The sequence below is a fragment of the Solanum verrucosum genome, unplaced genomic scaffold (genome assembly GCF_900185275.1).
Source record: "Solanum verrucosum unplaced genomic scaffold, falcon-dt-bn FXZP01000094.1, whole genome shotgun sequence".
Lineage (NCBI taxonomy): Eukaryota > Viridiplantae > Streptophyta > Magnoliopsida > Solanales > Solanaceae > Solanum > Solanum verrucosum.
In genome coordinates, this window is record NW_026019970.1 from 1,905 (window position 1) to 146,083 (window position 144,179).

The 144,179-nt window shown below is 32.7% G+C and overlaps 4 protein-coding genes and 2 pseudogenes across 5 annotated transcripts; 4 read left to right on the forward strand and 2 right to left on the reverse strand.

The window, feature by feature from the left end:
• The first annotated feature begins 1,277 nt into the window (after window positions 1-1,277).
• On the forward strand, window positions 1,278-2,548 carry LOC125817099 (kirola-like). The gene is made up of 3 exons (XM_049496678.1): window positions 1,278-1,515; window positions 2,085-2,356; window positions 2,488-2,548. The coding sequence occupies exons 1-2, from the start codon at window positions 1,329-1,331 to the stop codon at window positions 2,348-2,350; spliced, it is 453 nt and encodes a 150-aa protein (XP_049352635.1). The 5' UTR covers window positions 1,278-1,328; the 3' UTR covers window positions 2,351-2,356; window positions 2,488-2,548.
• A 3,910-nt stretch (window positions 2,549-6,458) lies between these two features.
• Window positions 6,459-7,799, forward strand: LOC125817105 (MLP-like protein 28; annotated as a pseudogene).
• Window positions 7,800-8,252: 453 nt separating this feature from the next.
• LOC125817053 (ankyrin repeat-containing protein At5g02620-like) lies at window positions 8,253-11,999 on the forward strand (annotated as a pseudogene).
• Window positions 12,000-13,731: 1,732 nt separating this feature from the next.
• Window positions 13,732-14,839, reverse strand: LOC125817057 (kirola-like). Its single transcript, XM_049496643.1, has 2 exons — window positions 14,653-14,839; window positions 13,732-13,931 (listed from the first exon to the last, which is right to left on the reverse strand). The coding sequence occupies exons 1-2, from the start codon at window positions 14,837-14,839 to the stop codon at window positions 13,732-13,734; spliced, it is 387 nt and encodes a 128-aa protein (XP_049352600.1).
• A 5,120-nt stretch (window positions 14,840-19,959) lies between these two features.
• On the reverse strand, window positions 19,960-109,396 carry LOC125817098 (MLP-like protein 34). Of its 2 annotated transcripts, XM_049496677.1 has the most exons (3): window positions 109,210-109,395; window positions 108,416-108,470; window positions 19,960-20,208 (listed from the first exon to the last, which is right to left on the reverse strand). In XM_049496677.1, exons 1-3 carry the CDS (start codon window positions 109,328-109,330, stop codon window positions 19,995-19,997), a joined length of 390 nt encoding a protein of 129 aa, XP_049352634.1. In that variant the 5' UTR covers window positions 109,331-109,395; the 3' UTR covers window positions 19,960-19,994. The 2 variants fall into 2 exon arrangements, with proteins under 2 accessions (XP_049352634.1, XP_049352633.1); XM_049496676.1 differs by lacking the exon at window positions 19,960-20,208 and having other exon boundaries at window positions 107,922-108,470; window positions 109,210-109,396.
• Window positions 52,720-53,734, forward strand: LOC125817103 (kirola-like). The gene is made up of 2 exons (XM_049496679.1): window positions 52,720-52,906; window positions 53,469-53,734. The coding sequence occupies exons 1-2, from the start codon at window positions 52,720-52,722 to the stop codon at window positions 53,732-53,734; spliced, it is 453 nt and encodes a 150-aa protein (XP_049352636.1).
• Window positions 109,397-144,179: the final 34,783 nt, after the last annotated feature.

The window sequence follows — 144,179 nt, forward strand, 5'->3', positions numbered from 1 at the left end:
GATCTATAAAAAAAAGTAGGGTACGGGGTGGAGCTACTATGAAAAAGTAGGATAAAAGATGAAATATGATTATTAAACAATAAATAAAGACAAAATGAAAAGAAAATATTAAGGTAACGACGTGATCACACCAAATTGATCGTTACATTTACCTAACGATGAATTTAAACAATACGATACAATAAAATTTAAGTAACAGTCAAAACAAATATTACATTTAAACTAACAACAATACAATACAACGGGTAACAACCATCCAAACAAAGTGTAACATACAATACTTAGTTCAAAAATATTTTATTTTATTTATTTATTTAATAAAAAATATTTTTTACGGTTTTTTAATCTAAATTACCTTTTATAACGGAAATAACAATTGATAACGTATTTAATTAAACAAATGACTTTATCTTATTAGTCCAAATAAATTTTGGAGAAACTATCTAATAAACAAATATTTCTACCATATTTACTAATTCTTCCTATAGTTTGAAATAATTACATTTTATCTTACTAATTAATAGTTCCATACCAGATTTTAAGTCAGATACACCTAAATACATGTTTTTGCTATCAAATTCAAGGAAATAGGGAGAGAAGCGAGGGAGAACAGGAGGGAGATGGGCGAGATTTGTCTGTGTATCCCAGACACATGCGAATCACACTAGATATATGATTCTAGTGTGATTCACATGTATATGAAATACTAGATATGCAAGCGAGATAGGAGAGTGTAAAATGAAAAGGGAGAGATGCGGGAGAAATTTGTCTATGTAACCTAGCTAGATACATGCAAATCTACTTGGATACAATGTATCTAGAATAAATTAATAAACCTAATTTTGATCCCATGATTCTGAAATATATGTATTTAGACATATTTGAACACGCCAAAATTTGATCAGATTCATAATATTACTAACATAGCTAAATAATTATCTCATGCACGAACCTAGATTTTGCATTATAAATATTTCTTTTTTTTACAAAAAAAATAGTATGTATCCTCTAGAAGTGTTGAAACATAATTGCATAGCATCAATAGTAGAAAGTGGTTGAGACATAATTGCATAGTATATATATATTATAAGTATTGATAGAAGTGCACCAAAAATGAAATATATGTCACTTTTGTTGAGAAATGTAGTTATACAAGTCGCAAGGGACAAGATTAAGATGTCATACCATCTTTGATTTTAAAAGAGGATTAAAAAAAGCCCCTCCTATATATATATTGTTGAATAATCATCATAAAGGATATCAACACTTGTCCTCTACAATTTTCTTATAGTGTCACTATATCTTTTTATTTTCAAGTCTTTAGTAAAATGGGTCTAAAGTCTGTGTTGTGTGCCAAGATAGAAATGAAGGCTAGCAAGGATGTGTTTCATGATGTTTTTACAAATAAACCACACCATGTCTCTACTATGTCCCCTTTGCATGTACAAGGTTTTGATCTTCTTGAAGGTGACATTGGAACTGTTGGATCCAAAATTTGTTGGACCTATACTCAGGGTAAGCTAAATATTTAAAAATGTCCTAATAATCCCCACCCCACCCTTTCCCTCCCCTCCCAACCTACTAATTCCATCCTTATAATTTTGTTTTAGATATATACAAATGTTTTTAAAATAATATTTTCTTACTTTCATATCGAACCCAACAAATAAATAAGAAACCACTATCAAAGAAGAGTAGTGGGTGCAGTCTATAAATGTCCAGTGCGTTTATAGAGATTTATCATCCCCAGCCCACTTGAACAATTTGGTTATTTTTATGAACTCGATGTCGATAAATCTGTGAATCTAAAAATTCATTTCGGCCAATTGAATCTTCTTGAATACTCTTCGCTCCTAATTCATTTACACTTTTGGTATTGACTAAAAATGTCATCCGGCTCCTCATCTAAGTTCAACTGATAAGAAAATGCCTTTAACCTGCCTTTTTCTGGAAGTTTCTGCGATAGTTTTTTCAACTATTTTAGCGATTATGATTGAGATAAATCTCTTTAATTAGATGGTCTTTTAACATGTCAACTCTATATATGTTGTTTCTCATTTCCAACTCTTTTTTTTGTAAGGCAGATGGGGAAAAGAAGATCTCTAAACAAATATTTGAAGCTATAGATCATGAAAATAAGGTGCTCGTACTCAAAGAATTTGAAGGAGATGTAATAGATAAATATGATAGTTTTAAAGCAACTCTTCATATCGAAACAAAAGACGAAATCGATTTGGTAAGCTGGACATTGGAATATGAAAGGCCAAATGAGAATGTCCCTGAACTTATAAGTTTGCTGAACTTCATTGTTGGTATGACCAAAGCTATTGATGATCACCATGCCAATTGATGAATTGTTAAGATCTATGTTGCTCGGACTTTTCAAAAATTTCATCAAATGCATGTTGAATCCTTAAAAAAAAGAGTGCATTTTTAAAGAATCGAACACATATGTGACAACATTTTAGGAGAGTCCGAGCAACTTAGGATGGGATCATATATATGCATGTGAGCTTTACATAAATACCCTATGCTTTGTTTGTTGTTTAATTTGTCCATGTTGGTTGTGTACTTTTTTGATGTTTGTTGTGTCTTTCTCATGTAAATGATATATTGTCAACTCTGTTAACCTTTGTATTGTGTAATAAGACATGGGTGTGAGGTTTATATATATTGATCTTCGCCTCCTCCTAATTTATATAGTGATATTTTTTCTTAATTTTCTTTAAAAAGATCGTATATTTTTTAACCATCAGAAATAGTTTAAATATACTTCTATTGTAATTTGATATTTATATTTGTCTTTATTTAAATACAAAAACATGTGTAAAAGCTTAAAATCAAATGACCTTACGTCACTTTGAAATAGTCAATTCCTTTAGGACCCACTTTGTTTAACCCGGCCTGATCTATTTGTCATCTAGTTTCATTTAGCACCATTTTTTGGTCTCTTTTAAAAAGGTCTTTTTACGAAATAATTTAATTTTATTTTTTTTTAATAATAAAATGATTTATAACTATACTAATATTTAAAAATTATTTTAGACCACAAGCTTTAAAAAAAAAAAAATTCAAAATAAAACAGTACTTATTTAACTTATTAGCCATGTAGAAAAAAACGAATCTTACTTTTAAATTTTTTTTTAGATGTCATGTTGTCAATTCATAAGCGTCCGTGAATTTGAAAAATTGTTTGCAAGTATATTGTATAACATTTTTTTAAAAGTAAATTATATTTCAATCTTTTTTTCTCACCCGTCTTTTTAATTATAAAATTCTGATTTATGAACGCTTGTAAGTTGACAACACAACTTTAATTTATTTAATTTTTTAAAGAAAAACTGTATTATTAATTTTCACAAAAACAATTACAAATTAACCACGTATACCTTTCTATCTATTCTTTTATTATCTACACAAACTGTAATTCAAAGGAATTAAGGAATGGTAATTCAAAGGAATTAGAAACATGCACAAAAAAAAGGAAGAATTTTAGTTTTTTTAGTATATTCAATGCATGAATCTGAGGCAAGACTCTCTTTATTAATTTATACTAGATAAATGTGTTCGTGCTAGTACGGACTCAATATCTATTATTTTTTTATTTTAATTTATGTGATACAGATAGAATTAGAAAGTTAATTAAATTTTAATTTGATTTTTAGATATTTTAAATTGTTAATTACTTTTTGTTTGTTAATCAGACAAATATATTTCTTTATCTTCTTTGGATTCTGATGTTGATAGCTTACGCTTTAATTGTTTGAATGGTTATTACATATTGTTTCATAATGTATTGTATTGTATTATGTTATTTTATATTTTTTTTATATTGCTTTAATGAATATAATGTTTGGATATATAGATTGTATCGTTCTCGTTGCATAATGACACACATCTATAATTTAAATGATAGATTTACAAGAAAAGTAGGGTACGAGGTAGAGCTACTATGAAAAAGTAGAATAAAAGATGAAATTTGATTATTATATAATAAATAAAGACAAAATGAGAAGAAAATATTAAGGTAACGACACGATCACACCAAATCGATCGTTACATTAAATGAAATTGAGTCTTTTTGTCGTTATCTAATGATAGATTTAAACGATACGATTCAACATATTTAAGTGACAATCAAAACAAATATTGTATTTAAATGTTCGGAGAAGGGCCTAAAATGCCCCTCAAGTATTTGAATTGGTACAAAATTACCCTCCATCAACCTATCGGCCCGAAAATATCCATGACGTCCACCTTTCGGCTCAAAAATACTCTTATGTCTAACGGATCATACTCATTAGGTGGATGGAGGGCAATATTGTACCAAATCTCATAGTTTAAGGGCATTTTAGGCCCTTTTCCGTTAAAATAATTTACAATTACTTAATATATAAGTTCACATGATTGACTTGATTTTGAATTTCATAGTAAATTTAAAATTATAAAAAGGTTAGGCATCTACTCTCTACACTCCTCCCTCCCCGACCCTTCACTTCCTATCTCTTCCAAAAAAAAAATTCTATTTGGATCTTGTCCACAATTTTAAGTTTTTTTTTTAAATTTAGGACAAACAAGAGAGAAAAAAAATGAGGAAAATAACGATACATTCATATAGAAACAATTAGTTCAATAAAAGATGACTTAATTAAGCAAATATGTACAAATATTACATTTTTCTTTTGCGTGTACCCAAAATTAAAAATAAAAGAATAAAAATAATCATTTCTTTTATCCCCATCCTCATCCATCATGACAATAATACTAATTAAAAGAATATAAATATGTGAGTTCATTTCAAGTTTGAGTCCCGGATATCCTAGTTAAGAATAAGAGATAAAAAAAGAATAAAAGAGAAAATGAACTCTCATTTGGATAATTGAGAGAAAAATTTTATATTAATGAAAATAATAATATTTTTAGATGGACAATTAGTCGGGGTAAGTATGGATTTTAGTTGGATCCCCATTTATGAGTTGAGTAACGTTATAATAAATTGGGGTTGATTTTAAATAAGCCAATAGGAATATATCATGCAATTAATTATTTTTTCAATATTATTTTCAAGTGTATCGGGTCAAAATATGAATCATAAGTGGTTTTGTAGAAAAATAGAATTTTTTTAAATATTATTTTTATTATTTATTTGAGAAGTATTTAAATTTGGACCCAACACATTAAGCAATATAATAAATAAATATTTAATAATTTTACTTTAAGGGAGCTATTAAAAATAAGGACAAATATGAGTCAAAGGATTAACATTGATAGTATTTTTGAGCCGAAAGGTGGACGTCAGGGGTATTTTAGAGCCAATAGGTGGATGGAGGATAGTTTTGTACCAATTCAAATACTCGAGGGGCATTTTAGACCCTTTTCTGTTAAATATTTAAATTAACAATACAATACGATACAATGGGTAACAACCATCCAAACAAGGTGTAAGATATCATACTGAATGTACCATAAATAGTTCAAAAATATTTTATTTTTATTTATTTATTTAATAAAAAATATTTTTTACGGCTTTTTAATCTAAAAATACCTTTTATACCAGACATAACAATTGCTAACTTATTTAATTAAACAAACGACTTTATCTTATTAGTTCAAATAAATTCTGGAGAAACTACCTAATGGAATAAATATCTCTCTCATATTTACTAATACTTTTTACAGTTTGAAATAATGATATTCTATATTATTAATTAATAATTCATATAAGATACACTTAGATACATGTTTTTTGTTACCAGATTCACTGAAATATGGAGAGAGGTGAGCGAGAACAGAAGGGAGGTGAGCGAGATTTTTCTATGTATTCCTGACACATGCGAATCACACTACATATATGATTCTAGTGTGATTCACATGTATCTGGAATACTAGACACGCGATCGAGATAGGAGAGTCGAAAATGAAGAGGAAAAAATGCAAGCGAGATTTGTCTATGTATCCTAGCTAGATACATATGAATCCACTTGGATAAAATGTATCTAGAACAAATTACTAAACCTAATTTTGACCCTATGATGACATATCTGAATGAACTAAAATCTGATCAGATTCATAATATTGCAATGTATCTAATAATTAGCTCATGCATGAGCTTATATTTTGCATTATAAACATTTCTTTTTAAAATAGTAAGTATATATTCTCTAGAAGTGGTTGAAACATGATTGAATAGTATATATATTACAAGTAACGACACAAGTGCATGAAAAATGAAATTTATGTCACTTTTCTTGAGAAATGTAGTTATACAAGTTGTAAGGACAAGATTAAGATGTTATACCAACTTTGACTTTAAAAAAGGATTATAAAAAGCCCCTCCCTTCCCCCTTCCAGTCTATATATATTGTTGAATAATCATTGTAAATGCTATCAAGTACACTTGTCCTCTACAATTTTATTATAGTGTCACTACATCTTTTTATTTTCAAGTCTTTAGTAAAATGGGTCTAAAATCTGTGTTGTGTGCCAAGATAGAAATGAAGGCTAACAAGGATATGTTTCATGATGTTTTTACAAATAAACCACATCATGTCTCTACTATGTCCCCTTTGCATGTACAAGGTTTTGATCTTCTTGAAGATGACATTGGAACTGTTGGATCCAATTTGTTGGACCTATACCCTTGGTAAGCTAAACATTCAAAAATGCCCTAATAAGCCCCACCCACCCACCCTTGCATGCCCTCCCCTCTCATACTCATTCCATCCTCATAATTTTGTTTTGGATATATACAGATGTTTTTTAAAATAATATTATTTTATTTTACTTTCATATCGAACACAAAAAATAGATAAGAAATTACTATCAAAATGGAGTAGTGGGTGCAGTCTATAAAAGTGCAGTGCGTTTACAAAGATTTATCATCCACAACCTACTTGAAAATTTTGGTTCTTTTTACGAATTTGATGTCAATAAATCTGCAAATCTATAAATTCATTTCGGCCAATTGAACCTTCTCGAACACTCTTCGCTCCTAACTCATTTACGCTTTTAGTATTGACTAAAATGTCATCCGGCTCCTCATGATCTAAGTTTAATGGGTAGGGGAATGCGTTTAACCTACCTTTTTACTAGAATTTTTAGCGATTATGATTGAGATAAAACTCTTTAGATGATTTTTTAACATGTCAACTCTATACATGTTGTTTCTCATTTCCAACTCTTTTTTTTTGTAAGCAAATGGGGAAAATAAGATCTCTAAATAAATACTTGAAGTTGTAGATCATGAAAATAAGGTGCTCATACTCAAAGAATTTGAAGGAGATGTAACAGATAAATATGATAGTTTTAAAGCAACTTTTCATATCGAAACAAAAGACGAAATCGATTTGATAAGCTGGACATTGGAGTATGAAAGGCCAAATGAGAATGTCCCTGAACTTATAAGTTTGCTGGACTTCGTTGTTGGTATGACAAACACTATTGATGATCACCATGCCAATTGATGAATTGATAAGATCTATGTTGCTCGGACTCTTCAAAAATGTCATTAGGTGCGTATCGAATCCTTTAAAAATAGTGCATTTTTGAAGGATCTGATACAAATGTGGCAACATTTTTGAATAGTCCGAGCAACTTAGGATGGGATCATATATAAACATGTGAGCTTTGCATAAATAAACTTTGCTTTGTTTGTTGTTTGAAAGTATGGTAAAAAAACAATCCTTGTTGGTTCTGTACTCTCTTTTAATGTTTGTTGTGTCTTTCTCATGTATGTGATATGTTGTCAACTATGTTAACCTTTGTGTTGTGTAATAAGACATGGGAATGAAGTTTATATATATTTCTCTTCGCCTCTTCCTAATTTATATAGTCATATAGTGGTTATTTTTTTTAAAGGATCAAGTATATTTTTGTACTATCAGAAATAATTTAAATATATCTCTTTCTATTGTAATTTGACACTTAAATTTGTCTTTATTTACGTACAGAAACATGTATAAAAGCTCAAAATTAAATGACCTAACCTCACTTTTAAATAGTCAATTCCTTTAGGAGTTGGGACCCACTTTGTTTAACCTGACCCGATATAATTGTCATCTCGTTTCATGTGGCACCATTTCTTTTGATTTGTTTAAGAAAGAGCGTCTTTTTATTATAATTAGAAATAATTTAATTTAAAACTTTATTTTATAATAAAATAATTTACAATCATACAAATAATTAAGGATTTATTTAGATCACATACTTTAAAAGTCTTTCTTTTTCTCATGAATTTTATGTCAAGTTAAACGATGTCTGTGAATTCGAAAAATTGTTTGTAAGTATATTGCAAAACCCTTCTTTAAAAGTAAATTATATTTCAATATTTTTCTCACAAGTCACAACATGTATAACATAGTCTTCTAATTATAATATAATAATTCAGATTTATGCATGCTTGTAAGTTGACAACACAACTTTACTTCCTCCCAGAATATAATAGAAAAACGTTTTTTTTAACAGTAGTAATGCAAATTACAGAACTCTAACGAATTCAACAAATAATGTAAATCACCCAACACTTAGGTTTTATATGAAACATTGCACAAAAATGAAGAGAAGAATTTTAGATTTTTACTATAGTTAAACTCACTAAATTAATATAGGTGGGACCATGAAATATTATTATTTTGTGGATGTATTATTTGATCGATGAATTAATATTAATTTAAATAGTGTTTTGAGATTCAATGAATTTCCGGCTAAGGCAGCCAGTGAACCAAGGAGAGGTTGAGCGAAATCAACAACTAGACTTTTCGGAATTTGAAGATTAATTTTGATTACATCAAAATCATAATATCTTACTAGTTTATGTATCATATTTATTGAATTCACATAAAAATAAATTAATTATACATAAAGTACAACGAATACGTCAAAATCATTGTATCGTACTAAATTATGTATCATATATATTGAATTCACATAAAAAATAAATTAATTATACATAAAGTACAGTGTATGTGTATGATTCATTGTAATATATTTTTTGGTAAATGATCCATTGGGAAGATTAATGTTTTGGATGTTATCAATTTTGCAATCCCGACTTGGACGGCAAATGTTCAGCAAGAGACAATAACAAATTATTTTCGACACTGCAATGTTCAGAGGATAAAATCTCAGAGAATTTGGGTGCTTGTAATTCTTTGTGTACACTCAATATAGAGGTCATTGGAGAAAGAAATAGAGAAGAAATCACTTCCAAGTTTCTTGTCCATGTTTCTTTATTATTGTGCAGTTCTATGATTACTTGTAACCCCATTATTGACGCCTCCAATATTTTTTCATTTGTTGTGTGTTGATACCTGTAATGTTAATTTTTTGTTATTTTCTTGCATTCGTGTGGTTATAAAACCTTTGTAAGTTGTCGCTTTAAACATGCCATAACATTTGCGTGGTTATAAAGCTAATTGTTTCCAAATTTAGAAACTGACTAAAAGGAAAGTTTGTCACATAAACTGGAACAAACAGAGTGTAAAAGTTTAAATCCTAGTCATGTTGTTATCATTGGTTTGAGTATCTTAAAAGTTGTAGACTCAATAGTGTTTAAAGTGAAATCTCTTAGGATTTGTTGCATCATTAATCATGTGCCATATCTGGCATGAGAATCAGAGTTTTGACAGCAGCTGGCTTAACCTTTAGTGTTCATAAAACATTCTCTCTGCTCCAGTGTACAATGTTTTCATCTTTTTAGGTGTAGGCCTAAAAAGATACACCCTTTGTACACCCACGTCCCTACCCCTCGGACTTGTGTATTAGCAGTTTTTATATTTAGGCGTAGTTTTGAATAGTATAGGTAATTCAGAAGAAGATGAGGACTTAGATCAAATGGACAGAGTTCCTTGAGATCTGTCTTCGGTCAAAGTGTAGATAAAGGAAAAAGGAAGCTATACTGCCCTTTATAGTTCTGAAGGGAAGGAGAGCATGACATAGAGATGGGTAGGAATCGAACTTTTCTAAACTCAACTCATGTACCACTTGAATTGTTAAATGACCGAACCCTTGGGAGCTACTGTACATATCTTGTGACATGCTCCCGTCTGACATTTTTTTGTAGAAAGTCTGTATTTCTTCAAAAGAATCATAATACATATGGCACATTCATGGATACCTATCTACTAATGCCATACTAAGGTTGGATTTGCGCGTGGCTGCTAACATGGGATGCTTTGTGCACTAGGCTTACCTTTTACTAAAATGTTACAATTTTTTGTTGCAGAAATGGTGAAGTACTATTGGAGGCATATCCTCAGCTGTCAGTTAACATTTGATCAGTCAAATTCCACAGCATTGCACTGTGCACTTGCACACTGCATCAGCACAAGGTCACATTGAGGTTGTCAATTTCCTTTTGGAAACTAATAGCAGTTTAGCCACAATACCGAAGAACAATGGGAAGACGACGCTTCATTCTACAGCAAGAAATGGTCATGTTGCAGTTGTGAAGGCACTTTTAAGTAGAAAAGAAGGGATCTTAAATTGGAGAGATAAAAAGGGACAAACAACTCTTCATATGGCTGTCAAAGTCCAAAGTGTTGATGTGGTTAACGAGCGTATTCTATCGGATCCTACTTTGGCTACAATTATTGATAGAAAGGGTAATCCTGCTCTACATATTGCAATGCGTAAAGGCCGTGTAGAGGTAATTTCTCATATGTATGTTATACTCACTTTTCATTTTATATGGTAGTGTTTGATTGACACAGAGTTTAAGAAAGAAAAAATGACTTTTGACGCATAACTAAGCATGTATAGCGTGGCTTTGTTTATTTCTCACAACTTATTTGTCACATTTATGTTATATAGTTCCATATGTTTCTCTATAGGCTAATTTTTTGTAAGGTAGAGTCAAATATTTGCACGATTTTTGATGTTCAAATGAAAACAAAGAACAGTCTTCTTGTCAAGTCTTCAACTAACTATCCGAATAATTATGTGCAGATCGTTCAAGCACTCGTAAAGGACAAACGAATGAAGTGGGATGCCATCAATAAACCTGGTGACACTGCTCTTGTCGTTGAGAAAGGGCGAAATTCAGAGATAGCAGCGATTCTAAAGGAACATAGTGTCCTGACTGCAAAGAACATGAAGCTAGCATTACCAACGCGTTCAGCCAAAGAACTGAAACAAATTGTTAGTGACATAAAACACGATGTTCACAATCAGTTAGAGCACACTTTCCAAACACAGAAAAGAGTGAAGAACATAGCGAAGCGTCTGAACAAAATGCACACAGAAGGTCTCAACAACGCCATAAACTCCACCACGGTCGTTGTTGTTCTTATTGCGACTGTTACTTTTGCTGCCATATTTAATCTACAAGGCCAATATACCGATAATCTTAAGGAGGTTCCTCTGGGATACTCAATAGGAGAAGGAAGGATTGCTCCCCAACCCCCTTTGTCATTTTCTTCATATTTGACTCTCTTGCACTCTTCATATCATTAGCTGTCGTGGTTGTTCAAACATCAACCGTGGTTGTTGAAAGACGAGCCAAAAAGCAAATGATGGCGATTATCAACAAGCTAATGTAGTTGGCTTGTGTATTTGTCTCTGTAGCGTTTGGTGCTTTGTCATATATCGTTTAGGTAAAGAGGAAAGATGGATGGCAAGTGCAGTAACTTTTATGGGAACTTTTATCATGGTCGCGACACTAGGGACACTGTGTTACTGGGTAGTTATGCATCAGATTGAGTCTTCGAATTTGAGAAGTCAGAGGAAATTAGCTCGGAGTAGCAAGACGTTGTCACGGTCCGTATCAATCATGTCATAATTAGAGATCCCTGAAGATCAGTATAAGAAACTATATGCTATATAGTTCTAGTTCTTAGCCAATGTACAGTCTTGTGTTGTAAAAAAAATGATCTTTGCACTTCAAGATTCAATGCAATAGCTCTAGTTTTTGTGTAGTATATGAGCAAGATAATTGAAGTGTAAGATTTTAGAATTATGAACATTTTACTAAGTGAAATACCGTTTAGTGAGCAAGCTAAGTATAATGGCAGGCTGGTGTACACAACATCTCGCGTTAGCAGGGTCCTGGTTAAAGCCGCACCGCCTCCCAGATGTGTAAAATTTTATGCAATACTAGAATTTTGAACATATTTCTGCTGTATACAGAAAATTGGTTTTCAACTTTGTAACTCTGTTATGTGCCTCTACTTCCTCTTGTTCATTCACCCATTCACTCTACTCTGTTTCAATTCATAGTTTAAGTTAGCACGAAGTTTATAAAGAGATGAACATTTTTGAAACTTGTGACATAAAACATGTCATAACATTTTGTGTAACTATAAGATTTTTGAAACTTGTAACCATGCATGCAGTTGTAAATGTTAATCCTTTACAAATTTAGAAGGTTGTCATTCTTTTTGAAAAAAGTATGTCACGTAAATTGAAACAAAAGGATTAAAATACATAGTAGAATTATGAGCATTTTACTACTGGTCAAAGTGAAAATGGGGTAGTATGTGAGCAAGATAGGTGAGATTAGGAATGTTTCATAAATCACCAAAAAATGAACTATCTAGTCGAGCTGAGAAATTCGGTAATTTGGTATTTGAGAGTAAAATATAAGAAATATAATAATCGATTTTGTTAGTCCATACAAGACATTAATGTCATTCGGTGTTCGTACTATACGTGAGATCTAAACAATAATCTCAAAAGTCGAAAGAAAATTTGGAATTAACTTTATCCATTTTTTGTTACAATATTAATTAGTCCCAACATTATTTTATCCCACCAATTGTACGAAAATAGTGGAATAGTAATCCTATAGAGAAGACACGATAAACTAATAATCTCAAGTGTATTCTTGCACTCCTAACATACACCATTTTTTATTTGTACCTTATCCTCCTATTTCTTACATTTTACCCGCTAATCTATTAGTGGTCGTTTGGTAGAGTATATAAGAATAATGCAAAATATAGTGTATTAGTAATGTTTGCATTAGTAATGCTTGTAGTAGTTATGCTGAGATTTCTATTATGCAGTGTTTGGTTTGGTGTACTAAAAATATCATGCATTGCATAATTTTTTTAAAAATATTTGTTCACAAAAATACCCTCCACAAATATAGTGGAAAGGATGTGGAAATTTTTTTGAGGGACAATTTGTCTTATAGCATGCTATTGCATGCATTAAGAATCCATTGCATTACTAATGCATAGAAATCCATGGTATTAGTTATACACTCCTCAATACACAATAGAGTGTTTCACCGTCTATTATTAGGAGCTAACATACATGGAAGTATGCTAAGCTCAAATGGCTTTTCTTTTATCCCTTTTTCTCCAATCCTCAATTTCGTAGGTGATTTGTATGTACTATCGCCGTTTTAGGCACTGTTTCTGTTGGCTCTAAACCTGTATTTGTGTTAATTTGTATTTCTTGCAGAAAACTTGGGCCTGTTTTTCTTCTTGTTTTAATTTCTTTTTGGGGTCTTCTTTTAATTATATTGTTGTTTGGATTATGGAATTACTAGTCTTAGAACATAAATTAGTTCTTTTTCTATTATAACGTACTCCCATTTTATGCTTCAGAATTTAATATTTGAAAAAGGAATTACTAGTCTTAGAACATAAATTAGTTCTTTTGCGTGCTGAACTATTGCTGTGTTTTAACTGAGTGACCAAATTCCCTGATGTCCTTAGCTCTAATCTAATGGCTTTTACTTTGTACAAATTGTCAACAAAAAGATGTGAATATGGTCGAATTTTACATTTATTGGATTGAAATCTTAATAAATAAATATTGGATAGTCCATATAACCAAGTTGTTTTCTTCTTCATTTTCAATATGAATAGTTACTTTGAAAGCCTTGTATTGCTCTATTAAATTACCTTCAAATATGTTGTATGTCACTACCCTTTTTTCCTCATCTATGTCTTCAATAGACACCTTCACAACCTTCTCTTGCCCCTCTACATTTAATGCAAAAAAAAAAGGATTTTTAAATTGAGAATATAAATAAATAAATAAATATCATGGATAATTTCAGAGACCTCCCTTCAGGTTTAGCTCTATAATATGGTTTACGGTATTACACTTACCTCCTTTATTTTGATTTTTTTGTAACCATTCTTTAAACCTATTTAAAATAAATATAAATCAATTACAATATGATAATTTTTTTTCCTTTCTTTATCTTAATTTCTTCGTATTAATATTTAAAACATGACTTATTTCTTCATAGATTTATTTTTAAAGTATTTATTAAATAAGTTTTTTTTTTAATAATATGGATTAATATGAAGAAATTAATATAAAGATGGAAAAATTTGTTAAATCATAATTAATTTATATTTATTTTAAATAGGTTTAAAGAATGATTTTAAAATATCAAAATAAGGGAGGTATGTGTAATATTGATAATCACATGAGAGACAAGTGTCATAGAGCGAAACCTCGAGAGATATATTTGAAATTATCCCTAAATATTATTACCTACCCAAAGAAAAGTAAAATTCTCGTTATAGTACCTCACACAAAGAATATCTCTAGATCATCTTAAACTCAATATGTTTATGTAGGCCTGAATTATTTTCTATATTAGTTCTCCTTTAAACCCTTCGATACTGATGTGACAAAAAACGATTACACTCTCTGATCAATTAAAAGATCGAAGTGATTATAAAATATTACCGATAGTAAAATTGCAGTTGATGACGGCGTCAACGGTACCCCAATTTCCTTCATGCAAATCGATAGCTTGAATAGTTTGTGGTGCAACATTTGGTAAATGGTGTGGTTTGTTCTTAAACATTTCATGAAACAAATCCTTACAACCTTTGATCTCTGTTTGTGATATCAATTTTCCTCTCAAACCCATTTTTTTTCACTTATTATATTTATTTGATAGAAATAGTAGTATTGTTGGAAATATTTGATGGATAAAGAATCAGAAATAAAAGTCCTTATACAGTTGCATTTTGGGGGATGGTCAACCCCTCTACAATTTTGTGCCAATATAGATTATTACAATTATTTTCTCCAATAAGCTGTGGATTTATATTATAGTGACTACTTAGATTTATTGAAACGTGTGATTTCTTGATTTGGCAATAAAATATGATGGCCATGACAATTTAATTAGTTTATCATTAACAAACTAAATGTATATAATTGAAGCTTACACTTGTTCTCGGACATAAAAATCTACATACTTTTTTCAGGGAAAAAGCTCAAATATATCATCGAACTTTGAGAAAAGACTCATTTATACTATTCGTTAAAAGTTTAACTCATATATGTCATTTTCGTTTGAGAAAATACTCATCCATGCCATTTATTAACTGAAATGGCATAGATGACCCAAACTTTAAATGAATGACATAGATAATCATTTACTCAAAATTCGATGACATATTTAAGTATTTTCCCAAACTTGTTTTTGTTTGATATAATAGATGGGAGCAGTTTGAAAAAAAATAAATCACATTTTACTTAGACTCGTCTAATATTTGATTAGCTCAAAAAAAAAAAATCACATTTTACTTCGTCACATCCATTTTAATTTTTTCCTCTTACATTTTGTAGTCTGTTTTAAGAAGATTATCTCTCTTTTGATAATTTTTTAATTCTAACTCTTCAAAGGAAATGTTAATATCATAAGTAAGAAGAAGTTGTCATGTGTGATGAAGAATAATTAATTAATTAGCAACTTCATCACACATCCATTTTAATTTGTTCGTTTTACTTTTTGTAGTCTATTTTAAAAAGATTATTTTTTTCTTTTGACAATTTTTTAATTCAAACCCTTCACAGAATATGTTAATATCAAAAAATTAAAATACATTTTAATACATTCCACATATCTTTAGTTTAAGATCACAAGATTCAAAAATATTCTCTATATTCTTCAAATTTATGCGAAATCAAAATCAACAACGCAACATATCTCGTGAGTATCAAATCAAAATCAAATAAACAAATTAAAATAAACGGAGTGCAAGATCTCGATGACAATGAAACCATACAAAACTATACTTGAGGATGATATTATATGGGGGTGATAATGACATTTATTTCTCCACTTTATTTTTATGTTGTCACACAAACGAAGATGTGACCCGGTAACTACACTTTTAACATTTTTTGAAAACTTTTTTTCATAATTTATTTATCAAATAATTGAGCATGATATCTTAAATAAGTTTCTAGTTTGATTTATCATATTGGGAGACAACTTTGAAGATTTTAAGCTTACTTCTAGTCAGAGACAAAATTAAAATTTTTGTTAAGTTAATATTCAAAATTTAAAAAATAAATAATTTGTTTTCGATATATAGGTGTAGCGACTCAATTTTGTATTTATGAATGGAATCATTTACAATTTATTTATTTTTTAAAATGAGATTTTCATTCATTCAAAATTTAGATTTATTTACCATATTATGTCATTTATAAATTAAAATTCACACATCTTTACACGAAAAGGCAGGTACCAAAAGAATGTGTATGTATGTAATTATTCCTTGATCATCCTTGAGATTTTTTTAGTGTTCAATATTTAATAAATATGTAAAAATAATGTTTATTATATGTAATCTATTTTTTTTTAATGTAGAGTGTTCAATTGAACACCTTATATTATCGTACCTCTGACATTGCTTCTAATCTAGTCCTATATCATTTTTTATAAGCTAAGGTTGAGAGGTAATTTTACATATTTAATTATATATTAAAGTAGTAATAAATTATGAGTTCTCATCATCCATGCTTAAAGTGGAAACATCAAGAGTAGACTAAAAGAATATTGCTTGTTCAAAAAAATGAATTAGAGTAATATGTCTTATTTATGCTCTGACTTTCATAGCCAAAAAAAAAAATCTAAAATTATTATCTTCTTGTTAATTAGGCAAATCTATATTTTTATTTATCTTAGATCCTGAGAAGATATCATATTTCCTCAATCTTCTCTAATTCATTCTTTAACTAGTCAATTTATTCGCGTTTTACGCGGTCACATATATCTTTTCTTATATAAATTTAATTATAAAAATGTAAAATACTTTATAATATAAAAAATTAAAAAAAAATATATTGTGAGACATACTGAAGAAGAAAAATTAGTAAACAAATTTAATATGAAATATACATAAAAAAAAATTAAACAAAAAACAAATCTAAATAAAAGTATTGCTGTTTTTTCTGGTTAATTTATAATGACAAAGTTCTTGCAAAAATGAAGTATTGATCATTTGGTTAAAAGAAATAATTATGTTTTTATTAGTAATTGTATTTAGATGTTGATTTAATCATAATGTATATTTTTTTAATGTTAAATAGTTAAAATACTTTATACATTTTAAAATGCTTTCTTATATCTATGTTTTGAAGCTCGATCAAATAATTAGGTTATGCACTTCACCAAATTTGAGTGCATCTTTATTGATAGGTTCTATCTTTAAGGACACAGACAATATATATATATATATATATAAAAGTTAATTTAATTTTTTGTCATTATTTTATTTTTCTTTTGTGTGTGTGGGTGTATTTATGGTTATTTTTTTTGTTGTATTACATTTTTATTTTATTTTTGTTCCTTGGTTTTTTTCTTTGTTAAATGCTTTGATTACATGTTGAACTTAAAGCTCTAATAAACTTGAGTGATTTTTGACACTTTTTTGCTCCTGAGTACTCTGGGGAAAAATGAGAAATTAAATAGTCTTATTGCTCTCACTGAAATATTTGTAATTTTTGATTTTTTAATAATGCAAAAAAATTTATAGTTCTTGTTAAGTAGATGATCAGGTGCAAAATAATAATAATAATAATAATAATATTTAAAATTAGATTTCTTGGAAGTAGTATAGTCATTAAAAATTTGTCTACTTGATTACATTTCCTTAATTAGATCTCTTTTCGTTCTACTATTAGGAATAAGGATTTAGAGAACCCTATCTCAAATACGTGGAGTTAGGTGGGGTTCGTGGGTTCGTGGGTTCGGATGAATCCATTAACTTTTTCGTAGATTTTTTATTTTTGTATTAGAAAATAAAATAAATATATATATGTATATATATTAACTTGTTAACCATCTAACAAAATTGATTGACAACTCAGTGATAAGAAAAGAATGGTGAAAATACTTTTCACATGGATTCGAACTCCCCTATTAATATTCAACAAAATAGAACCCCTAACCTCTTAACTCATATTTATCTTTTTTGTCCTAAAATTTAAAACCTCTAAACTCCTAACTCTCGCTCCGCCTTTGTTCAAAGACATTCCCTTCCGACAGTTTGAAGAGGAGAAGATTTTATGGTAAATGGACCAAGGCTTGGACATATGAAGAAAGAGAATCATCAAAGATTGCTAGCCATGATGAAGTCAACCTAGAGGCAACATCCAGCGTTACTCTTAAATAATATTTAATCAATTATTTATCATGAATTAAGAGCTTATCTATCAAACCCTAAAAATCCATCCCTATGAAAGTTAAAAAAACTATTATATTGTTCATCATCGAATTCACATTATATATTGAATACTTAAATTTCTCTCGATCATTATCAATATTTGTTCATCAACTTTAATTATTCATATCAAGATCGTTTGGAGAGATTTCGTTGAAAATATTGTTGGAATCAGGCCAACACAAGCTATGTGAGATCTTAACTTTACTTGCTTGTATATTTATTCATCTCGATCAATTCGATCTACATCTATATCACATAAAACTTGCATCCAAATTTAGTTGTACTTTTTTGGTATAAAAGGTTACGGATGGTCTTTCAAAGGGTCTTCCCATTGAAATTTACAAAAATTATAGTAATAATAAGAAAAAATTATAAAAGAAGGTAAATATGTGATATGTATTTTACTATATATAACTATAGTCTAAAAGAATTATGATTCATACCTATAGTTAAAGATTTTATAGCAAAATACTCTCTCCTATCTCCCTCGCCTCTCCTCTCTCTCTCATCTCTCTCTCTACCCTCTCTCATCTCTCTCTCTCTGCAATAGTACAAATACAAATGGTAACAGTAAATGATACAAATGGTAGCACGCCGATGATACAAATACAAATGGTGACACAGATACACATGGTGACATATAAATATAAAACACAAGGTGACAAATAAATACAAATGCACATGAATACAAATATAATTTATTATGAATTATAACAACGATACATTGTATTCCTCGATACAAGTTGTATTTAGATACAAATTGTATTCGTTGATATATTTGATACAATTGATTTGCATCAACGTAATGAATACAATAGTCTTTGATACCAATATATTTATCGATATAAATCAATTGTATTCATGATACAATTATTTGTCAGATATACAAATCAATTGCATCTCTCACACCTCTCTCTCCCAGATCTCGCCCTCCTTTCTTCTCCCTCTCCCAATCTCACACGTCTCTCTCCTTCTTCTAGTAGCTAGTTTTATTTTATACAAATCAATTATATCAATTATATTTGTGATACAATATCAATCAAATATACAAATTAATTGTGTGTCTTTCCCTAATATCGTTCGCCTCTCTCTTCCCTCTCTCAATCTCTCTCGCATATATCCTCCTTCTAACATGTAACTACAAATCGTTATTAAACAAACTATAGCAAAGAACCATATTATATTTTTACTCTTAGCTATTTTTGAAATTTCCTCTCATGACATAAAATCTTACCAAAACAGAGAAGACTAAAGATTCAACTTACTTTACTCACAAAGTCAAAGTCAAATAAATAAAATTTATTCTTGAAGAAACGAAATAGTACAATTTATTTCATGAAATTACAACAAAGCAAATTACATCTTTATGGGAAACACAAACATCAACAAGCAACCACCTCTTTGAAAGAGAATATGGAAATCCATTATGCACAACATATTACTTAATGGATTCTTCAAAAACATACCACACTTGTGTTGAATTTCTCCAAAAATACATTACTATTGAAGAGCCTGACACACATTTGTCTATATATTTGAAGAGTCTGAACAACATAGATATTACTGATTGACATGATGAGTGTCAACATCTTTGGTTAGATTAGTGGCTAACTGCAAATAAGAGAAGGGTTCTGGAATGTCTTCATTTTGCTTTTCATATTCAATAGTCCATATAACCAAGTTGTTATCTCCTTCATTCTCAATATGAATAGTTGCTTTGAAGGCCTTGTATTCCTCTATCAAATGACCTTCAAATGCCTTGAATGTCACTAACCTTTTTTCCTTGTTTATCTCGTCAATAATCACCTTTACAACCTTCTCATCCCCCTCTATTTTTGTGCAAAAAAAAAAAAAAGAAGTAAAATTAGGTTATGTCTATATAAAATAATATTTAGTCTATATTTGTGTGAAAACATATTTTTATAAGGTTGATATATTCTGTTGTGTAGGTACAATAATACCCTCCCCCCCCCCCCCACCCCCACACCCCAAATATAACTTTTTATAATATTATTAATTAGGTTACAGGACAATTTTTTTTAATGTTGAGCGGTATATTTTTTAGATTTTTTCATTTATTAATTAACACAGTTGAAATATAATAAATATTATTACAAGGCGAAAATATGTTGGACGGTATATATTTTAGATTTGCCCTCTTTTTACTTAAATGGCCTTATAATACCCCACACAAAAAATATGTTCGAACCATCTTTTATTTGAACGTTTTATTCGGTGTATATCTAAATTAATTTTGAATTTTATCTAAAATAATAGAGTTTAATTTTATTTTTTGTTTAGATGCAATAGCTATTCATTCTAACCATGTATTTCTTCTTTTTTAAGGTCAAATTTATTTTAATACACATTTGCTAGAGCCTAATGTTTTAACCAAATAAAAAAAAAATCAAATATTTTGAAGTAAACCTTCCATAGGACTGATGCCTACTTTAATGATTAGGCTAATTGGGAAGAAGAAAATAATTTTCCTATATACTACTGATTTGTAAAGAGATCATAAATAGTCATCGACCAAAATAAATAATGGTGAACATGCGATTAAATTAAAATATGTGATTAAAAAATGTTACCGATAGTATAATTCCAGTTAACAATGGAGCCAACAGTACCCCAATCTCCTTCATGTAAATCAACAGCTTGGATAGTTTGTGGTACAACATTTGGAAGATAGTGTGGTTTTTCACAAAACATTTCATGAAATAAATCCTTACAACCTTTTATCTCTGTTTCTGAAATCAACTTTCCTTTCAAACCCATTTTATTTTTTTAAAAATGATTATGTAATATAGAAATAAAAGTATTTAATTGGAAAAAGTTGATGAATAATGAATCAGAAATGGAAGTCTTTATATAGTTGCACTTTGAGGCATAAATTATTATTTATATAAATAATAATAATAATAATGGTGCCAACTTAGATTTATTGAGACGTGGTTTCGTGATTTTTTAATCAATATGATGACTATGACACTTGCATTATTGTAATCAATATTTTTCTTGTAATAGTATGGCAGGTGAACGGTGGTAGGTTGAAGATGGGAAATAATCTCTAATGGTAGTGAAAGAGAGAAAATTGAAGGAGAAGAGGACTGCAATGTGTTAATATTGTGGGATTTACTGTTAAATTTAACCATACTTTTTATCATAATGGTTAGTTTTAGGGTAAAAAACCAAAATGGTCATCTTTTACTATACTTCAAGGACTATTTTAATAAGATGATATATATGAAGGATATTCAAAATGCTTCAACCCCTATACATCAAGGACTATTTTGATCATTTTCTCAAACCAAATATATACACAAAGTTTATATAGATAGTGCCTGATTTCTATATTAGGCCTGCAAATCGAAGTTCTTATCTCTCTAACTCATGAATAAAAAGTAATAGTTGGAATAGAATGAAATTTCTGCATGATTGCATCAAGTTTTCGCCCATTTATTCTATACTAAAAGTGAATTCATTTGCATACGACATTTTTACGGCACGAGCAAGACATGAATCATCGTAGAATTGCCACAATTGGGGCCTTCCTCAAGGGAGGAGTTCATACCTGAGCAGTAGTTGCTGACGAAGAAGAAGATAATGAAGCAATTAATTGGAGAGTTAATATCTCAAATGATCACTCAACTAATAATTCTTTGCACAGTTAGTCACTCAACTAAGAGTTCTTCTCACACAAAGTCACTCAACTATGAATATTTTACCTATAAAGTCACTGAACTAATTTAAATAATTTTTCATTAAATTTTGTTGAAATACAATTTTTATTTTAGATTAATTTTTTAATAAATAGTAAGATATTAAAGAAGAACACTTGAGGATTAATGTTACTAATCCTAGACGATTAACTTGATTTTTTTTTCTTCCTTTCCTTTTATTATCGATGATTTTTCCCCATTTAATATGTATGCTACTATATACCGTAGTACTTTTGCACATATATATTTACAAAATAGCATTTTAATAAAATTAATAAAACAACTAAAATGAATATTTATTATTTTTTAAAATAGTTTGAAATAAAAATTGTGTTTCAACAAAATTTAATAAAATAATCAAATGAACATCTTATTAATTAAACAAAAACTTAGTTAAAAATAAAAATTGTGTTTCAGTAAAATTTAATAAAACAATGACATGACTCACATGAGTATCTTATTATTTTTACTTGAGACTTTAAATTTTTTAAATAAAATTTTTTAATATTTATTTTCATAGTCAAACACTCAAATAATATTCCCCAAAAAATATTCAGATATTTACTTACATTGAGTAATTCATACTTAAGAAGCAGTTGTCATGATGTCACTGTTGATGTTTTCCAGATAATAAATTTGATACAAGATCTGGGTGACACAGAAATTAGAAACCATAGAAAATTTATTATTTCGCCGTCTCAAAATAAATATTATTTTTTATTTATTTTACATCCACTAACAGAAAAATATAAGATATATTTTTTTTTTCATTTTACTTTATACTTTATTTGTCATATTTTATTTTGACATGAGTTTTAAAAAAAGTAAAAATATTTTCGAATTTTGTGATTTCAAACTAAAAATGTGTCAAATATACTAAATATCTTTTGATTTTATGATCTTAAGCACGTCATGTGAAAAATTAGAATTAAAAAGTTAAAAAAAAGTATAATGGAAAACAATTACTACTTTTTGTCCTAAATTTTTAAAATAACACTTATTTTGAAATGGTCTATTTTTTCGTCAAAATAATACTTATTTTAGAAAAAAAGATAGTAGTATAGTACTCCCTCTAGTCCATATTGAACTTTTTTTTTTATAATCCAAATAAGTGAATTGTTCAAAGTTTAAAAATATTATTAATTTTTTTATATATATTTATGTTTCATTTAATGATGTTACTGACTATTTTATATTTTGTAGGAGAATAGTTTAGAAATGATAAAAAGGATAGTAGAAAGTAGCCTTTTATATCCTAGAATATTTTTTCAAAATATATATTATGCCTCAACAATTCACTTAATATAAATTGAAGAGCGAATATATACTGTGATAGAGAGGATTTATAAATTTTTACTATTTTATATAAAATAACTCCATGAATCACAATCAAGTTTACTAGTCGAAAAATGATAAGCTAGTAATAGCAATAGCTGATTTTGAACACCCTTAAATATAATACTGTTTTTTTTATAAAAAAAAATGGACCAAGAGAGTGTAAGACTTAATATATAACTCAAAATTTTCAAACTCAACTCTTAAATATACAAAAAAAAATCTTATTAAGGAACGCTTCTCCGTTATACGGGGATCTTATTGCAATTCCAATATCTCCCCCTCGTTATCCATGATAAAAGTGGAAACATCAATGAGTAGGTAAAAAAAATTATTGCTTGATCAAAGAAATGAATAAAATAACATATCTTTAAAGTTATTATTGTATTTTGTTTGTTAATCAGAAAAATCTACTTCTTTATTTTCTTTGGATCCTGATGTTGATAGCTTATTCCTTTGGATGATTGTCACGTATTGTTTCGTAATGTATTGCATTATTTTGTATCGTATTATATTATTTTAATGAATATAGTGTTTGGATATATAGATTGTATCATTCTCGTTGCATAATGATACGCATTTGTAATTTGAATGATAGATCTACAAAAAAAGTAGGGTACGTAGTAGAGTTACTATGAAAAAATAGGACAAAAGGTGAAATATGATTATTAAATAATAAATAAAGACAAAATGAAAAGAAAATATTAAGGTAACGACGTAATCACACTAAATCGATCGTTACATTTACCTAACGATGAATTTAAACGATACGATACAACAAAATTTAAATAACATCCAAAAGAAATATTATATTTAAACTAACTACACAATACAATACAATGGGTAACAACCATCCAAACAAAGTGTAACTTATCATACTTAGTTCAAAAATATTTTATTTTATTTATTTATTTAATAAAAAATATTTTTTTACGGTTTTTTAATCTAAAATTGTCTTTTATAACAGACATAACAATTGATAACTTATTTAAACAAATGACTTTATCTTATTAGTCCAAATGAATTTTGGAGAAACTATCTAATAAGACAAATATTTCTATCATATTTATTAATTCTTCCTATAGTTTGAAATAATTGCATTTTTTCTTACTAATTAATAATTTCATACCAAATTTTAAGTCAGATACACCTAGATACATGGGACAATGAATTAAGGGTAATAGAAAAGTTTCAAAATTAGGTGCAGGTGACTCAAGTCTTAATTATTAAGTAGGGGTGACAACTTTTAAATTAAGGATTAAGGGGATGAATTTCTCATCCCCGAGTTTTTTTATTTTACACTTTGGTCCATCTTATATAAAACCCTAAATAATATGAAATGGAGGGAAAAATTGGGCACCAACGGCTCAGGTTTTTCCCTTTTTCTCTGTTGTTATTCTTCCATTGTTGCTGCTCCTCTCCTTCTTGTTCATCGTTCTCCTTCTTGTTCATCGTTCTCCTTCTCCTTCTTCGTTCTCCTTCTTCTTCTTCTAACTAATATTTTTAGTCCAATTTCTCAGTTGGGTATTTTGAGTGTTTCTTCACTAATTTACAGTTGTGTATCCAACATGTAAGTCATTTGTTGCAACAGATAACTTACATGTTGGATACGTATTACAGTACCATGCCAAATTGGGATAGAACCAGAAGAGTGTCCCAATAGATCAATCATTTATTGCAATCCATGAGTCATCTGCTGCATCAGATGACTCATCTATTGCAACAGAGGGCTTACATGTTAGATACATATTACAGTACCAGGCCAAGCTAGGAAAAAATCAAAAAATTGTCTCAACATACAAGTCATTTATTGTAACATATGAGTCATTTGTTGCACCAGATTACTTATCTGTTGCAACATATGGCTTACTCGTTGGATATATATATATTATAGTACCAGACCAATTTAGGACAGAATCAGAAGTTTGTCCAAACATGTAAGTCTTTTATTGCAGTAGATGAGTTACTTGTTGTAATAGATGAATCATCTGTTACAACAATTGACTTACATGTTGGATAAGCTTCTGGCTCTGGACATGTATCCAACAAGTGAGTCATCTGCTGCAACGAATGACTTATTTGTTGCAATAGATGACGGACTTGTTGGAACAATGATTGTACATATGATTTTTAGTTGTATATAGTCACTCAACTTTATTATACAATCATTATTAAATATTTTTAATAAATTCCTTTAGGTACCGTTAATGAAAGAATCAATAATAATAGTTGTTGATTGTTATAGTGAATGGATAGAGAAGAACAATCGATTTATTTGGCGTTGGAAGGATGATGACATGTTAGAGTCAGTATTGATGACAGTCCAAAGGGATGAACATGAATATTCTAGATGATGAGATTGGACATTATGTGGAGGAGTACCAAACACCTACACCCATTGTTAATATAGTAGGCAGTTCTCAGTCAAAATTATTGAACAATCTCCAAGATGATGAAACAAGTTTTTATATAGAAATGACATTCAGGAACAAAGAAGAACTAGTCACTTCATTGCATATTGCTTGCTTGAAAAAAGATATCGGACTTGCGTGTAGCCTATGTGGATTGGATTCAAGGTTTCCAACAAATGAGAAAAGTCATAGTCGTTGACATAATATTCTTGAAAAGCAAGTATGAAGGAGTTTTACTATCGGTGGTGGTGCTAGATGCAGAGAATCATATTTTTTCAGTGATTTTTTGTGTTGTGGATAAAGAATGAGATGCCTTATATCAATATTTTTTTATGAATAAATGAGAAGTTATGTAGATGATACTGATAAGTTGTGCATAATTTCTGTAGGCATTCAAGTATCTGGCTCGATAGTATTCAATATGTAAAAATATTGCTCACAAGAGAACAATATGTTCGATTCGAAATGCTTCATAATTATTGTAATAATGAAATAACTATTTTGTACTTAGTTATGAATCTGATAATTTTAACTCATTTTGGTTGATTATATATATATATATATTCATATTTATTATAAAAAAAATATATCAGTTATGCTCAGCCATTAGAACAAACTTTGCATATGTTGCATCAAATGCATTACCTATTGTATTATTTGTTGCAATAGATAACCCATCTGTTGAAAATAATCAAATAAATATGATCATTTGCTGCAACAACTATAGAAATTTGTTACAACAAATGTTTATGTGAATTATTTATTACAATACATGACCCATCTGTTGAAAATAATCATGGATATGTGCTCATTTGTTGCAATGATTCATCAGTTGCAATAGATGAGCATATATGTTTGATCATTTTCAATCGTATCTTTATATATTTGATATGAAATATTTCATTAACCCATAATTAGTGATAAATAAAGATATTTAATTATAATTACCTTTCAATTAATAAGTTCAATTACATCTTCAATGCATTATAGAGTAATTATATGATCAACTTATTGTATTTGTCTTAAATAGAGTGATCAATTGATTATTTTGATATGAAATACTTCATTAACCCATAATTAATGATAAAATAAAGTTATTTAATTATAATTATATTTTCATTAATAAGTTCAATTATATTTTCAATGCATTATATTGTAATTGCATGATCGACTAACTATATTTGTCTTAAATAAAGTGATCAATTGATTATTTTAATTTGAAATGCTTCATTAACTTATAGTTAGTGATAAATAAAGTTATTTAATTATAATCACCTTTCAATTAATAAGTTCAATTACATTTTACTGCGTTATAGAGTAACTACATTATCATCAACTAATTGTATTTGACTTAAATAAAGTGATCAATTGATTGTTTTGATAAATAAAGTTATTTAATTATAATTATCTTTCAATTAGTAAATTCAATTGCAATCTCAATACATTATCTATTGCATTTTCTGTTGCAATACATAACACATATGTTGAAAAAAATCAAATAAATATGTTCATTTGTTGCAACAAATATAAAAATTTGCTACAACAAATACCTAATATGTGTTATCTGTTGAAAATAATCAAGCGTATATGCTCACTCATATGTTGCAATGGATAATTCATCTGTTGCAACATATGAGCATATATGTTTAATCATTTTCAATCGACTCTATATATATTTGATATGAAATGTTTTATCAACCTATTGCAATAGATTATAACCTGCTGCAATATATGTGTATATTTTCTTGATTATTTTCAGTACCTGAGTCATCGTTGCAATTGGTTATAATCTATTGCAATAAATGTTGATTGTTTTAATTATATGTGTCATCTGTTGCAATAAGTAACTCATACTTGCTGCAACATATGTCTCTTTTCAATTGTATAATTTAACATTTGACAAATTTAAAAATAAAATAAAATTCATGATAAAATAACTGAAAATCTATAAAATATAAAATATTATCATCAATAATTATAAAATATATTAACTAAATATTATAAGTGTTCATGAATTACAATTCATATCAAATTATTCACCTAACAAAATAGAATTTATGATAAAATAAGTGGACATTTATTAAATATAAAATATTATTATCAGCAATTACAAAATGAGGAGGATTGAAGAGATCTACGAAATTTATTTTTGGATTGTTCTTGGCAGACAACCACTTAAGAATCCTTGGTTGAAAAGTCTCTTTCGAGTAATCCTTGAATTGCTTCCGAAGGTAAGGTATTGCTTCAAATGTCCAAGCCTAAAAATATAAAGATGATGAAAATAAAAATTTTAAATAATTATTCAATAACAAATAAATAAAATACTAAAATTAGTGGTGAAGTTTATCATGAATGCCCAAGGAAAATCATATAAATTGTTCGTCTTAGATGATAACTTTGACAACAAATATTCGATAGTCAAAAATTTAATTTGTGCATCATTAAAAAAAGATAACAATAAATTTAATAAATACAACATAATACAATCATCAACAGATAATACAATCACCTGTTGCAATAAATAACTCATTTGTTATACCTAATAGGTTATCTATTGCAACAAACAAGTCATCTGTTGGAATAAATCAAAATAGTCTACTGATTTGATTTCTTCCAACAGATGACTTGTTTGTTGCAATAGATGGACTATATTGTAACAGATTCTCTATCTGTTGCAACATATGAGCCATATGTAGGAAGAAATAAAAAAAAGTCTTATTATTGATTTGATTTCTTCCAACCTATAACTCATTTGTTGCAACAGATAGGACATCTATTAAAAATAAAATAACAATAAAATATTTTTTTCACAATATTAAAATATTTATTACCAATAGTACCTACAACACCAACAAAATCAAAAACACTAGAAACACCACACAAGCTATTTCACCAATTAAACAACATCAATCTCATATTTTTACCAATATACTAAGAACACCAACAAAACAAATAATTGATGCAAAAAGATAGCCATAAAAAAATTGAAAATGCTTTTGAAAATAGAATTGATGCAAAGAGGACTCTTCGAGAGATCAAACTTCTTTCTCACATTTGAAACTGCTAACGAATACATAAAGAGAGACAACTCAAGTTCTTCTTCTAGTTTATAACTAAAAAGGAAAAGAGACCAAACTTCTTTCTCACATTTGAAACTACTAACGAATACATAAAGAGAAGACAACTCAAGTTCTTCTTTTTCTTTATAACTAAGAAAGCTTGATCCTAATTATGATGATATGCGTACCTTGCAGACATTGTTGCTCAAATCGAATCTCAAACTTACACTATTGAAAACCTCATGGCCCCATGACAAATTCTTTTAATCTTCCTCCAATAGCAACATAATTACTTGTAAGTTAGAACAACGAATCATGTATTAGCCAATAGTTCAGTGTGGTTAAAAAAAATTAAGCATTTCAGCTTAGCCTAAGTGTAGAAAACAATCTTAGAAAGACTTTGTCATGTACTTGTTGCTTTGATCCAAAAGTATTATAGCCACAGTGATCTTATTCCATATATGTAAGAGTTTATAAGTAAAGAAGAATAAAATCCTTCTCTTCGCATGAATTGTCGAAAGTAAAAATCATGTGAACTCTAGAAAATTGACGTTAGCACTGTTCTTGGAGGCAATAAATTATTTATTATGACTTGTATGTTTTCTTTTCTTCATTCTTTCCAACAAAATCAAGAATACCAACAACACCAATTGATTCAATACAACAACACAAACAACAACAAGAAATCAATATATCAACAATTGTTCGAGAAATACAAATAACAAATATGTCTATGAAAAAGCTCAAAAATCACAATAACTATTACTATTACACAATAATGTTGGAGAACAACAACAACAAAAATAAATAAATCACATTTCGCTTTTTTTTGGATTTTTCGAGATCAACAACAACAAATTAAGGTTTTTCTTGGATCTGTCTTTTTTTTTTTTCAAGCATCAAATTCTAAAATTGCTAACGTATACTTAAAGAGAAGACAACTCAATGTCATCTTTTTCTTTATAACTAAAAAGCCCTAATTTTTTTCTAAATTAAAGATTTTACCTACGAAGAGAGAAAATTGATGCTTAGAATCGAAGCAGCTGTGGTAAGTTGAAAAGTTGAGACCCGGAAGTTGAAAAGTTGGTGGAAGTCGATTGGGAGCGAAGAAGAGATGTTGAAGAAAGTGGAGAGAAATTTGGATTGTTTTGTATTTTAAAATTTGGACTGTTTTGTATTTTTAAAAAGATTAGAAGTTTTGAAAATGTTAATTCAGTCTCAATTAACTTAATCTAATAATTAAATGTCTTTGACTCTTTTTTGGTCAAAATAGTCACCGAAATTTAAATAGAGTCTTAAGAGATACCTTTTGTTCAATTTTCTCTAGATATATGATTTTTGCTATCAGATTCAAAGAAATAGGGAGAGAGACGAGCGAGAACAGGAGGGAGGCGGGCGAGATTTGTCTGTGTATCCCAGACACATGCGAATCACACTAGATATATGATTCTAGTGTAATCCACATGTATATTAAATACTAGATACGTGAGCGAGAGAGGAGAGTGGAAAACGAAAAGGGAGAGATGTGAGCGAGATTTGTCTATGTAGCCTAGCTAGATATATGCAAATCCACTTGGATACAATGTATCTAAAGTAAATTAATAAACCTAATTTTGACCCCATAATTTTGAAATATATGTATTTAGACATATCTGGACACACTAAAATTAGATTCATAATATTGCTAACATAGCTAAATAATTAGCTTATGCATGAGGCTAGATTTTGCATTATAAATATTTCTTTTAAAATAATAATAATAGTATGTATCCTCTAGAAGTGGTTGAAACATAATTGCATAGCATCAATAGTAGAAAGTGGTTGAGACATTTATGTCACTTTTCTTGAGAAATGTAGTTATACAAGTCGTAAGGGACAAGATTAAGATGTTTTACCATCTTTGATTTAATAAAAGAAGATTAAAAAAAGCCTCTCCCTTCCCCTTTCCAGTCTATATATATATTGTTGAATAGTCATGCACTACTAAAAAAACGGTGTTTAGTGATGGATATTAGCGACGGCCTATATTCCGTCACTAAATAACAATGAATTTGCAACAGAATAAGCATTTTGTTGCAAAATTATCAAATAGTTTTTTGAGTTATAATATAGCGACGGATTTGCAATGGAATATTTATTTTGTCGCTAAATATTAGCGCAAAATTTTGGCGCCTAATTTTCACTACGAATTTAGTAACAAAGTATGGGTGACTAATTTAATTAATATAAGGCGACAAAATTAGTGACAGACAAATAGTTGCTAAACTTTTAACTATATTTTTATAAAATTTATATTATATAGTGACGAAAATATCCGTCATTATAATTTTTTCTAAATGAATACATTTATTTGAAAGCGACGGATATTAGAATCCGTCAGTAAATCCGTCCCAACTATTTTTAAAGTCATATATTCTAGGGCACAAAATTATTTCACCATTTTCAAGTCTCTAGAAACTTTCACTCTCAAGCTCCAATGAAGCGCTGATCAAACTCACTCCAAGTTTTTGTTGCAACGATTTTGAAGTCTCCATCTCGAAAGGTAAGTGCTGATCAAACTCCCATCTTCATTTCCATTTCATTTAGCTCTCCATTGCAATGGGTTGGGGTATTTTGATCACAGTGATTGATGATAGTAGGCTTTATAGTTAACAGACATTGTGTCCTCATCATACCGGAGTTTTATGCGCATTTCATGGACTTCTTAGTCGAGGTCTTACACGTAGTTGGACAAAATAGGGAGTATGTTGTCTCATGTAGAGTATTTCAAAAGGACTTAACCGTATGGCCTAGGAAAACTGCTCCTCTATCATATCTTCTTTTTATGGCATACGAAAATTTTAAATTATGGATATAAATGTTCAATCTGTCTAGACTATTCTGATTTGTTTTAAATTATGGATCTAAATGACTTAACCGTATGGCATTTTTGCTCATGACCATTTTACATTGATTGCAGACTGACTTGTTTTAGGTTTATACTACAACTAACTTTTATTGTTGTGACTACTGACTATTGACTCATTCTCTAGTAAAAGGTATCTATCTTTTTCTCACCTCCACAATAGCTTTTTTTTCTCTCTCTAGAAAATGTGTTAATATAATTGTTTTATTTGCACTTTTGTTTGGTTTATTTTTTGATAATAAATAATGTTAGTGTAATATTGAATCTAGTTCTTAAAAGCTACTTCTCATTGATTTTGGTAATCTCATTTTAAGGATCGTTTGAACTTGTATGATATAGAATTTCTTTTTGGTTTTGCGATTGATATTGTAAAGTGGCTCTTTATATTTTTCTCACTTGAAATGTACTCGAGCAGAGAGTTTATTAAAACAACCTCTCTATCTAAGACAAAAATATTAGATTAGACATTTGATAATCACCAAAATTTTATGTTCAAGAAGAAAATGATCAATTTATACACGATAAAGTCTAGGCTAGAGATGGTACAAGAGTTGTTGTGTTACAATCATTTATGAATATTTGGGCAAGACTATCAACAATGAACTTTGCAAAATCATGGCTAGTCTTTTTTTGGTAACTATCAATTTTATTCATTACCAAGTAATTTTACAAAAAAACAAGTTAACACAACTTGCGTAATAATCACAAGTTGTGTTAGATATGAATGTAATAATCACAAGTGGTCCTCTCATGAAATCCACACCCAAACTATTAGTGTGTAGGAACGTGACGTCCGATCCAATATACATGTGTCGGAATGTGACACCTGGCCCAATATATTTGTCGGCACATGACATCCGATCCAATATATGTGTGTTTACTGAGTTGTAATTAATTGCGTATATTGTGTTTACTGGATTAGCCGTGTGATCCTACCAGTACACCGTGATTTGTGTATTGATACTGCACTTGTTCTTTCTTTGTTGAGTACAAGAAATCTTCGAGCGATGATGTGAGGCCAAAATACATATTTTAAACCATTATTTGCCTCACATTTAGTATTTATATTTATTCTTTTTGAGCATGTATTTTATGGACTGTGCGTAATAGTATATTTTATTTGTAGGATTAAATTGGTGTGGAGATGAAGAAGTTTGGAGCTAAAACGAATTAAAGATGAAAGGTTAAAGAAGGAAATCAAACGAACAACTTAATGGATTAAATTGAATATTATATTATAGAGGTTCCTGCTATGGTGAAGTGAAAGATCTTTTCTCTTATTTGTGAATCAAACGCTGCAAAGGAGAAAGAAAGAAGAAAGCAAACATACTGCCACGTGGCAACCAATCAACGCACAATTGTTGGGTCGGCGAAGGAGTTTTACGCGGAATGTAGTTCCGTTTGGTTTCGGATTCCCCATTTGTCTTGGACTCTATTATTTTATTTATGGTTTTCTACCTCTATAAATAATTCGTACGAATAATTATTAGGAGAAGATGATAGAATGTAGAAAGTAACTTTTGATTTAGAGTTTTTTTTTTTTTTTTACATTTTTTCTTTGAATGATTGGTTGTAATTGCTCTATGTCTATGTGGAGTTAAACTTCTAGTTCTTGGGTTATATTTACTTACAAAATGATTGTTTAGTAATTTTGATTCGGCATAACTGTTTATCATATTGGTTGTTCTTATATTCTTGTGATTATTATTTTGATGCTTGATCACTATTAGAATAAATTTATTGTCTTCTTTTCAACTCGGGAGAGGAATAGAGGGATAAAACGTGAAATATAAGGAGTATGATCTTTTCTTGCATGCCACTTGAATTGATTTGTGTCTAGGATATGGATATACCTAGATGCCTTGCTTGGCTCAAATACGGAAAGACAACTTAATGCTCCATAGTTGGTTCAATCTATCCCCGCTCAACGATGTAGTTAGGCTGTCAATTGTGGTAGACGGTTAGAGGTCGAAAAATGATGACTATATTATCGATCCCATGAATCAACAACTATATAATCAAATAAGTTGATGAAATTGATGCTAAACATGATTGTTAGTTAAATCATAAACATCTATCTTTTCTTAGTTAATTGCTTTTTAGTTATTTTATCTTTATTTTTAGTTTAGTTAATATATATTCATCTTTTGAAATCCTCCTTAAATAAATAATTAGAATTAATATAATTTAGTAAAAATAATTAATCGACAATTTCTTGGGTTCGATAATCTGGTTCTTTTAGGGCCACTATATTACTTGCACGACCACGTACACTTGCGTGTACAATTGGAAGCAACAGACGGCTACTGACAGACCTCAGCTAGGAGATCTTTGTCCGAGACCAGATTTAAGGGTGAGCTAGTTCTTTTAGGCTTCCATGGATCCATCCTTAGTTTAGTCCGTTCTTTTCGAGCTCAGACTATATGTTTAGATTTGTTATGTTTAGTTTCCGGGGTTGCACCCCCTTGTCTTAGACTTGTTGGCTAAACATAATTTTGGTACAATGACTTTCAGTTCTAGGGCTTTCGCGATGAGTATGTTAGTTGTTTTGCTTAAACCTTCGAAGTTTATGGGAACTCCACTTTTAGTTCATCATTTAAACCTGTTTCCGTATCTTTAAATGCTTTAGTCTCTTGAAAATTGCTTAGACGAGTTGTAGTAATGGTTCTCCCACCGGAAAGTTAGGGCCTGTTTGGATTGACTTTTGGCTTATGACTTATAAGCAAAAAGCCATAAGTTAGGATTTCTAACTTATGGTATTTGGCTTATTTTTGTTATTTTGACTTAAAAATAAGTGCTTATAAGCACTTTTTAACTTTACCCAAACACTTCAAAATCGCTTAAAAGCTATTTTGGCTTAAAAGCACCTAAAATAAGCCAATCCAAACGGGCACTTAGTGTGGGTGCCAATCACGACAGTCGAGGTCGTGATAGATTGAGATAAAGCTCTTTAGATGGTATTTTATTATGCCAACTCTATTTGGTTTCTCATTTCCAATTCTTTTTTTTTTGTAAGACGGATGGGGAAAATAAGATCTCCAAACAAGTACTTGAAACTATATAGATCATGAAAACAAGGTGCTCACACTCAAAGAATCTGAAGGAGATGTAACATATAAATATGATAGGTTTAAAGCAACTCTTTATATCAAAACAAAAAATGAAATCGATTTGGTAAGCTGGACATTGGAGTATGAAAGGCCAAATGAAAATGTCCCTGAACTAATCACTTCATTGTTGGTATGACCAAAGCTATTGATGATCACCATGCCAATTCATGAATTGATGGGATCTATGTTGCTCGGACTATTAAAAAATGTCATCAGGTGCATGTCGAATTCTTTAAAAATAGTGCATCTTTGAGGGATCTGACACAAGTATGATAATATTTTTAAAGAATCCAAACAACTTAGGATGGGAGCATATATATTCATATGAGCTTTACATAAATACCATATGCTTTGTTTGTTGTTTGTCCATGTTGGTTGTGTACTTTTTAATGTTTGTTGTGTCTTTCTCATGTAAGTGATATGTTGTCAACTATGTTAACCTTTGTGTTGTGTAACACATTGGCAGAGGAGAATCCAAAATTTGAAAATTGGGGGTGCACCACTATCTTTTAATTTTTTGGTTATTGAAGGTAAAAAATAGAAAAAAAATAATGTCCATGCTGGGCTCAAACCCATGACGTGGTGGGTAATAGATGCGTCTTTAACCAACTCACCTGGATGAATTTTTGGTTATTAAAGAGCACAATTATATATATAATCTTTACGTAGGATATCTATACATATATATAATTTGTTTCGAAAAGTTATCGGGTGCACGTGCACCCTCACAAATCAATGCAGGTCCGCCTCTGGACATGGGTATGAAGTTTATATTTATTGATCTTCGCCTCCTCCTAATTTATATTGTGGTATTTTCTTTAATTTTCTTAAAAGGATCAAGTATATTTTTTAACCATCAGAAATAGTTTAAATATACTTCTTTTATTGTAATTGAATATTTATATTTGTCTTTATTTAAATACAAAAACATGTGTAAAAGCTTAGAATCAAATGACCTAACGTCACATTGAAATAGTCAATTCCTTTAGGACCAACTTTGTTTAACCCGGCCTGATATATTTGTCATCTCGTTTCATGTAGTGCCATTTTTATTTTTATTTTTTTTTATCTCTTTTAAAAAAGCCTTTTTAATATAATTAGAAATAAATTTTAAATTTTTTAATAATAAAATGATTTACAGCTATACTAATATTTAAGAATTATTTTAGACCACAAGCTTTAAAATATATATTTTTCAAAATAAAACAGTACTTATTTAACTTATTTGCCATGTAGAATCTTACTTCTACTTTTTTTTTTAAGATGTCATGTTGTTAATTCATAAGCATCCGTGAATTTGAAAAATTGTTTGTTAGTATATTGTAAAACGCTTCTTTTAAAGTAAATTTTATTTTAATCTTTTTTTCTCACAACTTGTATAATGCTGTTTTTTTAAATTATAAAATTCAGATTTATGAACGCTTGTAAGTTAACAACACAACTTTAATTATTCTTTTTTAAGGAAAAACTGTATTATTAAATTTCACGAAAACAATTACAAATTAATCACGTATACCTTTCTATCTATTCTTTTATTATCTATACAAACTGTAATTCAAAGGAATTAAGGAATGGTAATTCAAAGGAATTAAAAACAATGCACGAAAAAGAGGAAGAATTTTAGTTTTTTAGTATATTCAATGCATGAATCTGAGGCAAGAGTCTCTTATTAATTTATATGAGACACAGGTGTCCGTGCTAGTACAGACTCAATATCTATTATTTTTTAAATTTAAATTTATGTGATATAGATAGGATTTAGAAAGTTAATTAAATTTTAATACTCCTTCTGTCCCTAATTACTTGTCCACTTTTCCTTTTATAGATGTCCCTAATTACTTGTCTATTTTGACAAATCAAGAAAGAACAATTTTTTTTACCTATTATATCCTCAATTAAATGACTAATTATTTTTTAAAATGTAGAATTGTTCATCCACTCCATAATTAATAGGGGTAAAATGGTAAACTCACTATGTCATTAATTATTTTCTTAATAGGTGTGCCAATTTAAAAGTGGACAAGTAATTAGGGACAGAGGGAGTATGATTTTTAGACTTTTTAAATTGTTAATTACTTTTTGTTTGCACAAATTTAATGTGAAGAGGTCCATAATTAAGGTATTTTTCGTCATCGATCGTTGATTTTGACTCAAAGTAGTTAGTGTCACGCCCCGAGCCTACACCCTGGACGCGACTAATAATTGAGAACCATTTTAAATGTAAAAACATTTACTCTTGGGAATACTTAGTTCCCATATATTCATTTTGAAAAATGAACTCAACTCTACTCATCCTCATACTCAAGTACTCAAGTCTTAAAACAAGTTTTAAAAGATTGTAAAAGACTTCTCAAAATGACTCAAAAGAACTCTCAAGACTCAACTCTTAACTCTACCTTGAATTTGAATTATGAATTCAAGGTTATGATTCATGTTATTAATGATCTCTGGATGTTTAGACGTAGTTTAGAGTAGTTAGAATCAGAAGAGAGTAAAGGTACACTTTAAAAGGACTTAGATGAAGCAAATGGAGAAAAAAGAGTGGGGGCAGGCGACCCTGGTGCACTGCTGGCATGGGGCGCCAGAGAACAAAATCTGGCGCACTGCTGGGGTGCACCACCCAGCCATTTCCTAGGTCAATCCGACGAAATTTTTTGCTCGTTTTCTAACCCTAATTCGCCTAAATTGATTTATTTCCTCAAGTTTCCCTTAGATTCAATTACCCAATACATGTACACAAGAATCTACTCAAAATCAACCTCAAACACATAGGATTTATCTCAAGAACTCATCAAACTCATCACAAACGTTTTAAGAACGAAGCATCGATAAAACTCATCAAGAATTCAAATCCTTTAACCTCAAGAAACGTAATCACGAATAAATCTACATGATTGACGTGTGGGTGAAAGGATCCAACACTATGAGAACTTACATTTCTTGATTTGGCGAAACAAATCCTCGATTCGCAAGAAATCTTGATCGTTCTTCCTTTTCTCTCTTTTTCCTCTTCTTAAACTCTCTTTTAAAATGCCAAGCGTAATTAAGATTGTGAAAACTGATCCAAATCATTTTAGACCCCTAAAACATTATCAAAATCGTTTAAAGCTGAAGGGGTAAGGAAAAGACCAAAATACCCCTCACTAATTCGGGTAAAATTTCTTAACTAGACATGCATACTTCAAACATGCATATCTCCCTCATCCGAGATCGAAACTTAGCAAATTTGGTGGCATTGAAAAGAGGATTCCAAGACCTTTAATTTGAAATGTTATGGGCCACATAACCCATCCTGTACTGAAAGTTATGGTCGTTTGAAGTTGACCCAAAACTCACAACTTAGCAATACTTACAAAATTTTCAATTTTGGCTCTTTCCAAATTAGTTCTCTCTAAATCTAGCTCTTTCTAAGGCGGGATATTACAGTTACAAGATATAAACAAATATTACCAACATTCAAAATAATAAAGCTATAACTAAAGAATATGAATTCAAAATTAAAAGTCAAAGCTAAAACGGATCCCATAATTTTGAAAAAGTTATACACTAATTAAATTACATTCATTTTTAGAATGAACTAAATAAAATAGGACAAACAAATTTTAATTAATAAAGGGAGTATAATTTATAAATATTTATTTAGTATTTCTTTAGAATTGAACATTGTTAAGTAGTTCCTTATCATAAAAGTGTAATGGAAAACAATTACTACTTTTTGTCCTAAATTTCTAAAAAATTATTTTTTTTGAAACGGTATATTTTTTCGCCAAAATAATGCTTATTTTATAAAGAAAGATAATATAGTACTCCCTAGTTCATATTGGATTTTTTTAATAATCCAAATAAGGAGAAAAGACATAAAGTCACCACTAAAATTGTCCAAAAAGACACCTTATCTTTGTGGGTGTTCAGTTACCCCACAAAAGTATTGAATATCTTTGTAAAAGGATCATTTTGACTCATTTTCTCACTATGTTTGTGACCACGCACATGACGGACATGAATGTCCATTTTCTGCTGTCAAAAACCAATTGAAATGTGTCACATTTCAATTATTTTCTTTATTAATTATTTACCTCATTATTTAAATTCATCATCTTCTCCAAATTGGGCTACAATTGCCTCAAATGTGTTGAACTTAGTTAATGGTAGATCACGTAAACACTAGCACGAGCAAATATCATTAACATAAACTTGAGAAAAATCATTATTCAGAAATAGAATCACAACATACTATCTATAATAGATGCTTTAACAGGGAATACCTCATTAAATTGAAACATCTCAAAAGAATTTCAAACAAGTAATACCAAGTTCAAATCTCCATTAACTAATAAAAAATAGTAACTTTAACATTTAAAATGTAACTAACAATTCAAATCTAAGCGGTAATAACAACTACTCCACCATTTTCTTTAATCTTCTTCTCTGCGTTCTTCGACACCAACTTAGCCTTCACAACAACAGGTTGTCCTGTAGGCAAATGTAACGACCTGTTCCCGTCGTTATGGAAAAACCAATGGGAAAGGAATTTGGGCCAGGAAACTTCTTAGTAGTAACTTGGAAAATTCTAGCCTATGCCAGACCTGGACAAAATCTGAGTCAGGTGAGATCTAGGGAAATCCGATAATTGGTGGAGAATTTAATTATCTGTTTGATCACTTGAGTGGATAGCCAAGACGTTAGGGAGCCTGTACGGCTTTACGAAATCGAATTCGGGCAAGTAAAACTCTCAAAACTGATCTTGGCGTGAAGAGGTAGTTTTAGAACGTCCAAGTTTGAAGGTGTGTTGTGACATGGAAGCTTGAAACTCAAATTTCGAGTTTCTGTCTCCATGAAAGCCGCTAGGGCGGGATTAATCCCGCCAGGGCGGGGCCACTTTGGCAGGATGAGGCCCTTCGTGGCGGGCCAGTAGCGAATTAAATCGGGGAAAAACCCCAAAAACGTTATTTTCTGTAAAATTTCGTTCTTCAGAGCTAAGGGACGACCCAGAGAAGCTCTTATCAGATTCCCTCGAATTCTAGCGCTAAAGGTAAAGTAATTACTCCCCTAATCTATATTTCTATTCTTAGAACTTGGAATCTTGGGTAATTATCGTTGGGGGAGGGTTTTGGCCTGAAGTTAATGGTGGGAAAAGCCCTAGTTGAACATTAGGGTCATGGGTTAATAATTTTGTTATTATCCGGGTAATTAGACCTTGTTTAGTGATCCTTGCATTAATTGCTTATTTAAGATCAAGAGCGAGCTGAAAGACTCCGAAAAGGGAAGGCTCACGTGTCTTAGGAGTATTCGAGCTTGGTTTTGAGTTATGTGATGATTCAATTTACTGTTGTGGAATATATGCCGGTTAATTGCTTCATTGTATGCGTGAATGTATGTGAATAGGGAATGTGAATCAAATCTAATGAAATGATTATGTGTGAACAATTACATGCCATGAACCTATTACTTGATTGTAGGACTATGAGTATTGTTCATTATGGGTGTGATTGTGACTCTGGTTGTGCTGACTGGATCGGGTGTCACGTTCCGACACATATATTAGATCGAATGTCACGTTCTAACACATATATTGGACCGAATGTCAAGTTTCGACACATGTATATTGGATCAGATATCACGTTCTGACACATTAATAGTTTGGGTGTGGGTTCCATGAGAGGACCACTTGTGATTATTACGTTCATATCTACCTGTCATTGATATGGGGAAGTTGTATGTTGCTCCTAAATGATAACTGAATTATGCATTCCGTATATGTATGTTTATCGTGTTGTAATTTTTTGCGTGTATCTCACTTACTGGAGTAGCCGTGTGATCCTATCAGTACACCGTGGTTTTGTGTACTGATACTGCATTTGCTCTTTTTTTGTTGAGTACAAGACATCTTCAGGTGGCTATTGACAGACCTCAGTTAGGAGATCTTTGATCGAGACCGGATTCAAGAGTGAGCCAGTTCTTTCAGGCTGCCATGGATCCGTCGTTAGTTTAGTCCATTCTTTTCGGACTTAGACTACATGTTTAGACTTTTACTTATGTTTAGTTTCAGAGGTTGCACCCCATCTTTCTTAGACTTGTTGATTAGTAGAGTTTTGGTACAATGACTTTCAGTTCTAGGGGTTGAATTTCCGCGATAGTTGTTTGTTAGACTTTCGGAGTTTATGGGAACTCCTCATTTAATTTGTCATTTAAATCTGCTTCCATATTTTTAAATGCTTTAGTTTCTTAAAATGTTTAGTCGGGGTGTAGTAATAATTCTCCCACCGGAGGATTAGTGTGGATGCCAATCACGGTGGTCTGGGCCGTGACAGCAAAACACCTTTGCCTAAAACATTGAAGTACCCAATCAATGGAGCAGTACCCTTATTGGCAGTATCATTGTTCTTCACCTCTTGAGGAAGGAGAGACCATAGAGTGTCGATGTTGACAGTGTGGCAATAAAATTTTAAAAGGGGTCAAAAGGGGTGAAAATCACGCGCAACTTTATTGATGAGACAATGGGTCAAACTGATCTATTAACAAAGGTATATAATATTTTTGTGGGGTAATAAGATGCCCTCAAAGTTAAGGTGTCTTTTTGAAAATTTGAGATAACTTTAATGGTGATTTTATGTCTTTTCCAAATAAGTGAATTGTTTAAAGTTTAAAAGCATTGTTAAGATTTTTTTTTAATACATTCGTCTTTCATTTAACGATATTACTAACTATTTTATGTTTTCTAGGAGAATAGTTTAGAAATAATAAAAAGGTTAGTAATTGAAAATAACCTTTTATTTATATCCTAGAATATTTTTTCAATAAATATATTATTCCTCAACAATTCACTTAATATAATAAACTGAAGAGAGAATATATATTTGTTAAAAGACAAAGAGAGAATTTATAAATTTTAATATTTTTCATAAAATAACTACATGAACCACGATCAAGTTTACTAGTCGAAAAATGATAAGTTAGTGATAGCAATAACTTATTTTGAACATCCTTAAACATAATATTGCTTTTCCTTTAAAAAAATATAAATTAAATCAAGATTGTTCAAGACTTAATATATAATAAACTACTATATTTAATCTATATACTCTGTGCAGTTTTTCATTAAAGAGAATTCAACTAATCATCATTATATTATTATATCTATATATAATTGTTTCACAATTTAATCAACAGTTTCAAATTCAACTCTTAAATATAAGAAAAATCTTATTAAGGAACGCTTCTCCATACGGGGATCTTATTGCAAATTCCAATTTTTCATCGTTATCTATGATTAAAGTGGAAACATCAATGAGTAGACAAAAGAAATGAATAAAGTAACATATCTTGCTTGATCTGTTTTTTCTCTGACTTTCATAACCCAAAGAAAATATTTATAGCTATTATTGTATCAGTTTGTTAATCAGACAAATCTATTTCTTTATCTTCTTTGGATTCTGATGTTGATAGCTTACGCTTTAGTTGTTTAGATGGTTGTTACGTATTGTTTTATAATGTAGTGTATTGTATTGTATTGTATTATTTTGTATTCTTTCGTATTGTTTTAATGAATACAATATTTGGATATATAGATTGTATCGTTCTCATTGTATAATGACACACATTTATAATTTAAATGATAGATCTACAAGAAAAGTAGGGTACGAGGTAGAGCTACTATGAAAAAATAGAATAAAAGATGAAATTTGATTATTAAATAATAAATAAAGACAAAGTGAGAAGAAAATATTAAGGTAACGACACGATCATACCAAATCGATCGTTACATTAAATGAAAATGAGTCTTTTTGTCGTTATCTAATGATATAATTATACGATACAATAGATTTAAGTGACAATCAAAATAAATATTGTATTTAAACTAACAATACAATACAATACAACGGGTAACAACCGCCCAAACAAGGTGTAAGATATCATACTAAATGTACCATAAATAGTTTAAAAATATTATATTTTATTTATTTATTTAATAAAAAATATTTTTTACGGTTTTTTAATCTAAAAATACCTTTTATATCAGACATACCAATTGATAACTTATTTAATGAAACAAACGACTTTATCTTATTAGTCCAAATAAATTTTGGAGAAACTACCTAATGAAATAAATATTTATACCATATTTATTAATACTTTCTACAGTTTGAAATAATTATATTTTATCTTACTAATTGATAATTTCATATAAGATACACCTAGATACATAATTTTTGTTACCAGATTCACTGAAATAGGGAGAGAAGCGAGCGAGAACGAGAAGGGAGGGGAGCGAGATTTTTCTATGTATTCCAGACATATGCGAATCACACTACATATATGATTCTAGTGTGATTCACATGTATCTAGTATACTAGACACGCGATCGAGATAGGAGAGTGGAAAACGAAAAGGGAAAAATGCGAGTGAGATTTGTCTATGTATCCTAGCTAGATACATATAAATCCACTTGGATACAATGTATCTAGAAAAAAATTACTAAACCTAATTTCGACACTAGGATCTCGAAATACTTGTATTTTGACATATTTGATGTAACGACCTGTTCCCGTCGTTATAGAAAAGCCAACGGGGAAATTTTTTGGGCCGGAAAACTTTTTGTAGTAACTTGGGATTTCCTAGCCTAGTCTTGAATTGGACAAAATCGTAGTCATGTGAGTTTAGGGAAATCTGGTAATGATTGGGTGATTTAATAAGAAATTTGATTGCATGAGTAGATAGCTAAGACATTAAGGCATCCATACGACTTTACGGAATCAAATTTGGGAAAGTAGAACTCCTGAAACTGATCTTAGCGTGAACGAATATTTTCTGAGTGTCATAGGACGAAGGCGTGTTGTGAAATGGGAGTTTGAAACTCTTAAATCGACTTATTGGTTCCGTGCAAGCGGCTGTGGCGGAATGAGGGCTGCCATAGCGGGCCAGCCGCAAATTAAGTTAGAAATAAACCCCAAAATTGTTATTTTCTGCAAGTTTCATTCTTGAGAGCTAGGAGACGACCCCAAGTCTGTTCTTGACGGTTTTTCACCATTCTTGAGGCTAAAGGTAAGGTTTTTACTCCCCGAATCCATTTTTCGATCCATAGAACTTAGTTTCTTGGGTAATTATCGAAGGGGGAGGGTTTAGATCTGGGAATTATGGTGGAAAAAGCCCTAATCTGGGTAGGGGGATCAAGAGTTCGACCTAGGGTGGATATTATTGAATATAGTTTGGGTAATTAGGTATTGTTTATTGATCCTCGTGTTATATTGATTGTTTGTAGACCAAGCGAAAAGAATCCGGAAAGGGAAGAATCAAGTTTCTTAGGGGATTCAAGCTTTGTTCGAGGTAGGTGATGGTTGTGATTTCATGTGGGTGTGATATATGTTAGTAATTACTTTGTGTTAATGCATGTATGTATGTGAACGTTGCATTATTGATCACACTAATCGTAAATGAGTATGAATGAAGATTTGTATGCCATGGATAAACTCTTGATTATATGATTATGAGAATGTACATTGTGATTGTGATTGTGACTTGTTGAATGGATCGGGTGTTACGTTCAAACACACTAACTTGGATCGGGTGCCACGTTTCGGTGCATATATGGGATCGGGTGTCACGTTTGGTGCACTAACTTAGATCGGGTACCACGTACCGGTACACTAACAATTTGGGTATGAGTTCCATGAGAGGACCATTGACTTGACATGACTGTATATCTTGAGAATTTGTGAAATTGTGCGTTGTTCGTAAGTGATAATTGATATTGCATATGTTCGGTATATGCCTGTTTTATAATGTTGTGGTTACTTGCATGTGTTTCACTTATTGGGATAGCCGCGTGATCCTACCAGTATATTGTGGTTGTGTCTTGATACTGCACTTACTCTTTCTTTGTTGAGTACAGGGCATCTCTAGGCGGCTACTGACCGACCTTGTTTAGAAGACCAGTGATCTACTCGAATTCATGGGTGAGCCAGTTCTTCCGGAATTCCATGAGTTCTCTTTTTGTTTACCTCCATATCTTCGAACTTAGACTAGCACTTAGGCTTTCTTATGTTTAATTGGGTTGTACCCATTTCCTTTAGACTTATGATCCTTGTTAGAGTTTTGGTACATGGAATTTCAGGTTCTAGGCATTATTCCTGCATTTGGTTGTTAGACTTTTATTGGAGTTTATAGGAACTCCCTATTTTCCTTTTCTTAGACATTTAAACCTGCTTTCGTATCTTTAAATGCCTTAGTTTTGTTGGTTGAGTTGTTTAGTTCGGGTTGTATTAATGGTTTTCCCACTGGAGGGTTAGTATGGGTGTCAATCATGACGGTCTGGGTTGTGACAAAGTTGGTATCAGAGCCCTAGGTTCATTGATCTCGATGCACCAAAACGAATCTAGTAGAGTCTTGTGGAACGCTACAGAGATGTTTGTACTTTTCTTCAAGAGATTATAGGACTTTAGAAAATCTCTCTGTTTTCTTTTGTCTCTTTCGTGCTATATCTTGGTTCCAATTTGTATCTTGTGATCCAAATTGGTATCTAATCTCCTTCACTCTTCTTTCCGCAGATGGTTAACACTAGATTCAGTGACGTCAGGCCCGTAGCTCCCGTCAATGCGCCAGCTGAGCAATCCGTAGCAAGAGGTCGTGTTCGAGGCAGGGGTAGAAGAAGAGCAAGGGGCAGAGGCCGAGGAAGGGTAGCACCTACTAAGGATGGAGCTCCGGTTGATAATCCTCCCATAAAATGAGAATCCTCCTAAGCATCATGAAGAGATAGAGGAGAATGTAGAGATTGAGGATGAAGAGAGTGTTGGACAAGAGGAAGAGGTGCAGACTGAGACTACATGTATTCTTCCCTTAGACCCAGTGTTAGCTCAGCAGATCATGTCGTTTCTGAAAGGATTGGTTGGTCCTGGACTCCCTCTAGCAGTGCAAGCTACGCAACCCCAACCAACTTCTCCATTACTGTTACTAGTCCTAGGGGAGATGAAACATTTGGTACTGATGCCTTTTTCCATCCATTGTTAGGTTCGGTAATGGCTGGGAATGAACACGAAATGTTGACTAAGTTCTTGAAATTGAAACCGCTGTGTTCCATGGTTCAGAGAGTGAGGACGCCTATGAGTTCATCCTAGATTGTTATGAGAGGCTTCATAAGTTGGAATTGTCCATCAACATAGAGTAGAGTTTGTGACTTTTCAACTTCAGGGCGAGGCTAAGCAGTGGTGGAGAGCTTATGTGGAATGCAGATCTTTAGTTTTACCCCCACTCACTTAGACCCAGTTTCATGCTCTGTTCTTTGAAAAGTATATGCCCCGGACCTTGAGAGATCGCAAGAAAGATAAGTTCATGGCTTTGGAGCAAGGTGGTATGTATGTGGCTGCTTATGAGGCTAAGTTCCATGCTTTGTCTAGATATGCTATGCAATTGGTGACTACTGAGGAAGAAAGGATCGACCTATTTGTTAAGGGACTAACTTCTGAGTTCCAGGTATTGTTTGTTCATATGACCTCTGCAGGCAAAAGCTTCAATGAGGTAATAGATTTTGTGAAGAAAGTGGAGAAGGTGAGCCGAGACGGTCAAGCAAAGGCATTGGCTAAGAAAGCCAAGAATTCAGGTAACTTTCAGGGTTCTTACTCTAGAGGTTCAAGGAGACCGACACTTGCAGCCCGACCAATTCAGTTTGCTATGCCCGCTTTTACCTGTAATTATTCGGGAACTCCACCTCAGAATTAGATTCAGGATAGCCAGGGAGCCACTCCTTCGGTGGGCAGCATGCCATCTTTTGATCGCACTTGTTATAACTGTGGAGAATCTAGACATATGACGAGAGATTGTCCCACCCGCACATGTTGGATTTCGCGCAGCAGCAGACTAGAGCAGTGGTACCCGTGGGAAATGGTAATAATGGTTAAGGACGTCCACAAGGTGGCGAGGAGGAAATCAAAGAGGCCGTGGAGGTAGGGGAAATGGTACCGCAGGCAGAGGTACAGTGCAACCAGGCAGGGAAGTCGCCCGTCATGATGACAGGGCTTAGTGTTATGCCTTTCCGGGCAAGACCGAAACGGAGGCATCTGATGTAGTGATCGCAGGTACTATTCTTGTATGTGACCAGATGGCTAATGTGTTATTTGATCCGGGTTTTATTTATCCTTGTTTGTCCCGTGCGATTTGCCTCAGGGTTTGATATGATTTGTGATATACTTGATGCCCCCATCTATGTTTCTACCCCCGTTGGAGAGTCTGTCATAGTCACTCATGTCTATCGTGCTTGTCTTATCTTATTTATGGGTTTTCAGACTCGGGCTGATTTGGTGATTTCAGATATGACTGACTTTGATATAATCTTAGGCATGACTTGGTTGTCCCCCTATTATATTGTGTTAAATTGTAATACAAAATTTGTGACTCTAGAGATCCCCGGTAGGGAAAAATTAGACTAGGAAGGGGTGTACAAGCCTAAGCTAGCTAAGATCATATCCTCTATTCGGGCTAGGAAACTGGTAGGGCAGGGTTGTTTGGCTTATTTGGCTCATATTCGGGATGTTGAGGTTGAGTCTCCCTTTATTGAGTCTATCCCTGTGGTGTCAGAATTTAGAGAAGTTTTTCCTACTGATTTGCCTGGTATGCCTCCGAATAGAGATATAAATTTCTGCATTGATTTAGAACCCGGTACCTGCCCCATTTCTATCTCTTCATATCGTATGGCCCCGACAGAATTAAGAGATCTTAAGGCTCAAATAAAAAAACTTCTTGATAAAGGTTTTATTCGTCCTTTATCGTGGGTGCTCCAGTCTTGTTTGTTAAGAAAAAGAATGGTAGTATAATGATGTGTATAGATTACCGACAATTGAATAGGGTCACCATTCGAAATAAGTACACATTGCCTTGGATGGATGATTTGTCTGAACAGTTGCAAGGTGCATCAGTTTTCTCTAAGATCGATCTAAGGTCTGGTTACCATCAGTTAAAGATTAGGCATGAGGATGTGCCCAAGGCGGCATTTAAAACCCGCTATGGGCACTACGAGTTTCTAGTTATGTCGTTTGGGTTGACAAATGCCCCTACAACTTTCATGAGTTTGATGAATGGTGTGTTCAAACCATTTCTTGATTCATTTGTTATAGTATTTATTAATGACATTTTGGTTTACTCGTAAAGTGAGGAAGAGCATGCCGACCATCTCCATATTGTTCTGGGTATTCTTGGGAAACAAAATTTGTATGCGAAATTTTCTAAGTGTGAATTTTGGTTGACATCGGTTGCCTTTTTGGGGCATGTAGTTTCAAAAGAAGGGGTAATGGTAGATCTCCAAAATATTGAAGCGGTTAAGAATTTGGTTCGTCCAAGCTGTGTGACTGAAGTTAGGAGTTTTGTGGGGATCGCTAGCTACTATCGTCAATTTGTGAAGAAGTTTGCTTCTATTGCCAAAAATCTAACTAGATTGACCAAGAAAGAGGTACCCTTTAAATGGACTGAAAAGTGTGATAAGAGCTTTCAAAAGCTCAAGACTCTTTTGACCACAACGCCTATTCTAGCATTACCGTTGGAAGGTAAAGATTTTATTGTTTATTGTGATGCTTCACATTTGGGTTTGGGTGTTGGATTGATGCAGGATTAAAATGTCATAGCTTATGCATCGCGGCAGTTAAAGGTGCATGAGAAATTACCCAACACATGATTTAGAGTTGGCAACGGTAGTGTTTGCTCTTAAGATCTGGCGACATTACCTTTATGGGGTTAAGTGTGAGGTGTTTACTGATTATCGGAGCTTACAACATGTGATTAATCAAAAGGATCTGAATTTAAGACAGCGAAGGTGGATAAAGTTACTCAAGGATTATGATGTGACCATCCAATATCATCCGGGCAAAGCTAATGTGGTGGCAGACGCACTAAGTCGGAAGGCGGTAAATATGGGAAGTCTAGCTTGCTTGAGTGTATCCAAGCGACCCTTGGCTAAGGAAATTCAGACCTTGGAGTCTAAGTTCATGTACTTAGGCATCTCAGAGAAAGGTAGGGTGTTAGATAACATTGAAGTAAGGGCCACGCTCATTGAGGAGATCAAGGCTAAACAGTTTGAGGATATCAATTGAAGGAACTCAGAAATAAAGTAGTGTTTGGCAAGCACAAGAGACCACTCTTGTGCGGGGGGGGGGGGGGTGCGCTCAATTTTAAAGGAAGGATTTGTGTCCCGAGAGTGGGTGACTTGATTAAGAATTTATTGGCAAAATCCCATGGTTTGCGATATTCCATTCATCCGGGTGTGACAAAGATGTACCGAGACTTGGAGTGGCTATATTGGTGGCCGGGTATGAAGAAAAATATAGCGAAATTTGTGGCTAAGTGTCAAAATTGCCAACAAGTAAAATATGATCACCAAAGTCCTGCAAGTTTGCTTCAGAGAATGCCAATTTCGGAATGGAAGTGGGAAAGAATAACTATGGACTTCGTGGTTGGTCTTCCCAAGACTTTGGGAAAGTTTGATTCTATTTGGGTAGTGGTTGACAAATTGACTAAGTCAGCCCATCTTATTCCGGTCAGAATAGATTATAATGCTCAACAGTTGGCTAAAGTTTATGTAAAAGAGATAGTCAGGTTGCACGGGGTTCCCCTTTCTATCATCTCAGACCGTGGTATACAATTCACATCCAAGTTTTGGAGGAAATTACATGATCAATTGGGCACATAACTCACTCTTAGTACAACTTTCCATCCACAGAAGGACAGACAGTTAGAGAGGACTATTCAAGTGTTAGAAGACATATTGAGGGCATGTGTGATTGATTTTGTAGGGCATTGAGATAAGTTCCTACCGTTGTGTGAGTTCTCCTATAATAACAATTATCATTCCACCATAGATATGGCACCATTTGAGGCACTCTATGGGAGGGGATGTCGATCACCCATAGGATGGTTTGAGGCTGAGGATGTGAAACCTTTGGGAGTTGATTTAGTGAAGGATGCTCAAGATAAGGTAAGAATCATCCCAGAGAAGCTATTAGCAGCCTAGAGTAGACATAAAAAGTATGCAGACCATAAGGTGAGGGACATGACATTTCAGACTGGTGAGAAGGTTTTTCTTAAGGTATTACCTATGAAGGGGTGATGCGATTTGGCAAGAAGGGCAAGCTTAGTCCTCGATATATTAGTCCATTTGAGATTCTTGTTTGTGTAAGGCCAGTGGATTATAGATTGGCCTTACCTCCTAACTTATCTGGAGTTCATCCGGTATTTCATGTGTCCATGTTGAAGAGATATAATTGAGATGGGGATTACATTGTAAAATGAGACTCAATTGTATTAGACAAGGACTTTCAGTATGAGGAAGAACCAATTGCAATTTTGGATCGTGATGTCCGGAAGCTGAGGACCAAAGAGATTAAGTCCGTGAAGGTTCAATGGAAACATCGTCAATTGAGGAAGCTACTTGGGAAATCGAGAAGGACATGCGAGACAAGTATCCCCAGTTGTTCGTCGATTCAGGTACTACTTTACTCTAACTTTAGCCTATTTTTCCTAGTTTGTCACTCGGGGACGAGTGATGGGTAAATTGGTAACTATTGTAACGAGTTGTTTCTATCGTTATAGAAAAGCCAACGGAGAAAATTTCTGGGCCGGAAAACTTTTCGTAGTAACTTGGGATTTCCTAGCCTAGTCCAGAATTGGACGAAACTAGAATCATGTGAGTCTAGGGAAACCTGGTAATGATTGGGTAATTTAAAATGGAATTTGATTACATGAGTAGATGGCTAAGACGTTAAGGAATTTGTACGACTTTACGAAATCGAATTTGGGTGAGTAGAACTCCCGAAACTGATCTTAGCGTGAACGAGTATTTTTTGAATGTCATGGGATGAAGGCGTGTTGTGAAATGGTAGTTTGAAACTCTTAAATCGACTCATTGGTTTCGTGCAAGCCGCTGTGGTAGGATTATTTCTGCCAGGGCGGGGCTACTGTGGCGGGATGAGGGCGGCCATAGCGGGCCAGTCGCGAATTAAGTCGAAAATAAACCCCAAAATTATTATTTTCTGCAAGTTTCGTTCTTTAGATCTAGGAGATGACCCAGGTGTGTTCTTGACGGTTTTTCACAATTCTTGAGGCTAAAGGTAAGGTTTTTACTCCCCGAATCCATTTTTCAATCCGTAGAACTTAGTTTCTTGGGTAATTATCGAAGGGGGAGGGTTTGATGTGGGAATTATGGTGTAAAAAGCCCTAATCTGGGTAGGGGGATCAAGGGTTTGACCTAGGGTGGATATTATTGATTATAGTTTGGGTAATTAGGTCTTGTTTATTGATCCTCGTGTTATATTGATTGTTTGTAGACCAATAACAAGTGGAAAGAATCCGAAAAGGGAAGAATCAAGTTTCTTAGGAGATTCAAGCTTTGTTCGAGGTAGGTCATGGTTGTGATTTCATGTGGGTGTGATATATGTGAGTAATTACTTCGTTTTAATGTATATATGAATGCTAATGTTGCATTATTGATCACACTAATCGTAAATGAGTATGAATGAAGAATTGTAGGTCATGAGTCAACTCTTGATTGTATGATTATGAGAATGTGCATTGTGATTGTGATTGTGGCTTGTTGAATGGATCGGTTACATTCAAACACACTAACTTAGATCGGGGTCCACGTTTCAGCGCATATATGTGATTGGGTGTCACGTCCGGCACACTAACAATTTGGGTATGGATTCCATGAGAGGATGATTGACTTGACATGATCGTATATCTTGAGAATTGTGAAATTGTACATTGTTCGTAAGTGATAATTGATATTGCATATGTTCAGTATATGCCTATTTTATAATGTTATGGTAACTTGCATGTGTTTCACTTATTGGTATAACCGCGTGATCTTACCAATACACTGTGGTTATGACTGATACTGCACTTGCTCTTTCTTTATTAAGTACAGGGCATCTTCAGGCGGCTACTGACAGACCTCATTTAGAAGACCAGTGATGACTCGAATTTAGGGGTGAGCCAGTTCTTCCAGGCTGCCATGAGTTCTCTTTTTGTTTACGTCCACATCTTCGGACTTAGACTAGTACTTAGGTTTTCTTATGTTTAATTGGGTTGTAACCATTTCCTTTAGACTTATGATCCTTGTTAGAGTTTTGGTACATGAAATTTCAGGTTCTAGGCATTATTCCTGCATTTGGTTGTTAGACTTTTATTGGAGTTTATAGGAACTCCCTATTTTCCTTTTCTTAGACATTTAAACCTGCTTTCGTATCTTTAAATGCCTTAATTTTGTTGGTTGAGTTGTTTAGTTTGGGTTGTAGTAGTGGTTCGCCCATTGGAGAGTTAGTGTGGGTGTCAATCACGACGGTCTGAATCGTGATATCTGAATGCATCCAAATCTGATCAGATTCATAATATTGCAATGTATCTAAATAATTAGCTCATGCATGAGCTTCTATTTTGCATTATAAAAATTTCTTTTTAGAATAGTAATTATATATTCTCTAGAAGTGGTTGAAACATGATTGCATAGTATATATATTACAAGTATCGACACAAGTGCATGAAAAATAAAATTTATGTCACTTTTCTTGAGAAATGTAGTTATAGAAGTTGTAAGGGACAAGATTAAGATGTTATGCCAAAAAAAGATTAAAAAAAATGCCCCCCTCCCCCCTTCCCCCTTCTAGTCTATATATATTGTTGAATAATCATCATAAAGGATATCAACACTTGTCCTCTACAATTTTCCTATAGTGTCGCTACATCTTTTTAATTCCAAGTCTTTAGTAAAATGGGTCTAAAATCTGTGTTGTGTGCCAAGATAGAAATGAAGGCTAACAAGGATGTATTTCATGATGTTTTTACAAATAAACCACATCATGTCTCTGCTATGTCCCCTTTGCTTGTACAAGGTTTTGATCTTCTTGAAGGTGATAATGGAACCGTTGGATCCAAAGTTTGTTGGACCTATACCCTTGGTAAGCTAAACATTTAAAAATTCCCTAATAAGTCCCACCCACCCTTGCCCTCCCCTCCCATACTCATTCCATCCTCATAATTTTGATTTAGATATATACAGATGTTTTTAAAATAATATTATTTTAGTACTTTCATATCGAACACAAAAATAGATAAGAAATCACTATCAAAATGGAGTAGCGAGTGCAGTCTATAAAAGTGCAGTGCGTTTACAAAGATTTATCATCCACAATCTACTTGAAAAATTTAGTTCTTTTTACGAATTTGATGTTGATAAATCTGCGAATCTAAAAATTCATTTCGGCCAATCGAATCTTCTCGAACACTCTTCGCTCCTAACTCATTTACGCTTTTTGTGTTGACTAAAAATGTCATCCGGCTCCTCATCTAAGTTCAACAGATAAGAGAATGCATTTAACCTGCCTATTTACTGAAAAATTCTGCGATAGTCTTTTCAACTATTTTAGCGATTATGATTGGGATAAAGCTCTTTTTAGATGGTATTTTAACATGCCAACTCTATTTGGTTTCTCATTTACAATTCTTTTTTTAGTAAGGCAGATGGGGAAAAGAATATCTCTAAACAAATACTTGAAGCTATAGATCATGAAAATAAGGTGCTCACACTCAAAGAATTTGAAGGAGATGTAACAGATAAATATGATAGTTTTAAAGCAACTCTTCATATCAAAACAAAAGATGAAATCGATTTGGTAAGCTGGACATTGGAGTATGAAAGGCCAAATGAAAATGTCCCTGAACTTATAAGATTGTTGAACTTCATTGTTGGTATGACCAAAGTTGTTGATGTTCACCATGCCAATTGATGGGATCTATGTTGCTCGGATTATTAAAAAATGTCATCAGGTGCGTGTCAAATTCTTTAAAAATAGTGCATTTTTGAAGGGTCAGACACAAGTATAAAAATATTTTTAAAGAATTCGAGCAACTTAGGATGAGATCATATATATTCATGTGAGCTTTTACATAAATACGATATGCTTTGTTTGTTTTTTGTCCATGTTGGTTGTGTATTTTTTTTTATGTTTGTTGTTTCTTTCTCATGTAAGTGGTATGTTGTGTTGTGCAATAATACATAAAGTATGAAGTTTATATATATATTGATCTTCGCCTCCTCCTAATTTATATTGTGGTATTTTTTTTAAAAAAAATCTTTAAAAGGTTGAAGTATATTTTTTAACCATCAGAAATAGTTTAAATATACTTCTTCTATTGTAATTTGTTACTCCCTCCGTCTCATTTTATGTGGCAACATTTGATCGGGCACGGAGTTTAAGAAATAAATGAAGACTTTGAAATGTTTACCAAATTGCCCTTTTAAAAAGTAGACTCAATTTCTCTCTCCTCATAAATGTATTGGAGTATTATTTTAAGATTAAGTGGGACCAACAAGGATAAAAAAGGAATTGTACCTTTAAATACTTTCCATATAAGAAAATGTGACATTCTTTTTGGGACTGACCAAAAAGGAAATGTTGCCACATAAAATGGGACGGAGGGAGTATTTATATTTCTCTCTATTTAAATAAAAAAACGTGTATAAAAGCGTGAAATCAAATGACCTAACGTCACTTTGAAATAGTCAATTCCTTTAGGACCCACTTTGTAAAAACCCGGCCTGATCTATTTGTCATCACGTTTCAAGTAGAACCATTGTTTTTGGTCTCGTTAAAAAAAGTATGTTTTAGTATAATTAAAAATAATTTAATTTTAATTTTTTTTTTAATAATAAAATGATTTACAACTATACTAATATTTAAGAATCATTTTTTACCACAAGCTTTAAAATATTTTTTCTTTTCAAAATAAAACAATACTTATTTAACTTATTAGCCATGTAGAAAAAAAAAAGAATCTTACTTTTAATTTTTTTTTAGATGTCATGTTGTCAATTCATAAGCGTCCGTGAATTTGAAAAATTGTTTGCAAGTATATTGTAAAACACTTCTTTAAAAGTAAATTATATTTCAATCTTTTTTTCTCACCCGTCTTTTTAATTATAAAATTCAGATTTATGAACGCTTGTAAGTTGACAACACAACTTTAATTAATTTATTTTTTCAAAGAAAAACTGTATTATTAATTTTCACAAAAACAATTACAAATTAATCACGTATACTTTTATATCTATTCTTTTATTATCTATACAAACTGTAATTCAAAGGAATTAAGGAATGGTAATTTAAAGGAATTAAAAACAATGCACAAAAAAGGAAGAATTTTAGTTTTTTAGTATATTCAATGCATGAATTTGAGGCAAGACTCTCTTATTAATTTATATACTAGACACAGGTGCCCATGCTAGTACAGACTCAATATCTATTGTTTTTTATTTATTTATGTGATATAGTTAGAATTTAGAATGTTGATAAATTTTAATATGATTTTTAGATATTTTAAATTGTTAATTACTTTTTGTTTGCACAAATTTAATGTGAAGAGGTCCATTAAGATGTCTATAATTAAGGTATTTTTCGTCATCGATCGTTGATTTTGACTCAAAGTAATTACAGTAAACAAATATTACCGACATTCAAAATAATAAAGCTATAACTAAAGAATATGAATTTTAAACTAAAAGTTATAGCTAAAATGGATCCCATAATTTTGAAAAATTATACACTAATTAAATTACATTTATTTTTAGAACGAACTAAATAAAATAAAATAGGATAAACAAATTGAAATTAATAAATGGGAGTATAATTTATACATATTTATTTAGTATTTATTTAGAATTGAACATTGTTAAGAAGTAGTTCCTTATCATAAAAGTATAATGGAAAACAATTACTACATTTTGTCCTAAATTTCTAAAAAAAATACTTATTTTAGAAAGAAAGATAATATAGTACTCCCTCTAGTTCATATTGGAATTTTTTTTATAATCCAAATAAGTGAATTGTTCAAAGTTAAAAGTATTGTTAAGATTTTTTTAAATATATTTATCTTTCATTTAATGATATTACTAACTATTTTATGTTTTCTAGGAGAATAGTTTAGAAATAATAAAAAGGATAGTAATTGAAAATAGCTTTTTATTTATATCCTAGAATATTTTTTTCAAAAAATATATTATTCCTCAACAATTCACTTAATATAAACTGAAGAGAGAATATATATTTGTTAGATGACAAAGAGAGAATTTATAAATTTTTAATATTTTTAATAAAATAACTACATGAACCACGAGCAAGTTTACTAGTCGAAAAATGATAAGTTAGTGATAGCAATAACTTATTTTGAACACTCTTAAACACAATATTGCTTTTTCGAGGTGGAATCATGAGACAACCATTCGTCATAACGTCAGCTTTTCTCAATAGGCCACAAACCATGAACCCCACCCCACAAGTATGGGCCATGGGTCAGTCCACACCTCGTAGGTAGTGGTCGTGGGTCATGCTTGTACCACTGTCCAAGGTCGGCCAAGGTAAGGGGTAATTTAGGTAATTCCTATTTTAGTTAGTTTGATGTGAGGTCGTTTTATATTGTTTTAATACACCTATATAAGAGTTTTTAAGTGATTAACCAACCCATTCACTTCATAAAATCCCAAGACCCAAATCCCTAGCCAACTTTTCCCCAAATAAACTCTCTCTAGAATTCCAAGGAACAAGAAGAAGAAAGGTGAAGCTAGGGTTGAAGAATCAAGCATTTCTCTTCAAATTCGTGGTGAATCTTTAATAAGGTATGGTATCTCTTCATCATTGGGTAGCCTTCACCCATAGAGCCCTTCCAAAACCCTCAATTTCAAAATTAGAAAACTCAAAAGTTAGGGTTTGACTTCAATCTCATGGATTCCTTTCAAATTCGTTTTAAATGATTGAATTATGTTTTTTTATTGATATATTGATGATTTTAAGATGAATTCCTCAAGAAACTATGAATTCCCCTATTTTCCCAAATTGGATCTTAAAGTGTGGGAATTGATTGATACTAGTAGAATGCTATAGAATTATGAATGTTATGAATTGATTATTTGAACCATGTTATTATCCATGCCTAATGTAGTAATTCTAGATGTGTTGATTGAATGTGATCTATGGTCCTTGAAGGGAAAATTATGAGAATTATGTATGATCATGATATTTATGTACATGCTTTATGAATACTTTGAAAGTAGTGTGATTATGACTATGATGTAATGGTGGTGGTGTTGAAAGGATATTCTCACCCACACACACACTTATGAATGAATTTTATATGACTATGTTAATGATGATGTGTTGATTGAAAGGCTATTCTCAATTGTACACTTATGAATGATAATGACATGTTGTGAGAGGTTTTCTCACAATATGGGGATTCTTAGGATGAAAGGCTATTCTCACCTATTAAATCTATGAGATATCTAATGAATGATTTTGGGTTGAGATGGATATTGATAGAGATGGAAACGCATACGTGAGTTGAGGCGAGGTTTCTAGTAACAATCTCTTGAGATGGATACTCATACGTGAGTTGAGGCGGGGTATCTAATAGCAATCTCCGTATCCCATTTCTCCCATATTAATGAACTCAAGTAATGTAATGATAAATACTTCTCGGGAATAATGCTAAGCACCGAGTGGATATTGATTGAGATGGAAGCTCATACGTGAGTTGAGGCGGGGTTTCTAGTAGCAATCTCTTGAGATGGATGCCCATGCGTGAGTTAAGGTGGGGTATCTATTAGCAATCTCCTTATCCCATAAACTATGTTCCCTCATAGGTTATTAGCTAGTGGATCCACCTAAGCTAAATTAATGGTTCTACCTTAGGTAAGTAGGACTCCCTTTTCGGTGTGGGTAACACCGGATTCCATGATTTGCTCACATGGATTATGTCGGTTAAGGCTTACCCCCACAATGAATGATAATGAACTATGGCTTATCAAGAATGCACTACATAGTGTGGGTGGGGGTATGAGACTTCATCCATGCATTGCACAAGTAGGTTTTGAGAGTAGTCATGGTGTGTTCCTTTATGTTATAATGACTTATGAAAATAATATGCTTATGATGATGCTACTAAGTATGTTGATATGAAGGCTAAATGTAATGATGAATGATTAATATGATTGTTGCTAAGAGTTGCTTTCCTTGATATGCCTTATTAAATGTGAATGTTCCTTGTTTATGAGTATGAACAAATGATGAGATTAATGAATGATGAGTATGATTATGGTGACCTAAAAGTGGTACTTAGTGTAGATGGGAGTATGGGATCTTATCTATGCATTGCACAAGTGTAACTTAGGATTACTTATGAGATGGTTTTATTCTGCTATGATAGTATGAACAAGAATATGAAATATGAACTATACTTACTCAAGAAGCTTTTCTTAGTGTGGATAGGATTATGGGATCTTATTCATGCATTGCACAATGATGTTTTGAGGGTATTTATGGTTTGTCATTATTATGATATGATGACCTATATGTTGAATATGCTTGTGACTTATGCTTTTATACTAAAGTGCATCATGATTCTCAAACTTAGTAAAGTGCATGCTTTTCAACTAAATGTCCTTTTTAGCATGTTTTCAAGGTTTTTATGCATGACTATCATACTTGGTGCATTTTTGTACTAATCCATATTCTCTACATTTTTTCCAAAGTGTAGGGTTTGGCGATATTGACTTCCATCCTCATGGATAGGTTCATAGTAGATCAAGAAGATAAGTTATGGTGATTCCTCATAGCATTTGAGGGCTTGACCACCATGTCCTTTAAATCCTTCTTTTATGTTTTAGACTTTTGTATGGGCTATGTCCCAAAGTTTTAGTTTCAATGGTTATAGATGGTTTGAGACAAAATCTAGACTTCCGCTTGCTTTTATAAAAGACTTCAATTGTATGGATAAAGTTTTAAAATTTCCGCATCATTTCTTTTATCTTATGTTATGATATGCCAAGGGCTTGTATGAGACCCCTTCGGGGTCAAGTACACCGTGTTACATCTAGGGGGTACCCTTGGGTCGTGACAGCTATATTTGGTCTATTTATTTATGATTGTTTTAGGGAGATTTTTTATTTTCATAATATGAGTTGGAATATTATTGAGGCAAGATTTCGCTAGAGTAGTTCTACCTGCTAAGTTGAGGAATTTTGTCTTCCATCCCGCTAATTTCGTCTGCATATTATCAATGATAAACTGGAAGCTATTGTTTGTGACTCTTTCATGAGAAATTGGTATACCTAGGTATTTCCCAAACTTATTCCCACTTTTTATGTTAAGTTTGTTCGATATGATGTTACTTATAGAAGTTGAACAATTTTTGGAGAACAAAAGGTTCAATTTTTTTGTGTTGATCACTTGCCCTGAGGAGTCGCAAAAAGCTCTGATTGTTTCCTGTTCACAGTTTGATGTATTCTCTCTACTCATTAATACTAAGTCATCTGCCAAGAAGAGGTGTGAGATTTTGGGCCCTTTGTTGGAAATCTTTATTGGGGTTCAATTTTTTAATTGGACTTCTTGGTCTATTTTCCTCGATAGAACTTCCATACAGAGGATGAATAAGTATGGTGACATTGGGTTCCCTTGTCGTATTCCCCTTGATGGTTTAAAGTATTCCGTTTTTGTCCCATTTATTAGTATTGCCATTTGGCTAGTAGATACACACGACATGATTAGTTTGATTATGTTACTTGGGAAATTAAAGAAGTGGAGGGTCTCCTTTATGAAAGACCACTCTTATCAAAAGCCTTTTCTAGGTCAATTTTTAAGATTAGATTTGCCTTCTTTCCTTTCATCTTTTTAAAGTGTGAGATGATTTCGTGGATTATGATGGCATTATCCGTTGCTTGACTGTTTTTTAAGAAGCTTGATCAACATGGCCCAATCATTTTTTCCATGAGAGGCCTAAATCGTTGAGATATTATCTTTTTTATTACTTTGTAGGTGGTGTTACACATGCTTATTGCCTGAAGTCCTTTAAATTATTTGCGTTCTTTACTTTTGGGATTCGACATACAGGTGTCGTTGATTCCTTCAGGAATACTCCCTTGTATGAAAGAGTTTTGGCATAGAGATAAAATGGACTTACCTACTATGTTCTAGTATTTTGGGTAAAAAAAAGGATGAAGTCCATCCGGCCCAGGGGACTTTAGGGGTTGGAAGGAGCGCATGGCCCTGTGGACTTCTTCTGCTGAAGGAGTTACTCCAAGGTTTTGGAGTCCTCCAAGATTGTTCTGGGTGTTTAGTTTTATCTTCTGTAGTTTTGAATAGAGATGAGAGGTGTAAAAGAGTTTATTGAAGTAGTTAAAAGTACTTATTTTGATTTCATTTTGATTGTATATCCACTCCCCTTCCTCGAAAAGCAGGGCTACAATTTTGTTTCTTCTCCTTCTATGTAAGGTGGTTGTGTGGAAGAATCTTGTATTTCCATCTCCTTCATTTACCCAATTCACTCTTGATTTTAATTTTCAGAATTCTTCTTCAATTCGTAGGAGATGGTTATATTCTTTGATAAGGTTATCTTCAAGTTGTATAAGAAAAGAATTATAGGCATAATTTGAGGCTTTTTGGATACCTTTTAACCTTTTCATTATTTTCCTTTTTTTGAAGAAAATGTTTCCAAAAGTAGTATAATTCCATTCTGTTACCTTTTTTTGGAAGTTTGCTATAGATAATTGAATATTATTGTCCCCTCCCACGAGTTGCAAATGATCTGTTGTAGGTCCGGGTGAGTGGCCCACATAGTCTCGAATCTAAAGTTTTTGTCACGTTTAAGGTTCGTAAGGGGGGATAAAGTGAGAAGGAGGGGACAGTGGTCAGAGTGGGTACGAGATAAGTGTTGTACTTGCGAGTCGGGAAATTTATAAATCCAGTTGTCGTTCACAAGAAATCTATCTAATCTTTCATGATAAGTTGAGACTTATTTTTAAATCTTTTATTTAGCCATGTATAACGGTTTTCCTTAAAGCCCAAGTCTATTAGCTCACAGAAGTTAACTGTGTCCCTGAATTCTTTTGTACTATTTCAATTAATAGGCTTTCCCCCACTTTTATCCTCTACTCCTAGTAGCTCATTAAAGTCCCCCTTAGTAGCCAGTTTCCTGAAATTTTTTCTTTTATAGTTCTCAGATTTTTCCAAAGAATATTGCGAGAGTTTCTATACGTACTAGCATAAATACTACTAAAGAGCCATGAATTATTTGTTGAGCATACCTTAACCATCGCATGGATTTCCTGCCCTGTTGTAGCTATATTGTCTAACTCAACGATTTCGTCATCCCACAGCATCACCAATCCTCCTGAGTTACCGTTTGCTGGAACTTGTATCATAGTATTGAAAGGAAAGTTTTCAAGTAAAGGTTGATGGTTCTGCATTTTGGTTTCGACAAGGGATACTAGAGGAGGTTTATGTCAGTCAATAAGGGATCTAAAATTCCTTCTAAAATCATCCTCGTTACATCCTCTACGGTTCCAAATTATTAAGTTCATTGATCTGTTTATAGGTGTTGTGCTCTCCATTAATTCCCTCTCTCCCTCCATTATTAGGGATGAGTTCATTATCACTACAAAGTCCCCTATTTCTGGATTTTGTAGAGCTCGTATATCTATTGAGCTTTTAGACAGATTTGGTGGACAGATAAGTATGAGTTTTTTTTTTTTTTGAATCTCTCTTTGAATATTACTATTTTTATGTCCTTTAGTACGGTTATTTCCGATCGCGTTTCCCTCATCAAGGCTATGGCATCTTCTACTTCCTGCAAATCTACTTCTTCGTTTCGGTTTGGTACTGTACGAGGGAGGGGGGGATTTAGATGATGGGGTGTTACCTGAGAAGTTGTCGCTGAGATGTTGGGGACTACTTGGGGGATTTACGAGGTCGAGTTGTTTGGCAATATTATCTTCTTCCAAAAGTTTGGGATGAGAGGTAGTTGGAAGTGCCATCGAAGCACTTTTTGAGTTTAAGTGGTGAGGAATAATTAGCGTAGGACCCTTAGGTGTAAATTTGGTATTTTGAGTAGGATTTGTAGCAGCCATTCTAGGGGTCCTATAGGGCCTTCAACGCATATCCTTGAAATGAAAGATACAGTAGTCTTAACTAACCGCTGTTTCTCCATTGCTACCCTTTCTTATTTTCTCTATCTCGATACAGAGACCCCACATGAATGATGACATGTTGAAGGGAACGAGATTAACGTCAGAAGTGATCCATCTTAAAGAAGCAAAATGGATAGAACATATTAATCTCAACAATGGACCAAGGCTTGGACATACAAAGAAAGAATGATCAAAGAATGCTAGTCGTGATGAAATAATCGACCCAGATGCAACGCCAAGCGTTACTCTTTTACTCTTAAATGATATTTAATCAGTTATTTATCATGAATTAAGAGCTTATCTATCAAACCCTAAAAATCCATCCTTATGAAAGTTGAAAAACTATCATATGGTACATCATCAAATTCTCATTATTGAAGGATCCGGCTCCCCTCCATTACCCCTTCCCTCCATTTCGTTAAGTGCACGTTTAGATTAGAGACATGTGTCATATTTAAAGTTTAAAGGTCAAGATTACATTATATTAACAAATATCATAATCATAGTTAAGTCAACTAATTTTAGAAAACTACTCTCCAAATTTGGTAAGGATTACAAAATATTCTATACAAAATTTGATATTTATTAATATCATTAATTTCATATTATATTTTTCTATTTAAATATTAAAGTGTAAAATTTTAGTTTTAAACCAATTATTTTTATTGTGCGTTCTTTTGATTACTTCTTAATTACTTCTGATCAATTCCAACGTTCTCCTTTTTTTGGGATCATTTTTCAGCTTATTTAATTCTACTAAACAATTGCTAGAACGGAAAATGATTTTTTTTGTCTATTGCTACAGTACGTTTTTCAAAAAAAATAATAATTAAATAATTGGAGTGGATTAGTAAGATAAATAAAATAGATATCTTCTTATTTCTTATAATAAAAATAGTTTAAAATAAAATTAGATTTCAACAAAAAAAAAAAAGCAATTAAATTGATTGGGTGACTTCTTAAGTGAAATATCAATAGTTGAGTAACTTTCTAAGTAAAATATCAATAGTTGAGTGACTTTTGAGTTATAATCATTAATTTCATATTATATTTTGTATTTAAATATTAAATTGTAAATTAAAAATATAATATGAAATTAAAGATATTAATAAATATCAAATTTTGTATGGAATATATTGTAATTCTTACCAAATTTGGAGAATAGTTTTCTAAAATTAATTGACTTAACTATGGTTATGATATTTATTCATATGATATAATCTTGACCTTTAAACTTTAAATATGACACGTGTCTCTAATCTAGACGTGCACTTGACGAAATGGAGGAAATGGGTAATGGAGGAGAGCCGGATACTTGAATTTCTCTCTATCATCAATATTTGTTCATCGGCTTTAAATATTCATATCAAGATTGGTTGAAGAGATTTTAGTTGAAAATATATTGTTGGAATCAGGCCAACACAAGCTACATGTGAGATCTTAACTTTGCTTGCTTTCATATTTATTCATCTCGATTAATTCAATCTACATATCATATAAAACTTGCATCCAAATTTAGTTGAACTTTTTTGGGATAAAAGGTCACAAATGATCTTTCAAAAGGTCCTCCCATTGAAATTTGTGAAAATTATAGTAATGATTAGAAGAAATTACATGCTATTTATGTAATAATAATGACATAAAATGTATCCAAAAATGGAGGAAGAAAGAGGACTGAAGACTTAATTCACAAAATCAAACCAAACAAATAAAATTTGTTCTTGAAGAAAAGAAAATAAAAAACTATACAATATTTCAGAGAACACAACAAAGCAAATTACATCTTAATGAGAAATACAAAAATCAACAAACACAACCACTTAAAAATTCTTAAACTTGAGCAAGCACCACTTTCATAGAGAACATGAAACTCTCTTTATTCTCAACAAACCATAGATATCACCTATGTACAGGTTGTACAGACTCTCTAAAAATGATGCTGTACTCGTATTGAATTCTCTTAAAATACACACACCCGTCCATATTTTTTGAAGAGTCTGAGCAACATAAGATATTACTAGTTGACATGATGAGCGTCGACATCTTTAGTCAAATTAACGGCCATTTGCAAATAAGAAAAAGGTTCTGGAACGTCTTCATTCTGTTTCTCATATTGGATAGTCCATATAACCAAGTTGTTTTCTTCTTCATTTTCAATATGAAGAGTTACTTTGAAAGCCTTGTATTGCTCCATTAAATTACCTTCAAATATATTTTATGTCACTAACCTTTTTCCTCATCTGTCTTCAATAGACACCTTCACAACCTTCTCTTGCCCCTCTACATTTTGTGCACAAAAGAAAAAAGGATTTTTAAGTGAACATAGTCGAGTAATAGACATTGAAATTTTGTAGGATTCTACTATGTGAGTTCTATTATAGTTAGGGTTTTCCAAATATCCTAACTAAAGGGTAATATATTCCTTTGAAGAGGCATCTCAAAATATTCCATAAACTCTTCGGTATTTACAAAGATCAAGATCTCGAATATACCATATATTGATATTCATAAAGAGATCAAGATATGTCAAAGCCTTCTTGATAATCAAATACTTCAAGAAAATTTACAAATCCTTTCATAGAGATAAAGTCCAAATCATCCTAGCTCAATAAATACGCCACTAACGACCCTCGAATTACGGAGATCAATTCATCCTGGTTCAAAAAATATGCCACTAACGACCCTTGATTCAAGAAATCTTAAGCGAGAGAATAATCTAGGGAGGAACAAAATTGTACTTCAATACTATTCTCATTTCTTCATATTTTATTTATGATTAATTTATTTTCAAATAATTTAAAATTTGTTGCAAACAACTACGTACCTCACACAAAGATTATCTCTAGATCATCCTAAACTTAATACGTTTTTATATAAATTTAATATACGCCTTTGTTATTTTCTTTCTTAGTTCCCCTCTAAACATGCCGTTTGATCATAGCCTTGAACCCTTCGATAATGATGTGACAAAAAGCGTGAATATATTCTCTGATCAATTAAAAGAAGTGATTATAAAATATTACCGACAGTAAAATTATTCTCTGATCAATTAAAAGAAGTTATTATAAAATATTACTGACAGTAAAATTGCAGTTGATGACTGCATCAACGGTACCCCAATTTCCTTCATGCAAATCTATAGCCTGATTAGTTTGTGGTACAACATTTGGTAAATGGTGTGGTTTGTTCTTAAACATTTCATGAAACAAATCCTTACAACCTTTGATCTCTGTTTGTGATATCAATTTTCCTTTCAAACCCATTTTTTTTTCTTTTTGTGATCACTTATTTGATTTTGCAATATAGAAATAGTAGTATTGTTGGAAATATTTGATGGATAAAGAATCAGAAATAAAAGTCCTTATATAGTTGCATTTTGGGGGATGGTCAACCCCCTCTACAATTTTGTGCCAACAGAGATTATTACAATTGTTTTCTCTAATAAGTTGTGGATTTATATTATAGTGACAAACTTAGATTTATTGAAACGTGTGATTTCTTGATTTAGCAATAAAATATGTTGGACATGACAATTTAATTAGTATATTATTAACAAACTAAATGTATATAATTGAAGCTTACACTTGTACGTTCTCGGACATAAAAATTTACATACTTTTTTCAGGGAAAATGCTTAAATATGTCATCGAACTTTGAGAAAGTCTCATTTATACCATCCGTTAAAAGTTTAACTCATATATGTCATTTTCGTTTGAGAAAATACTCACCCATGTCATTATTTATTAACTGAAATGACATAGATGACCCAAACTTTAAATGAATGACATAGATAAACATTTTCTCAAAATCTGATGGCATATTTAAGTCTTTTCCCAAACTTGTTTTTGTTTGATATAATAGATGGGAGCAGTTTGAAAAAAAAAATCACATTTTACTTAGTCCCGTCTAATAATTGATTACCACATATTAATAGGAAGTTATCATGATGTGATTATCGATGCTTCGTCACATCCATTTTAATTTCTTCGTCTTACATTTTGTAGTCTGTTTTAAGAAGATTATCTTTTTCTTTTGATAATTTTTTTAATTCTAACTCTTCAAAGGAATTGTTAATATCATAAGTAAGAAGAAGTTGTCATGTGTGATAAAGAATAATTAATTAATTAGCAACTTCATCACACATCCATTTTAATTTTTTTTGTAGTCTGTTTTAAAAAGATTATCTTTTTCTTTTGACAATTTTTCAAACTCTTCACATGATATGTTAATATCAAAATATTAAAAAACATTTTAATACATTTCACATATCTTTAGTTTAAGATCACAAGATTCAAAAATATTTTCTACATTCTTAAAATATATGCTAAATCAAAATCAACAACGCAACATATCCCGTGAGTATCAAATCAAAATAAGATAAACAAATTAAAATAAATGGAGTGCAGGATCTCGATGACAATGAAACCATACAAAACTATACTTGAGGATGATATTATATGGGGTGATAATGACATTTATTTCTCCACTTTATTTTTATGTTGTCACGCTAAACGAAGAGGTGACCCCGTAACTATACTTTCAACATTTTTCGAAAACATTTTTTCATAATTTATTTATCAAATAATTGAGCATGATATCTTAAATAAGTTTCTAGTTTGATTTATCACATTGAGACAACTTTGAAGATTTTAAGTTTACTTCTAGTCAGTGACAAAATTAAATTTTTTGTTAAGTTAATATTCAAAATTTTAAAAAATAAATAATTTGTTTTCAATATATAGGTGTATCGACTCAATTACCATTTTTTGTTGCGGAGTTGGTAACTGAGGAATTCATAGTGTAGTAGGTGGTAGTGTAGAATTCATATAATTTTTAAGAAGAATTATTTTTGGTAGGTGAGGAATACTTTTGGTAGGTGAGGAGTTCATTCATTTATGTTTTTAAAATATTAATTTTTATTAAAGCTTTTATTGTAATATTTTTTGGCTAAGTGTTTTAATCTTGATAGTTCTTTAATATTATTTATGATATATTCTAGGTATAACATATCTTGGGTTCTTTGGTACATATATAAATTTTCTTCCATTAATTGTTCCAATAGTTTTATATCTTCCATAGATTCTATCCAATATTGTAAATATTCATAGTTCATTTTAGTCTGAATTTATTTCTAAATCGTACCATTCTATTCTTTCGTAGTTTAAATTATGTAGGTCTATTTCATACCATTGTTGGTTAAATATATCTTCTGATTCGTTATCATTAAATATTTTTTCCCATATGATTCTTCTTAATTCAATTATTTTTATATCTTTAAGTATATATAAGATTAAAGTTTCATAGTTTTTTATCATTTCATCATGAACGTATGTAGTCGTGTTCTTTATCATGCAGGTTTTTTATTTCAAATTATTCCTTCCTATCATATTCAAATTGATTAAATTCATATTAGATCATTATGAATCAGATTATCTGTTTATCATGTTCTCCTATCACTACTAGCATCGTACTTTAGCGGATACTTCCTTCTTATCAGCGCCTCAACTTTGTTTACTCCCCTAAACAGCTTCCTCGCCTACCGGTTTCAACATTAGGATGGCATAGTATAGAAGTTTTCTCCCTGTTTCCAGTGTGCTAATAAACTAGAAATCATGATTCAAATAATTCTAATACATAATAACTAACATAAATTTATTCAATCATATATATGATATTCAGGAATATATGAAATTAGTTCCGCATATTTTTTGAACAATATACCTTTGCTTCTTGCTTAGCCATGCTATCTGAAATATCTGATTGGATTTCAAATTTATCTATTAACTTAAGTATTTAGTATCTTGAGAGAGTGATTTTTTATGAAAGCTCTTATTATGTTAGGCGTTGCCCGCCCTTTAAGTTACATATGCATCCCTTTTTATAGAAAGGAAATGACTACTACTTTACAATAATGTCTTATTTACATTATAATAATAAAGACAATAATGTGTCATACACTTTATGACTTTTTACATATCCTACTATACACTTTATGACTCTTGAGTCCAACTACTATACCCTTTACTATTTGCTTTTTGTTTTGTCGACCAAATGTAGCTCTTTTTCTCCTCTTCTTATCTCTTTGTCTTTCCCTTTATGACTTTCTTTGCACACGTGTCTATTTTACATTTTTGTCTTCTTCTTCTTATCTTCTTCCGTCTCTATCTTATTAGATCATTCTAGTTGTACATCTGGAATTATATTATCTTCTCCGTTACATTTTGAACATATGTGGTCAGGGTATTTGTGACCAATTAGTTTACAATATCTGGTTAATAACTCTGCCGAAATAAATTCTACTTTTAGTGCTCGTGTCGTAGGTCGTTCTTCTGGCTTAAGTAATGATAAAATCCATCTTTGGACTTCATCCATATCTACTTTCCTTAGCTCCCTTGAATTGGTATAAATCATTAACTGATCTCTTGCATAGTAGCTCCATATAGCATTTTCGTTTAAATAATTATTTGCTAGCTCTTGTATAATGGTTGATATACCAATTATTCTCTTATTGACATAAAAACTGGGTATCTCGCTTTTTTGTATCTCTGGTTGCTGCTCGATATCTTCCGGTATTGTCATATCTTTTGTTAGTCCTATCTTTACCACTTGTATCGGAGGTTTTATTTCCTCGTAAATATCTCTGCTGTTGCCGTATAAATTTTTACATAGAATAAATTTTCCTTAGTAACTCTCTTATATGTAATAAATGCTTTATATAGTTCCCGTATTCCACTTAGTTCTCCTCCGTCATATGTATATATTGTATTTAATAGTCCATAGTTGTAACATGTCCTTACTAAGTTGGCGTTAGTTTTCGGTTGTGCAATTAGTTTATTATAACCTTGTAATTTTTGGGTTAAATAATCCTAGTTGGGTTCTTGGGTTGTAGTAGATCTGGGTTTAAGGTTTAAAAATGTTTGGATTTTGTATATATTTTCTATATAGGTTCGCGTAATATGGTTATATGTTCTTTTGTCATGGTGTAGGCTATCCGCATATGTAGAAGTTTGTGGTTCTATAGTTAATGTGTTTTTTGGTGTTACCCTCGAGGTAAATGGTTTTTCGAATAACTGGTTTAAGTTTGAATTCTTATGTTTTTCACTAACTCGTTGGCTTGTACCTGCAACTGTATTTAAACAAATGTTATGGGTTTTTAGGTGTTTCCCAACGTCACCTTTTAGCTCTGGATTTTTTCTGTCTTCCGATCGACATAGCTCCGCATTTTTATAGTCATGCTGCTGACTTATACTAGGTTTAGACTTCAGATTATCTTCATTAGTCTTTAGCTTTTGTATCTCGTTGTCCATACTATCCACTTTTGTACAAAGTGTAGTAATGGCTTTGAGTATCTTTTCAATTGTATCTTCTTCCTTAGTCTCAGTCTGAGTAGCTTTGTCGTGATAGGTTATCTGCAATAACATTGTTATCAGTTTTTATTACTTCAATTGTAAATGTAAAATTTAATATATTTAATACCAATCTCCTTATTTCTTTTGTTGTTACCGAATCTTGTATTTTTCTTGTTAGCCACCATTTTACTTGTGTATTATCTGTTCTTATAATGAATTTGTTATATACAATATATGGTTAAAATGATAATAAACACTTATACACTGAATATAATTTTTTTTTATTTCCCATTTTATTTCTATATTATTAAATGTTCCTGAATAATACCTACAATGATGTTCTATCGTATTGTCATCATACCTGTATTTTAATATTCCTCCATAACTTTTTTCACTCGCATCTGATTCTATTATATAAGTAAATTTTTTGTTTTCATCTGGAAAGTATAGTTTAGGTAAGTTTTTACATAATAATTTTACCTTTTGTATTTGTATTTGGTCTTTTTTATCAAACTGATATTCTATATCTTTCTTTAATTTTTGTTGTAATGATTTTAAATTCTCTGCTAATTTTGGTATGTATTCTCTTACTTGATTTACTAGTCCTAAGAATGATTGTAATTTCTATTTTGTGTCTAGTTGTTCATTTGAGTTAATTATTTTTGTACTATATGTGTTTGCATTTTTATTCCATTTTTATCTATCTGTATTCCTAGGAATTCTATTTGATTTTTCATTATGTCTCCTTTCGTTTTGCTTAGACTTATGCCTGAATATTTTATAATATGTATGAATTTTTCTAATAATCTTATGTGTTCATCTTGAGTTTTAGAATATAGTAATATATCATCAATATATACTACACAATTTTCTAATTGTTTAAAGTAGATATCCATAAAGTGTTGATATCTACCTGGTGCATTTTTATATCCAAATGGTAATACATTTCATTCATGGAATCCTTGTGGTACAGTGAATGTTGTTAGTTTTTTAGATTCTTCTTCTAGTTTTAAGTGATAAAATCCTGATTTACAATCAAATTTGCTAAAATAATTATATCCTTGTATTTGTCTTATCTTTAGTATTTTATTTGGTATCGGATAATTATATGTTTTAGTTTTTGCATTTAAATTTCTATAATCAATAACCATTCTGCTTTTTCCTCTTTTTTGTTCACTATGTTTATTTACGATAAATGCCGGGCTTGTGTGCTTACTATTGCTTTCTTGTATATATCCTTTTTCTAGTAATTCATTTATATGTATCTTAAATTCAGTTAAATCATTAAAATTATACTTTAATGGTTTTTGGATTATTATACTATTATTATCAATTAGCTCAATTTTTACTTTTGTTTTATGTTTCTCCCATCCTTGTAAAGGATCCTCACTATATAATAATTCTAACTTATCTTGGATTATTTTTACTTTAGCTATAGAGAATATAATTAATTATATTTTAGGGTCTTCTTCTTTTATATTTTCTAATTTTTATGTAATTTTTTCACTTCCTTTTATCCATTCTGTTGTTTTTCGTTTTTTGTTATTTACTCTTTTTGCTCCTATTTTTTGTTTACACGGTGTTGTGAACCACAAGTGTGTTTTTGTTATTATATGTGGGTATAATTTTTCTAAAAATGTCATTCCTAATAGCATATCTTTTGTGGTTAATTCAAAGTTATATATTTCTTCTATAGTTAATATCTTATCCCATATTTGTATTTTTATATTTTTTGCCTTATATGTGATCATGCTTTCTTCATTATTAAATCTTGTTACTACTATTGGTGTTTTTAATTTTTTCCACTTATCTTCTGGTAAACAATTGTATTTACAATATTAGTTTCTGCTCCCGTATCTATCATTGGTGTATAATATCTGTTGTAATATCCCTCTATTATTATCTTTGCAAGTATATATATTTTCATATTTTTATCATACTAAAGTCCTTTTTATTATTACTCTTTTATTTTCATAATTTATTATTAACTGTTTGTCTTCTAGATTATATGGTTTTACTTGTTCTAGCCATTTTATTCCTAAAGTGATATTTTAATCTCCTTGATATATTTTAAATTTTATTACTATTGGTACGCCTCCAATGATTATTTCCTTTTCTGTAGTTTCTTCGGTATACATTAATGCTTTTGATAGTTTGGGGCATAATTGTTCAGTAGTTATTATTTCATCTTCCGTTACTAATTCTCTTGTAATATAGTTTTGTTCTAGTCCTGTATTTATTAATATTAAATATTTTCGTTGTTCCATTATTCCCGTTATGTAGTAATGATGTGGTTTTATTTCTTCTTCCATTGATTTTTGTGGGGTTTTATCTATTCTTCTTGAGGTACTCATTTTTGATGATATTTGGGGTATCTCATTATTTATTCTTTTTGATGTACTTAGTCTTTCTTTTACTATTTCCAAATCTTCTTCTATATCAATTTCATTATAACTATAATCATTATTATCTATGACTGTAACTATCATTTCAAAAGGATTTTCTATTTTTATTTTTTTTATTTTATTTTTTGCTGTTATTTTATGTTTTGTTGTTAAAACATATAAGTTTTTACATCTAGCTGTAAATATTTTACTTCCCGGGGTTAGTTCTATCCCTGACATTTTCCAATATAATACTAGTGATTTATCTATATTCCTGTCATTTATTGCTACTGAGTAGTTAACGCTTATTATGAATTTAAATTTTTGGTATATAAGATTACCTTTTACTGCACTTATTATACTTTTTTCTATGGGTTGTATAATTCTATCATCCGCTAAGTATATTTCTATGGGTGTATCTATTGTATCTATTCCTTCTCTAAAACATGCTTTTATTAGTATTTCTGTTCCTCCTAAATGTACATATTTAATTGGATTTTTAGCTTTAATATCTTGTATTTCTTTATTTATTATTCGTTTGTTTATTATTGGTATTTTAGCCTTTCCTTTTGTAATGACCCTAAAGGTCATTTTTGGAAATTTTCATAAAATGACCATTTTACCCCTCCCGATAATTGCCCCGAGTCCTAATTGTTGTATTTTCGAAGTTGGTTTGAAGGAAAATTGATGAAAAGTTGAGTTTTTGGAAAGTTGAGTTTTAAGAGTTAAAGTTTGGTTAAAAGTGTTATTTCGAGTCATTTGGAGTTTCGAGACTCGAATCGGATTTTCGTCAATTCCAGCAGTTTTAGAATGTCAAAACGGGTCTATGAGAATTTACGGAGTTGAATTTGGAGTTAAAACGAAGATTTGAGGTCCTAAGTTGCAAAAATTGTGAAATTTTGATCAAGAGTTGACTTTGGTCAACAAACGAGGTTCCGGTGCTCGAAATGGAATTCCGAGGGCACCGTTGGATTTAGGGGGTGATTCTAAGTCTAGAATGAGTCTTGGTTGAATTTTTAGAGGCCCCGAGTGCGTTTCGAGTTTTTGAGCCTAAAGTTAGTTTCTTGACGCCTTATCGGATATCGGGTCAAGGAGACCTCGAATTCAAATTCCGACAATTTCATTGAGTCCGAAATGTCATTTTCAAGCTAGTAGCATATTTGGTTTGTGTTCGGGAAGTGCCAAATGAGTTTTAAGTGAACTTTTAAGCTTCTTGGATGCTTTGACACTATTTCAGCAAATTGTGGCAACTAAAGGGTTCATTACTAGTTTTAAAGGTCGAAAAATTATTCCGAAGGTTCTGAAACTTTGAGCATGAATTATAGGACTTATCTGCAAATTTTGGTGCATTTTCGCTAACCCGTGATTGGACTTTTATCGCAAATAAGAAATAATTGTTTATCGAGTAGAAATGATATTTGACTGGGCAAACGAGCATGAAATTGAGCTCCGATTGAACGAGCAGGTCCGTATCATTATTTAAGACATTTACAAAAAAGAATCGGGTCATTTCACTATAGTATGAGGAAATTACGGCCTTTTTAGTGAAAGATTAACTGCTGTTTTACTGGTGCATAACAGCCATGTACTGTTATAAAAATCTCAGACTGTGTTCATTTGGTATTTTTAGCATATCGGGAGTTCTGGAGATCGGAATGGAGTGATTCTTACGGTTTTCTTCTTGAATTAATATGAGGGTTAATATTCAATCTTCAATTCGACATTTTCTCATAATTTCTTTATCTGATTTTTTTTCTTCTTTTCCCTATCCGTAAATCTCTTGGGAAAAATTGGGGTTTTATCGATTTGGACTCCCTTTTTGATGAAAAAGGTATATTTATGATCCTTATGTTATGGGTAAACTGATTTTAACATAAAATTATTGATTCATCGATTATTGTCATCATATTAACCGCGTACAATTTGGACTTTCCCGGTAAAGTTAAAGTTTGATAAATTGAGAATTTCAAGGTCGATCTTAACTCCGTTTTTGATGAAATTTCATATTTGAACTTATCTAAGCATGGGTAAGATGTTTTTCAAGAGATATTTCATTTTCGAGTCGGGGTTTCGGATCCGAATATTTTAGGCTTTTTCAAGAACGTGGATTTTCCTTTAAATTGAGTTTGTGAATTGATTTCAACTTCGTTTTCAAATTGGTTTTCACCATTAGCTTCCAAATACTTTAAGGATCATTTTACATCAAAAATTTCCAGATTTGGGTATCGTTTTCCGGTATGAGACTTTTGGACCGTTTTGCCGTTTTCCCCTAAATTTCTTGATTTTGGTGTCATTGGACTCGAATTGTGATTGTGAATAATTGTTTGAATAGATAGATTATCGCGATCCGGATTATACTCAGAAAGGAAAGGCTCAAGTCAAGTAACTTTTGGAGTTCCTTTTAAGGCAAGTGGCTTCCAAACTTTGTAAAACTCTTAGACTACGCATGCCTACTTTCCTAATTGTGTTGGGGAGTAATGGGGATTGAGGATGAATTTTATTTGTTGATTGAAATTGTTGTAAATGAAAGATGGGAAATAAAACGAGCTAAATGTGTTATATGTGACTTGAAATTGTTGAATAAGTCATATGATAACTGATATTGAGGGGATAGAAGAGCATGAGTAGGCTATGATTGATACATACATTGTGATTGAGACAGGTGATGTGTAATGCTATGATGTGGTCGTGATATGGTTGTGATTGAGACAGGTGATGTGTAATACTATGATGTGGTCGTGATATGGTTGTGATTGAGACAGATGATGTGTAATACTATGATGTGATCGTGATATGATTGTGATTGATGACATGTGCATATTCATTATTCATCCCATGCGTGAACTATCTGTTGCATGAGTTCTGAGACATTGATATGAGGATGGATAGATATGAGACACAGTTGAGACTAGCTCTGGCTAGAGATATATGAGATGGACTAGCTCCGGCTAGCGATTTGGATGCCGATGGGATCTGGTTTCGGCGGTGATACATGGTCCATGTGTGGCTCTCATGGGTTCTAATTTGAGTATTTAGCGCGGACTGATTACATCAACAGATGTGTATCGTAGGACAGACATGCATCACGACTACATGACATCATTATTTCATTTTGCATCGCATTTGCCTTATCTTTGTCTGTGATGTATGGATTGTATCGATTTACCCTTCTTATGTGGAATTTGATCTACTTGCTCTTATTTTTTGATCTGAGGTTGATGAGGATATACTGTTGGTTCTGACTGTTGAATATGATCTGTTTAGTATAGGTTTGTTGGTTTGCTGCTAGATTGAAGTTTCGATGGTTCGGTTGGGATTGAAATGAGTTGTTTATAGCTGCTAGTTTTGCTTAGTTTAGAGTTACTTGCGAGTACCTGTGGCTTTCGGTACTCACCCTTGCTTCTACACAATTGTGTAGGTTGACAGCTCTCTCAGATTCAGCTTAGTATTTTCTTTAGCAGATTGAGCTTCGGGACATACTCGAGAGGTAGCGGTTCATTCCAGACGTGCCCTTGAGTTATCTTTACTTTCAGTTTTGTTCTATTCGAGAACTATACTCTGAGACTTGTATATTTTTATTCGAATTCTGTATTTAGAGGTTTGTACATGTGACAACCAAATTCTGGGTAGTGTTTAGTCTTAATTAAAGTCTTCCGCTTATTTATTAGCTTTTATTCTCGAATTTCTACTTCTCTATCGTTGTGGTTGGGTTAGGTTGACGTGTCTGGTGGGAAATGGACACGTGCCATCACATCTGGATTTGGGGTGTGACACCTTTGGTGTATTTGCAATCTATGATATGTTCTCTTTGACTTACTACCTAATATTCTTCTTTTTGTCGTTTAAACCAATTTCTTATTGTTGGTATTTCGAATAGTTTTTCTACGCTTAAGTCTAATTCTTTTCCTTTTATTTGTTCAAATATATTATTATCAAATATTATTTTTTGTTCAGCCGATTCTTCATCTTGATATTTTTCTTTAGTTAGTTATTATTTGTTTATCTGTTTCAGTCATTGATATCGTATTCATTATCTGATTCTATTACTGGATTATTTTCTTCATTTTCTGATAATTCATATATACTATCTTCACTTTCTAATTCATAATCTACGTACTCTATCTGCGTATATTTTTCATCGTCTATTATTATTTCTGATATTTATTTTTTCTTTGGATTTTTAGGTAATTTACAATCCCTAGCTATATGTCCTAATTTTCCACAATTATAACAAGTACATTCCGTTAGTTTTCTTTTTGGTCTATATGGTCTTTTGGTTTTGTACCGTTAGTTTTCTTTTTGGTTTATATTGTCTTTTGGTTTTGTAGTTTTTTACATAGTGTCTTCTTCTTGGTTTTTTGTATTTATATTTTGATCTATATTTTTTATTATATCTCTTTTTATAGTATTTGTCCGTACAACCAAATTTGGGTGCCGTTTTATTTTTGCAACATGCTAAGTTTTTTACTAGTATTTTTTCCATTTTTATTTCTTCTTTATGTCTTTCACATAGTTCTATAAACCATCGTTGTAAGAATTTTATTCTAGCTCCTAAGGTATCTGTTAATCCAGCTTCATTCCAGCTTTTTATTACTTTTGAATTAAAAGGTTCCGGTAGTTTTGTAAAATATAATTTTCTTATTTCTTTACTTTCTTCTATGCTATATGTTCCTTTATAATAGTATTCTCTAAATGCACATGTATATTCATCTATATAACACATGTTACATATTGCTAATTTTGTCATTAGATTCCGATTTATGATTTTTTCTTTATTTTGTTCTTCTACTTCTGTTGTCATACTACTAAATTCGTTTCTTATAGCTATTTTGTATTTATATAATATTTCCATAGTTGTAGTAGCTATTTCACCATCAAATTTTTTATTACTTCTTAGAGTTTGTAAACTTTCATCTGATAAATTTTGTAGCCATAATTTTACTGTTCCTATAAGTGTTCTTTCTATATATCTTGCTGTTTTGTTATTACTATTTTGTTATCTATTAATTGTTTTGATATATATCACATCCATAATTGGATTGTTTTATTTATATCTGCTACACAGTCTAAATCTAAAAAATTATGCTGTTCAGTTATTGGTTTAGGCGTCCATTTTTTATTTAATCTTTTATCCCATATAGTTTTTTCTCTATCATATTGTCTATAATTTTCATTATAATATTTTGGATTTAAATTTTTTGGGTTTTTTACTCCTGATGTACTAGGTTTTTCATCCATGTCTACGTCTCCTGTATTTACTTCTAAATTCTTTGTATTATCTACGTTTGCTAAAAGTTCTGTATATGTTTCGCTTGTTTCCGAATGTTGTTCATCTAGATCATTGTCATTTATTTCATCAATTCTTATTTCGGGTAGATTATTTTGGTTATTTTCTTCTTTTTCTTCTAATTCATCTTCTAATTGCAATTTTTCTTTAAATTTATTTATCTCATTTGCTAATTTTGTTTTTTGTTCTTTTTCTTTTTGTTTCATTTCATACATCTCTTTTAGTATTGCCAACTCTTTTTCTAGTTCTATTATTTTAGTATTTTTTACTTCTTCTAATTGTTGTACTTCCTTTTTTGCTTGTTTTATTTTTTCAATTTCTCTTTTTCTATCTATTTCTTCATTTTCTTTTGTTATTCTTATCATATCAGTTAAACTGTCTTCTAGTTTTACCGTTTCTTTTTCTAACATTAAACTTATATTGTCACCTATTTTTTTGTATCTTCTTCCTATATTAGAAAATATTATCTTTATTTTTAATCCATCATAGTTTTCGTATGTTTTTTCATCTATTGCATATTCTTCTTTATTCATTTATAAATTATGTTGTAGTTTCTCTTCTAAGTTATTTATTTGTATTTCTAGATATAAAATAGTCTTTCTTTGTGCTATTATAGATTTGTGACAAGTTCCTGCAAATATATTTCTGTTAAGTCTGTTTTGCCTGTGTCTTAATTCTTGCCTTTTTGCTGTAATTATTTCAGTAAGTTTTTGTCTATATTCGTTATTCTCGTTATTCATTGTGTTTTTAAATATTTAATATATTTATATTCTATTTTAGATATATTATCTATTAATTGATCTAATTTTTCGTTATCAGTTTTTGTGATATTGAGTTGTTTATATTCCGGATATAATTTGTTTAATTTTCTTCTTAATTTTCTTATCTTTCTACTAGTATGTTTCTTATCATCCATAACTCTGATAATTTATGAATGGAATCATTTACAATTTATTTATTTTTTAAAATGAGATTTTCATTCATTCAAAATTTAGATTTATTTACGATATCATGTCATTTATAAATTAAAATTCATACATCTTTACACGAAAAGGCAGGTACCAAAAGAATGTGTATGTAATTATCCCTTGAGCATCCTTAAAAAAAATTTAGTGTTCAATATTTAATAAATATGTAAAAATAATGTTTATTATATTTAATCTATTTTTTTTTAATGTAGAGTGTTCAATTAATTACATTATATTATCGTACCTTTGACATTGCTTCTAATCTAGTCCTATATCATGTTTTTATAAGCTAAGGTTGGGAGAAAATTTTACATATTTAATTATATATTAAAGTAATATATTATGAGTTTTCATTATCCATGCTTAAAGTGGAAACATCAAGAGTAGACTAAAAGAATATTTCTTGTTCAAATAATGAATTAAAGTAACATATCTTATTTATGCTCTGACTTTCATAGCCAAAAAAATAATCTAAAATTATTATCTCCTTGTTAATTAGGCAAATCTATATTTTATTTATCTTAGATCCTGAGAAGATATCATATTTCCTAAATCTGCTCTAATTCATTCTTTAATTAGTCAATTTATTCGCGTTTTAAGTGGTCACATATATCTTTTCTTATGTAAATTTAATTATAAAAATGTAAAAATATTTTATAGTATTAAAAAATAAAAACAAATATATTGAGAGATATATGGAAGAAGAAATATTAGTTAACAAATTTAATAGGAAAAATACATATAAATAATTTATACAAAAAGTTCTTGCAAAAATAAATTCAGAATAATTGATCATTTTGTTAAAAATAAATAGTAATGTTTTTATTAGTAATTGTATTTAGATGTAGTTTTTATTCATAATGTATAAATTTTTTTTAATCTTAGATAGTTAAAAGACTTTATACATTTTTAAATGCTTACTTATATCTGAGTTTTGAAGCTCGATCAAATAATCAGGTTATGCACTTCACTAAATTTGAGTGCATCTTTATTGATAGGTTCTATCTTTAAGGACACAAACAAAATATTAGCTCAAAGCAAATGTAAAGGATAAGTATATACATTTATATAACCAGATTTGAAGGAAGATATATATACTATTAGGAATAAGGATTTCAAAGACCATATCTCAAAGACATTCCCTTCAAGTCATTTGAAGAGGAGAAGATTTTATAATAAATGATAATTTTAAATTGGCTCACCTATGTCATTATCAGTGAATGGGGATCACTCGATACAATTGCTGGCTAAACTGCAATTCATTGCAAGTATACCATTGAGTGAGGGTTGTATAGGGATAAAATAGATGTGACACTTGATCGTATTGAATGATGACATGTGGAAGGGAACAAGATTAATAAAATTAACATCAGAAGTGATCCATCTTAAAGAAGCAAAATAGATCGAACATAATCTCAACAATGGACCAAGACTTGGACATACGAAGAAAGAATCATAAAAGGATGCTAGACATGATGAAATTGACCTAGAGGTAACGTTGGGCGTTACTCTTTTACTCTTAAATGATATTTAATCAATTATTTATCATGAGTCAAGAGCTTAGCTATCAAACCCTAAAAATCCATCCCTATGAAAGTTGACAAACTATCATATGGTATATCATCGAATTCTCATATTGAATACTTGAATTTCTCTCTCTATGAATATCAATATTTGTTCATCGGTTTTAAATTTTCATATCAAGATCGCTCGGAGAGATCTTAGTTGAAAATATTGTTTGTATTAGGCCAACACAAACTACATGTGAGATCTTAACTTTACTTTCTTGCATATTTATTCATCTCGATCAATTTGATCTACATATCATACAAAACCTGTTGTCACCCCCCGAGCCTACACCCTGGGCGGGACTGACACTCGAGAACCATTGCTGGCCCTAAGCGAACCCTTTGCCTGACTTACTTACTCAGCGGAAGACTTTAAGTATTAAGAAAAGAACTCAAATGCAAGTTAATTCAACTGTCTCAAACTAAACTCATAATGTTTTAGAAATAAACATTTAACTTAGCCAAAGTGACAATTCAAAACTAAACATAAGTCAAAACAAGATAAAGACAAATGAACTAACTAATTGTCTATCTATGAAACCTCTAATAACTGAGATGGATGTTGGGACAAGACCCACGACATCCTAATGAACTAAATACTGAAAAGCAATAAAAAAGGATCCTCCGAAAGCAAGGAGGCTCACCAACAAACTTTGGAGCTCAACTAGAATCAACGATACGCTGGATGTTGATCCTGGTTAACTGTGTCTGCATCATTAAAAGATGCAGGCCAAATGGCATCAGTACATTGAATGTATGAGTGTGCAAGGGGAAATCTAAAACAAGACATAAGCTTGAAAGGAACTGAAAGAAACACTTACCTTGGCTTTACTAAACTCATGAACAACTTATCTCAATATAAACCAATAAAACACATGCAATATATAGAAAACCTTTAAAACAGTAGAAAACAACTTAGTTCGTTAAAGAAAATGCAATAACAAACTCAACTTTACTCATATATTAAAGTAATATAGTTTCTGTGGGAGTTTATCTAACCGACAACCACCACTATGAGTCTAAGTGGTGATGCAACGTCTTGCCCACGTTGCCAAAACTCTCCTATACTTTGCCATCATATAGAATGCCTTAACTAAGTGGATCCACTAGTCTATGCTAAAAAATACTTAAGGAGTCATCTAAAAAGTATGATCCTTTACTACCCATGATGACTACATTGTTTATAGAGACGTGAGTTATCTGAACTCAAACTCGTCCCCATATCGGTGCTCAATACTACTCCTAAAATACTTAGCTCATATGTTTAAAAACATAACTTTTTTCTTTGGTTTGAGATAATTACTCAAAACTTAGCTTAAAAGCTCTTTTGGAATCGATGTTCCCTTTCTTGCTCAAATGTGAAAACGTTACTCTTTAACTGAAAACTAGCTCAAAGGCTCTTTTGCAATCAAGGTTTTATTTCTTCTTTAAATGTGAAAACATTTACTCATTAACTGAAAACTATCTCAAAGGCTCTTTTGGAAATCAAGGTTTATTTTCTTCTTTAAATGTGAAAACATTTTACTCTTTGGGAATACATAGTCACGATATACTCTTTTGAAGAAATGAACTTCAAACTTTACTCTTTTCTCAACTCAAAACTCAAGTTTTAAAACAAAGTTAAAACATTTTAAAAGACTTTTGGAGGACTGTGAACTTCTCTTGACTTGGCTCTTAACTTCTCTTGACTTGACTCTTAACTTCTCTTGACTTGAGGAGATCAAGCAAGTTTCCGTCAAAGATCATCATGGATATAGTCGGGGGTGATCCTTACTAGGTATATGAGCTCATAGTGTTGGGTTGATTCTTTCCCCCACGCGCCAAACTCGTTTTATTTTCGAGAAAAGATTGGTTATGTTGTTGAAGTTGTTGGGTTATGTTGTTGATGTTGTTGATTGTGTTGTTGAAGTCCCTTGTTGATTTGGGACATGTTTTCGATTGTGTTTTTGAGTTGAAATCTATTGTATGTTGAGGATTTATGATTCTAAATGTTTGGGGCTGGAAACCTTGAAGTTTAGAAGGTTTAGAGTTGGAGAAAAGAAGGAGAAAAGTCGAAGTTGTTGGAGAAAAGGGGTGGCGCGTTGCGCCTTGCAGAGCGCCCCAAGAAGTGTTCTGAACTTCACCCCTTGGGGCGCCGCACCTTGCAGAGCTCCTCAGCTGGCTTTCTGAGCTTTGAGGGCTGGCGCTCCGCGCCTTGCAGAGCGCCAAGGACGCCAAGTTCCCCTATTCTTTTCACACTTTCTCATGCATGTTCCTTGGTATTGTACCTATGTTTCATAGTTGTTTCCGACACTCCAAAGTACGTCTAAACATCAAGAATCCCTCCATAACATGTGATCAAACACCTTGAATTCAAAATCCAATTCAAGGAGAGTTAGTTTCTAAGTCAAGTGAAGTCAAAAGTTAAGCTTAGAAGTTAAGTAAGTCAAAGCAAGTTTTCAAAATTTTTCAAGAGCCTTAATCGAATGTTTTCACTTCGTTTTTAAGGTTCAACTCTCAAGTCGAGTAAAGAGTAAAAAGTTCCAAGCCAAGTGAAGAGTCTCAAGTGTCAAGTTAAGTCAAGAGCATAAAGTCGAGTTCAATTCCCCAAAGTTATTAGGGAACTATGTATTTTCCAAAGAAGTTTTTAAATGTTTTTACATTTGGGTAAGATAGGAACCATGTTTTCCAAAAGAGCCTTTGGGCTAAGTTTCGAGCAATTATCTTAAACAAAATAAAGATGTGTTTAAAGACACTTATGAGCCAAAGTATTTTTGGGAGTAGTATTAAGCACCGAATTGGGGACACGAGTTCATATTAACTCAACTCTCCATAAGAACCATGCGCCAACATGGGACTTGACGTATCATTCTTTTTAGATGATTACGTAAGATTAAGCTAGTGGATTCACTAAGCAAAAGGAAGGTCTTATATCACAACAAGGTATAGGATGGTCCTTGGGCAACGTGAGGTAAAATGTTGTATCATCACTAAGGGTGTCAACGGAACCGGGAGGTACCGGTACCGGTACCGATTCCGGTCCGTTACCGGTTCCGTCTCGATTCCGGATAGTACCGGTTAGATTCGGTATTGTACCATTCCGGGAGGGGTAACGGGACGGAAACCGGGATTTACCGGTCCGTCCCGGTCCGGTTAGTCCCTGTTCCGTCCCGGTCTGGTCCGGTTCGTTCAGTTTTTTGTTTTTTAATCTGAAATTTCAAATTATAGCCGTCCAACTTCCAACTCACTTTCATTTAGTTATTTATTTGTTTGCATTTAATTATTTATTTTGTGAGTAATTAATCTCTTGTCTCTACTTATTTAGTTATTTATTTGTTTAAAACTTTGCTAATTATTTTTGTATTATATATAATTTACTCACTTTTTATATTTGAATATGGATTTCGGATAAAACATTATTGAAAAGGGTAAAACAACCATAGTTAATTCGTTCACTAATTTATCTAGCTCAAAATCGAAGAAAAATAAAAAAACCGGTAGTACTTCTCAATCTAAAACTAAAAAAAATTCTCAATTAAGAATAAATATGACTGATTATACGCATGTTGATGTATCTGTTTTTAATATTGATAGTAATAGTGGATTAGATCCTTATCATGAACATTTATAAAGAAGATTTGGTAATTTTGAAGAGGAATTACCTGAAGATGATGAACATGATGATGTTAATGCTTATATTGATAGTTTTGATAATAATGTTGATGAATATGATGATGATGAAACTGAGCCACCGTCGGCTACTAGTCCCACTCCCAATCCCTCTTCCCCGGCTCCCGCTCCCTTTCGTTTTCCTGCTCCCGTTCCCCCCGTGCATCCTAGGACTAAGGTAGAACGCGCTAAAAAATAAGTTGTGTGGCAATTTATAACTCAGAATGAAGATAAAACACAAGCTATTTGTAATAAATGTAAACATAGAATGAATCATAAAACTGTTGGAAAACAGGGTGGGACGGGACATTTGAATAATCATTTAATGTCATGTTGTAAAAATGATTTTTTACATCCTAAAGCTGTAGCCTAAGCTAAAAAAAATGGTACCACCCTTCCTGAAATGTAGGAGTAGAGGGCTCTAATATGGTCCAAACACAATTAAATCCTTCTAATGTTTCTGGTTCTAGTGTACAACGGTCATATAGTAGAGAAAAAGATCTTGAAGAATTAGCTAAAATGATTGTTGTTATGGGTTTGCCATTTAGTTTTGCTGAAAATCCCGGTTTTATTCATTATATTCAAATTGTGTATAATCCACATTTTCAAGGTTTTACTAGAAATACAATTAAAAAGGCTATCTTTGATTATCAAGCTCAACATTTTCAATATCTTCGTTGTTTATTTTATTATAACAATTGTAAAATGGCTATTACTTCTGATATGGACCGTAGTGTAAATGGTAATGATTATTTCACTATTACTGCGCATTGGATTGATGAAAATTGGACTTTGCAAAAAAGAATTTTAGGTTATAAATGTTGTGAAATGCATAAAACCGGTAGTTATATAGCTCAAACAATTATAGATGTTTTGCAAAACTATGGAATTTGTGATAAAATAAGTAGTGTCACATTAGATAATGCTTCTAATAATAGAACTTCTGTTGAAATACTAAAACCGTCTCTTTGCCCTATTTATATTGATGGTTTTCATATTAGGTGTGCTGCACACATATATAATTTGATTGTTAGAGATGATATAGCAATGTATGATGATGGTTGCACAAAACTTGAAACTGCATGTCATTTTATTTTTAAATGTCAAGTTAAGTCTAGACATAGAGATTTTGAAAATCGTTGTCGTGAATTTAATCTTCCACCTAGAAAAATTCCAAAATCAGTGTGTACTAGATGAAATTCTTTATTTGAAATGCTTGAAGTTGCTTATGAATAAAGGAAACCTTTACAAATGGTTTGGAATGCTCATAATTCAAATATGACATATAGACTTGATGATAATGATTGGAATGACATAAAAGAACTTATAGAATTCTTAAAAGTTTTTTATTTAACTACAAAAAAAAATTTGCACTTTATTATCCAATTATTTGCTCTGTTTTACCTAATATTTGTGCTATTTCTAGTAAATTTTATAAATTCAAAAATAAACCAAGATTTGAAGAATCTGTTAAGAAAATGATTGAAAAATTTAAAAAATATTTTTTATTCATATTCCTCAAATTTATTTAACTGCTTGTTTGTTAAACCCACATTACAAAGATGCAGGTGCATCACGAATGGTTGATAAAATATATTTTAATTTGGGTATTGATAGTGAAGATGATGAAACACCTAGTTGTCAAAATGTTAAAGATAGTATAAAAATTGAAGCTAGAAAATTGTACGACTTGTATAATTCTAATATAAGGAATGTAGTACATAACGAAGAACCTCAAAGTTCTAGGAGTAGATATAATAATGAAGATGATATTGATGATATGATAGATTGTATTATTGAACTTTCTCATAATGATAGAAATGATTTTGATGCATATATTAATCAAAATACAGAACCTACTACTATTGATCTTCTAGAATGGTGGAGCAATCGCAGCCAAGGATTTCCAAAACTTCAACCGGTTGCTTGAGATGTGTTAGCTATTCAAGCATCTTCAGTAGCTTCGGAAGGCGCTTTTAGTGCAGCAATATTTCAAATTGGAGAGCATAGATATTCATTAGCAGTAGATAGCTTGGAGATATCCGTACTATTTAGAGATTGGATTAATGGCGAGAGAAGGAGTTATGGTCGTCCACCTTTACCGACCAAATTTGAAAATGACGTTGATGAAATAATGCAAGATTTTAGTGATGACGACATTGATGCATTGAAAGAACTAGCTAATCAACCAATTCCAGAGCATGTTACTAGAGAAATGTTAAATGATTTAAAAAAAGATTTCCTTGGTAGCATTAACTATTAAATTTAAATGTCTATTAGTATGAGTATAATAATTCGAGGTCTAATTCAAACAGAACCCTTCCTAGAAGGTGGCTGTGTAAATTAGATTTTTTAATACTCTACTAATATTTTGTAACTCAACTTGTACTATTTAATTAATATTAATAAAAGTATAGGCTATTCGCCTTAATTTTTTTTCTTTTATTGTCTTCAAAAGTTAAAATTTAACTTTTAAAGTGTGAAATTTAAACTTTTATAGTTTTAAAGTTTTAAATTTTCAGACTTTTAAAGTGTGAAATTTAAACTTTTATAGTTTTAAAGTTTGAATTTAAATTTTCAAACTTTTAAAAAATAAAGTGTGAAATTAATTAAACTTTTATAGTTTTAAAGTTTGAAATTTAAATTTAAATTTTCAAACTTTTAAAGTGTGAAATTTAAACTTTTTATAGTTTTAAAGTTTGAACTTTGAATTTAAATTTTCAAACTTTTAAAGGGTGAAATTTAAACTTTTATAGTTTTAAAGTTTGAATTTAAATTTTCAAACTTTTATAGTTTTATAGTTTTAAAGTTTGAATTTAAATTTTCAAAGTTTTAAATTGTGAAATTTAAACTTTTATACTTTTAAAGTTTGAAAGTTTGTATTTCAAACTTTAAAAGTATAAATTTTTAACTGTAATGTTCCTAATTTTTTAATTTTAATAAAAAAAATTAATTATAATTTATAACAGTTGGGACCCGGTTTCCGGTCCGGTACCGGTCCGTTACCGGTCCGGGACGGGTACACTGATTTTTTTCTGGAATTACCGGTTCCGGCCCGTGGTGCCCGGTTCAGTTCCGGTCCGGTTCCGGTCCGTCCCAGTCCGGTAGTCCCGGTTCCGGTCTCGTTGCCAGCCATAATCATCACTAGGGCTCACGTAAGATTAAGCTAGTGGATCCACTAAGCAAAAGTAAGGTCTTATATCACAGCAAGGTATAGGATGGTCCTTGGGCAACGTGAGGTAAAACGTTGTATCATCACTAGGGCTCATAGTGGTGGTTGTCGGTTAAAGAACCTCCCACTAAAGTTATATTAGTTTTATTTAAGTAAAGTTGAGTTTGTTATTGTTTTATCATTAATGAACTAAGTTGTTTTAATAGTTTTACTAGCTTTATATATTGCATGTGTCTTATTGCTTTATATATTAAGTTCAGTTATTCATGAGTCGAACCGAGCCAAGGTAAGTGTTCTCTTGTACTCTTTTCAAGCTTAAGTCGTGGTTTAGCTCCATCTCGCATACTCGTACATTCAATGTACTGATGCCAGTTGGCCTGCATCTTATGACGATGCAGACACAGGTACCCAGGATTAGCATTCAGCACGCCGTTGATCCAGCTGAGCACTTCAGAGTCAGTGGTGAGCCTCCTTGCTTTCCGGAGGACTCGGTTGTTTTGTGTTCTTAAGTTTGTTTTATTAGGATGTTGCGGGGTCTAGCCCAACATCTATCTCAGTATCTTAGAGGCTTCATAGACAGTCAGTCAGTTAGTTTTGAGTCTCTCATCTATGTATATATATATTATATTCTATTTTGAGACTAGAGTTGTTTTTTTGGCCAGATTTTTATCAGTTGGTTGTTTTATAACCTTCCATTGCATTGAGTTATGCTGTTGAGTTAAGTTTCCGCTGAGTTAAGAAAGCCAGGCCAAGGGTTCGCTTGGGGCCAGCAATGGTCTCCGAGTGCCGGTCCCACCCAAGGTGTAGGCTCGGGGTGTGACACTCAGCCTGCTTCTCATGTCGGCAACCATCTCTTTGCTTCTCTTATCTCACGGGGAAAAAAGCTCCCCATGGAAGCACTCTAAAAAATAGTCCAACTCACAATCAGTTACGCGCAAGCACGAGTTAGAAAGAAATTGTCTAGAGATGAACTCTATCGCACGAAATGAGTATGAAGAAAGTAAAGGAAATTCCTAAATGTTGCTGCCTCCTAATTATAGATGTGGCGTGCTTCACACCGATAACTAGGACTCTACATACACGGCGTCATAGACTCCCTAGGACTCTTGAACTTTGTGATCTGATACCAAGTTTGACACGCACCGAGCCTACACCCTGGGCGGGACTGACACTCAAGAACCATTGTTGGCCCCAAGCAAACCCTTGGCCTGGCTTACTTACTCGGCGGAAGACTTTAAGCATTAAGAAAAGAACTCAAATGCAAGATAATTTAACTGTCTCAAACTAAACTCATAATGTTTTAGAAATAAACATTTAACTTAGCCAAAGTGGTAACTCAAAACTGAACATAAGTCAATAACAAGATAAAGACAAATGAACTAACTGACTGTCTATCTATGAAGCCTCTAATAACTAAGATGGTTATCGGGACAAGATCCACGACATCCTGATGAACTAAATACTAAAAAGCAATAAAAATGGACCCTTTGGAAGCAAGGAGGCTCACCAACAAACTCTGGAGCTCAACTAGAATCAACGATGCGCTGGATGTTGATCCTGCCTGTGTCTGCATCATTAAAAGATGCAGGCCAAATGGCATCAGTATATTGAATGTACGAGTATGCGAGGGGAAATCTAAAACAAGACATAAGCTTGAAAGGAACTGAAAGAAAACTTACCTTGGCTTTACTCAACTCATGAACATCTTAACTCAATATAAAGCAATAAAACACATGCAATGTATAGAAAGCCTTTAAAATAGTAGAAAACAACTTAGTTTGTTAAAGAAAATGCAATAACAAACTCAACTTTAATCATATAATAAAGTAATATAGTTTCTGTGGGAGTTTCTCTAACCGACAACCACTACTATGAGTCTAAGTGGTGAAATAACGTCTTGCCACGCTGCTAGAACTGTCTTATACTTTGTCGTCATATAGAATGTCTTAACTAAGTGGATCCACTAGTCTATGTTAAAAAGCACTAAATGAGTCATCTAATGAGTATGATCCTTTACTACCCATGATGGCTACATGGTTTATGGAGACGTGAGTTATCTGAACTCAAACTCGTCCCCATATCGGTGCTCAATACTACTCCCAAAATACTCAGCTCATATGTTGAAAAACATAACTTATTTCTTTGGTTTGAGATAATTACTCAAAACTTAGCTTAAAAGATCTCTTGGAATCGATGTTCCCTTTCTTGCTCAAATGTGAAAACATTTACTCTTTAACTAAAAAATAGCTCAAAGGCTCTTTTGCAATCAAGGTTTCCTTTCTTCTTTAAATGTGAAAACATTTACTCTTTAACTGAAAACTAGCTCAAAGGCTCTTTTGGAAATCAAGGTTTCCTTTCTTCTTTAAATATGACAACATTTTACTCTTTGGGAATACATAGTCCCGATATACTCTTCTGAAGAAATGAACTTCAAAATTTACTCTTTTCTCAAATCAAAACTCAAGTCTTAAAACAAATTTAAAACATTTGTAAAAGACTTTTGGAAGACTCTATGAACTTTTGTTGACTTGGTTCTTAACTTCTCTTGACTTGACTTTTAACTTTTCTTAAATTGAATTATGGATTCAAGGATTGTGATTTGTGATAGGAAAGATCTTATGATGTTTAGGAGTGTTTTTAGATAGTTAAACATGAGAAAAGATCAAGAAATCACTGTCTGGAAGCAAGTCCGCGACATGGAGATGCTTTTAAGTATTTGGTCGCGAAATAAATTTTGAGGCAGAACGGTCTGTGACCAATCCGCGACGCGTAGACGACTTGTTCAATCCTGAGGAACAGATCCGCGACGGGGACCTGGTACCCAGATTTGCCCAAGTTTTTCCTTCTTTATTTTCCAGCCTCAATTTGCCTAAACTCGGTTCCTTTTCCCATATTCTCTTTAGATTCAGATACCCAACATGTATACACAAGGATCTAATCAAACACAACTCTAAAATCGACCATAAACTCTCAAGAACTCCTCAATCTCATCCCAAATTCAAGAACGAAAGCAATTCAAGAATATGACTTAAGATCATCAAAGTCTCAATATTTTAGGACGAAAATCATACTAAAATAAACATGTTTGGCGCATGGGTGAACGAACCCAACGCTATGTGAACTCACATACCTTGTAGGGATCACCCCTTGATGAAATTCACGAGCGATTCTTGAAGATCTTGATGATTCTTGCTCCTTCTCCTCTTTTCTCCTTTTTTTTTCTTCTGTAAAACCCTAACTCAATATGGTAAAAGCATAAACTGAATCCTATCAGTTTAGACCCCAATTAATTACCAAAAAATCATATTAAGTCATGGGGTATGGAAAAGACCATAATGCCCTTGAAAAACCCGGATTAGACTTTCCTTAATTGAACATCCCAATTTCCAATGGGCATACCTCACTTGTACGAACTCAGAATCGTGCAAACTTGGCGGTGTTGGAAAGATAATTCCAAGATATTTCCCACGGTATCTGGAAGCACACCTAACTCATCCTAAGCTAGGAGTTATGATCGTTTGAAGTTGACCAAAAACCCAAATTTAACATAACAAATTTCCAGATTTTTCATTCTTTCCAAAAAACAATTCTTTCTAATTCTAGCTCTTTGTAGCTCTTTCTAGTTCTTTCAGAAAGCGAAGTGTTACAATATCTCCCCCTTTGGAACATTCATCGTCGAGTGAGATTACTCTTACTAGGCTAAGGGTGTAACATCTAACATTGAGCTCAAACACCCAACAAGCAATGCAAAAACAACATGCCAAGTTATAAATAAATACCAAGAAAAAGATTAGTACCTTGATCTGGAATTTCTCAAATTCACATCTCTTCTTCATATCCTCCTCAGCTTCCCAAGTAGCTTCCTCAACAAACTGGTTCCTCCAAAGAACTTTGACTGATGCTACTTCCTTAGTCCTCAACTTGCGAACTTGACGATCTAGAATCTGAACCGGAATCTCCTCATAAGATAATCTATCCTTGATACCAATATCTTCAGTTGATATTATAAGTGAAGGATCTCCCATGCACTTCTTCAACATGGAAATGTGAAAATATCGGATGAACTGCTGCTAAATCTTGTGGTAGCTCTAACTCATAAGCTACCTTTCCAACCCTTTTTGATATTCGGCTAGGACTAATATACCGGGGGCTAAGTTTCCCCTTCTTACCAAATCTCATAACACCCTTCATGGGTGAAACTTTCAAGTAAACCCAATCATCTAATTCGAACTCTAACTCATTTCTCCTAACATCAGTGTAGGATTTCTGAAGACTCAGCGCCGTTTTCAACCTCTCTTGAATGACTTTCATTTTCTCCATAGCTTGATGAACTAAGTGTGGTCCTATCAACACTGCTTCACCAACTTCAAACCATCCAATAGGAGATCTGCATCTTCTCCCATAAAGAGTCTCATATGGAGTCATTTGGATGCTAGTATGGTAACTATTGTTGTAAGCAAACTCAATGAGAGATAGATGATAATCCCAATTACCCTTGAAATCAATCACACAATCTACCTTGATACCTCAAAACACCATCTTCCCCTTGTTCAAAAGCCATCATTTTTTGCTTATGAACACTTGCCTTTAATTCAAGCAATAAAGGATCTTGGTCTTGCTTCTCTTTTACTTCTAACACTAATGATGATTCAGCCCCCTTCATCACCACTACTCCTCCTTCTATGTAATCCATTAGTCGAACTCCTTGTCGTGCAAGTCTATGCACCTCATTTGCTAACTTTTTCTTATCTTCCTCAAAATAGGCGGTACTACCCATAAATAACCTGCTCGAGGCATCAACTACAACGTTAGCCTTACATGGGTGATAGAGAACGCTCATATCATAATCCTTGAGTAATTCTAACAACCTCCTCTGTCTGAGATTAAGCTCTTTATGAGTAAATACATACTGGAGACTCTTGTGAACGGTGAACACATCCACATGAACACCATAAGATAATGCCGCCATAATTTCAATTCAAATACTACGGTAGTCAACTCTAGATCATGGGTTGTGTGATTCCTCTCATGAACTTTCAACTGTCTGGAGGCATAAGCTATAACTTTGTCATTCTGCATTAACATACGACCCAAACCAACTCTGGAGGCATCACAATATACAAAAAAGCCTTGCGTACCTTCTGGTAAGGTCAACACTGGGTAGTAGTCAATCTCTTTTTCAATTCCTGAAAGTTTTTCTCACAAGCTTCAGACCATTGAAGTTTCACTGTTTTCTGAGTTAACTTGGTCAAAGGGGATGAAATAGATGAGAACCCCTCTACGAACCTTCTATAATAGCTAGCCAAACCCAAGAATCTCCTAATATCAGTTGGAGATGTGGGTCTAGGCCAATTCTGCACTACCTCTATTTTCTGGGTATCAATTTTAATTCCATCTCCATACACAATGTGGCCTAAGAATGCCACAGATTCAAGCCAAAACTCACACTTAGAGAACTTGACATACAATTCTCTATCCTTCAGAGTTTGAAGAACTATTCTGAGATGACTAACATGATCTTCTTCATTCCTTGAATAGATTAGTATGTTATCAATGAAGACGATAACAAACATATCTAAATAAGGCTTGAATACTCTATTCATAAGGTTTATGAATGCTGAAAGCGCATTGGTCAAACCAAATGACATAACTAGGAACTCATAATGACCATATCGGGTCCTGAATGCTGTCTTTGGAATATCACATTCCCTTACCCTCAACTGATGGTAGCCTGATCCGAGGTCTATCTTTGAGAAACAAGTAGCACCCTGAAGCTGATAAAAAAAATCATCAATTATCGGAAGAGAATACTTATTCTTGATGGTAATCTTGTTCACTGGCGGTAATCTATACACATCCTAAGGGAACCATCTTTCTTTCTCACAAACAAGACCGGAGCGCCCCAAGGTGAGACACTTGGTTGAATAAAGCCCTTATCAAAGAGATCTTTCAACTCTTTTAATTCTGCTGGTGCCATTCTATATGGAAAAGTAGATATAGGACGAGTATCTGGAATAATGTTTATACCGAAGTCTATTTATCTCTTAGGAGGGACTCAAGGAAGATTATCAAGAAAGACTTCTGGAAACTTTTTTACTACTGAAACTAACTAAATAAGAGGCATCTCAACACTAGAGTCATTAACTCGGACTAAGTGATAGACACACTCCTTGGAAACTAACTTTATCGCCTTAAGGTATGAAATAAAATGACCCTTAGGCACTACTGCACTGCTTTTCCACTCTATAACTGGCTCATTTGGAAACTGGAGCTTAACAACTCGAGTTAATCAACTGAGGTATAACAGGCATAAAGCCAGTCCATACCAAGAATGACATCAAAATCTACCATGTCTAACCCAACTAAATCAGCCATGGTGCTCTTGTGATTGATGAAAATATGACAATCACGATAGACTCTCTTTGCTAGAATAGACTCACCAACAAGTATAGAAACACTGCAGGGTTCACTAAGTTGCTCAGGAATAACATCAAAATTCATCGCAACATACGGAGTTACAAAGGATAAACATGCTCTTGGGTCTAGCAAAGCATTACCATTAAAATTAAAGACTTGGATCATACCAGTGACAACATTTGGCGAGTCCTCTTACTCTTGGCGACTAGTGATGGCATGCAAATGGTCTCCTCTTCCGCCTGCCCATGAAGTAGCTCATCTAGATGCAGCCCTATCTGTAGAGCAACTGATGAAGATTGGGCTCTATTGCCCTGATTCCATTACCTTGGAGGTTCTTAGGGCACTCTTTCATGAAGTGACCTTCTTGTCCACACTTGAAACAACCTGTGGAGCCATCACGACACTTACCTGGGTGGGTTCTACCACACTTAGCACATACAGGAGCCAGTTACCTCCTTGTGCCACACAACCATGAGATTGGGCAGGTCTATCCCTGAACTGCTGTGAATTCTGACTATTGTACTCACATTTGCTCCTTGGTGCAGGTGCACTAACAGATAATGGAGCAGGTCCCTTCTGCTTATGTTGGATAGAAGACCGATTCGCCTTACTCTTTTGCTGCCCGGATTCATTCCCTGATGTCTTAACTCTCTTGTTCTTAAACTCTTACCTATCCCTTAGCTTGTCCTCCTCAACATGTTGCATATTGATCATCAACATTACTTTGCCCATGTCACCTATTAGCATGGATGTCTTACTTTCTTTATTTGACAGACGAGGCAACCCAACAATGAATAAACTCAGTGTAACATCCGACAATTTGAAATAGATATGAAGAGGCTTAGAATTGGAATTAACTATTTTTGGAAGGAATTCAAAAATCTGGAAATTTGGTTAAGTATAGGAAAAAAAATGAGTTTTTGGCCAACTTTGAACAGTCATAAATCCTAGCTCAGGATGAGTTAGGTGTAGTTCAAGTTATTGTTGCTAAGCTCGTGGAATGATCTTTCCAACGCCACCGATTTTACTCAATTCCAAGTTCGTATGAGTGAGTTAGGCCCTTTGGAAGTTGGGCAGTGGAAGGGAAATCCGTCCGAAAATTTTAAGGGCATTTTGGTCTTTTCCCTAATCAATTCTTTTGGTTATATTTAAGTGTTGGACTGATTATTAGACAAGTTTGTCCCAGTTTAAAAGAGTGAGAGTGAGGGTTTTGAGTGAAGAGGAGAAGAAGAGAAGAAAGAGGAGATCAAGCAAGTTTCCGTCAAAGATCGTCGTGGATATCGTCGGGGGTGATCCCTACTAGGTATGTGAGCTCATAGTGTTGGGTTGATTCTTTCCCCCATGCGCCAAACTCGTTTTATTTTCGAGAAAAGATTGGTTATGTTGTTGAAGTTGTTGGGTTATGTTGTTGATGTTGTTGATTGTGTTGTTGAAGTTCCTTGTTAATTTGGGACATGTTTTCGATTGTGTTTTTGAGTTGAAATCTATTGTATCTTGAGGATTTATGATTCTAAATGTTTGGGGCTGGAAACCTTGAAGTTTAGAAGGTTTAGAGTTGGAGAAAAGAAGGAGAAAAGTCGAAGTTGTCGGGGAAAAGGGGTGGCGCGTTGCGCCTTGCAGAGCGCCCCAAGAAGTGTTCTGAACTTCACCCCTTGGGGCGCCGCGCCTTGCAGAGAGCCTCAGCTGGCCTTCTGAGCTTTGAGGGCTGGTGCTCCGGGCCTTGCAGAGCGTCAAGGACGCCAAGTTCCCCCATTCTTTTCACACTTTCTCATGCATGTTCCTTGGTATTGTACCTATGTTTCATAGTTGTTTCCGACACTCCAAAGTACGTCTAAACATCAAGAATCCCTCCATAACATATGATCAAACACCTTGAATTCAAAATTCAATTCAAGGAGAGTTAGTTTCTAAGTCAAGTAAAGTCAAGAGTTAAGCTTAGAAATTAAGTAGGTCAGAGCAAGTTTTCAAAAATTTTCAAGAGCCTTTATCGAACGTTTTCACTTGGTTTTTAAGGTTCAAGTCTCAAGTCGAGTAAAGAGTAAAAAGTTCCAAGCCAAGTGAAGAGTCTCAAGTTTCAAGTTAAGTCAAGAGCATAAAGTCGAGTTCAATTCCCCAAAGTTATTAGGGAACTATGTATTTCCCAAAGAAGTTTTTAAATGTTTTTACATTTGAGTAAGAAAGGAACCATGTTTTCCAAAAGAGCCTTTGGGCTAAGTTTCGAGCAATTATCTTAAACTAAAGAAAGATGTGTTTAAAGACACTTATGAGCCAAAGTATTTTTGGGAGTAGTATTAAGCACCGAATTGGGGACACGAGTTCATATTAACTCAACTCTCCATAAGAACCATGCGCCAACATGGGACTTGACGTATCATTCTTTTAAGATGATCACGTAAGATTAAGCTAGTGGATCCACTAAGCAAAGGTAAGGTCCTATATCACGGCAAGGTATAGGATGGTCCTTGGGCAACGTGAGGTAAAACGTTGTATCATCACTAGGGCTCATAGTGGTGGTTGTCTGTTAAAGAACCTCCCACTAAAGTTATATTACTTTTATTTAAGTAAAGTTGAGTTTGTTATTGTTTTATCATTAATGAACTAAGTTGTTTTAATAGTTTTACAAGCTTTATATATTGTATATGTCTTATTGATTTATATATTAAGTTCATTTATTCATGAGTCGAACAGAGCCAAGGTAAGTGTTCTCTTGTACTCTTTTCAATCTTAAGTCGTGGTTTAGCTTTCCATCTCGCATACTTGTACATTCAATGTACTGATGCTAGTTGGCCTGTATCTTATGACGATGTAGACACAGGTACCCAGGATCAGCATTCAGCATGCCATTGATCCAACTGAGCGTTTCAGAGTCAGTGGTGAGCCTCCTTGCTTTCCGGAGGACTAGGTTGTTTTGTGTTCTTAACTTTTGTTTTATTAGGATGTTACGGGGTCTGGCCCAACATCCATCTCAGTATCTTAGAGGCTTCATAGACAGTCAGTCAGTTAGTTTTGAGTCTTTCATCTATGTATATATATATATATATATATATAATATTCTATTTTGAGACTAGAGTTGCCTTTTTGGCCAGATTTTTATCAGTTGGTTGTTTTATAACCTTCCATTTCATTGATTTATGCTGTTGAGTTAAGTTTCCGCTGAGTTAAGAAAGCCAGTCCAAGGGTTCGCTTGGGGCCAGCAATGGTCTCCGAGTGCTGGTCCCGCCCAGGGTGTAGGCTCGGGGCGTGACAAACTTGGTATCAGAGCACAGAGTTCAAGAGTCCTAGGGAGTCTATGAAGCCGTGTCTGTAGAGTCCTAGTTATCGGTGTGAAGCGCGCCACATCTATAATTGGGAGGCTACAACATTTAGGAAGATTTCTCATTTCTTTCACACTTATTAACGTGCGTTAGCGTTTATCTCTAAAGAGTTTCTTTTTAATTCATGCTTGCGCGTGTTTCAGATAGTCATTCCTCCACGAAGAGTTGGCAGAGGGCGTCTTCCTAGACGTTATATTGATGAGCAAGAGTTACCTCATGCACATGGAGTGCAGCATCAAGGGAAAGTTTCTAATGCCGAGTTCAGAGAGGTAATTAGAATTCTGAGTCAAGCTGTAACTAATCAGATTGGTTAGCAAAGGGGAGCTCGACATGAAAGAGCTGACACTTCTACGATTCGTGAGTTCTTGGAGATGAATCCTCCGAGTTTCATGGGTTCAAACACTACTGAGGATCCAGAGAACTTCATTGAAGATTTGAAGAAGATTTTTGATGTGATGCATGTGGCAGATACTGAGCGGGTTGAACTAGTTGCGTATCAATTGAAGGATGTTGCTAGAACTTGGTTTGACCAGTGGAAAGGAAGCAGAGTTGAGAATGCACCACCTGCGAATTGGGCCTGTTTTGAGGAAGCTTTCTTGGGGCATTTCTTTCCTCGAGAATTGAGAGAGGCCAAGGTACGTGAGTTCCTCACACTTAAGCAGGAGTCTTTGAGTGTTCATGAGTACAGTCTGAAGTTCACTCAACTATCCCGCTATGCTCCGGATATGGTGGTGGACATGAGAAATAGAATGAGTTTGTTCGTAGCTGGACTGTCTCGGTTGTCGAGTAAGAAAGGTAGGGCTGCGATGCTTAGCGGGGACATGGACATATCAAGGTTAATGGTCTATGTACAACAGGTTGAGGAAAAGAAGCTGAGGGACAGAGAAGAGTTCAGAAATAAGAGATCTAAGACCGGTAACGAGTCCGGGCAGCAGAAAGGAAATTCAAACCGTTCATCCTTTCAGCAAAGGCAAAAGGGACCTGCTCCGTCATCTGCTAGAGCACCTGCACCTAGATACAGAGGTGAATTTAATGGCCAAAATTCGAAGGACTTCAAGGCTAGACCAACACAGTCCTCAGGTAGTGTGGCACAAGGAGGTAGTTTGTTTCCTACATGTGCTAGGTGTGGTAGAACCCACCTAGGCAAATGTCGTGATGGTCAGACAGGGTGCTTTAATTGTGTGCAAAAGGGTCACTTCATGAAGGAGTGCCCGAAAAATAAGCAAGGTAGTGGAAATTTGGGCAGTAGGGCCCAATCTTCTTCAGTTGCTCCCCCAGACAGGACGACACCTAAAGGAGCTACTTCTAGTACCAGCGGAGGAGCAAACCGCCTTTATGCAATCACCAGTCACCATGAGCAAGAAAATTCTCCAAATGTTGTCACTGGTATGATCAAAGTCTTTGCTTTTGATGTATATGCTTTGCTAGACCCAGGAGCAAGTTTATCTTTTGTAACCCCTTATGTTGCAAATAAGTTTGAGGTTCTTCCTGAAAGACTTTGTGAACCCTTTTGTATTTCTACACCTGTTGGGGAGTCTACTTTAGCATAAAGAGTTTATCGTGATTGTCCTGTTTCTATCAATCACAAGAGCACCATGGCTGATTTAGTTGAGTTAGACATGGTAGATTTCGACATCATTTTAGGTATGAATTGGCTTCATGCCTGTCATGCATCGATAGATTGTAGAACTCGAGTGGTCAAGTTTCAATTTCCAAGTGAGCCAGTCGTAGAGTGGAGTAGTAGTTCAGTAGTGCCTAAGGGTCGTTTTATTTCGTACCTTAAGGCGAGAAAGTTAGTTTCAAAGGGTTGTATCTATCACTTAGTTCGAGTTCATGACTCTAGTGTTGAGATACCTCATTTCCAGTCAATTCCTATAGTAAGAGAGTTTCCAGAAGTTTTTCCTAATGATCTACCCGAAATTCCTCCTTAGAGAGAAATAGATTTTGGCATAGATCTCATTCCAGATACTCGTCCTATCTCTATTCCGCCCTATAGAATGGCATCAACAGAGTTGAAAGAGCAGTTGAAAGATCTCCTAGATAAGGGTTTCATTCGGCCTAGTGTCTCACCTTGGGGCGCTCCAGTCTTGTTTGTGAGAAAGAAAGATGGTTCCCTTAGAATGTGTATAGATTATCGCCAGTTGAATAAGGTTACCATCAAGAATAAGTACCCTCTTTCGAGGATTGATGATATTTTCGATCAGCTTCAGGGTGCTACTTGCTTTTCGAAGATTGACCTCAGATCAGGTTATCACCAGTTAAGAGTAAGGGATTGTGATATTCCAAAGACAGCTTTCAGAACCAGATATGGTCCTTTTGAGTTTTTAGTCATGTCCTTTGGTTTGACCAATGCACCGACAGCTTTCATGGACATTATGAATAGAGTCTTCAAACCTTATTTAGATATGTTTGTTATCGTCTTCATTGATGACATACTAATCTATTCAAGGAATGAAGAAGATCATGCTAGTCATCTCTGAATAGTTCTTCAGACTTTGAAAGATAAGGAGTTGTATGCCAAGTTCTCTAAGTGTGAGTTCTGGCTTAAGTCTGTGGTGCTCCTAGGCCACATTGTGTCCGGTGATGGAATTAAAGTTGATACTCGGAAGATTGAGGCAGTGCATAATTGGCCTAGACCCACATCTCCAACTGAAATTATGAGTTTCTTGGGTTTAGCTAGCTATTATAGAAGGTTTGTTGAGTGGTTCTCGTCTATTGCATCTCCTTTGACCAAGTTGACTTAGAAGACAGTGAAATTTCAATGGTCTGAAGCTTGTGGGAACAACTTTCAGGAATTGAAAAAGAAGTTGATTACAGCTCCAGTTTTGACGTTACCAGAAGGTACTCAAGGTTTTGTGGTGTATTGTGATTTATCTAGAATTGGTTTGGGTTGTGTCCTAATGTAGAATGGTAAGGTTATAGCTTATGCCTCCAGACAGTTGAAAGTTCATGAGAAGAATTACCCAACCCATGACTTGGAGTTAGCTGCTGTAGTATTTGCTTTGAAGATATGGCGTCATTACTTGTATGGTGTGCATGTCGATGTATTTACCGATCACAAGAGCCTTCAATTTGTGCTTACTCAGAAAGAGCTTAATCTCAGACAGAGGAGGTGGTTAGAGTTACTCAAGGATTATGACCTGAGTATTCTTTACCACCCAGGTAAGGCTAACGTTGTTGCTAATTCTTTAAGCAGGTTGTCTATGGGTAGCACCGCCCATATTGAAGAAACAAAGAAAGAGTTAGCAACAGATGTGCACAGACTGGCACACCTGGGAGTCAAACTTATAGATTCAGCAGAAGGAGGAATAGAAGTGATGAGCGAGGCCGAGTCATCACTAGTGTCAGAAGTGAAAGAGAAACAAGATCAAGATCCCATTTTGCTTGAGTTGAAGGCAAATGTTCAAAAGCAAAGAGTATTAGCTTTTGAACAAGGGGGAGATGGTGTATTGAGATATCAAGGTAAATTGTGCGTACCAATGGTAGATGGACTCCAAGAGAGGATTATGGAGGAAGCTCACAACTCCAGATATTCTATTCATCCGGGTTCCACCAAGATGTATCGTGACTTGCGAGAAGTTTATTGGTGGAATGGCATGAAGAAGGGCATTGCAGAGTTTGTTGCTAAGTGTCCAAATTGCCAACAAGTGAAAGTTGAGCACCAAAGGCCCGGTGGTTTGGCTCAGAGGATAGAACTTCTAGAATGGAAGTGGGAGATGATCAATATGGATTTCATCACAGGGTTGCCAAGGCCTCACAGATAACATGATTCTATTTGGGTAATTGTCGACAAAATGACAAAGTCAGCTCATTTTCTACCGGTAAAGACTACCCTTTCAGCAGAAGATTATGCCAAGTTATATATTCAAGAGATAGTGAGACTTCATGGAGTCCCAATCTCCATTATTTCAGATAGAGGTGCACAGTTTACTGCACAATTCTGGAAATTTTTTCAGAAAGGCTTGGGTTCGAAGGTGAACTTAAGTACTGCCTTTCATCCTCAGACTGATGGGCAAGCTGAGCGCACTATTCATACTTTAGAAGATATGTTGAGGGCTTGTGTAATCGATTTCAAAGGTAATTGGGATGATCACCTACCTCTCATTGAGTTTGCCTACAACAACATTTATCACTCTAGCATCCAGATGGCTCCTTACGAAGCTCTTTATGGGAGAAGATGTAGATCTTCTATTGGATAGTTTTAAGTTGGCGAACCAGGGTTGATAGGACCAGATTTAGTTCACCAAGCTATGGAGAAGGTGAAAGTGATTCAAGAGAGGTTGAAAACGACACAGAACTGCCAGAAATCCTACACTGATGTTAGGAGAAGGGCGTTAGAGTTTGAAATAGATGATTGGGTATATTTGAAAGTTTCACCCATGAAAGGGGTTATGAGGTTTGGTAAGAAGGGGAAACTTAGTCCCCGATATATTGGACATTACCGCATAGACAAGAGAATTGGCAATGTTGCATATGAGTTGGAGTTACCACAGGAACTAGCAGCGGTTCATCCGGTATTTCATATCTCTATGTTGAAAAAGTGCATAGGCGATCCTTCATTGATCCTGCCGACTGAAAGTGTTGGGATCAAAGATAGCTTATCTTATGAAGAGATTCCTATTCAGATTCTAGATCGTCAAGTTTGTAGGTTGAGAACGAAAGATGTAGCATCAGTCAAGGTCCTTTGGAGGAACTAGTTTGTTGAGGAAGCTACTTGGGAAGCCGAAGAGGACATGAAGAAGAGATATCCATATCTCTTTTAATCCGGAGGAATTGTAGATCAAGGTACTAATTTCCTTCTTAGTGCTCTTTAAAAATTTTAATGAGCATGTTATTGTTGTTGTGTTTGCATGATTGCTTGTTTGGTGTTTGAATTGATGTTACACCCTTAGCCTTGTAAGAGTAACCTCATTAGAGGACGAATGTTCCCAAGGGGGGAGATATTGTAACATCCGACAATTTGAAATAGCTAAGAAGAGGCTTAGAATTGGAATTAACTATTTTTGGAAGGAATTCAAAAATCTGGAAATTTGGTTAAGTATGGGAAAAAAATGAGTTTTTGGCCAACTTTGAACAATCCTAAATCCTAGATCAGGATGAGTTAGGTGTAGTTCAAGTTATGTTTGCGAAGCTCGTGGAATGATCTTTCCAACGCCACCGATTTTACTCGATTCAGAGTTCGTATGAGTGAGTTAGGCCCTTTGGAAGTTGGGCACTGGCAGGGAAATCCGTCCGAAAATTTTAAGGGCATTTTGGTCTTTTCCCTAATCAATTCTTTTGGTTATATTTAAGTGTGGGACTGATTTTTAGATCAGTTTGTCCCATTTTAAAAGAGTGAGAGTGAGGGTTTTGAGTGAAGAGGAGAAGAAGAGAAAAAAGAGGAGATCAAGAAAGTTTCCGTCAAAGATCATCATGGATATAGTCGAGGGTGATCCCTACTAGGTATGTGAGCTCATAGTGTTGGGTTGATTCTTTTCCCCACGCACCAAACTCGTTTTATTTTCGAGAAAGGATTGGTTTTGTTGTTGAAGTTGTTGGGTTATGTTGTTGATTGTGTTGTTGAAGTCCCTTGTTGATTTGGGACATGTTTTTTATTATGTTTTTGAGTTGAAATCCATTGTATGTTGAGGATTTATGATTCTAAATGTTTGGGGCTGGAAACCTTGAAGTTTAAAAGGTTTAGAGTTGGAGAAAAGAAGGAGAAAAGTCGAAGTTGTTGGGGAAAAGGGGTGGCGCGTTGCGCCTTGCAGAGCGCCCCAAGAAGTGTTCTGAACTTCACCCCTTGGGGCGCCGCGCCTTGCAGAGCGCCTCAGCTGGCCTTCTGAGCTTTGAGGGCTGGCGCTCCGCGCCTTGCAGAGCGCCAAGGACGCCAAGTTCCCCCATTCTTTTCACACTTTCTCATGCATGTTCGTTGGTATTGTACCTATGTTTCATAGTTGCTTCCGACACTCCAAAGTACGTCTAAACATCAAGAATCCCTCCATAACATGTGATCAAACACCTTGAATTCAAAATCCAATTCAAGGAGAGTTGGTTTCTAAGTCAAGTTAAGTCAAGAGTTAAGCTTAGAAGTTAAGTAAGTCAAAGCAAGTTTTCAAAAATTTTCAAGAGCCTTTATCGAACGTTTTCACTTGGTTTTTAAGGTTCAAGTCTCAAGTCGAGTAAAGAGTAAAAAGTTCCAAGCCAAGTGAAGAGTCTCAAGTTTCAAGTTAAGTCAAGAGCATAAAGTCGAGTTCAATTCCCCAAAGTTATTAGGGAACTATGTATTTTCCAAAGAAGTTTTTAAATATTTTTACATTTGAGTAAGAAAGGAACCATGTTTTCCAAAAGAGCCTTTGGGCTAAGTTTCGAGCAATTATCTTAAACTAAAGAAAGATGTGTTTAAAGACACTTATGAGCCAAAGTATTTTTGGGAGTAGTATTAAGCACCGAATTGGGGACACGAGTTCATATTAACTCAACTCTCCATAAAAACCATGCGCCAACGTGGGACTTGACGTATCATTCTTTTTAGATGATCACGTAAGATTAAGCTAGTGGATCCACTAAGCAAAAGTAAGGTCTTATATCATAGCAAGGTATAGGATGGTCCTTGGGCAACGTGAGGTAAAACGTTGTATCATCACTAGGGCTCATAGTGGTGGTTGTCGGTTAAAGAACCTCCCACTAAAGTTATATTAGTTTTATTTAAGTAAAGTTGAGTTTGTTATTATTTTATCATTAATGAACTAAGTTGTTTTAATAGTTTTACAAGCTTTATATATTGCATGTGTCTTATTGCTTTATATATTAAGTTCAGTTATTCATGAGTCGAACAGAGCCAAGGTGAGTGTTCTCTTGTACTCTTTTCAAGCTTAAGTCGTGGTTTAGCTTTCAATCTCGCATACTCGTCTATTCAATGTACTGATGCCAGTTGGCCTGCATCTTCTGACGATGCAGACACAGGTACCTAGGATCAACATTCAGCACGCCGTTGATCCAGCTGAGCACTTCAGAGTCAGTGGTGAGCCTCCTTGCTTTCCGGAGGACTCGGTTGTTTTGTGTTCTTAAGTTTGTTTTATTAGGATGTTGCGGGGTCTGGCCCAACATCCATCTCAGTATCTTAGAGGCTTCATAGACAGTCAGTCAGCTAGTTTTGAGTCTCTTTGAGTCTCTCATCTATGTTTATATATATATATATATTATATTATATTTTGAGACTAGAGTTGCTTTTTTGGCCAGATTTTTATCAGTTGGTTGTTTTATAACCTTCCATTGCATTGTGTTATGCTGTTGAGTTATGTTTTCGCTGAATTAAGAAAGCCAGGCCAAGGGTTCGCTTGGGGCCAGCAATGGTCTCCGAGTGTCGGTCCCACCCAAGGTGTAGGCTCGGGGCGTGACACTCAGCCTGTTTCTCATGTCGGCAACCATCTCTTTGCTTCTCTTAGCTCACGAGGAAAGAAGCTCCCCATGGAAGCACTCTAAAAAATTGTCCAACTCACAATTAGTTACGCGCAAGCACGAGTTAGAAAGAAATTATCTAGAGAAGAACTCTATCGCACGAAATGAGTATGAAGAAAGTGAAGGAAATTCCTAAATGTTGTTGCCTCCTAATTATAGATGTGGCGTGCTTCACACCGATTACTAGGACTCTACATACACGGCTTCATAGACTCCCTAGGACTCTTGAACTCTGTGATCTGATACCAAGTTTGTCACACCCCGAGCCTACACATTGGGCGAGACTGACACTCGAGAACCATTGTTGGCCCCAAGCAAACCCTTGGCCTGGCTTACTTACTCAGCGGAAGACTTTAAGCATTAAGAAAAGAACTCAAATGCAAGATAATTTAACTGTCTCAAACTAAACTCATAATGTTTTAGAAATAAACATTTAACTTAGCCAAAGTGGTAACTCAAAACTGAACATAAGTCAATAACAAGATAAAGACAAATGAACTAACTGACTGTCTATCTATGAAGCCTCTAATAACTAAGATGGATATCAGGACAAGATCCACGACATCCTAATGAACTAAATACTAAAAAGCAATAAAAATGGATCCTTTGGAAGCAAGGAGGCTCACCAACAAACTCTGGAGCTCAACTAGAATCAACGATGCGCTGGATGTTGATCATGCCTGTGTCTGCATCATTAAAAGATGCAGGCCAAATGGCATCAGTATATTGAATGTACGAGTATGCGAGGGGAAATCTAAAACAAGACATAAGCTTGAAAGGAACTGAAAGAAAACTTACCTTGGCTTTACTCAACTCATGAACATCTTAACTCAATATAAAGCAATAAAACACATGCAATGTATAGAAAGCCTTTAAAATAGTAGAAAACAACTTAGTTTGTTAAAGAAAATGCAATAACAAACTCAACTTTAATCATATAATAAAGTAATATAGTTTCTGTGGGAGTTTCTCTAACCGACAACCACTACTATGAGTCTAAGTGGTGAAATAACGTCTTGCCACGCTGCTAGAACTGTCTTATACTTTGTCGTCATATAGAATGTCTTAACTAAGTGGATCCACTAGTCTATGTTAAAAAGCACTAAATGAGTCATCTAATGAGTATGATCCTTTACTACCCATGATGGCTACATGGTTTATGGAGACGTGAGTTATCTGAACTCAAACTCGTCCCCATATCGGTGCTCAATACTACTCCCAAAATACTCAGCTCATATGTTGAAAAACATAACTTCTTTCTTTGGTTTGAGATAATTACTCAAAACTTAGCTTAAAAGATCTCTTGGAATCGATGTTCCCTTTCTTGCTCAAATGTGAAAACATTTACTCTTTAACTAAAAAATAGCTCAAAGGCTCTTTTGCAATCAAGGTTTCCTTTCTTCTTTAAATGTGAAAACATTTACTCTTTAACTGAAAACTAGCTCAAAGGCTCTTTTGGAAATCAAGGTTTCCTTTCTTCTTTAAATATGACAACATTTTACTCTTTGGGAATACATAGTCCCAATATACTCTTTTGAAGAAATAAACTTCAAAATTTACTCTTTTCTCAAATCAAAACTCAAGTCTTAAAACAAATTTAAAACATTTGTAAAGGACTTTTGGAAGACTCTATGAACTTCTGTTGACTTGGTTCTTAACTTCTCTTGACTTGACTCTTAACTTCTCTTGACTTGACTCTTAACTTCCTTTGACTTGACTCTTAACCTTTCCTTGAATTGAATTATGGATTCAAGGATTTTGATTTGTGATAAGAAAGATATCATGATGTTTAGGAGTGTGTTTAGATAGTTAAACATGAGAAAAGATCAAGAAATCACTGTCTGGAAGCAAGTCCGCGACCCAGAGATGCATTTAATTATTTGTTCGCAAAATAAATTTTGAGGTAGAACGGTCCGTGACTGCTCCGCGAAGAAAACTTTGTCAATCCTGAGGAACTGGTCCGCGACGTGGACCTGCTACCCAGATTTGCCCTACTTTTTCCTTCTTCGTTTTCCAGCCCCAATTCGCCTAAACTCGGTTCCTTTTCCCAAATTCTCTTTAGATTCATATACCCAACAAGTATACACAAGGATCTAATCAAACACAACTCTAAAATCGACCATAAACTCTCAAGAACTCCTCAATATCATCCCAAATTCAAGAACAAAAGCAATTCAAGAATATAACTCAAGAACATCAAAGTCTCAATCTTTTAGGAAGAAAGTCATACTGAAATAAACATGTTTGGCGCGTGGGTGAACGAACCCAACTATGTGAACTCACATAACTCGTAGGGATCACCCCTTGACGAAATCCACAAGTGATTCTTGAAGTTCTTGACAATTCTTGCTCCTTCTCCTCTTTTCTCCTCTTTTTTTTCTCTTCTCTAAAATTCTAACTCAATATGGTAAAAGCGTAAACTGAATCCTATCAGTTTAGACCCCAATTAATTACCAAAAAATTAAATCAAGTCATGGGGTATGGAAAAGACCATAATGCCCTTCAAAAACCTGGATTAGACTTTCCTTAATTGAACATCCCAACTTCCAATGGGCATATCTCACTTATACGAACTCAGAATCGTGCAAACTCGGCGGTGTTGGAAAGATAATTCCAATATCTTTTATACGGTATCTGGAAGCACACGTAACTCATCCTGAGCTAGGAGTTATGGTCATTTGAAGTTGACCAAAACCCCAAACTTAACATAATTTCCAAATTTTTCATTCTTTCCAAAAACAACTCTTTCTAATTCTAGCTCTTTCTAGTTCATTTAGAAAGCGAGGTGTTACACTTGCATCCAAATTTAGTTGAATTTGTTGGGATAATACGAATGATCTTTCAAAGGGTCTTCCTATTGAAATTTATGAAATTAGTAATGATAAGAAAAAATTACATAAGAAGGCAAATATGTGATATGTATTTTACTATATATAACTATAGTCTAAAAGAATTATGATTCCTAACCATAGTTAAAGATTTTATAAAAAAATTCTCTCTCCTATGTCTCTTGCCCCACTCTTTCATCTCTCTCTCGTCATTTCCTTTTTCTCTCTGCAATACAAATACAAATGGTAGCAATAAGTGATACAAATGGTAACACGTCGAAGATACAAATACAAACGGTAACACAAATATACATGGTGACATATAAATATAATACACAGGGTGACCGATAAATACAAATGCACATGACTACAAATATAATTTGTTATGAATTATAACGATACATTGTATTCCTCGATACAAGTTGTATTTGGATACAAATTGTATTCATTGATATATTTGATACAATTGATTTGCATCAACGAGATGAATACAATAGTCTTTGATACCAATATATTTATTGATATAAATCAATTGTATTCGTGATACAATTATTTGTCAGATATACAAATCAATTGCATCTCTCACACCTCTCTCTCCCAGATCTCACCCTCCTCTCTTCTCCCTCTCCCAATCTCACACGTCTCTCTCCTCCTTCTAGTAGCTAGTTTTATTTTATACAAATCAATTATATCAATTGTTGGTGTTAATGCATTTTAATATTAAAATTAAAATATTAAGTGTATTTGTTAGTGGGTATAAGTTGACAAAAATGTGGTCATTATTGTGTAGTAACTCTTGTAACCACTATTGCCATGATCTACCACTAATTTCACCCATTATTCTACCTCATTATACCTTGTAACTTGTGTAACCTTTGGGCGATTCATTTACTCAATTTACTACTCATTATCTTCCTATTAATTATAAGGAAGATAGTGATGTCTTGCTTTGAATTGTTAAGAAGATGAGATACAAGAGAAAGAGTGTAAGAAAAAAATGAGAAGTGTTATATTGTGTATATTGAGTTAGTGTAGTGAAAGAAAGAGTTGAGACAAAAGAAAATATTCTTAGTCTTCAACTATATTCGCTGTACAAACAAGAGAATAATTATATGTTGAAGAAGGTGTTCTTTTGTGGAGCTTTGGACTCTTCAACTAATCCGGAGTTGTTTCAGTTGTACGACGTTGTTGGACTGTTGTATCCTGGAGGGGACAAGTCAAGAGTGATACTGCTGGATCGGTGTAGATTATGCTGCAGTGCGCTTGAATCTCCTTAAAGAGTGAGATATCTGCGCCTCAGCCTAAAGATTTATTCATTCATTTTTGTCATTTTATTTTCACCTGTAATTTATTGTATTTGTGGTATATTACATCAACATCAATTATATTCGTGATACAATATCAATTAGATATACAAATAATATGATTCTTTGCTATAGCTACGAATCGTTATTAAACAAACTACAGCAAAGAACCATATTATATTTCTACTCTTAGCTAATTTTGAAATTTCCTCTGATGACATAAAATCTTACCAAAACAGAGAGGACTAAAGATTCAACTTACTTTAATCACAAAGTCAAATCAAATAAATAAAATTTGTTCTTGAAGAAACGAAATAGTACAATTTTTTTCATGTAAATACAACAAAGCAAACTACATCTTTATGGGAAACACAAAAATCAACAAGCAACCACCTCTTTCAAAGAGAACATGGAAATCCATTATTCACAACATATTACTTTGGATTCTTCAAAAACATACCACACTTGTTGTGATGAATATTCTCCAAAAGTACATTACTATTGAAGAATCTCTGACACACACTCGTCCATATATTTGAAGAGTCTGAACAACATAGATATTACTGATTGACATGATAGGTGTCAACATCTTTGGTTATATTAGTGGCAAATTGCAAATAAGAGAACGGTTCTGGAATGTGTTCATTCTGCTTTTCATATTCAATAGTCCATATAACCAAGTTGTTATCTCCGTTATTCTCAATATGAAGAGTTGCTTTGAAGGCCTTGTATTCCTCTATCACATAACCTTCAATTGCCTTGAATGTCACTAACCTTTTTTCCTTGTTTATGTCATCAACAACCACCTTAACAACTTTTTCCTGTCCCTCTATTTTTTGTGAAAAAAAAAGGATGGAAAGTTACATATTTATACAAGATTGATACATTATATGCAATGTTTTTCTCTAAATATAATGTTGTATAAGAAATTTATGTTGGACGGTATATTTTTGAAGATTTTCTATTTATAAATGAACATAATCAAGAATAGAAATAAATATTACTATCGGCTCAAAGAGAAGTAAAATTGTTGTTTGGTACACAAATTATATGATCGAATTATCCTTCCTACAATTATTTTTGAAGTTTTTGTCCAAAATAATAGAGTTTGATTTGTGTATTTAATTTTACTTTTTATTTAGATGCAATGATTATTTCTTGTAACCGTGCATCTGGTTTTTTTATTTTTCGGGCCAAATTTATTTTAAAGAATATTTGCTAGAGCCAATTGTTTTAGCCAATCAAAAAATTTATTTATAATAATCGAGTTCTAATTATTACTTCTTTTTATTTATCTGTAGATGGAATGGCTACTACTGCAACTACTTCTTCTTCTTCTTCTTTTCTTTATAAAAAAAATCAAATATTTTGAAGTAAACTTTAGTTAACTATATTTGTTTCATTCCAAGGTCAACTACAAATGCCTACTTTTAAAATTAGGCTAATTGGAAGGAAGAATGGTCCTATTTTTCGATTATAAATAGAGAAATTATTATAAATAATCGTCAATCAGAATAAATAATAGTGAACATACGATTCAATTAAAAGAAGTGATAAAAAAATGTTACCCATAGTATAATTCCAGTTGACAACGGAGCCAACAGTACCCCAATCACCTTCATGTAAATCAACAGCTTGAATAGTTTGTGGTACAACATTTGGAAGATGGTGTGGTTTTTCACAAAACATTTCATGAAACAAATCCTTACAACCTTTTATTTCTGTTTTAGAAATCAACTTTCCTTTCAAATCCATTTTTTTTTTAGAAAAATGATTCTGTAATATATAGAAATAAAAGTATTATTAAAAAATTGATCTGTAATATAGAAATAAAAGTATTATTGGAAAAAATTGATGTATAATAAATCAGAAATGGAAGTCCTTATATAGTTGAACTTAGGGGCATAGATTATTATAATTATTTTCTACAAGTTGAGTATTTTTATTAATATAAGGGATAAGGCACAAATATTCCTAGACTATAATCGAAATCTTAGAGACATAATTTAACTAAATTAAGATTTTATTACCTCCAAACTTATTTTTGTTTGTAGCTTTGTACACCTTTTTTACTTGCGTGAAATCCAAACATCCTCACGTGTTTCAACTGTGTAAGTCAAAAGGTATATAAAATTATAAAACAAATGAGTTCAGGAGATAATAGGACCTTAATTTAATTAAAATATGTCTCTGGAATTTTGATCATAGTCTAGGAATACTTATACTTTATCCCTTAATATAATATAATATAACATAATATAATAACTCTGACAACTTAAATTTGTTGAGACGTGGTGGTTTTGTGATTTAGCAATAAATGTGATATTGATGACTATGACAATTGAATTATTTCTATGGCCTAATCCATCGGTGGCCCCCAAAAGTTGGTATCAATTTTCACTTAAACACCTTAACTAAGCTTTGTTCATTTTAGACACCTCATGTCATACTGCATTGTGTTATTTTAGCATTTTTTTAACAATCAGTCAAATATATAAGGTGTGTGTAACACACTCGCTGATGACGTGTCAAAGTGACAAATTAAATAAAAACACGTGGTATATATATTAAAAATAATTTTTAAATGATGATATTTTAGTAGAATGAAGAAGTAGCCAATAACTAAATAACATGTGGAATTTTTTACACAAAGAATTAAAAAAAATAACCCAATCCCACCAAGTCATCTTCTCCGCCCCACACACCCCAACTCCTCCCCACCCACCCAGATCGTCTTCTCCACTATTCCCCCACCCACCCAGCGTCTTCTCCACCTCTGCCCACCCTAACCCCAACCCCTTTCCCACCCACATCGTCTTCTCCACCCCTCTCCCACCCCACCCATCGTCTTTTTCAAGATTTTTTGTTGCCTTTCTTCTTTGCGACAACATGAATCGTAGCCCTTCTAATGTGTTGAAATTTATTTTTTTGTGAAATTCCTTCGTGTTGAAATTCGTTTTATTTGTCTGTAGCATCATCAAAACTATTTCTCCATAGAAGGAGTTCAAGTTTTGAGAGATGGTGGCTGAAAAATGAGGAAGAAAATTTAAAAAAATAATTAAATGAGTCTTTCACGCGCTGATATTGAGTGTATTACACTCACTATGTCATGTCAGTAAAAAATGTCAAAATGACAACGGGGCATGACATGAGGTGTCTAAAATGAACAAAACTTAGTTAAAGTGTCTAAATGAAAATTGGTGCCAACTTTAAGGGGCCACCGATGGGTTAGACCTATTTCTATCTATATATTTTATTATTATATAAACATGAAAGAGGAGGACGACCAAAGGAAAATTCGTAAATAAGCAAAATGTACAACTTAACATCAATTGTACTTCGTGCATGGGAAGTACTGAAATTCTAGAAAAACCACCCAAATTCTAGCATAATCTTGAGGCCACATGGCTATCCACACATTGGAAGAGTAAAACAAAGTAATCACATGATCTTCTATAAATGTAGGGCCCATTATTGTCTTCAAAGTTATCACAGTAGTTTTCTTACTTTTTTTAATATACTAATAAGTTAATACTAACATTCAAAAATCATATAGAGTACCTTTTTTCTTTTTCTTAAAGTAGTGTAACATTCAATCTACTCAATTGTTGTATTTTGTTATTCCTTCTCAAATTCATAAATAATTTATATTCATCATATTTACGAAAAACAATTAATTTCATATAAAAGGCTATTATATATATAAATATATACACTAGACACAACATTCCGTATTAGCAAAAACATAACATAATATATATATATATATATATATATATATATATATATATATATATATATATATGTCCTTTCAGACCCTATTCTCCGAATGGACGAAGAGCAGGAAGTAAAGCACCCGCCTCTAGGAGGGAAGGGGTTAGAGTGTGCCTTTAGCTACTAAGATGTTTCAGTTCGATAAGTTTGAAAAGTCCAAAGAGCACAGACTAGCCACGGAGCTTGGATACGGCTTCCCGATCGGAGATCAGGAAAGTGCCTATGAATGAGTTCCAAGAAAGCGGCCATTCACGTCAGGAATAGAGGCCGTTAAGGATGTACTTGCTTTTCCTTTTCTTCGTCGAGATTGGGTTGGTGTGAAGTGTACCGCTTGTCTAGCCTATGCTTTGCAAGCCTACATAGGGTACAAGATCGAAAAGAATGCATTGGATGGATGCCCGGGCATTGAGAAGGAAGGACGCTTTCAGAGGCGAAAGGCCATGGGGAGATACCGTCTGTGATCCATGGATCTCCGATCGGGAAACTATATCCATGCTCCGTGGCAAGTCTGCGCTCTTTGGACTTTTCAAACTTAGCGAACTGAAACATCTTATATATATATATATTTCTATAGATGAAGAGGACGACCAAGGATAGTTCTGTAAATTAACAAAAATTTCAGCTTCAAGAAGTTGTACAATATGCAGAAAAAATGTTAAATTTCTGAAATATATCATTCAAATTACAGTAAGTTGAAATGGCCACGTGATTTCCACCCATTGAAAAAATCTTGTGTACCGTCTAAAAATGTGGGCCCAAGTCTCTCTTCAAATGGTTGTCAGCGGTCACCTTTGTCATAAGAGTTTTTCTCAAAAATTAACATTTAATATCATATATATTTTCTGTGAGTTGCTACTCCTTCCCTTTAATTCATAATATAACTAACGTGAGTATAAATCTATTTTTTCTCTAATACAATAAATATAAATATACAATGAAATTAGTGTGATAAAAATAAATACTCTTTTCGTTTTTATTTGTTTGTTCTATTTTCACTTGACGTAAATTTATTTTAAAAGAGTAAAGAAAACATTTCAATTTTATAATCTTAAATAAAAAATATATTCAATATATCAAAATACTCTTTAATTTTGTAGTGTTAAAATGTCACGTAGAAAATTAAAATTAAAGAATTACTAAAAAGAAAATTAAAACATCTTTTAAGAAATAAACTAAAAAAAATGTAAGATAAACAAATTGAAATTGAGTGAGTAGTATATTGATTTGAGATGAAAGGATAAAAAGTAATTTATTAAATTATAAATTTTAATTCATTATTTAATAGAGCATAAAAAGTACCACGACAAATTAGAGTAAAATTGGTCATAATTATTTTATCCAAATTTACTCTATTTTATCATGTTTACTAAAAATGACTATTTTTATTTAAATAGTAGTAGTTTTAAAAAAATCAAAATATAAATCATTAATTAGTTATTACTATTATTGATTAATTGATCTTTATATAATCATGCGTATTTGAAAGTTTATGATTATAAATATTTATTTATAAAAAGAATATAGATATATGTGATATATCAATGTGATAACTTAATAAATTTCAATGTTTTATTTATGAACTATGATTTGCTCATATATAAAGATTGTATGAAAATTGAAAAATCATAATAATTTACACGATTCAAGCCTGATTTGTTTTAAATTAAAAATATTTTTATAAAGTATTAATGGAAGAAAACATCTTAATCATACATGTGTTTACTTTCCTTTCAGTAGTTGATCATATTCAACACAATCATTAATCTATAGCCAATCATATATCAAAAGTTTATCATTTTCAAGATTTATTTCATTGCTTTCGAATTGAAAACCTTTTGTGAAGTTTGATATGATTTCTCTAGAAGTTACTTTTTAACACAAATAAATATATTCTTAGCTCAACCCTCATGTCTATCCCAACCTAAGTTTTCTCTACTCTCTCACCCTGTAAGTTCCTTTTTCTTTTCTCACCCTTTTTTCCTCTTTTACTTTTTGTTCTTACTAAATTATTTATTTTCAGTGAAATGGATAATTTCTAACTTTTCTTTAGAAAATCACTATTGTTACTTTAACAAAATAGTGCAAATCCATAGAGGAATATATCGATTTAATATCATAGTATTAAGGAATATGTTTAGGACTGTTCATATTATTAATGTTATTATTATAAATTTAAAACAAATAAAAACAAACAGTTGTGGCGTGAGAACAAATGTCTTTAATGTAGGAAGACCTAAAGGAGTTAATTAGTCATTTAAATATGTGATCGTCCTTTGTATGAATGTCATATATGATTTAATTTAGAATAAATAAATAGCAGAGTTTTGAGACAATTAGTGAACGGTGGATAATGTTTAATGCATTTGTATGTATCATTGTATGTTTTTTTTACAAATAATGTACGTCTGTTTATTTCATGTGAAGTTGTTAAACACATTAGTTTTCAGATTATTCTTATTCTAAACACATTAGTTTTCAGATTATTCTTATTCTAAACACATTAGTTTTCAGATTATTCTTAATTTTCAGATTATTCTTATTCTAAACACATTAGTTTTCAAATTATTCTTAGTTTTCAGATTATTCTTAATCTAAACACATTAGTTTTCAGATTATTCTTAGTTTTCAAATTATTCTTATTCTAAATACTCACTGCCAAAGCAAACAGAGGAGACTGACAAACCACATCACTTCTTTATTCTCTTAAAGACTATCATAACAATGACATACGAAGCAATGCAAAAAAAAAAAAAAAAAGGGCTCAAATTTGTTCCTACTTCAATTTCAACTGTGAATACATGTAATATACAAATAAATTGGGACAATACTCGCAAAGACTATACAAGTATGTACTTTCAATTATGTATATATTTTTTTATATATATAAGCATGATCAAAGACTTTACTGATGTAACATGCTTACGATTCAGATAAAATTAATGAACATGATAACCCTAGAGCAGTTGCTATCCTTATAGATCTTAACAAATTAGTGAAGTCCTCTATGAAAGCTATCCTCGACTTCTTTAGCTCGCAAAGCCACTACTAAAAGCACTATAGTTTAACTATTATTTGTACATAAAAATAGAATATGACTTAAGAATGACAGGAACAAAGCTCTTTAGTAAATAATACTGTCCAGGTAAAAGAATTTTGACGGTAAAAGACTACGCACAAAAGGGCATGTGACATGATTATTTCAGCAAGTTCTTGAATTAGTTATAATAGGTTGATTATCTTATTTTGTAGGTATATAAAAATTGAACTTTGAGAATGGAGATATATATGATGGAAGTTGTCACGTGAAGGAAGTATTGTATAAGGCCAAAACCAAAAGGGGAGAAGAAAAAAACATTATTTTCTTCCTTTTGATATGTGTTACTTCTACTACTACATGAATCCCATTTAGCTAAGGATTAGTGATGAATTTTACGAAAATGAAAATTCAATTAGCTAGGAGCTCTTTTGCAACATATTAGTAAGGAATTGCAGATAAATTTCTTAGTGATCAATTCCATATTTTTCTAATGCTGGTAGTACTAGGAAATTATACGATAGAGGAGTTATATACGTATCCAATCCTTTTTGGTGCGACCAGATGTGTGATGCTCTTTTGGTGCATAAATAAGCAATTTCCAAAGGGAAAGTGAGAGAATATTTTAGAAACATCAAAATTAAAGATGGAACAAAACAAAAGAATTGAAACCTTATCATGATGAACTAGTAGACAACGTACGTGTCTGTTCTTCATACCCTGAAGTCCATTTCATGTCCTATTAAAGAATAAAGTTCCCTTGACTTCATGACTTGGGAGGCAGTCTCTGTTTAATGCAACCAAATTAAAGAAATTAATTGCTTTTTATTTTGTACTAGATAATGTTGCCCGTGCTATGCACGGGCCCAATAATATAAATGGTATATTTTGGGGCTAATAACCGAGTTTTTGAAGCGATTGTTTGCGTGGATAAAGGAATAATTTTTTTATCACAAACCTGTACTTTCTTTGACGCTATTTAAGGCATAATAAGACTACCCACATACAACATTTTTGAAATATTTTATGTTGTCAATTATCATGATTTATAGTATTTTTACGATAGATTCACTTCAAGAATCAGTGGAATTTTTTGTATTTTTTTTCAAAACATATTTTATGTTGTCAATTATTATGATTTATAGTATTTTTACGCAATTTTTAAATATAAAAAAAATAAGACAAATAAATTAAAATGGACCCAATATATGTTATTTTTGTTGTCTCAATTTATGTGACACAAATGAAATTTGGAGAGTCATCCAAATTTTCATATTTTTTAAAAAAATGTTTGAAGTTATTAATTATTGTGATTTATAATATTTTTATGTAACTTTGAAATAATGTACATTACTGGTCACTTTGTCCTAATTTATGTGATATGGATAAAATTACAAAATTAACCCTTTTAAAATGTCTTTAAGATATTTTAAGTTGTTAATTATTATTATTTATAATACTTTTTTGGTAATATTAAAATGATATGTGTTATTTTTTCTGTCCCAATATATGTGAGCCTGATAGAATTCTGAGAGTCAACCTATTTTATTATATAGCTTTTAAATATTTTAAAGCTTTTTAAGTCATTTGTAAATGATATATGTTGCTTCCTTGATTGGGACTTTTCCGTTTGTGATATATATATATATATATATATATATATATTATTTTAAAAGGGAGTTTATGCTCAAGTTCTACTATATAATAAATATAATATATAATATTCAAGAAAGTCTCAATCTTTAATATTATATATTATACTTGGGTATAAAATAGAATTTTAAAAGTCCCACAAGTATAATATATAATATTCAAGATTGGGAAAAGTCTCAATCTTGAATATTATATATTACACTTGGGTATAAAATAGAATTTTAAAAGTCCCACAAGTATAATATATAATATTCAAGATTCGGAAAAGTCCCAATCTTGAATATTATATATTATATTTGGGTATAAAATTGAATTTTAAAAGTCCCACAAGTATAATATATAATATTCAAGATTGGAAAAAGTCCCAATCTTGAATATTATATATTATACTTAGGCCTAAATTCTCTTTTATAATATAGTAGAATACGTGTTGTAATATGTGATTGAGGGGAAAAAAAGAGCTAGAAACATCTTTATATCTATGAAGTGAATTATGATCAAGGGTAAAAATGTAATTTCACGCTAACAAAATCTACCAAGAATAATATCAAGAAAATTAAGTAGTTCTAAAATCATCTTTTGTTATGGTTATTACCATTAACTTATTTTGTTATTACTTCACTTTATTTTCTTTTGTGTGTTATTGTAATATATATTCATTACTCTATTTTACTGTTACTTTAATTTAATTCTTAATATTTTTTTCTATTAATTATGCTTATAAAAAATGTCTACTTTAATATAAAAAATCATTATGAATTAATTATTTTCACCTTTATTTTGGGTCTAATTAATATACTTGAATAGAAACAAGTGCGATAAAAATTAATACTATATATTAGATTGAAAATAAAGAAAAAGATGTTAAAAAGTAATTTTACAAATAAAAATGAATAGGATGATATATTTGCATTTAAAGACAACCAATAATAAAAATGTAATTTCAATATAACAAAAATCTATTAAGAAAGATAGTAAGAAAAATAAATAATTCTAGGTCTACCGTTGTTTTTGTTCAACTACAGCAATCGGAAGCTTCATGGTATCTATGAAGCTACAAGCTCGGGAAAAATGAATATCAATCCATATGGTTAGACGTTAGATGGTTCTGGAAGAAATAAATATCCCACACATGTTTTATGTCATGTTTTCTTCATATGCGATTTATTTGATTGTGTAGATGCTTCTTTTCTTTTTATGCTTTCTCTTGTTTATTAATGAAGGTTCAGAAACGTCCGTGTCTGCACTGCAAACCATTGGCGGAAACTTTGTTTAAGCCTATAATTCAGGATAACTATTACAATGATCAACATCATTTCATGTTTGAGTTGGATCGTATTCAAACGGCTAATCTAATCTCCAAGTTCTCATCTTGTGTATTGACTCCAATTTTCTAGTGTCAATACACAAGAAGAGAACTTGGAGATCAAATTAGTAGCTTGAACATGATCTAGCTCAAACATGAAATGATGCTCATCATTGCTATAGTTATCATGTATTATAGGCTTAAACATAGTTTCCGCCAATGGTTTGCAGTGCAAACGTGGACGTATCTAAACCTTCATTTATAAACAAGAAAGCATATAAAGGAAAACATCAATACAACCAAATATGAAGAAAACATGACATAAAACATGTGCAGAAAATTCAGTTCTTCCAAAATCGTCTAACGTGCAACCATATAGAGTGATATTCATTTTTCCGAGCTTGCAGCTTCATAGATACCATAAAGCTCCCGATTGTTGTAGTTGAACAAAAATAGCAATAGACCTGAATTTATGTTCTTCACATATGAAAAATGTGGAGCAAGCAGACCTACACTAAAAAAAGGGAAGTTGAACAAAACTTATCTCACATATAACAGGCAAAAAGACATCTAAAACTATTTAGTAAACCATATATATATATATATATATTTATATACACAACGAAATAACTAACCAAATAGCTAATTTACTATACACTCATTCATAGTGTACATTTTGCAGCCAAAGATCACGCCGCCAAGTTGGTTCTTAGTTTAAGTTAATTTTTGTCTTCTTCAATAATCAGTTGTTGTGACTGGTGCGTGCAAAAGTAGTTCATACACTAAAGATTTTCATGAAAGGTTCTTGCATCACTAAAGTCGTATGTACTACATACAAGACCATCACAAAAGCTTCCCTTTTCACCCTTCAGTAACAAGTTACATCTACTACAAATTCCTCTTATATCTCTCCATACATATCTTGTGGAGAAACAACACAAGGCTAACATTGTTTAGAATTCTGTGAAAAACATGGCTTCTTAAAGAGAAGGCATAGGCTTCAGAACAGAAGACGAATGACAGAGATTCAATACTTCATAGAAAATTATAGCTAGAATTGCACATACCTTTCACTAGGACAAAACTCCAAAGAAGTAATATTAGTACCCAAGTGCAACCTCTTGTGCAAAGAGGAGATCTCCATCTTTGTCACATCAATAACACATATATCACCATCTTTGCTTCCCCTGCATTTAAATGACAAGCACATATTCAGATCAATGCATCAGCAAATTAAATGTCGCAACAACTAGGAATCCAAATGGGGTGGTGTCGTTAAAGCCTATGTGGAATGGATTATGTTACAACTTATGTGGATGTGGTGGGTTGTTGGAACAAATCTTTTTAAAATTTAAAGGGGGGGGGGGGGGTTGAGATAAGATACAACTAGGTGTCTGAAGTTGAAGTTCTGAGGGATGACATAAGCAAACCAATTTTCAAGATATAAATTTTGGATATCACAAATCTTTTGGAATTATTCTTAGTCTGAAATTTTGATTTAAAAATATTATTCCTGATCATTAAATTTTGATCTGGAACTTATTTTTTAGTTCTTTTTTTATGTTTTATGTTTCTTTTTGTTTCTGATTTGTTGGGTTCAGAAATGAGCACATAAATGTATAGTCAAGTCAAAACAAGAACAAAATAAATAGCTATCTGCTTCCCTTTTATAGTTTAGATACTAAAATTTAAATTTTCTCAGGGATAAAAAAAACACTACACACTATTTGAAAGAGCAACTCTTCTAAATTGATTGGTATAGTAATCTTTCACCATCTACATCATTTCTATAAGCTTTTAATGGGGGAAAAGGCGTAATTACCCTACTGAACTACGACCGAAGTTCCAGGGACACTTTATCTTTACCCTATTACCACCCTATATACTATTTTACCACCCTGAACTATTTTAAAGTGTAAACACACCCTTAAATGTGATACGAAGGATTCCACTTTTTCCAGTGGGGAGAAGGTTTTCCCTTAATGGAGTATGTGTGTGATAAAGAGGAAGACGATTTAGTAGAATAAATGGATGGGAAAACGTCGAAAAAAATTCATCGGCAACTTCTGTACGTGGTAAGCATGTGAAAAAATCAATTTTAGTTCTAGAAAATGAAAAAAAAATAGAATTTGACTCTATTTCACAAAGAAAGAAAGGAAAACAATTAAAAAGATATCAACTTAAGTTTTAGTGTTAATTAATTAAGTGTCCAAAATAATCATATTTTAATTTTTTTCACCCCTAACATGCCTCCGAGTGAGTGAGCACACTCTTTGTACCACCTCAGCACCGAAGGGTGTATTTCTAACACTTTAAAATGGTTCAAAGGGGTAATAGGACCCCCATAAAGGAAAGGTGTGTTCCTGGAACTTCGGTCATAGTTTGTTTTGTGTTGTGGTTACGAAAGAAAAAAAAAAGGCAAGTGAATATAATTTGAGAAGCTAAAATAAATAATAATACCTATTATATGACACTAATTTTATATTACCTAAATATAACAAAATGGAAAAAAAAATCTTCAGCGAGAAGAGGCGAGTTGAAAATTATGTGGGTTAAAGGTTCAACCCTCCGCCCCATTGCCACCCTAGCTGTATAACACCGAAAGCCAAGTATGGGAGGGGAGACATTCATCAAAATGAAGACAAGTCAAGAGTAGCAAAAGAACTTAATTCATGCAAAAAGTTCAAAAAAAGATATGGTGTTTTTGAAAGATGAAAACACTTCAAATTAATTTGATGGAATCTTATACTAACTCCAACTAGAAGGGGAATAGGAACCAGATGCTACTCTGTTTTAGGTCCCCTTCATGCCTCATTTTGGCCTATCTCATCATGAAACTTCAAATGTCAAATCAACTCAATGATTTATTCAACATCCATGTAAAAAAAATACTTTAACGAAGATTCACAATTGCAAAATCGATGTCAAATTCTTTTAGCTTCAACAGTGCATATCTAAGGAAAGTATTGGACAGTAAAGATGATGGTAATTGAAATTCAACATTACTAGGAGACACAAAAGGATAAAGATCTTACAATGCGAGATATTTCCGATCCAAACTAATTGTCATAATGGTTGTTGGCTTATTATACAGACTTTAATGTCCAATTTCTTCCATGTATTGATGTCCCAAACCACAATCAATGTCTTATTGCCTGTTTTATTGACACAAGTTTGGATAGTTACACATTGTTTTCAATAATAAAAATTACACGATCTCAATTTAATAACTTCATTAACTAAAGCTAGACTTTAGAATACCTTTCTGAACAGTAGTGAACAAAAACGGTTTTGTCCCATCTTTAAAGAACCTGCAGAGTTCAATATTCTCATCTTGCAATGTGGAAGGCAGGATATAATAACATCAACATAAAAATGGATAACCAATTGTCTAACAGGTAAGACGTCATATTATTCAGAACTTACTGCATTTCGTGACAAAGTTACTAGAACATCGTCCCTTTGTGTTCCATATTCTGGCGGCACCATCTGTGGATGTGGAAGCTAAGAACTCTGAATCTAAGCATATATATATATATATATATATATAATAACATCAACATAAAAATGGATAACCAATTGTCTAACAGGTAAGACGTCATATTATTCAGAACTTACTGCATTTCGTGACAAAGTTACTAGAACATCGTCCCTTTGTGTTCCATATTCTGGCGGCACCATCTGTGGATGTGGAAGCTAAGAACTCTGAATCTAAGCTATATATATATATATATATATATATATATATATATAGGAAAAGACATTAAAATTTTGATCAAGAAAATCATAGGAACAATAATTCTTAAGATTCCATAATCCATGGACTAAGTATCATTTCTGCAACTGCAATAAGAGGCAAGTAAATTCAAGACTCTTAAATCTTTTGAAACTTTTTTTCTAGGAAGATTTCATGATTATATTCAAAAATCAAATTCACACTTCAAAACTCAGAGTATAGCATGAATGCAAATCCATGCATAAATGCATGTATTAGGGTTTCTTGATCGGGAATGTATCGTTCTTGAAATATCAACATGTTTAGTGCTTCTATGACATTTCTCACTTCTTAAATATAACCAATAATGGATAAAGTATAATTCTATATCCAAATTCAGTTAATACATCCCATAATATTCACCTCAAAGATATAACCCTGCAAATTAGGTCACCATTCGTCTCCTTATTCACTTTCAATTCCACATGAGAACAAACTACTTTAAACACTCAGATAAGATCACACAGAGCAACAACAACAATTTGACAACCTGGTGTGATGCGTAACAGATGAACCAAAAAGATAAAATCCACATGGGACTATAATTGGATGAAAAAAGCACTTCATTCTGATCTTTAAAGTGAAAAATCTACATCAGAATTGTTAAAAGACACAAGACTAAGATCCTTCACTTCATTTTTTCCATCACTTAGTTTCTTCAGAATATAATCGATGTTTTCAGCACTAAAGTGTGAGAGAAGTAAGAAAACAAGATGTATCACTAATCTAAGCAAGTGCACGGACACTGAAGATTATAGGTCCCTAGAGCTCATATCAGGTAAATTCTCACATTAGTTTTCAGATTATTCTTACTCTAAATATTCACCGCCAAAGCAAACAGAGGAGACTGGCAAATCACATCACCCTTTTGTTCTCTTAAGGGTTATCATAACGACGACATATAGAGCAATGAAAACAAAATTTCGGCTCAAATTTGTTCATGTTTCAATTTCAAATGTAAACATATGTAAGATACAAATAAATTGGGACAATAATCACAAAGATTTTTCAAGTACGTATTTCCTATTATGTGTATTGTTTAGGCATATATAATCATGATGAAAGACTTTATCGATAGAACATGTGTACGATTCAGACAAAATTATTGAACATGATTAAGCCTAAAACAGTTGCTCTTCTTGTAGATCTTAACAAATTGGTGAAAGCCTATAATTTTTGCTATTATGACAACACACTTATGAATACCAGTGATTGCATAATCATTACACATCCATTTAGAGAAATATTATGCCTTCGAGGAAGTCTTTTTTTTTTGAAGTAATGAATTCATTGATATGAGGAAAATTTCAGTATACATATACAAAAAGAATATTCTTTAATTTAGTTTCTACCTACCCAAATTTCATGAGATACCACTGCTGAATCTATGAGTCATTTCTGTAATTGAATGTCCTCTTGTGACTGTTGAGTATGACTTTATAATAGAGCTTATTATGATTTGCAGCTCACTCTCTTGCAAATGCTCGAGTGGCTCCCTCTCCTTAATCTCAAATTCTACTAAGGAGTATCGTAATTGAGCATAAGAGAAATTATAATGACATACTTATCATGACATTTGTACTTGGAATTTTTTTATGTATTTATAGAAATAGTTTGACAATATTATTATAGATTATTCCCTTTTTATTGTATAGCAACAATATTTGTTTATGTTAATCAAACTATAAAAGAAAAAAAATCGTAATTATTCTTTTAAAATCATACACATTGAGCCCATGCATAGCACGGACATTTCATGTCTAGTTGTATTAGTAAAACCAAATATAGTATTTTCAAAAAAATATTCAGATTTTACTTAGTCCCGTCAAATATTTGATTAGCTCATACTTAAGAAGCAGTTGTCATGATATCATTGATGATGCTTCAGATCTGGGTGACAATGAAACCATAGAAAATTTATTATTTTTCTGTTTCAAGATAAATGACATTTTAATTCAATTCACATTCACAAAAAGAAAAATACAAGATATTCTTTCTATTTATTTTATTTGTTATATCTAACTTCAACATATCTGATATGAAAATAATAATTGAAATGATTATTTTATTACATTATCATATTATTTAATATTTTCTATTACCTCTTAAAAGTGATTTAGTTATAAATAATTAATGTTAGGGATAAAATATAAAAAAATATAATTGTCTTTTTTATTGGGAAAACGGACAAATATACTCCCGAACTATCGTAAATGATATGTAGATACCCTCCGTCATACTTTTGGGACATTGGTGCCCCTGTTGTCCAAAAACTAGAGCATATATGCCCTTCACGCTAACAGAAGACTAAATAGAGACACGTGGCACAATCTTATCCGTCGATCCAAAATTTAATAAATGTCGAGTCGCTGGATAAGATTATGACACGTGTATGTACGTTAGTATAAAGAGTATAAAGGATATATGTGCTCTAGTTTTTGGACGGTAGGGGCACCAATGTCCCAAAAGTATGACGGAGGGTATCTGCATATCATTTACGATAGTTCTGGGGTATATTTGTCCATTTTCCCTTTTTTATTTATTAAAAGTTACAAGTAAAAAATAGTGAATAAGTAAAAAAGAACATAAGGAGTACTTCTTTCGTTTTAATATATTTTTCATATTTGATCAGACACATAGTTTAACAAAGTAAAGAAATTTTTTAAATCTTGCAGTCTTAAGTTAAAAATATGTCAAATATACTAAAGAAAAAAATTAATTTTGTAATTTTAAACATATCACGTGGAATGTTAAAATAAAAGAGTTACAAAAAAAGACTTATTTTTGCAACGAACGATAAAAGAAAGTAGGACAAATAAAGTGAAATAGATGAAATATAATTTAGCCATATTTATTTAGAATGAGGCATATTTTTTTTCTAGTTATAAAAAATTGTTGTAAAACTTAAGAATAAAAGAACAATATAAAGAGGAAGAGAAGAAGAATATAAGACAAGAGGAACAATAAACCAACTTTCTTTCTTTCAAGTGTTCACCAAATCTTCAAGTGTATACAATATGAACCTTTATGCCTCTATTTATAGTGTAACATAGAGGCATACAAAAGGTTAGTCATAAACATGACATTAACATGAATATAATGGGGGAGGTTATGGAAGTGAAAGGTTACAAGAATAATGGTTATAAAGGTGGAGGTTATGGAGGTTATGGTTATCTTTCATAATGGAGGAAAGTAATGGAGTAACTTCTTGATGTAGTGGACATCCACAATATATTATTTACAACACTCCCCCTTAGATGTCCACAGATAATATGCCTCGTTAAAACTTTCCTAGGAAAAAACTTTGTGGAAAAAAATCCTAGTGAAAGAAAAAGAGTACACATATCTTTTAATACGCTTTGAATGTTGCCTCGTTAAAAACCTTATCAGAAAAACCCAATTGGGATAAAACCATGGTTAAGGAAAAGAGTACAATGCGTATTTTTCTCCCCCTGATAAAAACTTTACTTGATATCTCGAAAACAATGCATTCCAATCTTGTATGAAAACTTCTCAAATATTGATGTTGGCAATCTTTAGTGAATAAGTTTACAAGATTATCACTTGAATGGATCTTTGAACGTCTATCTCACCATTTTGTTGAAGATCGTGTGCGAAAATGACTTTTGGTGAAATATACTTTGTCTGATCTCCTTTGATTGTATCCTCCCTTCAATTAAGCTATATCATTTCTGTATATGGTAGCTGGACTATCCTTTTCAAAAGAAAATCACATATTTTCTGAATATGATAGATCATGATTCCAACCAAACACACTCCCGACTTAATTCATAGATCAATATTATTTCTGCATGATTTGAAGAAGTGGTTACTAATGTGATTCTTTGAATTTCCAAGATATTGTTGTGTCTCCATATGTAATTAATAGTCCATTTGTGATCAAGCTTTATGCAGATCAAATTAATATTCTACATCTACATAATCATGTCATTTCTGACTCAGGGATTGATCATTTCAATTTTATTGAAGCTCGTCTTTTCTTCTGAAATAAAATCACACATCTTCTATGTGTTGAGTCACTTGCTTTGTTAGTTTCTTGTCATAACTAGAATGATACTATGACAATCTTTTCACATAACTTTCGTTATGTATATCAAATAATCTTCTAGCATTTGCATAACCAACAATTTGTAAGTGCACCAATTGCACTAATACATGATATTTTAAATCATTTTCATGAGATCAAAAATATTTTTTCTCTGTGTTAAGCAATCTCAAAACCATTGGGTACTCAATGGAATTGCTTTAAGGCATTTTAAATCCTTCAAGGATTTTCATATAACTTCATCGTCTAGTTAGACATAATAATCATTATGCATATTCAAGTATTTCATCTATTGCCAAACTGAAACAAGTCTCATTGCATCCACCATTGAAGAATATATCTCCATTTAATAATGTCAGGATTTTTGCGAAACCCTTTATGCTCCGAGGCACAAATCGCACTTTATATCTTACGGTTATACTTTCGCACAATGATTCATTTGTACTACACTGACATTATATTTTGATCCATGAACTATAAAATCAAAAACATCACTTTTCTAAGTGAAACAAAATATACTTGAATAGTGCCAATCATATATCTGTCAACACTATATGACAGATTCAAATTTAAGATCCTCGTAACCATTTATAGCATTGAGTGCTACTTCATATTAAAGATACCATCGACGGTCATTTTGATATCGATTCCAATACGACATAACATATCGAGATCTCTTCATTTATCATCATTTTCAGGTACCTGAACCTTTGCCAAGGTTTTATGAAGTGTTATGTCATAGTGCTCCTTCAAATCACTTACCTCATTATCATGACCATTTTGATAATTTGCTCCTCTCATTCCTCAAAGAGTTTTACGTTTGGAATCGATTGGTCTATCACGCTTCTGGCGTACCATAGACTCTGTCCTTTAAGGACTATTTATTGGAGCATTTGCAGCTTAATTAAAATATTGGGTTAGCAAATACATCTGATAAATTATTTGCAACATTTTGCAAATGAATTATATCGTGAACTTCAAGTTCATATTTTTTTAACGAGGATCTAGATAATTCACCCCACACATAATTTTCAGCTGCTAAACATATACCCCCCCCCCCTAATGTTAGGAATCTAACATTTACCCCCAACCTCATTTGGGGATCCATCTTTGTGTGTGGTGGAGCAATAAAATCATATGAGCAAACATCAAATTCTTAGATGGAAATTATTTGGTTCCTGACCCTGAACCAATTGTGATGGGAGAACCTTGTTGGCTTGATGCATACATGTTAAATAAACTCATCTCATATCAAATTTTATTTGAGAGATTTGTTCTCATAATCAATGGTCTAGCTATAATTGGAGGCAAACAATTTCTGCTAAACCAACCAACATTATCAACATAATTTTATAGTTTGGAAATGTGCTCTTAATTTAACAATTCGAGCAAACAATCTTACAAAAAATCAATTTGTAAGTTGACACAAATGCACATGTGACCATACCATAGATGCATCTATTAAATCATAATAGTGAACGGTCCACATGACAAGTGAACGGGCCCATATTCACCTTTCTATATGTTTCAAATAATTTCAAGGGATACCTCCGCACCTTAGTTGATACAATTATCATTTTATCATGAGAACAAGAAACACAAGAGAATTCTTGAAGAATCTTTTATTTCTTCAAACATATAGTCACATGAATTCTCAATTTCTTTTGCATCACATCTGAACCAGAATGGTCAACCGGTTATGCCAACTGATATTTATTCTAGTAAACTTCTAGTTTACTTTTGCATGTGATTCCTTCATCATACCCATATCTTTATACAACAAAAAAAGAGAAAGACGAGAAACCTTTTATGTAAATATTCATAACCCGCTTTGATTGTAGTAATCTAAAGATATTTAATCTTTCAATAATTTACAGTCTCAATATAATAAATTTTATTTCAATTCCTTCGAAACTTAAAAAGTTTCTTTTGAGACTTACTACAACCCCAATATTATGAACTATTTCATTCCTCCGGATAGTAACAAACTAGCCCTTTCGGAAGTCTCAATTAATTTTGTGTACCACCACAAACTTCACAACACCATTCTTATGGTGAGCATCTCATTCAAGGAGAAAATTATTATTATTGTCATGGTTAAATTTATTACATGCAAGACTTATTTCTTGATAACCAATGACAAATTTGTGTTGCCACACAATAATATTTATTTTGGTCATGACCACAACCTTTATAGAAAAGAATTACTTCTTTCTTTTGCCCTCCAATAGTTCATGATAAAACATACCACAATATTTGTGTAGTACTCAAAGTATATGATCAAAATGACCATTTATGTCAAAATATTTTTTTTTTCAATATCTCAAACCTCCCGTAGAAGTGAGATGTGACATTTATCCAACCATACATGAACATGTTCTTACCCATACGAACACAAGTCACATTCTCTTCAAGAAATGAACCATAACCATTTGAACATGCTCCATAAGTTTTTATCAGAAACTCATTGTCATGCTTTGGCATTATCAAATTTATGTGACTCACCTCAACATCACTTTATGAGGTCAAATGTACCAAATGTACTACCACTTTGTATTCCTTTATTTTGATGGAGGATTTACAAAACTTTTCAAATTTGGGTTGCGCCAACAACAATGGGCCCAATAACTTTTCATACCACTTTGATGGATTAGAATTATCTTCACATTTGAAGGACCATCTTAAGAACCCATAATGTTATTTCTTTTAATTACCACAATGATGACCATCAATATTTTACCATACTCATATTCATACATTTAACCACTTGTCATTTTCAGACACATTATGTCCTGCTACCACATTCACATAAGAGAATGGAGCAAATCAATTGGGCAAATTTCATGACTTTCAGTCAAAAGTATACAACTTTATGTTAGTCATCATCATATCATCACTATAGTGCATTAGAACTTAAACCCAATGTCTTACTCATATAAAGACGCCTTTGGTCATAAATCAATGGGACTTGAACCCAACTTCTTATTATCATGGTGCACCGAAACTTTACTCGATATCTTATCCATTTGGTGTGGTGAAACTTGAACTCACCGTCTTACCCTCAATCAATGTCTTAATAAACCAAATGCATTACCAAAAAATATATATATTGAATACCATAAATATAATCTGAATTTGACTTAAAACATAAGAAAAATGAACCAAATCAATTAATTAGAACAACATGTTGGAATCATGTAAAAGTCCCAAGTTAAAATGAATTAAAACCTTTTAACATTCCTTCTCAATATTGTCCCGAAAGATTAACATAATTTACTAACCATTTTAAAATAACCACAAAACAAACTTCTTTATATTTACTTTGCTTCAATCCTTCAATAGTAGAACAATCGTGCTGATAACATGTTGTAAAACTTAAAAACAAAAGAACAATATAAAGAGGAAGAAAAGAAGAATATAAGACAAGAGGAACAATAAACTAACTTTATTTCTTTCAAATCTTCAAGTGTATACAATATGAACATTTATGCCTCTATTTATAGTGTAACATAGAGGCATACAAAAGGTTATTCATAAACATGACATTAACACGAATATAATGGGGGAGGTTATGGAAGTGAAAGGTTACAAGAATAATGGTTATAAGGGTGGAGGTTATGGAGGTTATGGTTATCTTCATAATGGAGGAAAGTAATGGAGTAACTTCTTGATGTAGTGGACATCCACAATATATTATTTTATAACAAAAATCAATTAATTAAGAGTTATTATGAGAGGAGACTAATCTAGGCAATATAGTGCCTGTCCCGTTTCTATCAAATACAAGAATAATAAAGAAGGAAGAATAAGATATATCAATTTTTTTTATGCTCCCTAGGAGCTCCCACCCCTTTTGCTCCCTTGGTGACTCGAACTCGCAACCTTCGGGTTGGAAGTGAGGAGTGCTTACCATCTGAGCAACTCCCTCTCGTCTATCATCAAGCTTTCAAAAATATTTAGCTCGCATTTTTTTTCCTACTAACTTATTAACAATAAACACTTGTAGTCTTATTAGTATATATTGAATTATCCTTTTGAATATTAGGTTGCTAATATTAAGGAGTTTTAATCTCATGTAAACTCTATCTGATGTAATTGCTATATATAGGTCAATGACTGATACTCTCAAATTACTAGAGTCTTTATCGAAGTCTCCTTTTTTAACTTGATATGAGAGTAGTGTGCCATTCCTGCTCTCTTTTTTCCAATCCAGATGGCTCCTCAAACAGCCTCTGGAAATCAATCTTCTTCAGCCAACAATCTACTTGTGGCACTATCAAGAGGATCAAACAACAAAATTTTCTTATCTCCTCTCAATTTCACACATAATCAAGATAATTATCCACTATGGGAAACAACAATCAGATCTGCCCTAGAGGTGTTTAACTAGGAGAAATACCTTGACTCTAACTGAGTGCCCACACTCACGGTTGTGTCACCTTCAACCGATAGCTCATCTACAAATCAAATTCATATTCCCAATCCAGAATATGACCCTTGGAAATCCCATGACAGAGTTATCTTCCATTGGATCAAAACAACTATTGATCCTGTCAAACCACGACTGAGGCCTGGACTAGCCTTTATCATAACTTTATGTCACGACCCAACCCATCGGGCCGTGCGGACACCTACTCTAACACCTAAATAGAAGAACCCTCGATTCCCAAACAGTTAAGGACATGCGAAAGATTAAGAAAACTAGAGATAAAATAACATTCATGAGATCTTTATAAAATAAAGAGTTTTTCAACAATTCAAGTTAAGACTTGTAAAACAATTAAACACCCCAGGGATCTAGTCTAAACAGGTACACGAGCTTCTAAGATTTACAAGGCATATAACATAATAACAAATGACGCAACTCCCACCACATGGAAGGAAAAATAGGAACTGTTGGAGATTGTCTTCGTCTTCACCTATGAAACATCACTGACCCTGCAACCAGACTATGCCAAAAAGACATAGCAAGAGTAGTATCAGTACAAGCCACACGTACTGGTACGCATCATCGGTCAACCCAATACCCACCGCATAATATAAGGAAATCGACTAGCAGGAAACATGCAAAAAAATTGTACATTCTTCAACCCTTATCCTCTTGCCCTTACCATTCCCAAACACCTTAAATCGCACTAGTATACTTGGCTCTAACCCCTTACTCACTCCATTCTTGATCATGACTTAGTCATTTTATCTCATAAAGGAGACCCCAAATACAATCACTACCAAATCGGTCAACCCCTCACGACATACCCTTGCTCCCTCTACCTCACAAATCATCCTTGGACCACATAGTATATTATATCAAGGCTCGCTAACCATTCCGAATACAATTCCCCAGCCCAACGTAAAACCTAACGACCTTGCATCATGACACCACCTTACTTCTCCCTATTAAGGACATATCAGCCTCTTTAAATAGCCAATAGCAACACCCGAACCCTCAGTCCCCACTCACTAGACCTCAATCCCCACTCACCAGACCTCAATTTGAACACATGATGTTACAAGTAACTTTAGCACAATAACACACATAAAATAGATGCCTAGTTCAATATTAATTTAGCAATAATATACGTTTTCCCAACATCAATGACAATTAGATATGGATAAATTAATCATAGTGGTCCTCTCATGGAACCCACACCCAAACTGTTAGTGTATCGAAACGAGCACCTGATCTAATATATGTGTGTCGGAACGTGACATCCGATCCAATATATGTGTCAGAACGTGACTCATGATCCAGTCAGCACAATCACAATCACATCCATAATGACAATACTCAAGTCATACAATCAAGTAGCAGGCTCATGACATGTAATTATTCATAATTAGTCATTCCCTTGAGTTCAATTCACGTTTCTCTATTCCCATTCAAGTACACATAACATGGGACCAATAACAAGCATGCACAACACAAAACAAGAAGTTGAAACATCATTTAAACCTATTCCACAAGACACCGCTTCCTTCTACAATGTTCATCTTACTCAACAACTGATAGTATATATACAATCGCCCCTTTTTCGTACTCGTAGGCCTACGATTTAAGACTACTCAATTAAATAAGCCTAGCCTACCTGGGCGCCAAATAGCTGCATGGGATTATGGCTTCAATTTTGGTTTATGGACCTCGAAACGGTGGATTTGGCCGAGAGTCCACAAGCTATTGACATCTTTGCGCTAGAAATATCTTCCTCCTTCTTTCCCAAGCGTAGAGAAACCTTTTTAGAGTTTCTTGGGTGATTCTCGCATCTTTTTGGTGTTTTGGGAAAAAGGAGAAAATAGGACTTCGTGTCATTTAAGTTCTTCCCCCGACTATCCCACTCTGGTACTCCCTGTCCCACTGGAGAGCCACCGCCCTAGTGGCATCTGTTCCTCTCTGGCAGGATGATGGGCCCAATTCTCCTGACATTTTTCCTTTCCTAAATAATGACGGTTCGGGTCGTTACATTTTAAAACTCAATTCCTTGTTCGGGTGATGACTCTGCATCTCCAACTACAAACATTGACCAAAGGTAGTCTTTTCACCATAGAGTACGTCCAACCCAAACGTACAATTGCCAACAATCTTGATATGGCCCTTCAACCTTTCACTAATTCAGAATTGGTGAGTTATATATTATATGGCCTTGATCGAACTTATGGCCCTTTCTGCACGGCCATCAACCTTCGCACTCCTTCTGTCAGTTTTGCGAGGAAGTTTTTGGCCTTCTCCTACAAGAAGAACAAAAACTTGTAGATGAATATGTCCATGTCACTCTCTCAGCTAATATTGCCAATCGTCAAGGATTTCAGCCTCGACCTTCTTACAACTCTAGTCCAACAACGAATCAATTCCAACAACGCAATCTCAAACACAATGACAATAGACGACCATCAAATCACCCTATTTGTCAAATCTGTGAGAAACTTGGTCATGTGGCAAAAAATTGCTATAATTGGTACAACGATCAGTACTCTCCTACTTATACGCCTTGCCCTCAAGCGAATGTTTCTCCCTCCTCCTTGGTTGTCTTAGATCTTCTTGGTGCCTTTACTCAGGCACCACTAATCATGTAGCTGCGGAAGTTTGTAATCTTTCCATCACCTTAAACTATTCTGGGAATGACTCACTTATTGTTAGTAACGGTTCTAAACTCCCTATAACTCACATTGGTTCTTCTACTATTCACTCTCTTTCTCGATCTTTTCATTTAAAAAAATGTCTTAATTATTCCTCACATTAAAAAAATTCTCCTTTGTGTTTCTCTATTTACTCGTGATAACAACGTCATAATTGAATTTCACCCTTCTTATTGTCTTGTAAAGGATATACATGGAAACGTTCTTCTTCGAGAATGATTAAGCATAGCCTTTATCATCTTGCTTCCTCTCGTTCTTCATCTCAACCTACCGTATTTTTTGGTGTCAAGGTTTCTCTCCAAACATGGCAGGATTGACTTGGTCATTCTCATGAGTCTGTTCTCCGTCGCTTGGCTTCCAATGCTCACCTTCCTATTTCCAGCAATAAACTCCACTCAGTCTATGACCCATGTCAACTTGGCAAGAGTCGTCGTTTACATTTAGCTCTGTCTCATATGTCAAGCTCTTTTCTTTTTGAATTAGTTTATTCTGATGTATGGGGCCTGCTCCAATTGATTCATTTAATGGAAACAAGTATTTTGTTCAATTTTTGGATGACTATTCCAATTTTTTTATGTCTTTTAAATCTCAAGTGTTCACAATCTTTAAGCATTTTATCAAAATAGTGAAAATTCAATTTAGTTGCAAAATTAAATCCATTCAAACTGATTGGGGGGGGGGGGGGGGGGTTAATATCATAATGTCTCTACCTTTGTCCAACAATTAGGTATACTTTATCATGTCACTTGCCCTCATACTGATGAACAAAATGGTGCTCCTGAATGTCGTAGCCGCATTATTGTGTAAAAGGGACTTGCTCTTCTTGCAAATTCATCTCTCCCCTTACGTTTTTGGGAACATGCCTTTTTCACATCCACTTATCTTCATAATCGGATGATTAGTCATTCTCTAAATTTTGAATCTCCATTTTTTCTTCTCTATAATTGTAGTCTTGATTACTAGTTACTTAAATTTTTCGAGTGTCTATGTTATCCTTGTTTGCGTCCCTACAGCAATCATAGAAGATGGAGGAACAATACGTAGAGAAACAGAATTGGGAGATGGAGAAGCGGAGGGATTGGGTGGTTCCAAAGGCTGAGAAATGGCAGATAAGAGAGGGGACGAAGATGATAGCGTACTGGATGAAAGAATTGTACTATCAGGCTGAGAGGAAATGGGTGGGGACATAGTAGGGATTGGAAATGGATTGGATGATGGTAATAAAAAGGTGAGGATATCAAGATTGAATGAGTTTGATGTGGGAAACGCAGGGTCGAAGCTACTAATAATTATGGAGTAAGGAAAGGTTTGCTCATCAATTATTACATGACGGGCAATATAAAGACGACTTCATGAAACATCAAAGAAGAGGTACCCTTTGTGTTTACTGCTATAACCTAAGAAAATACAAGCCAAAGATCGATACTGGAGTTACCTTCGACAATCCTCAACTTTCGTACACTTCATGACTACTAAAGCCCAAAATTATTCTCTTAAAACCAAGACTTTCATATCTACTGTTCAGATCACCTTCTCATCCTCTCATGTAGAACCAAAAACCTATAAGCAAGAAATATCATCTCCTGAATAGTGTGAGGCCATGTCTCATGAATATGATTCCTTGATTCATAACGACACTTGGTCCCTCAAGCCATGTCCTGCTGATGCCAATGTTGTCGGGTGCAAATCGGTATTCAAAATTAAACGACATGCTAATGGAAAAATAGAGAGGTATAAAGACCATCTTGTAGCTAAAAGATATCATCAAGAGGAGGGTGTCGATTATTTTGATACTTTTATCTCGGTTGTGAAGCCTACTACCATTGGGGTGGTCTTATCACTTGTGATTGCTCGTGGCTGGCAACTTAAACAATTTGATGTTAATAATGCTTTCTTAAATGACGATCTTCAAGAGGTTGTTTGCATGTCTCAGCCTCTTGGTTAGTTGATACTCGGCATCCTAATTACATTTGTCGCCTAAGAAAATCGCTCTATGGTTTGAAACAAGCTCCTTATTATAACACCCCGTATCTGAAACAGACCAAAAAATGCAGATTTTGAGAAGTTGCAGGTGCAACCCACGGTTGCCATCCACAGACCGTAGGTGAGGGTCAGTTGCCAGTTAGATAAAAATTGTTGAGTGGGTCAAATTCAGATGGTCATAACTCTTAACACAAAAGAAATTGTGTCCCATGACCTATGATATGATAGATAATTGAATCATCTTTCCAACGCCACCGAGTTTACTAAAATACGACCTCCGAGTAAAAAGTTATGCTCATTTTAGTGAAGCCCTGTCGGGCAGACTTGACCTACGACCCCAATCTACGGACCGTAGATTGACCTACGGCCCGTAGGTCCTGTCCGTCGATCACTACGACAGCAGTTAAGTCAGGGGTCTTTTGGCCTTTTCCTATTTCCTTAGACCCCTAAGCTACGTCGTTTAGACCCTAAATTATGATGTTTTAGTCAGTTTACGCCTAGAAACATAACTAGAACTTACCTAAGTCAAATCATTCTTCAGAACTTAGAAAATTAGAAGCGTAAGAAGAGAAAGAGGCGACCAACCCTAACTCCAAGAACGCAACAAGTTTTCTTCAGTTCCAGCCCAGAAATGAAAGGATTTCTCCGTGAAATTCGTCACCAGGTATGTGGGATTTCACTAGTGGGTTCCTTTCACCCATTAGTTCCCTAGTTTTCAGTCAGATTCTTGATTCCCTTATTATGACTAGACCTAGGGTTTCTTGAATGTTAGAATTGTTGGGTTCTTAAATGTTAGAATGATCCAAATCAAATTAGTACACTAATATTCAGTTTAATGCATGAATTCCAGAACCCTAGCTATATATTTCTTTAGTTCTTGAATTACATATGCTAGGTCAGATATTTCAGTTATTCAGTTATACATGCCTCAGTTATTAATGCATCATTATCCGTTTTATTGTTGCATTCTCAGTTTGCATGTTCAGTTTGAGCTATCCAGTAACTTACAGAAATTCAGTCATAATGTGTTAATTACTTAATCCATTGGGAGTAGCATAATATAGATATAGTCCCAGAACTACTAGCCACGTAGGTTGGCAGTCCCCTCTGTGGGCATCATTTCAATGATCACGCCAGCATGCCTCTATACCTCTGGCGGGGTATATTGGGTCCTCTCGATGGAGCGTATACATCGGACTCCACAGTTAGCTCATGTGGTTTTATTATCGGTTATTAGTAGCTCCCACAGTTCAGTCAGATTCTATTATATTGACCATTTATCAGATATCCAATATTTAGTTTAAGCATGTTATAAATTGGTCACTACATTCAGTTATCTCAGCATTCAGTATATATATCATGTTCAGATTATATCATTGCTTATTTACTTTGTTCAGTTATATGTTATTTCAGCTTTACGCTATCCTGCATGCTCAGTACCTTTCAAGTACTAACGCATACGCGCACAAATGCATAAAAAAGGAAGTAGGAACTACATCTTACAACCCAATATGCATGAAATTCAAATTTTCTATTATCTAAGGAGGAACTACCTTTTTCCAATGCTAAAAACATGCTCAACATAATATCATGGAGTCAATATACAATTTACTCTCAAAAAGCATAACTAAAGCATGTTCAACAATTCATCTCATGAAGCATATATGCAACTCATACTTAATGCACAACAACATGAGGAAAATCAATTATGTAAAGTCATGTTATATCTAAACATAAATTTCTCATGAACATGCATAACATAGGGAAATCATGGAAAACTCATATAACACATGACTCCCTAAACCAGAAAAACTCAAGAGGAACTCATCATCTCAAGCTAGAATAGAAGTAGAAGGAAAGAAATGAGGATAATGGGACATCATCTTGGCCTCGGCCTCCTAAGTAGCACCCTCAAATAAAAGATTCCTCCACAACTCTTTTACGAAAGCAACTTCCTTGTTTCTCAACTTTTTAATTTGCCGGTCTAAAATCTCAATCGGAACTTCCTCATAAGGAAGACTTTCCACAACTCTCAACCCTTCTAGGGACATTAAGGATGCCGGATCTCCATCACACTTCTCAAGCATAGAGACATGGAAAATCGGGTACATTGATGCCAACTCATTAGGCAATTCAAGTTCTTAAGCAACCTTACCAATACGTCTCAAAGTCTCATATAGGTTACAAAATAGGGACTAAGCTTCCCTTTCTTAGCAAACCTCATTACACCCTTCATATTTGAGATTCTCAAGTAAAACCCAAATCATGAACATTAGGGACACTCAAACGACCTTGCTATTTAGGCACACCATCTACCTCTTGGGAGGAAGCCTCTATTAATTCCTTAAGTACCGCTTTTTTCAAGTAAACCAAAATCGGATAATGCCCTTGCTTGGCTTTCACACTCATCACATAAGATGATTTAGACCTATTGTGAACCAAACACCACCCTTGGTGGAGTCCACTAATTGAACACCTACTTGGGCCAACCTATGAATGTCTCAAACCAACTTTTTCTTTTCATCATCGAATGAGCAACACTACCTATAGACAACCTACTAAGAGAATCCACTACCCCATTACCTCCATCGGGGTGATAAAGAACATTTATGTCTAGATCTCTCAATAACTTTAGCCACCTTCCTTTGGCAAAGATTCAAATCCTATTGATTAAACACAATTATGAACATTTCAAGGTATTATCTAAACACCCTACTCATCAAATCCATAAACGTCGCCGGAGCATTAGTCAATCCAAACGTCATTACCAAAGACTCATAATGACCATATCGGGTTCTAATAATCGTTTTTATTTTGGAATATCATCTCCTTTCATCCTCAATTGGTGGTAACCCGACCAAAGATCAATCTTAGAGAAGTAACTAGCCCCTTAAAGTTGGTCAAACAAAGATCTATTTCCCCTCACCCTAACTAGGTGGTAAAAGCCACCTTTAGCCATCATTATCCTAGCCTTCTTATAAGGTACAAGCTAACATCTAGGCATAAAACTTCCCCCTTCCGTTCTAGGATAGGCTTATTTGGGAACTAAAATCCGACTACACGGGTTATACAATCAAAAGAAACATACCCAGAGTGCAACTAATCCATACCAAGGATAACATCAAAGTCTAACATATCAAGCTCTATCAAGTCAAAAAGAGTAAATCTATGGGATATGGAAACGGGACTCTTTCTATAAACGCTCTTAGACACCACAGAATCACCAACATGAGTAGAGACATAAAAAGGTCCTAACAATATATCGGGGAGCACATCAAACTTCTTGGCCACATAAGGTGTTACAAGGGACAAGGTAGCATCGGGATCTAATAACATAAACAATCCAATTGAAAACATTCAACATACCTGTAGCCATATCTGGAGGATACTCTTATTCACCTCTAGCCTAAGGAGCATATAATTTATCTTGCTTGGGAGCATCGAAATTCGGACCGCTAGAAGGAGCTTGCTTGCCCTCTCTTCCTCTAGCCTTAGGTATTGGGCAATCCCTCATCTTGTGACCACACTTACCACAACCATAGCAACCATCCATGTCGGCTAGGCACTTACCATAGTTCTTCCTTCCACACTTAGTGCAAGTAGGCTTAAGCAACAAAGATTCACTATTACTCCCTCTTTGAGGCTTAGGGTTAGATACCCTTTCTTGGTTATACCTATGAGTATTGAGGAACCCTTGACCAAAAAGCCTTTGTTGAAATCTAGGACGACCATGTCCATCAGACCCTTCATGAGAGGAATTATCATTTTCAATCCTATACCTCTTTGTCTCTCTAGACCTTTCTTTAAGTTTCTCTTCTTCAATCCGCTGGGCATAAATCATAAGGCATTAAATATCCATATCATGATCAAGCATAGCCATACGACTTTCTTTCACTACCAAGTCAGACACACCCGACGCAAACTTACTCATTTTTTACCTAGGGTCGGCCACTATAAATGGAGCATATATCGATAACCGAGTGGACATCCAAGCATATTCCTTAACATTCATACTACATTGCCGAAGGTTAATGAACTTAAGTATCATAGTCTCTCTCATCTCCAGAGGGCAAAACCTACCAAGAAAATCCTTCTTAAATATTTCCCACTCTATGGGACCCGCTTCTATCGGCCTTGCTTCTTTCCATTGGTTGAACCAAATCTTAGCAACACCTTTCAATTGACGAGCGGCAAAATACGTCTTCTCTAGCGAAGTCATTCCCACAAAGTCCAACACCTTAGAGACCTCATCTATAAGCTCTTGAGGATCTTCCTGCATCTTTGACCCATAAAATTCCGGAGTTTCTATCCCGACATGAATCAACATTTGAAAACCAAACCTAAACTTCTCATTAGTCACTTGATCGGTCAAAGGATCAACCGAAACTTGATGAGCTTGAGGAAGAGCTCATTGATCAACATTGTCTCCCTCAATTCCACTAGTGAAAGCTCCTTGAGTAGTTATGTCCTGCAGATCACCGGGTAAGGATTAAGAGAGAGATCCTATAGAGACAAACTCTATGGCACGACTTAGAGTAATGAAGAAGTGAAGTTTCATAATCATCTTGTGGCCTCTCATTCATAAATATGGCGTGTTTCACACTCATGAACAAAACTCTACTAGACGTGGCTTATGAGACATCATCCTAGGATCAATCTAAACCTTGTGCTCTGATTACCAAGTTTGTCACGACCTAGGGGTACCCCCTAGATGTAACAAGGCGTATAGAACCCCGAAGGACTCCATACAAGCCACTTAGTCTTCATAACATAAGAAATAGAACAATAAGAGTAAAACATATTTCAAGTCTAAAAAGTTTTTCATAAAAGAAAGCAGAAGTCTAGACATTTGTCTCATCATAGCCATATATTACAACATCGAATGAAATTGGGACAATCTCATACATCATGTCCAAAAAGGAAATACAAGAAATAGAAATTAAAACAATAACTCCATCCTCGAAGCATGAGGACTCACCAAAGCTCGGAATCTCAAGATCAACACTTAGCCATGAAACTAACCCTGACTGTCAGAACCTACATTTAAGAAAAATGTAGGCAAGAGTATGTGTTAGTACAAAAAATGCACTAAGTATGATAACTATGCATGAAAACATTTAAAACTTGATAAAAGGGACATTTCATTTCATGAGATGCACTTTACCAAGTTAAATATCATCGTAGAGACATTTGGAAATCATAAGTCATAACCTTATCGACAATCATAAGCTAGCATCATCTTTTAAAACCTTTGAACACTTACAAGATACTTCTTTAAGCATGACTTAGTTCATTATTCATGATCTTGTTCTTGTTGTAGGAATAAGCCTTAACCGACATGAGACCATGTAAGCCATAGCATAATCACCCAGTGTTACCCACACCAAAAAAGGTTGTCCTACTTGCCTAAGGTAGAACCATGGTTTGTTAGCTTAGGTGGATCCACTAGCTAAATATCCTACGGGGGCACGTAGTTAATGGGATAAGGAGATTGCTACTAGAAACCCGGCCTCTACTCACGGGAGAGCTTCCATCTCAGAAGACTTCTTCTAGAAACCCGACATCTACTCACGGGAGAGCTTCCATCTCAATGTCAATATCCACTCGGTGCTAAGCATAATTCCCACGGAGTATTATTAAGTCTTACTTAACTCATGTCTCATGGAAGGATGACCTTGACAACCATTCCAAGTTAGTTCATTAGGATAGCTCTTACATCATGCATGAGAAAACCTTTCACCGTCCATGCCTACATGTAAGTCTTAGATTCAATTAGGTGAGAAAACCTTTCACATCATGGTTGTGGGTTTTTATGAGAATAACCTTGCAACAACAACAACAACAACATTGGCTTGGCACTTTACTAAAGCATTTACATAGATTTCATAACAACATGCATAAGCTCATACTATGGATCATCTGGGTAAATCCTTCCACAAAAATCCTATCTACAATCAACATTCATCGTATAAACTTTACTCTCAAAGCCCTAATCATTATCATTCATAATACATCCCTTAGTCTCAAGACAATGCTAATCTCAAGGCCTACAAGTCATAATTCATCATTTATACTTGATCTCAATCAATTCATACTTATATGCTTTACTCTAAAGCAATTCACATCCAGAATTCAAGCATTAGACATGGATTTCATTATAATTCATGTGATTTTATCACTTCACAAAATTCCTCTTTCATCAACAACGACCCATATTATAAGATCACAATTGAGAAATATGGGAATTTCATGGGTTCTTGGGAATACATCATAAAGAAATCCTCAATTAATGCTTATAATAACATAATTCAACCATTAGAATCAAGTTTGAAAGGTTATTACTTTTAAGATATTGCAACGATTTCAATGCTCTATTTAAACAATTTTCATATCGTTCTTATAAATCTTATGCAATAGTACTATTGTCATGGTTATTACTTTTTTGCGATGGTTTTTGTGCTTTATTGGGTTGATTGTTTAAATCGTTTCTATAAAGTCTTACGCAACACTTATTTTATTTATTGCAACGATTCTTATTAAAATATTGCAGTGATTTCAGCACTATATTGGGACGATTTCTGAAAAAAAAGAATTGGGACGATTTCTTCAAACATTTTGTATAAAGTCTTATGTAATACTTATGTTGTTTTTTTAGCCAAGTTGAGAATAGTGTTTGGGGTGAAAAAATTAATTTGACCATCGAAATAATAAATTTTAAAAATCATAAAAAAAAAATTAGAATTAATTTTTTTCAGTCCATTAGATCAAAATGACTAATTGTTTTCAACTCTAAATCACAAAATCAAGATATACAACTTTTTTCAACTCTAAATTACAAAATTAAAATATATCAAGCTCATTTCCCTTTATTTAAAAGAAATAAGACCATTATTTTTTCTTGAGATGTGATTATTGACATATATATTATATTAATGTAATTATTGACACACACACACATAAATATATATATATATATATATATATATATATATATATATATATATATATATATATATTTCTATTGAAACATGAAGGCTAGGAAGACCAAGGGCAGTTTCATAGTTATGCTATCATGCAAGGGTAAAATAGTAATTATGCATGGTTGATATTTTAGCAAACCACACTACTTTTTCTTTCCATTCCAGAGCGTTCTAGATCTTTTTCCTCTTTTTTCCAGATTATTATTATTAATAACAATTGCTAAGGCCTTAGAGCCAAAATGATGGATCATCTCCCTCAAATCTCTTCTTCTCCTAACGGTTCAAAGCTTATGGGTTACTGTTGAAATTCCCAATTTGAAACACACGACTCTATACTCTAAGGCTATGTTGTTGTTGTTATTTGTTTGTTTGTTTAGAAGTTTTAGATTTTATTTTAAAGTTCGAATGAAAATTGGGGGGGGGGGGGGGTGGGGGGGTTAAGAGTGGAATTATATTCTCTCATTCCACATATTGATCAAGCAATCAAAAAGTCACCAAATGCACATATGATTTTTTTCGAGGAGTTAAATTCATTTTTTGTGTTTTTGAGATATGTATAAATTTTACTCTATTTTTTTCATTAATTTTTTTTTTAGATATACTCTTTTACATTATTTTTCTCAATTTCCACCGTTTTAATATTTTACTTCATTTTTCAAGTTGATTGGGATAGATTATGGATTTGAGTTGGAAACTAATGTGCTCAATGTTTATTGGCACCGCAAGTTATTTGATAAAAGCATCTATAAGAAATTGGCTTCCTTGAAATGTTGTAATTTTTTTGGGAAAAGGATCTAAAAATATTATTACAACTTTGGCCAAAATTGTTGTTACGATATCAAATTTTATGGAGGATCTTTTACCTCCACACTATTAATAATGTATTTTAAAGGTATATATGTGCCCACGTGGACACATTACTATTTATAATGATGCAATATTTATGATGTCCACGTGGGCACATAAATACCTTTAAAATACACTATTAAATAATGCAGGGGGTAAAAGGTCATTTTCAAAGTTCGGTATTGTTACAACAATTTAGATCAAAGTTTAAATATATTTCAGGCATTTTCCCTTTCTTTCTTTTTTTTTTATAGCTAATTTGGGTAAAAGAGATGGTGTACTTGTTGCTCCTTCAGAAGGGATGTAGTTATTCATTTCCATTCTTCTTCTTTTAATCTATTTATGTTCCTTAATTCTCAGGTCAAAACATCATTGAGATGTTATAGATACATCCAATTAATTTCTAAAAGTTTAATGACTGATTTATCTCAAATATTTGACGATTTTAAATAAAAGTTTAATAGAGATGACCTTGCATGACCATTTTTTTTTCTTTTTAGATGTCTACACTTATATGTTCTCAATTACAACTTAACTTCATTCCTATGTAATTGTCTTGGTAGTCTTTAGTATGTTTGAAATTCTATAATCTAAGTGTCACGGCGAATTCATGCCCCTCGCCGGTAGGACTGTAAGGTAGTTAAGAACTCATCGATTGTGAACAATGTCATATATATAATTGGATATGATGCTTTGATGGTTTTGAAGTCCTATGATCTCTCTTCATAATAATCTAGAAACATCATATTTCTAAAAAAATGAAAAAAAATAAAAAGAATAAATGCAAAAATGATCTTATTACTATTTTTTCATGAGAAGGACGACTAATGACATTTTAGTAATTTTAACATCATTTAAGAACAAAATAATAATTATATAATGAATGGTGAAATGAAAATCTAGAAGAATCCATACATGTCTTTACTTTTGTTATAGACCAATAATGATATTTTTGTAACATGTTTTAGAAAGAAAATTTTGAACTAATTTAAATAAAATGTGTTTGAATAGTTAATATTTTGTTCCTAAAAAAAACTTTAAGGATTATTACGTAAACATATTTTTAATATTATGTTACACAATATGACCACTACTAAAATTTGTATCTTGATTATTAAAATAGTCTTTTAATAAAAGAATGAACATTGTTTGACTATCAAAAACTTAATAATTTGATAATGTATTCCACGAAAGATTAAAAAATATTAATTTTTCATTTCTATATAGGATATTTTCTTAATATCAAATATGATAAACTATTTAACATAGAAAATTTGAAGAAAAAAAAAAGGTTTAGAATTCAAATGCTAAGAAATATTAAAATACAAACTAAAGAAAAATGAGGATTTAAAAAAATAAAGAAGAACAACAAAAGAAAATGTCAATAGAAAAGGACTTTGTTGAGAAATATAGAGGAAGAAGAAAAAACTAAATAGATAAATTCGGGAAAAACAACCTGAAAGAAAAAGACAAGTATATTGGTTATTTTGTGGGGGTAAGATTTAGAGTTTTCTTTTACGGCATGATATTTAGAGTGTAGTATCAAAAACTTTTATTAATGTAATTTAGAATTTAACATTAAGATAATTGTTATTTTATATAGTAATAAAGTTGTTTTCGTGATTGTTTTTATTTTTGTGGTATGTGGAGTTAGAAATCGTTTTTTTAACAAATACTTTCAATATTAAAATCAAAATAAATAGAAGTATTTCTATTTATAAATATAAAAGACAATAATAAAAGGTATCACAAAATCCATTGACAAAGCAAACTACAAACAAATTATACTTAAGTTGAAGCAATAGAGATTTGAAAGGCTTTGAATCGATCGATCTTTACGAATTGGTTGATTAATGATTAGTATTTTATTAGATGCAAAGTTTATGGTGCAAATATTACAAAAAGAAGATAACAGCATTGTGGAAAATAGATACCACGTGAGAAATTATATGAAGATCGATGAACTTTTTTAAAGATATCAACATTTTAT

Coding starts and splice junctions, on each gene's coding strand:
- LOC125817098 (XM_049496676.1), bottom strand. CDS start 109,396: ATGGATTTGAAAGGAAAGTTGATTTCTAAAACAGAAATAAAAGGTTGT. Junction 108,471..109,209: donor CAACTGGAATTATACTATGG/GTAACATTTTTT, acceptor CACAAAAAATAG/AGGGACAGGAAAAAGTTGTT.
- LOC125817057 (XM_049496643.1), bottom strand. CDS start 14,839: ATGGGTTTGAGAGGAAAATTGATATCACAAACAGAGATCAAAGGTTGT. Junction 13,932..14,652: donor CAACTGCAATTTTACTATCG/GTAATATTTTAT, acceptor CATTAAATGTAG/AGGGGCAAGAGAAGGTTGTG.
- LOC125817099 (XM_049496678.1), top strand. CDS start 1,329: ATGGGTCTAAAGTCTGTGTTGTGTGCCAAGATAGAAATGAAGGCTAGC. Junction 1,516..2,084: donor TTGTTGGACCTATACTCAGG/GTAAGCTAAATA, acceptor TTTGTAAGGCAG/ATGGGGAAAAGAAGATCTCT.
- LOC125817103 (XM_049496679.1), top strand. CDS start 52,720: ATGGGTCTAAAATCTGTGTTGTGTGCCAAGATAGAAATGAAGGCTAAC. Junction 52,907..53,468: donor TTGTTGGACCTATACCCTTG/GTAAGCTAAACA, acceptor TTAGTAAGGCAG/ATGGGGAAAAGAATATCTCT.